Source organism: Gopherus evgoodei, chromosome 3 (assembly GCF_007399415.2).
Source record: "Gopherus evgoodei ecotype Sinaloan lineage chromosome 3, rGopEvg1_v1.p, whole genome shotgun sequence".
NCBI classification, from domain to species: domain Eukaryota; kingdom Metazoa; phylum Chordata; order Testudines; family Testudinidae; genus Gopherus; species Gopherus evgoodei.
The window spans coordinates 55,696,015-55,840,193 of NC_044324.1; the positions used below are offsets into that span (position 1 = coordinate 55,696,015).

A 144,179-nucleotide genomic window follows, 5' to 3' on the forward strand; every position below is an offset into this window, starting at 1 on the left:
AAAGCTGGGTGCAATCTTGTCCTTGCTAGCAGTCTTTATACCATAATATACACAAACTAAACCATGCCTATTGCTTTCACCTTATTCACAGCTCATATCATGTATGTGAAATCATTGCTCCTTTATGTACTTCATCCTTGGCCTGTGCTTCATTTCCCCAAGTGTCCCAAGATAAATCTAGAAGTTGTTAATTCTGGGGCAGCGCAATCATGTGACTTATGTGAGCTAGCCATTTTGGAGTTTTGCTCATGCTTTCGGTCACTGGCTGAGAACGGAAGTAGATTGTTTCTGTTGCTGAAAGCCCCCAGCAGTGACTTGTGAATGCTTTAGACAATCACTCCTCAAAATCAGCTTATTAAAAACATGAAGATCTCCTTATATACATTCTCTAGAAATCCTGATCACTGTATAGACAAAACTCTGTCTCTGTAGCAAGTGAGGAAGAAGAGAACATTTGAGAGCTTTAATCAGAAATATAGACTGCATATGTCGTAACACAGAGGGATTTTCTTGTGCCTCTAATATTGCTGTCAAACAGCTAGCACAATGGTGGAACCCGCTTTCTGTCTGTCAAAGCCCCAAGCTCAGCTGCCTTTTCTATTTACTAGTTAGGGTGGATTTATAGAAGTGTCGCTGGACTGCCTATGTTGGGGAGGATATAAGAGGAGAGGCAGTGTTGGAGAAAGGTAGAGCCAGAGAGCCAGCTGGGGACTGAGCTGTTCTCAAGATTTGTTTTCAAGATTAAAGGTTTGCAACTGCTCCTGGAAAACAGCAACACTTTCATTTACACAGCAGGTAAGGGAGGACAATCAGCATGTGCCATCCTTGCTGCCCTTAGATCCATCAGTTGACTAGTTGGCTCCAGTCTGGCTTAATTAGTACCAACCAAACTGCTTACCTGGGTAATGGAAATGAACATTCAGTGACTCTGGTGCTATGTATGGTTGCAATAATTTCTGCAGTTTCAGAGTTTGGCTAAATATTACAGGTCAATACCCAGGACTTTGAAGGGTCAAACAAAATAACCAACACTGTCACATGCTACTTCCCTTCATTAATTGTTTTGACTATGTTGTTCCCATCACCAATGACAAAGAAGGCAACTTCGCTCTTTCACTACCTATCCTATCACCGCATAACTAGGTCTATTGCAAACTATTCAATATGCTTAGCAGCATGTGTGAAATCTTTTGTCTAAGATGACCACAGTAAGAAATGTTGATGCATATGTTCTGGTGGTAGCAGCCCAGAATAGAAGAGGGATCAAGAGGACAACAACAAAACACAGAGGGCCATTATTTTAATAACAAAATCAGTTTTATACTTTAATATAAATTTGCATTTAAGGGCCAATATTGGTTAATAATTAGCCCATGTCTACTTTCATGGATAATACCAACATTCTGTGTTGGTATGCTGTGATGCCAACATTTTTTTCTGCTATTATGTAGTCCATACATAGGCAATAGGCATATAAGACCTCCCTACTCCCTCGTCCACATCCTAGCCCATGAATGTGACTGCATCAACTGTGAGTGTGCTCATCACTCCTCCCCCCACTTTGGTGCCATGGCAAGAATTCCTTCATACGCTGGCCCAGTATAGGGGTAGGAGAGTTGACCCAAGTAAGAATAAAACCCATAGGGAATTCCTATTGTCAGCCTCACTGAGTTTGTTTGGACTCCTGCCTATGCCTAGAATTTTCTGGAGGATAAAGAGGACGGGGTGATAGAGAGAGGGTGTAGGTGCATGGGTTGTCCCTTCTAGAAGCAACAAGGCTGCTCTCTTGGGTGAACACAGTGCATGAGGAAGGTGTCATCAGAGCAGCAGTTAGTGCATCAATCACATCACCATGCATGAAAAATAGTTACTTTTGACAAGTATTACAAGTTCAGGACTGAGTTTGGATTAAGATTGGCAGGGTAAGTTTGAGCCAGCTGCTGTTCTTCTAGGAGCTGGTCTCTTGTAGGCATTGCAACCGCCTTAGTAGTGGCAGCTGGTGGTATCTGTAGAAAATAAGAAATGCAAAGGGAATTATTATTTTATTTATTTATTATTTGTCTTACCATAGTACCTAGGGTCACTAGTCATAAGTCAGGACCTCACTGTGCTAGGTGCTGCACAAACACACAACAAAAAGTTGGTCCCTGCTCCACGGATCTTACAATCCAAGTATAAGACAACAGATGGGAACAGATGGAATACAAGTAAACAGAGTGACAGTTGTGTCAGAATGATAGGTTGTATTCTCAACACACCAGCAATCTATTCCTTGCCCAGTTTTTGGTAGGCATTATGGCAAAGGAGAGTTTTGAGGAGGGATTTGAAGATGGATGTTTATGTGGAGTACATCCAAGTGTATGGGGCAGATTAGGGAAAAGCACAAAGGTGTTTGTCAGAAAATTTTACAAGTGGGCAGTTGGCATCATGGGCCAATAGGAGAAGAGCACCGACAACTCTATAGCAAATAAGAGATGATGGGTAGGGTGGGGATTGACTATGAAGAAATGTGAAAGTGGATGCCTTCAGATTACTATTGGCAACGTATACTCTAGTGTCTCACTGTCCCTCTAAGTGGTTTCATGTAGATGTTGAAGAGGAAGAAGGAGGTATTATGGCTCTCTGTGGGACTGTGCAAGTAGTACTCAAATTCTAAATCATCAACACTCTGAGTTCTGCTGGAAAGGGACAACCCATTGTAATATTGCGTCATTTACTCCAGCGAGGTCATGCTGGTGGATGAGGAACACTTTAAGATACCTCTGTAAAAAGCTGCAAAGAAGTCTAGTCAGATGAGAATAGCAATATTGCCTGAATCCATAGTTATGTAAAGGGCATCTTTTTGTAGTATCAGAATGCTCTTTTTCCTGTAACAATATCTGAAACCCAAGTGCAAGTCACCTGGGAAATCCAGGATGTTTGCAGAGGTTACAAGTTTTTAGAGCCTGAAAGTCTTTGCTTTCTCTATGTTCTTGCTTCTGAATGGAAAGTTGGATAGGAGACGATAGTCTGATAGGTCTTCTGGGTCCAGTGCTATCTTTTTGAAAATGGCATGGACAATTGCATTTTTAGGGGAAATAATAATTGATTATTTCTAAAATGGCTGTATATATCTTAGCCTAAGTGGGATTGTATAATATGGTTAGGAGTGGGAGAAATTGCATATATCTTTAGTTTAAAATTAAAAAAAGAGCTTGACAAAAGCTACTGTGAGTTGCTATGCTTCAATTCATTCTCACCCACTACGGTGTCAACTTCAGCTGAGCAACAACAAAATGACCTATATTTGTTCTTTACAAACGGTGATCTGATCTGGAGAGCCACAAGTTTCTTAGAAGGTAAAGAATACACTTCAGCATTTATATTAAACTATGTTGAGTTTTCTTCTGCTGTTGCCTATGGATTATTCTCAATCTGCTTCTCTTCCAAGTTTAGATAGTTTGTGACTGGCAGAGGCCTATCAGGGAGATATTTAACAACTCACTGTAAAATTCCAAATAGAATATGTTGGCGTTAAAACTAAGTCAACACAATACAGTATCTCCAACTGAAAAATACTTTAGTTATGAGTGTACTTTGCTCACCTAGATATGAATGTATGTAATGTGATAACGATAATGCCTGATGCATGTCTTATAATCAAGCAGGAATCCACATACTGCTTAATAAAACATTACAGAAGAGAACCTTTTAATCTGTAATATGCAAAGGTCCTTACCTGGTTTTGATAACTTGAAATCCAAAATACAGACTGTCTAATAAAGTAATAATTATAATAATGGCTCCTAAGACATGTCATAGACCATTTGTCTGTAGTTAACTGCTTAATGAATGATTTGACTGAGGTAAGTTATTTACTTAAAGGTGACCTACAAAGCTTTTTCCAGATTGTTCACTTTTACAGCATAAGAGGTTCCTGACCCATAAAGATACATGTTTTTGTCAAAATTCCTTTTACTTTTTAAAAAATTGGTGGGCTAGAGAAGAGTCAGAGTCAGTATCAGCCTCCACTTCACAGAAAAACCAGAGTGAGCCTTAGTTATATTGGTGCTATCTGCATGCCAGACAGATGGAAATATTTCCCCTCTTTATCACACTCTTTATTTATTCATTTCTACCTTATTTGGGTTAAAGCTGCTACATTTTTATGATTTAACTTAGTTCAGTTGCTTGCCTTCCAGCCCAGAGAGTGTGGGAGATGAAATCTCCCAGACCAAGATTAACTGACATTGTAACTAAGTGATTAATACAGTGGTTCTCAAACTTTTGTACTGATGACCCCCCTTATAAATTAAAACACTTTTAAATATATTTAACACCATTATAAATGCTGGAGGCAAATCAGCGTTTGGGATGGAGGCTGACAGCTCATGACCCCCACCATGTAATAACCTTGTGACCCCCTGAGGGGTCCTGACCCCCAGTTTGAGAACCCCTGGATTAATATGTCTGTGAAGTTTATGATGTTATTATTTCACAGTAAACAAAGTTAGACACACTGCTGAGGCCAAAGAGCAGGATCCAAAAGAAAAACTGCATGGAGGAATTAAAAACAACAAAAAAGGGAGGGGGGTATTTATAGTATCCCCCATATTTAGGTGACCTAACATTTTTACTTATAAAGGCTTCTTATGCCTTTTTTTTTTTAGCAGCTGTTACTCCTCCATTGCTGGCATCAGGACTTTGAAATTTGGCAATGGAAAGCCCTCTGGTAACAGAAATGCCTTGTCTTTGTCACAATAAAATTATGTTCAATTTTTGAAGAGAGAGAAACTTTTGAGAATCAATATTTCCCTTTTCTTTCTTGTGTCCTTCAAGAACATTTTTGCAGCCTGTCAAAATAATAACTAAACATGATGCTTATTAAGAGCTGGGCTCAGGCTGTCACAAGTGCAGCAGCAGCCAACATACTGGAAAAGCAGTAATGCGAGGGAGAAGTGGCGAAGAGCTTGTCTGGAGTCCCCCTGACCACCTCCCAGACTCAGCATAAGGGTGCAGCTGCGCATTTACTCCTGGCTGCAGCAACCATATGGGGCAGGAGCTCTCAAGCTCCTATGTGCAGGGAAGAGAGAGAGTCTGGTTGGGCTTCTCTGACCAACCACTCTTCTGAGAACCAGCTCTTTCCTTCAGAACACTCCTCCTCCCACGGATAAAACCTTATGCTGCTGCTGCCAGCTAATGTAGTTACTCCTGTAGATCAATTAGTAAACCTTGTGCTATGGTGCTGAAGGTTGGCTCAGTGGTCAAACCCTCCTGATTTATGACTGAGGAGTTGCTACAGTAGCACACAATAGCAGTTGATTTAATCTTTTTCCCTGAAAAACAAACAAAAACCCAAAGTGGAAATTACATTATTAAAATGACATTAAAAGAATGTTATTTAGGTTACAAAGTCAAGCAGTCAACCTTGATTTGTCTCCCTTGCGAGTATGCATTATGATGCCAACTTTAATGACGTGAGGCCACATAATTTTTTTCCATTGGACGCTACCTCCTTCACTGCACAGGCTGGATGTATGAGAGAGTGGAAACAAGATTGCACAAGAACCATAATTCTAGAATATCTTAATGTGGGGAGAAATGTTAGAAAATTGTGAAAAAGATGTGCAGGTCAGTTTTAAAACTACAACTTACTGACAAACCTCAAGTAAAATGGTGACCAAAACAATACAGATTATTTCAGATGGGGGTCTGAGAAAGCATTAGTGCTTATCAAATTGATTAGGTGATATTTGTCAAGTAGTTTGAAGATGAAAAGCACAAATAAGTGCTAAGTATTATTTTTGCTAATACATATTTTGTTACTATCATCACAAGATACTTAAACAGATGTGTAACTTTACTCACGTGAATATCCCCATGAGACTTCATTATTTCAGTGGTTGCAGGATCTAGGTCTAAGTGGTGACCATTTATTGAATCACAATCAGCTACTGCAACTAATACTAACTCTTAGCACTATAAAAGACAATGGGCCAAATTCAGAGGTGATGTAAATCATAGTGAATGTGGATCCAAAGTGAGCCTGATTCTGATTTCATTAACCTTAGCACAAAATAGGGGTAATTCCACTTAAATTAATGGAGCCAACACATTGCAGAACTGGTCTGAGAATAGAATCAGATGATTGGCCATCAACTTAGCAGTTGTGTGTGAAATATTTGTAGTAGAAATAGGAATCAGCATTCTGTGAAGTCTCTCCCCCCCACCCTCCCTATTTCTTCATGTTTTCATGCTTCAACAAGTTTAGTGCCTGATCCAAACAACTTTAAAGTGTTTCCATTGACTTCACAGGGTTTTGGATTAGACCTTCTTATTGCTCACTATCAGCATGGTGAAGTCAACATATGTGATAGTGAATGTTGAATGGTAAAACAAAAAATCTTACAATTGCCCATATGGAACACTTACACACTGGCACTGTGCAGTTTGGACAAAATTGTAAAAAAAATTATAGTTTTCCAGTTTTATCAACTCTAGTGGATAAAGAGGACCTCTCATGATTTCCTTGCACTAGCGTCCTGTTGCACAGATGGAAGCACACCAAAAGGTCTTGCTGCTCTCACAATGCCCTGAAATAATGTTTTCTTTATAGCTGCTGTTTATCAGATATTGCTGCCTGCTACATGGTATTCAAATGATCATGACAAAATGTCACACTTATTGTCACACTCTTAACCATTAATATCAGATTGTCCATCATGAGAAGAGAGAATGAAGAAGTAACCTTTAGGAATTTCACCCACAGCAGGAAACCATTATGTCAGCTGAATGAAGGTGAGCAGGGAGATGTATGCAACTCTGACACTAAAAAAAATAACTTTATTTTTGTATGGGTGAGCAAGTATGGAAGATTATGTGGGATGCTGTTAAACAATCCACCTGTGAAACAATCTTCAAATAGTGCTTTGTTTGTATCACAAGCTGGAATGATCTGTTTTGGTATTATTAATACATCCATTCATCGAAGTATCCATGCTCCAATTTGTGTTACTTTTGAGATGAGCAACTAAATTTCCCTAGTTTAAGATAGATTTTGGGAGATTTGTTTATGTAATATATTATTTCTTCGTACAAAGCCATTTCTTCTATTAATATATACCAATCTTTGTATAATGCTATTAACATTGTAGTAGTTTCTCCTACATATTGGTCAAAGTTCAAGTGCTATTGCTCTCTCGCATGACATCTCAATTAAAGTTTTATTGCTTCCTACATCTGGTTATAAATAATAGAAACCGGATATGACAATGTACTTGTTTTTTTCCCCAACTGTAGGCATTTTACATACCTTGTGATAAATAATAACTGATGGTGCAGCTGGTCATCATTATACTTCATTATGTTCCTGAGGCAAGAGGTGGCCTTTCAAGTTCAGAATAGTTTTGTTCTTGTGTGCAACACATCTGAGAAGACATCAAGAGTTCATTCTAAGAGTTGATATTGTATATTAAGGTCTTAAACCAAAAGCCATCAAGACAATGGGAGCTTATTCAAAAAGCTGCTAAGATTTTGAGAAAATTTGCAGGAATACCATTTGCTTTACTTCTGAAATCTCTGTTAAACTTTTTGTTGTTGTTTTTTACTAGATTTCTATTATATTCTGCCTTACCATTGATTTATAGCTCAGTACAATGGTATAAACTGTGCACTTTGTGTCTTTCAAACACCCTTGCTCACTAGGAGAGATTTTCTTTTATCATTGCTAAAAGGGAACATAATTTAAAAATATGATCATTTTCCATATCTGTAACTCCAACCATTTAACTATGTGACTTCTACATCTCTGGATCTTTTTGTTTTGTTACAAAGGTGAATTAGCTTATCTTCCCAGTTAATCATTGCTATGATTAGGCTTACCATCTTCACATAAATATGATTGCTTGATCAAACTGATGTATAAACACATGATGTTTCACATGGTAAATGCAATTTATGTAAATGTCAAATGCAAACTGAGAGTTCTAGGGGACGGTTTGGCTTTTAGGATGCCATTTAGCAATTCACTATTTCAAACAGCCAAAGGGTAGGGTGAGAATCATAAAATGTTTGGAATTTAGAAACACGTCTGAGTCAGGATACTATACAGGAAGAAGACTGATGCAAGGTAGTTAGGAATGATCCAACCAACAGGTAATGCAGGAGTTTTTAAATGATTCAAAGTTGGTAGATTTTTTTTTCTCAGTGTGGGCACTAATCAGAACAGAACAAACTTACCTTTTCACCTTTAAGACTAAGTTAACAGTTTCTCTCAATGCAACTGAAATAGGATCTGAAAGTTGACAGTCCTGGCAGGTTCTGAAATGAGGTGAGATGATTAAAGCTGCTATGCAATTGCCAGCCTATATCAATTACTGTACAGTGCTCACACAACAATCAGTGACCTTGGCCTCACAATTCTGAATCCTAAATGAATGCTTCATCATCCCACATTCTAAGCTTGTCTGCAGTGCTGTTTGAGACTGCACAAGGCATTGCCACTGATCCAACCTCTATTGGCATGGCATGGAGGATTAATACCTATTCAATGAGACAAAGTACATCCCCAAATTCCTAATCCTGACTGGTTTGGAAACAAACCACCATCCCCATTCATCTATAATCCATTGGTATAGGAGGGCTGATGTCACACATGCTGTGCAGAACAAGCCTTAGACTTTACCTACATTCACCACCCAAATAGACCCCTGTTAAGTTGCTAGATCTGTCAGTATGTCAGTTTGGTCACTGTGATAAATATCTCAACTCTATTTAATCATATTTCACCTGGATAGTCAATGTTCCTTAACTAGGTCTTTGCTACCAAGATGTACAATCTTTGTAACCAATACTGGTATGAGTCTGCATGATTTAGCATAGAATGGACAATCCTCCTTAACAGCCAACATTAAAAACTATGGCTGGCAGCAGCCACCTTAATTGTATCCTCTGTATGAAAACAATATAATAGAAATAATTTGTTGCTGAAAGTAGTGTCTTTTTGCTTGAGTCCATTTATATCCTAAATCTTTATAAATATGAACAGTAGATACAATACTCATAGATAATGGAAAAGAGCTAATCTGATTTCATGCTATGTAACCCATGCCAGGTTAGCTAGATTCTGCCAACGGCAAGTCAAACTGGAAACCATGGTACCTGCTAGAAGCTCTCTTTCTGTGTTGGAATTGATCTTACAAACTTTATTCCTTTACCAATTAATTCAAGGATTTAAATTTCACATGTGGAATAAACTTGCTCCAGTATAGGTTAACAGCACCCAAACATTATTACAATTCTTAGCACAACCTTTATACCAAGAATAGAAATACCATTTTGTTACGGTCACTTTAAAAATGAAGGAGCTTTAGACATCTCCTTTTGCACAGCACTATAGCCTGATGTGTCATGCTTTGGTCTTCACTGACATAGCAGTTATTTGGGATTTACTGTATCAGCATAGTATATGACATCTCAGATTAAATTAAAGAGTCCATGGACTGTTTTTTCTATCACTGTTCTTTTATCACCCCTTACAAAAATGATTATAGGCACTAAAAATCATCTGACTGCCTTTGTATCACCTATTCTTCAGATATTGGTAGGCTTACATAAAAATTCTTGAATGGAAATCCTTTGAGCTGAGACAGGTCACAACACTTGAGATTATTTCCCTGTTAAACAATATGATTGTGTAAAAACAAGCATAAGGGGAATTTGTACCAACTTAATATTTTCAAAGGCGAGTATAACTAGGGTATAAATGAATTGCACCTGCCAAAAACTATACCTGTGAGGAGCAACATGGCATTGACTAAAGAATGCAACTGGTATGGAATCCCCAAAGGGTTTCAACTGGATGCAAGTGGTCTCTTGAATCCCCCAACTTTGGGCAATAATTTGACGAACCCCTAGTCACTGAACTGAATTATCTCCATAGACCACACAATCCATCCACTGATATTGGATTAAGATAATTAATGCTACTATCCTCAAATTCAATTCTAAACTGTTCATAGAATCGTAGAACATTAGGGTTGGAAGAGACTTCAGGAGGTCACCTAGTCCAATCCCCATCTTAAAGCAAGAACAACACCAACTAAATCATACAAGCCAGGGCTTTGTCAAGCCAGGCCTTATAAACCTCTAAGGATGGAGATTCCACCACCTCCCTAGGTAACCCATTCCAGTGCTTCACCACCCTCCTGTTGCATTTTAATGGAGGATATTTTTAATTTTTAGTGTCCTGTGCCATTCATCCAGTGTTTCTATGGGTCAGCCATGGACAGCTAATGTGGTCTGCTACAGGGCTTGCTGAGGAATCACAATGTTGTGGGATACTGTGTTTATGCTGGGATTTAGGAGCTACTTGGACTGCCTGCTGCTACCTGAGACATGCTTCTCTCAAGTGATCCTGCTTGGAGCACCACCATTTATTTCTCATCCCAACTATTAAGCAGTGGGCAGCTTAACTTTCATTCCCATTTTATTATTGGTGGGTCCCTCTTTACCAGTGGCTGTTAGAAGAAGCCATCCCAGTGCAACCAGGAGCTCCACATCAGTTTGAGGACAGCTGCGGAGCATGTAGTGACTTGATCTTGATGCTCTGTAGTGTGGCCTGTACTCCAGCATGTGTCTCACCATCTCTTACTGTCTGAGGTGACTCAACATGACTCTAGTACCATGATTTACCCTTGGTACAATCAACTGCTCAGTTGTGGCTGCAGTCACTTTGCACTTATCTTTGGGACCTGTGACTGCTTTTCAGCCAGGTAAACTCCTTAATTTCAGGCATTTGTTTTGAAAATTAATGGAATAAGAATTCACCAGCTGATTTTGGCTCCTGTGCATATATAATTTGCAAGTTTGTACTTTGAAAATTTAGCCATAATGTCACTTTCAGTCCTTTTCTTTTTCATTTCAATCAATTTCACAAGAAGGAACTTTCAAGGAAAGAGTTCCAAAACTCTTTTTTGTTATATTTCTGAAGACAGAATCTAAGATCCAGAAACCTGGAGGAAGATTTGAGTCTTTATTTAACTGAATATCTCTTCTGCCAAATCATTTATCAGGCCCTATTCACTTTTGCCTAGTTTTACTGATCATAATGATTTCTGAATTTGATTTGTAAAATTGAATGAAAAATGAGGGTGCCATGACAAGTTAACTACCTTCACAGCCATCAGAGCACAAAAACAGCTGCAATATCATTGTGCAATGAAGTCAAAATGGAGGATGTTTGGGAGGGGGCAGGGTGAAACGCAACTTCATGCAAGCAGAAGTAAACAAATTTACTTTTTCCTACTAAATAGTAATGATTTTGTGATTGGATACATAAACCCCACACTGGCAAGGAAAGAGTTAACGAGCTGCTGTGGGCTCAATCAGCCCCACCCAGCTACACCTGCAGTAGGTGTCAAGCTTGGAGGGAGGGGTTAAAAAGGGAGAGCACAGCTCAGCTGGAATCTATCTAGGACAGAGAGCAGACCTCTTAACTTCCACTCAGTGAGAGAAATCTGGCTGGAGTGAAGAACTGTCAAGAGACTGCTGTCTGTCAAAGCCTCCCCAAGGGAAGGTAGGTCTGACCTTGGACAAGTGGGTGATTTGTTACCAGTGCTTTGCTTGTTGTTGCTGGGTGAAACTGCTGCATGTGGTGTCCTGCCAAAGAAAGACCTCTGTGTTTTGTACACCCAAGCAGTGGCTTGCTGGGAGCCCAGGAGCAATTCTGTCACAGGCTTATATTAAAACTAATTTGTACATACTAAATTGATAGCTGTTTATAATAATCATGTTTCTACTGACATGACTGCTACAACTTGGATGAGATTTTAAATTAAGGCAACAGGGTGAAATCCTGGTTCCCTTGAAGTCACTGGTATAACTTCTACTGACTTCCCTTTCCTCCTGAAATCTTGACCACCCCCCTCCCCAATGAAGAATTGGATGCACATGGCTAAGAAACGAAAACTGAAAACAACTCTCACCTGCTAATTTTTTGCTAAACTAATTATTATTAGTAGTGCCTAAGGTTCCAGGCAGTGCCCTATTGTTCTAGGCACTGTACGCTTGCATAACAAAAAGACTATCCCCTTTCTTTCTTGTCCTTGGCTGTTGGGAAAACATTTGAAGAAAAGCTGTCTTAAGGTTCATTTCATTTTCTGCCAGTTGTTAAGGTGATAGTGCCCAATCCTGAGAAGTGCTAAGTACCCCACAAGTCCAATTAAATTCACTGAGAACTACAAGTGTTTAATATTCCTTTCTCAAATTGAGACTGGCTATTGAAGTTACTTCTATTAGTAAAGCAAGCAGAATTTGGCTCTGTAGGTTGTAGAATAAGTTAAAGTTAGGGCCTGATCCAACACCCACTCGTGTCTATGGGAGTTTTCCACTGACTTCAATGGAAGGTGGTTCAGGCCTCTAATGCACTACAACAATTGTTTTATTTAAAAAAAAACAACCTGGTTCACTAAAATAAAGTAAGAGGATAGCTACAAAGTGTGTATAAATTTGGCTCCTAATTGCTTTGAAGACTAATGACCTATCAAAGGTTACTTATGTTCATTTTTGTGTCATCTTGGTCAGGTATGACCCAATTCTGCAAACCTATTTGGTTGAGAGTAACCCTTTATTCATAATGATTTCAGGTGAAGTTCATGAGACTACTACTCAGATTAAAATTTTGCAGTTTTGAGCTTTGAAGTATGTAGCTCTGCAATGAGACCCAAGAAATAAATTCAGTAAGAACTGAGTGGACAAAACTCTTCTCGTGTAAATCTACCATCTATTTTAGGATTTATATTAGCCCCTGTCACTCAAGTAGCTGATCATCTCATATTGTAAAGTTATCAAGAATAAAATTTAAAATAAATGTAGTAAAACATTGTTACCTATTTGAAACTATTCAAAATAGCACCTCTACTAACTTACCTTTACAGCAGCTATTGCTGAGGTTAAAAGTCAAAGGTCCTGCTAACCTGAACAATGTCATATAGGGCCCAGTCCTCGGGGACCTAAGAAATGTTTACAATTAAATAAAAAAAATCACAATTCAATAGCTTTATATTTGATTGGGAATGGGCAGTAAACATGAACAGCAACAAAACTGGTCTGTTCCCAAAAACTCCTGAACCACTTAGGTTTTCGATCCTCTAGCGTGGTAGCCAACCTGAGCCTGAGAAGGAGCCAGAATTTACCAGTGTACATTTCCAAAGAGCCACAGTAATACATCAGTAGCCCTATATAAGCACCGCCCCACACTCGCCCCCAGAGCCTCCCACCCACCAGCAGCCCTGCTGATCAGTGCCTCCCCTTCTCTCCCCGTACCTCCTGATCAGCTGTTTTGTGGCATGCAGGAGGCTCTGGGTTGGAGAGAGGGGAGGAGTGAGGGCAGCGCAGGCTCAGGGGAGGGGGCAGGAAGGGGTGGAGTGGGGGTAGGGCCTGGGGCAGAGCCAGGGGTTGAGCAGTGAGCACCCCCTGGCACATTGGAAAGTTGGCACCTGTAGCTCCAGCCCCGGAGTCAGCGCCTATGCAAGGAGCCGCATGTGGCTTCAGAGCCACAGGCTGGCCACCCCTGCTCTGCAGCAAAACAAGCTATATGCATACTAAGGGAGTAGTTTTCAACCTTATTAGACAGGAGGGTGACAAACTTAAACACAACCTTGTGTGGGCTAAACAGATTTTACATATTTTAATAAGATTTATAGTCACCGGTATTGATTTAAGTTCAGCTTGTTTCATAGGTTATTTCTATCTAAATACATATGGAGAGTATTGTCTGTTTTCTCATCATGTTTGTCTTTTTAGTTTACACAAGTGTGTAAACACTAATGAATTGACTGCTAGTATATTGTGTAGAAGCAGGCCGCAGGCCTTATGAAATGCTCTGATGGGCCATATATGGCTTGCGGGCCATAGGTTGGGCACCTCTGTACTAAGGCAAGCTACCAGTGAGTTAGTACAATAGTATAATCGGCTGAAGTCCACTGATGTCTTGGACCAAAACAACCTCCTCCCACCACCCACCTGAGATCACCGTGGTTCACAAACAAACTCTGGCATATGAAGCACATGGGCAGAACATGAAAACACCGGTGGCATAAAACATTCCAGATTCATTCACAACAGCATAAACAACTTTTAGATGACTACACCACTGCAGTAAAAGAGGCAAAACAGGCCTGCTACTCCTACACAAGCAATCCTGCAGAATGATGGCCAGCAGAGCTAGGTCACATAGTGAACCAGATCATCAACCCACACTGCACTGCCCAGACACAAGCACTGAGCACTATAAAGAGCTGACTGCATACTTCACTTCCTGCCTGGTTTGGCCCAATCACACACAGCTCAAGAAGCCCTGAAAAATATTAGTCTCAACATGGATGAATGAAATGGATCCATGGTCCTGCTGGCTACAGAGTGACGATGTCCACTAATGGAAACAGTCCATGCCTCCTTCAGAAAAGTGTATCTGACTTATTTTTTTAAAGAATACAAAAGTTCTCCAGAAATTAACATTCAACCCTGAAGACCTCTTCAGCTACTGCCCTGTCTCAACCTCCTATTCACAGGAAAAATAGCTTAGAAAGTAGACGTTCCAACAAGTGGTATCAGCTGACATCCTGGATGCCTCACAATTGGCGTAGCTCTAGCATCACTAAATAATGACCTTAAGGGTATGGACATAAGCAAAATGTCTATGCTCATACCGGTATGTGCATACAATGTAGTCACAGACAAAACATTCCCCAGGCTGCAGACTTTATAACTTTCCCTGAGACAAACACCATCAATAGAGGGCAGCTATGCAGCAGGCAAGATCCTATGTACATTTTCAACGTGCCACAAACAATAACTCCATATCTGGTATGATGCTTCCTTTTCATGTAGCCACTCGCAGTCTGTTAGGCAGTAAGACAGGGCTGAGAAAGAGTCACTAGGAAAAATCTTCAGCTGCAGTAAATCAACATAGCGACATTAGACAACAACATAGACCAGAATATCAGCATACTGATATGACTGCTTCCTTACCAGTTGCTGCTAAACAACCAGTTGCCTGCTAATCAACCACTGGGACCCCTGAACAATCGAGATACAAAAGGAGCACTTAAAGATGACAAAGTCATTGCGGAGAAACTAAATGAATTCTTTGCTTCAGCCTTCACGGCTGAGGATGTTAGGGAGATTCCCAAATCTGAGACGTCCTTTGTAGGTGACAAATCTGAGGAATTGTCACAGATTGAAGTGTCATTAGAGGAGGTTTTAGAATTAATTGATAAACTAAACAGTAACAAGTCACCGGGACCAGATGACATTCACTCAAGAGTTCTGAAAGTTCCTCAATTTCACACTTGAGTTCTATTAACTATGGTTTGTAACCTGTCCTTTAAATCAGCTTCCATACCCAAGACTGGAAGATAGTTAATGTAATGCCAATATTTTAAAAGGGCTCTAGAGGTGATTCTGGCAATTACAGACGGGTAAGTCTAACATCAGTACCTGGCAAATTAGTTGAAACAATAGTAAAGAATAAAATTGTCAGACACATAGAAGAACATAAATTGTTGGACAAAAGTCAACATGGTTTCTGTAAAGGGAAATCATGTCTTATTAATCTATTAGAGTTCTTTGAAGGGGGTCAACAAACGTGGACAAGGGCGATCCAGTGGACATAGTGTACATAGATTTCCAGAAAGCCTTTGACAAGATCCCTCACCAAAGGCTCCTATGTAAATTAAGTTGTCATGAGATAAGAGGGAAGATCCTTTCATGGACTGAGAACTGGTTAAAGACTGGACAGAGGGTAGGAATAAATGGTAAATTTTCAGAATGGAGAGGGGTAACTAGTGATGTTCCCCAAGAGTTAGTCCTAGGACCAATCCTATTCAACTTATTCATAAATGATCTGGAGAAAGGCGTAAACAGTGTGGTGGCAACGTTTGCAGATGATACTAAACTGCTTCAAGACGGTTAAGACCAAAGAAGACTGTGAAGAACTTCAAAAAAATCTCACAAAACTAAATGATTGGGCAATAAAATAGCAAATGAAATTTAATGTGGCTAAATGTAAGGTAATGCACATTGGAAAAAATAACCCCAACTATACAAACAATATGATGGGGGCAATTTAGCTACAACTAATCAGGAAAGAGATCTTGGAGTCATCATGGATAGTTCTCTGAAGACGTCCACGCAGTGTGCAGTGGCAGTCAAAAAAGCGAACAGGATGTTAGGAATCATCAAAAAAGGGATAGAGAATAAAATGGAGAATATCTTATTGTCCTTATATAAATCTATGGTACGCCCACACCTTGAATGCTGCATACAGATGTGGTCTCCTCTCAAAAAAGATATACTAGCATTAGAAAAGGTTCAGAGAAGGGCAACTAAAATGATTAGGGGTTTGGAACGGGTCCCATGTGAAGGGAGATTAAAGATACTAGGACTTTTCAGCTTGGAAAAGAGGAGACTAAGGGGGAATATGATAGAGGTATATAAAATCATGGGTGATGTGGAGAAAGTAAATAAGGAAAAATTATTTACTTGTTTCCATAATGTAAGAACTAGGAGCCACCAAATGAAATTAATGGGCATCAGGTTTAAAACAAAAGTGTTTATATCTGTCACTAAAACTTTGCTCTCCATTACAGAAGAGAGGCTCTTGTAAAGGTCAGTGGAAATTTTGTATTTGCATCTTAGTGTAGAAACTGGTCCTATATGTTTCTACACTTTTGGACCAAAAGAAAGCTCTACCTTACTTACATTAACAAGGGTGTTACCTAAATCCAGAAATCCATGAGGTGTGGGAGTTTGAAAGGTCCATGTTTGGGGAATGTGGTTTTAAAATACTTTAAAAAGAAATTTGTTTTTTCTCTAACCATATTCTTTTGATTTGAGTCTTTAGGCTGACACTGATAAGAACATTTCAGTGCAACTAATGAAATTAATATTTAATCCAACGTAATAGTTTAATTAACTATTTCATACATGGTGCTGGTAGAAACATTAAGAGTAAAGGAAAAAATAAGTTATCACTTCCATCTTTAGAACAGTGTAGCAGACAACATGGAAATTTTTGCACTGAAATAATTTCAAGCCAATAAGAACCAGTTAATGCAAATAGGGTTCTTGGTTATTCAAATTAGTAGCCCTATGGTTTGTGTACAAATTAATAATAATGTCACCAACCACTCTATCATGAGGGTAAAGATTGTGTTTGCAGGTATGATGGGGTGTACAAATCCCACACTGGGCAACAAGAGGTTAAGGGATAATTTTGGGCTCAGCCAGCCTCACCATACCACACCTGCAGCAAATGCTCTCTGTGCTGGAGGAATTAAAAGGCAGGACATTAGTTCATTTGGGTGGCAGAGCTGGAGGTGAGCAGACCCCCCAGCTCCAGCAGAGCAGAGGGAAGTGTAAGACTCTGACACAGCTGCCTAAAGGAGCCTGCCCTGAGGGAAGGAGGACCCACCCCAGAGACAGAGGGAAGTATCCTGTGGACCTTGGACTTTAGTAACTCCCCTTACTTATTGTGGTTTAAGTTTCCCCCACCAGGGGAAAGCCTTGGACTAATCTGACCCCAGGTGGGTGGACAAGAGGATGAGGCCTAGGGAGGATGAGGCCCAGGGAAGACATAGCCAAAGGGCCCTGGTCTGGAGCCTGGTGGGATAAGAGGGCCCAGACTTGCCTCCCCACAACCACCTTGGCAGGCAGGAGTTGCAGCCATAACAACTATGCCACACTTCCAAAAGGATCATTACAGCAGCATATAGTCTTTTCCACATGTAGTAGGCCAAAGCTGTGAAATGAACTCCCACAGAGACTATGGATCCTCACAAATCTCACCACCAGCTGCTCAAAGAGCAAGGTGTACTACTTCAAGCTTGCCTTGTCTATTAAAATACACAGTGTTTTTTAAAAATGTATATACTGCTATCCCCCTGCAACACCCCCCGCCCCAAAAGAAAAAACCTCCCTACTAAAACAAACTACTAACCACATAATTCTCCCTCTGGAGACGGAATGAACTACCTTAATACATTCATGGAAGGCATGCAGATCCTACAGTGATGGGAAAGATATAAAACCTTTATAGAACAGAATTTTTTATTTCCTTTACAACTGATAATATGGTATAGTAAATTACCAGACTTGTAAGAAATATAGGTACAGATTCTTAAACCCCTATAAACATTGCCCTTACTCATCAAAGGGTCCCATTTGATGTCAATGGGACAGTCTATGGAGTAAAAAGCTACCCAATGTGAATAAGGGTGTTAGAATACTTCATTACAACCTTTGTTGGAAAACAGTTCTCAAGTCCTAATCTGAAAAAAATAATTAAAAAAAACACTCAGATATTTTATCAGAAGTGATAATCTAACCTGTAGCAAGGAGCAGTCTATTACCATGGGGCAGCCTTGGACAGAAACTGCAGTGGGTGACTTGTAATCTTCCCCTGTTCTTGGGAAGGAGTAAACGTGATGACAGATATAATTCTGTCATGGAACACTTGTGGGCATAAACTATTCTATTGGAGGCATTGGATGAACGGAGTTGAGGCTTACCCTGCTCCCTTCCAGCCAACTGCAAAAGGAAGGGCACATACTGGCTCTGTGGTGGCTGCTTTCCCTAAGTGCAGACAATGGTGGCACAGATTTACGCTCCTCTGCCCCCCTACCAGTTCTGGCACACTGCTACAAAATTATTCATATACACTAAAACAATTAAGTCTCTATTAATTTAAATGAAGCTGGTACAGAATTTCTACATTTGAGTGCAATGGAACCCAGGGATCTTGCTGCTATCAAGTACACCTTGTGTTCTCAATCCACTTTATTAGCATATTGTCATGGATTTACATGGCATAAGATTGTGAGATGCAACAGTATTCTCCACATTTTCTACCCTACCCTGTCTTATTTGTGCCTCTCTCTATTTTGTAGTTAACCCAGAAACCTCATTTTGGAATTTTCAAAAGCTTACACTAGTGCAGGTGGCCTCTTGCTTTTTCCAGTGGGGGCTTGGCATATGTTTGGATGCTGATGGGGTTTTCAGAAGAGGTTTTCAGTCATTCCCAAGTCACCTGAACCCTTACTGAATGGCTGGCCACTCAATGGGTGCACTGCTCAAGGGCAGGTCATCTCAGGGGCATGACTGTGCCAGCAAATACAAATTCACAAACCCAGGTGCCTGTACTTTAACACACTATGGGGCTACTAGGTCTAGAGACCATCCTTGCTCACATCATTTGTGTGGCCTATCCAACTATCGTAATCCTAGAGAGTTTTAACAACAATGAAATAGTCAATAGCACTTTTTCCAGCTTGTAATAGAAGCTTGGGGCATAACTGCCTTGGCTGTGCATGGAAAAATTTGTATATGAAACAGTCACCCTGCTGTTCCTAGCAACTGCATTTAGGTCAAAAACACTGATATCATTATAGATGAAAATATTTTTTCACGTTGCAGGTCTGTGTATAAGATTTGATCATTTGAGACAGGTTTCTTCTTTCTCGTATATTTCTAAAAGGGTTCTTTACCCTTGTATTGCTGCCAGTTAGCACTGACAGCCAGAGCACCTCAAAGCCCTTAGTCCAGTCCCAAATTTAAATTATAAAAATAAAAAATGTACATATACTGACAACAAAATTGGGTTTGTAACATTTGGAAGAGATTGTGGAGAAGAACGACTTGTGCCCCACAAGGCTCATGAGAGGTCTCCGGCAGTGGGGCATAAGTTCAGGCAGTCTCCAGGCTCCCTAGCCAGTGCTGGGAGCCAAACTGGCCCCAAGTCGTCCCAGGATTGGAAGGGCACAATCCATCTCCCCTCCATCCCTTTGGCAGGCTGTGCATCAGCATCAGGATGAATTCCATGCCAAGAGTTGGTTCCTATATACACCAAAACTGCCCTAGCAGAGACACTGCTGTAACTTTGAAAATGAACCATGTGCAGATCTGGAAGTAGTTTACTTCCCTTCCTCTCCCAATTTCATCTGGAATGCTATTTTTGCCTACCTATAAAGTTCTTTAGAACATAAGAACAGCCATACTGGTAAGACCAAAGGTCCATCTAGCCCAGTATCCTGTCTTCGGACATTGGTCAATGCCAGGTACCCTAGAAGGAATGAACAGAACAGGTCCACAAGGACCACTGGCAAATTGCAACTGATGTCATTGTTTGTACATTTGCTCCACAGTGTTTCATTTCACGTGTCTGCTGCCAATTCTGTATGAAATCCTTCAACATTATCCCTGGCCAAAGACCTTTTTAATCTGACTGATGTTCAGTAAGGTACCCCTGAGAAGGTAGTCTATAGTGATTGTTTTGTAATAGCATATATTCAAAGCAGGCTCTTACTAAACATACTGATTTTTATTTTTCCGCATCAGTCTTTCTCTCTGCCTCTTCATAAAAGGTGCACATCTTGTATTAATACTATTCAAAGCTTTACATAAATGATATGGCACTTTTTAGATTAATATCTGTAACAACATATATTTTCTCTTTAAACATAGCTGGCTAAAGCCTCTTTACTCTTGACAAATTCTTTGACTTGTAAATATTGTACATTTGATACGCTTGGCAACTGTATGTGTTTTTTCTTCATCTGTTTTGAGATCTAAAAGTTCAGATCATCAATGTCATGACCTGTATAAATACCTCATCTTTCTTGATCTTCAAAGTTTCCTTTTACTAATCTGATTGAACTCTTCAATATCAGACGTGGCAGTGGAGATGGAAGCTGATTTAGTTTCATTATTATTATTTTATGTATTGCAGTAGCACCTAAGAACCCCAGTGCTAGATCAGGGTCCCATTGTGCTAGGAATTGTACAAATATGTAAGAAAAAGATACTCAACTAAGTGTGCAAATTTTTATTTTTTTCTTATAATTTGGACAATTATAAATTGTCTATTTTTAAGCTTTTTATTTGTATTGATTTAAATTTTCAGTTGTAGGAAATTATGGGAGAGGCAGATAATAAAAATTGCTGACAGTAGATATTGAGATTCAAAAGCTAAAGGTTTATAAACACAAATTGTCAATATCACTGTCAAAGTATATAAAATATTTTAAATCCAACTCTAAGGTCCCAAGCAGTATTTTTCTTTCTTTGCCTATCTGTAAATTTGATTATCATCAATGAAGTAATTGTATGTGTAGAGTAAAATCAATATTTACTGATTAAAAAATCAAATCTTTCCAAACTTACCTCTAACTGATGTTTTAGTAATAGGCCTGTGGCATAAGGCACCTGACCTTTATATTTTCTTCTCCAGATCACTTTATCAAGAAAAATTAATGGACATCTAGAACTGCTTCTTGTTATGCTGTGCCTGTAATCAATGATTAACATCTCTTAAGTGAAGCCTTAGTAATATTTACATATATAAAGAAAGGGAAGTCCAAGCAATTTAATTGGTGTAGAAAAGAGTGTTAGTAACCCCTCCCCTTCCTATATAAACTTGGAAAATATAGATGCTGTTTAAAAAATATGCTTGGCACTATATTGCTGTTGAAAGATTGTCCATAGAAAAGCATTCTACCTTCCTGACCACAAATGATCATAAGATCAAAACTGTTGTATAAGGGCTAAATATTAAATAACTTCAATGTTTATCAAGAATGGATGAAACATTCAGGTGTAACCGAGAGCACATATGGGTTCAAGTGGTCCTATGGCTATTAGTAATAGTACAAGATCTGAAAAAGAGCTCTGTGTAAGATCAAAATCTTGTCTCTTACCAACACAACTTGGTCCCATAAAATATATTACTTCACTCACCTTGTCTCTCCAATATCCTGGGACCAACAGCTATAACAACACTGCATATTCAGCAAAACTTACTGGCTGTTATCCACTTCTTTGGGACCCTATCTTTGATGTTTATTTGGATAAAAATTAGGTTAATATCTTTATCACTTTTACCTCATTATCTTGTCTAGTTAGAAACTGTCAGCTGAACCTTGCTTAGCTTAGAAGATGTGGCAACTTCACGGCTCATCATGATATGCCTTGTATTTAATACTGGGTGTTACAAGCTTGGAGGGAAAACTTGTACTTCAAGGTAGGCAAGATGAAATATTGCAGATAAAATATACTGGTCAAAGTGACATATCAGCTTTACAACCAAGGAAAGGTCTGCTTGTAAGCTATACTACAAAATATAATGAGGGCAAAGACTTAAGATAATTTTTCTTTTGTTTTATTTATTTAATGTAATTACAATAAAAATTGGTTTTCATAAACATGCATGTAACTCACTAACACTCATGGATGTTTCTCTCACACATGCTGAGAATAAAGTCTCATTTATTTTTTGAAAACCTTTCAAACAAGGATCTCAAAATACTTTACAGACAATAATTAGCCTTGCAACCCAGCTGTATAGGTGTTATATACACATCTTCAATATTGTGAATCCCACCCTTTGTGCTTCACTAAGGGAAGAGCACTAAGGCCCAGCATTGCAACATACAACTTTTCGGTGCCTAGAAAATCATAAGAACACCGCTGTGATCCATTAGGCTGAGTCAGGTGCTTATCCTCTCAGTAAAATGAATGTCAAGAGATACACATATTAGACTGCAAAAGCAAGCATTTTTTTTAATTAAAAAAATACAAGTTTCACCATTTTTATTAAAGACATTCACTTACAGTTTGTAAAAAAAAATTCTAAACATACATAAAAGTTCTGTCCAAGAAGAGATAAGGAATGAAAGTGTCCCACCTCTTGCAACATTACAAACTCAAAATTATACAATTTAAATTGGCTTAATTTTGAAATGTAATCCAATGAGACTGAAGTCTAGACACTTAAGGCCCTGCACCAGATAGTAAAACATCATCTTCTTTTGTGATTTCAGGTAGGAAGCTGCCAAAGGCAGCAGCCCTAAGCTAGCTAATGGGATATGCCAATGAAAAGGGACTGGCCTAAGCCACACCTCTCTCTTAGATAGGTGCTTAGTAATCCCCCAGTGGGAAGCAGTTGCTTGAGGTATGGTCTACACAGCAACTAGACATGTAGAGCTGGCTCATGCCAGCCAACTAAGGCTTCGGGGCTGTATCATAGCTGTGTAAACTACAGCAATGATACAGCCCCCAAGCCTCAGTCGGCTGGCATGAGCCAGCTGCAGGTTCCTTTGCAGTGTAGACATACCCTGGAGTCAACTGGCTTAGAGGCTTCTTGTAAGAATTAGGTATCTGATTGGCTCCCCACAAAATAGCTGGTGATGCTGATCACAAAACCCTTCTTGTATATGGAGCACTTACCTGGGATGTGAGAGAGAGAGAGTTCAATTTCCACCCCACCCCACTCTGCTAGAAGGGCAGAAAGGATTTCAACAGGTGCCTCCCACATCCCAGGTGAGTGCTCTAAAACATGCTCTCTAAACTATTAGCTCCCTTTCCTTAAACCATTCAGCAGAGTACTCCAGCTACAGAGCTTTGCAATGTTCTGATGTGGGGTGTCATAAACAGATGGTTAAGGGTTAATGTCTCTTTTACCTGTAAAGGGTTAAGAAACTCAGTGAACCTGGCTGACACCTGACCAGAGGACCAATGGGGGGACAAGATACTTTCAAATCTTGGTGGAGGGAAGTCTTTGTTTGTGCTGTTTGTTTTGTTCGTTGTTCGCTCTTGGGGCTAAGAGGGACCAGACCTACACCCAGGTTTTCTCCAATCTTTCTGAATCAGTCTCTCATGTTTCAAAACAGTAAGTAATAGCCAGGAAAGGCGGATTAGTCTTATGTTTGTTTTCTTAACTTGTAAATGTGTCTTTTGCTGGAAGGATTTTTACCTCTGTTTGCTGTAACTTTGAATCTCAGGCTAAAAGGGGGGAGGTCCGTCTAGGCTATATGAATCTGAATACCCTGTAAAACATTTTCCATCCTGATTTTACAGAGATAATTTTTACCTTTTTTTTCTTTAATTAAAAGCTTTCTTTTTAAAGAACCTGACTGATTTTTTTCCTTGTTTTAAGACCCAAGGGGACTGGGGCTGAACTCACCAGGGATTGGTGGGGGGAAAAGGCGGGGGGGGGAAGGTTAATTCCTCTTTGTTTTAAGATCCAAGGAGTTTGGATCAGTGTAGCCTCTCAGGGTAACCCAGGGAGGGGAAAGTCGGGGGGGGGGGGAAAGAGAAGGGGGGGGAAAGGCTAATTTCTCCTTGTGTTCAGATCCAAGGGGTTTGGGTCTTGGGTTCCCCAGGGAAGGTTTTGGGGGAAACAGGAAGTGTGCCAAACACTATATTTTTGGCTGGTGGCAGCATACCAAATTTAAGCTGGTAATTAAGCTTCAAAGTGATCATGCAGGTCCCCACTTTTTGGACACTAAAGTTCAAAGTGGGGAAAAAACCTTGACATGGTGGCACAGTGGTGGGACTGTGTTTAAAAACCAAAAGCCAGTAGGATTTTTTTCTCTCCTTTCTAGCTGCTTGGAAAGCAGCCTGAGGGCACAGGTGTTAAGTTTTTTTAACAAGGGTCTTTGTTAAGAGGAGGCTTCAAGCTGTGAGCCAGCAGATGGCCAGCAAGAGGCATACACAAGTGAATTGTTTTCTTTCTTTCTATCTCTCCGGTATAGCTAGTTAGAAAATCTCTGTTAACTAAGCAGCCTGAGCTGCAGAGGGGTGCAGGCAGGACAAGAAAGCAGAAAAATGAGTGCCAAGAAAGCAACTAAACAGGAGCTGACAAGGCTGGAAGCAGAGGAGAAAGCCATAGAGGCTGCCCACAGGAGAGCTATGGAGATGAAACAAAAAGAAATGGAAGAGAGGGAAAGAGAGAGAAAGCATGAACTGAACTTAGCACAGGCTAGGCTGGATGTACCAGTCAACCCTAACAACCCTTCTCCAGGTACTGTTTCCCATCCCAGAAAATTCCCCACCTACAAGGCAGGTGATGACACTGAGGCCTTCCTAGAAAATTTTGAAAGGACCTGCCATGGGTACAACATCTCTACAGACCAGTACATGATAGAGCTGAGGCCACAGCTCAGTGGACCCTTAGCAGAGGTGGCGGCTGAAATGCCTAAGGAATACATGAACAACTATGAACTTTTTCAAACCAAGACCATAATCAGAATGGGGATAACACCTGAGCATGCCCGTCGGCGGTTCAGAGCCCTAAGGTGGAAACCAGATGTGTCATTCACCCGACACGCCTACCACATTGGAAAGATTTGGAATGCCTGGATATCAGGAGCAAATGTTAAATCTCTGGACGAGCCATCCCTCCTAATGCAAATGGAACAGTTCTTAGAAGGTGTTCCTGAGGAAATAGAAAGGTACATCCTAGATGGGAAACCCAAAACTGTAACCGAGGTGGGGGAAATTGGAGCCAGATGGGTGGAAGTGGCAGAAAAGAAAAAAGCTACTAGCAAGGGGAGCGAATATCACATGGGGCAAACAGAAAATAAACCTTATCACCGAGGGCAAAACAAGACCCCACCTACAACCCAAGGAAAGCCCCAGACATCCTATTTTCCCACCTCACCAGTCTCCAGCAACCTTCCTCGGCCCAGTGACCAGTCAGCTGGGCGATGCTTTAAATGTAATGAGCTGGGACATATAAAGGCCAACTGCCCCAAGAACCTCAACCAAGTACAATTCATTACACCACCATCTCACCAAAGATCCCCAGGCCCAGATGCCTCTCAAATACCCTCAGAGCGAAGGGAGACCTTGAGAGTGAGCGGAAAGAAGGTTATCACGTGGAGAGACACAGGGGCACAAGTGTCAGCTATCCACCAATCCTTAGTGGACCCCAAATTCATCAACCCAGAGGCCCAAGTGACAATTTACCCCTTCATGTCAAAATCTGTAAACTTGCCTACAGCTGAACTGCCTGTCCAGTACAAAGGCTGGTCAGGGATGTGGACTTTTGCAGTCTATGACTATTATCCCATCCCCATGCTACTGGGGGAAGACTTGGCCAACCAGGTGAAGCGGGCCAAGAGGGTGGGAATGGTTACATGCAGCCAAACTTCCAGACCCATTCCTGTTCCTGAGCCGTCCACAAGGGCCCCATCTGTGTTACCAGAGACCCAGAAAAAGGTGGTGGACCCGGATCCCCTGTCAACGACTGCAACAGCCATAGTGCATCCAGTCCCGGAACTGGAAAAGCAACCAGCACCAGAACCGCTGCCAGCACTGACGCCAGCGTTTGCAAACCCATCTCCAACCCCAACACCAGAGGGTGCCAGCGGGCCTGAACTGGCAGAAGCAGCAGACAACCCTACCCAAGAGGCTCAGCCAGAGCCTGAGATATCGCATAGTTCACCAGCGGAGAGCGGTTCACCATCAACGAAAACAACCTCATCACCTACATCACTTCCAGAGGGCCCAAGCCCAAGTCCACAGTTTAAGGAGGAATTGGTGTCTCCAGCCTCAAGGGTACAGTTCCAGACTGGGCAGGAAGCAGATGTCAGTCTTCAGAAAGCTTGGGCGGTGGCACGGAGCACCCCACCACCTCTCAGCTCTTCTAACTGATCCCGGTTTGTTGTAGAACAAGGACTTTTATACAAGGAGACTCTTTCTGGTGGACACCAGGAAGACTGGCATTCTCAAAAACAGTTGGTAGTTCCAACTAAGTACCGAGGAAAGCTCTTAAGCTTAGCCAATGATCATCCCAGTGGCCATTCTGGGGTGAACAGAACCAAAGCCAGGTTGGGGAAGTCCTTCCACTGGGAGGGGATGGGCAAGGATGTTGCTATTATGTCCGGTCTTGTGAGGTGTGCCAAAGAGTGGGAAAGCCCCGAGACCAGGTCAAGGCCCCTCTCCAGCCACTCCCTATAATTGAGGTCCCATTTCAGCAAGTAGCTGTAGATATTCTGGTTCCTTTCCCAAAAAAGACCCCCAGAGGAAAGCAGTACATACTGACTTTCGTGGATTTTGCTACCCGATGGCCGGAAGCAGTAGCTCTAAGCAACACCAAGGCTAAACTGTGTGCCAGGCCTTAACAGACATTTTTGCCAGGGTAGGTTGGCCCTCCGACGTCCTTACAGATTCAGGACCTCATTTCCTAGTAGGGACCATGAAAGATCTGTGGGAAGCACATGGGATGAATCACTTGGTTGCCACCCTTTACCACCATCAAACCAGTGGCCTGATGGAAAGGTTTAATGGAACTTTGGGGGCCATGATACGTAAATTCATCAATGAACACTCCAGTGACTGGGACCTAGTGTTGCAGCAGTTGCTTTTTGCCTACAGGGCTGTACCACATCCCAGTTTAGGGTTTTCACCGTTTGAACTTGTGTATGGCCATGAGGTTAAGGGGCCATTACAGTTGGTGAAGCAGCAATGGGAGGGGTTTACGCCTTCTCCAGAAACTAACATTCTAGACTTTGTAAGCAACCTACAAAGCACCCTGTGACACTCTTTAGCTCTTGCTAAAGAAAACCTAAAGGATGCTCAGAAAGAGCAAAAGGCCTGGTATGATAAACATACCAGAGAGAGTTCCTTCAAGGTAGGAGACCAGGTTATGGTCTTGAAGGCGCAACAGGCCCATAAGATGGAAGCTTCATGGGAAGGGCCATTCAGGGTCCAAGAGCGCCTGGGAGCTGTTAACTATCTCATAGTATTTCCCACCTCAGCCCTAAAGTGTACCATGTTAATTCTCTCAAGCCCTTTTATTCCAGAGACTTAAAGGTTTGTCAGTTTAAAGCCCAGGGAGATGATGACGCTGAGTGGCCTGAAGGTGTCTATGAAAGAAAGACTGATGGTAGCGTGGAAGAGGTGACCCTCTCCACAACCTTGAAACATCTTCAGCAGCAACAGATCAAGAAGCTGTGCACTAGCTTCGCCCCATTGTTCTCAGCCACCCCAGGACGGACTGAATGGGCATACCTCTCCATTGACACAGGTAATGGTCACCCAATTAGAACCCCACCCTACCGGGTGTCTCCTCATGCCCAAGCTGCTATAGAACGGGAGATCCAAAACACGCTACAGATGGGTATAATCTGCTCCTCTACCAGTGCATGGGCATCTCCAGTGGTTCTAGTACCCAAACCAGATGGGGAAATACGCTTTTGCGTGGGCTACCGTAAGCTAAATGCTGTAACTTGTCCTGACAACTATCCAATGCCACGCACTGATGAGCTATTGGAGAAATTGGGACGTGCCTAGTTCATCTCTACAATAGACTTAACCAAGGGGTACTGGCAAGTACCACTAGATGAACCCGCCAAAGAAAGGTCAGCCTTAATCACCCATGCAGGGGTGTATGAATTTAATGTGCCTCCTTTCGGGCTGCGAAATGCACCTGCCACCTTCCAATGACTTGTAAATGGTCTCCTAGCAGGATTGGGAGAATATGCAGTTGCCCACCTCGATTATGTGGCCATTTTTTTCTGATTCATGGGTAGAACACCTGGAACACCTGGAAAAAGTCTTTGAGCGCATCAGGCAGGCAGGACTAACTGTTAAGGCTAAAAAGTGTCAAATAGGCCAAAACAGAGTGACTTACCTTGGACACCAGGTGGGTCAAGGAACAATAAACCCCCTACAGGCCAAGGTGGATGCTATCCAAAAGTGGCCTGTCCCAAAGTCAAAGAAACAGGTCCAATCCTTCTTAGGCTTGGCCAGGTATTACAGGCGATTTGTACCACACTACAGCCAAATCGCTGCCCCACTAACAGACCTGACCAAAAAGACCCAGCTGAATGCAGTTAAGTGGACTGATGAGTGTCAGAAGGCCTTTACCCAGCTTAAGGCGACACTCATGTCTGACTCTGTGCTCAGGGCCCCAGATTTTGACAAACCATTCCTAGTAACCACAGATGCATCTGAGCATGGTGTAGGAGCAGTTTTAATGCAGGAAGGACCAGATCAAAACTTCCATCCTGTCGTGTTTCTCAGCAAGATACTGTCTGAGAGGGAAAGCCACTGGTCAATCAGTGAAAAAGAATGCTATGTCATTGTGTACACCCTGGAAAAGCTACGCCCATACGTTTGGGGACGGCGCTTCCAGCTACAAACCAACCATGCTGCGCTAAAGTGACTTCATACTGCCCAGGGAAACAACATAAAACTTCTTCGATGGAGTTTAGCTCTCCAAGATTTTGATTTTGAAATTCAACACATTTCAGGAGCTTCTAACGAAGTAGCTGATGCACTCTCCTGTGAAAGTTTCCCAGAATCAACTGGTTAAAAATTATCCTTAAAATGTAAAAAGTCTTGTAGTTTACACAATTAGTAGTACATGTAAAGGTGCATGTGTTTTATTAATCTGCTTATTCTAAAGTTCTAGGGAAAAAATCACTGCCAGTGTGGTTCCACACTGTCTAAGATTTGGGGGGCGTGTCATAAACAGATGGTTAAGGGTTAATGTCTCTTTTACCTGTAAAGGGTTAAGAAGCTCAGTGAACCTGGCTGACACCTGACCAGAGGACCAATAGGAGGACAAGATATTTTCAAATCTTGGTGGAGGGAAGTCTTTGTTTGTGCTGTTTGTTTTGTTCGTTGTTTGCTCTTGGGGCTAAGAGGGACCAGACCTACACCCAGGTTTTCTCCAATCTTTCTGAATCAGTCTCTCATGTTTCAAAATAGTAAGTAATAGCCAGGAAAGGTGGATTAGTCTTATGTTTGTTTTCTTAACTTGTAAATGTGTCTTTTGCTGGAAGGATTTTTACCTCTGTTTGCTGTAACTTTGAATCTCAGGCTAAAGGGTGGGAGGTCCGTCTAGGCTATATGAATCTGAATACCCTGTAAAACATTTTCCATCCTGATTTTACAGAGATATTTTTTACCTTTTCTTTCTTTAATTAAAAGCTTTCTTTTTTAAGAACCTGACTGATTTTTTTCCTTGTTTTAAGACCCAAGGGGATTGGGTCTGAACTCACCAGGGATTGGTGGGGGGAAAAGGAGGGTGGGGGGAAGGTTAATTCCTCTTTGTTTTAAGATCCAAGGAGTTTGGATCAGTGTAGCCTCTCAGGATAACCCAGGGAGGGGAAAGTCGGGGGGGGGAAAAAGAGGAGAGGGGGAAGGCTAATTTCTCCTTGTGTTCAGATCCAAGGGGTTTGGGTCTTGGGTTCCCCAGGGAAGGTTTTGGGGGAAACAGGAAGTGTGCCAAATACTATATTTTTGGCTGGTGGCAGCGTACCAAATTTAAGCTGGTAATTAAGCTTAAAAGTGATCATGCAAGTCCCCACTTTTTGGACGCTAAAGTTCGAAGTGGGGAAAAAACCTTGACATGGGGCTTCCTCAGTCTTTCCTGATGAAGCTGTTCCACTGTGGATCAATAATGAAAGTGATAGCAGCAAGAATTTGGGGTCCCCACCTCCCACGTGGGTGCCCTAACCACTGGACGAGAGTCATTCCCACTCTTTCTGGCCCAATAATTGTTCCACTAAGAATAAATACTTAACTAGCCATTGGGCCAGAGCATGTGAGAATGACTCTATGAAATGGGAATTAGGTGCCTAAAATACTTTTTGAAGATTTGGGTCCAGGTGACTGCCTAGGAAGTCAGGGGCATAGCTAGGAATAGAGACAAGAGCTATGTCAGCCACCAGTCTTTTATTGGAGTCAGCCAACTGGAGCTGTCATTGTGGGGCTAAAAATGCCAGTGTAGACAGTTTGGCTAAGGCTTCATGTCTGCCATGGGAGAAGGTCACACAGCCCAGGATTCAGTCCACACCTCTCCACTGCTATTTTTAACTCCACATCCTCAGCCTCCTGGGCCCAGACCAGGTGACATGGCCGCTGAGATGAGGTACTCTGTGTTATCTGCAGGGTAGATGTATCCCAGATGTCCTAATGCCTATTCCCTTTCTCTAAACCATTAGCCAACAGCCTCCCAAAACACAACAAGAGAGCATTAGAGTGAGCTCCAAAATTAACTTTAAGTAAGTAAGTAAATAGTTTTAATTAAATACAACTTTCCATCTAGGAATCAGTCTTCCAATGGAAGGCTGCATTTCCTTTCATCTTCTTGGACTCCGCTTGAAAACCTCTTCATCCCAGAAACGGACTCTGTGCTTTCAAAGTCTAAAGCAAGCGGTGGATGAATGAAAAGTTTACTCCTTCCAGCTTTGATTTTTTTTTCCCACGCACCGTTTGAGTTTCCTGAGCGCAGGTGCGCTAGTAGGTTTTCTTTCCCCTATGTCTCTGTGTGTCTGCTGCTTAAAGCAGGGCTGCATGTGCCCCGTTCGTCTCGCTCGAGCCTGCAGGCACTTTGGCGCGCGGCGAGCTTTCCGCTTCCTCATTGCCCCCAGCCTGCCCTGTGCAAGGCACCAAGTCAGGGGCCTGCCCCCGTCGGGAGCTGCCTTTCCCCAGCGTAGCCGGTGCCAGCGGCCCGGCCCAGTACTGTGCCCAGGGCGGGGTCTGGCCGTTCCCACAGCTCCTCGCCCCGCTCCCGCTTTGGCGTGACTCTCCTGGCATGTCCCAACTTGGTTCCCCACCCAGCGCGCTCCTGAGAGCGCCGGGAAATACCTGCGGCCGGCTGCACTTCGCCGCGCTCCGACGTGACTCTCGCCAGGGCAACAGGCGCTCGGGATCAGGCTGGGAAAAGCTCCCTAGACCCGGTTTGAGGCGATTTCCACGCGCGGGGGGGCTCGGCACCGTAAGTGGGGTCTTTGCTCGCTCTCTGCAGGGGCTGGGGGCAGCGGGGCTCGGCTCCCTGCCCCCCGGGTTGCTCCGCTCGCCGCCAGCCCCTTGCCGGCCTGAGGGGCGGCGGGGACCGTGCCCCACGGCCCGGCTAGCTCGTCCGGCTCGCCCCGCCCCTCCCCTTCCCCCGGCAGTCCCCTGCTGAGCCGCTCGGGTTTGAAAGCGGAGCCGCCGGGCCCAGGGGAGCAAAGGAGCGGGGCTGGGGCAGGGGAAGCAAGGGCAGAGGGGCGAGTTGCTGGTGATCAGCGGGGACAGGGCAATGGGAGGTGGGCCGTTAGGGGTGTGAAGGGGACAACTTTGGGGCAGGGCAGTGAGAGCTGGGGGAAGGGGCCAGGGGGTTGTGGGCAGAGCAATAGCAGAGGCTGGGTGCTGCAGGCTTCACCCGCCCCCCTTCAGTGTGAGCTGCAGACTTGTTGGGGCAAACATGCCCAGGAGCTGGGCTTTGTCTGAGCAGAAACGGCCAGACCTTGTGGGATCCAAGCTTGGCTGTGGCGGGCGGGACCTGCCTTGCACGCACACCCCACTGTGGGTGCACTCTGTGCTCCTCCAGGCCTGGGCTTGCGTGCCGCAGGGGTGACAGCCCACTCTGGCCTGCTCTGAGCCTGTCCCCTTGCCACACCCACCCAAGTAGTGAACTGGCCAAATAGCTACTAACAGGCTGGGTCACATGGAGTGGAGCCTGCCGGCTTGGCACACCACCACGAACAACACCACAGTGGTTTTGGTCATGTCTTGGGGCAGCTCATCATCTCCACTGCCAGGGAGTTCACTCAGCAGGTAACATGCCTGCAGCTGGCTAAGCCCACTGAAAGCAATATTCTGAAGGGCTCCATGGTCACAACTGCTCTGCTGACCCGGGTATGTGCCGTTGGGTCCTTTCCCCCAGGCTTATTGTAGGGCCTGAAATTTCTTGGAGGCAAGGATGCAAGTAGAACTCACTCCAGCTTTTACCGCTTCTCACCTGAAGTAAATAGTGGGTTGTTCTGCACTTCTTTGCACCTACTGAGCACCTATACAATTGCTGTTGGTTGGGTCTTTCTCCTATTTGTTTTACAGAAACTTTTCCAGCTCTGGCCATAGCTACCACAGGTTTAGTTTCCTAAAGGTCAATCAGCAATTGGAAGTTTTCATATTTGTGTCAAAGTTTAATTTTCTATCCTACAGAAATAATGATGTTCAACTTTTCCCTATTAAATTCTACTTTTCCTCTGACTGTAATAGTGCATTTTGGATCCTTTGGTAGGAAAGGAACTACATAGGTAGGGAATGCACTGTCGTAAAACATCTATTCTGTTAGCAATTGGCTGAGCAAGGCTTTTGTGTATTGTCCATAGCTTTGGTAATAGGAATAATTGGTTTAAAAGTGTATTGTTCCAATAACAGCCATAAAATCCACAAGCATCATATGTGATAGAGGTGAGGGATGTAGGGAGATGTTTGTGCATTGTCTCATTGATATATACCCACAGGTGGGTCATTGCCTAGGGTAATGTGCAATGTATAAGGGCCTGAATATGGAGCAGGACTCATTATTTATTTTGCATTTTCTATGTCTCATGTATTTTGTCATCTTTGTGGAGGCTAACATGTTGTAAGTCCATTTCTACGAAGACACACACTTCCACTTCCTTCCCAAAATACAAGCTTTGTCTTGCTATGTTCCTGGTAGCAACATTGGAGAGAGCGGGGTATGTTAGCGTGAGCAAAAATGAGCAAGCCTGTGCAGGATGCATGCAGAGTTTACATACTGTACCAACTGATTCAGCTAGAGCACATGCTCTGAAATGCAAATCCCCTAGTCATTCAGTGAAGCACATTTCAGCTCTTGGTAGGAAAATTCTTTGTTGACCAACGTAAAGTATCCAGTCCCTATGTCCATAACCGGAAGATGGCTAATACAGTCAGGTGCACATAACTAAACATAGGGAAAACACTGGAATTGACAGTTGATGGTATATTTCAGAAGGTACCTGACAGCTCTCTCACAGCCAGTCTGTTTTAAAGTATGTACACAAAGTCTGATTAATCAAAGTGCATTTGACATATACAAAGATAGGAAGATGGGTTTGATCCTGCAAATCCTTAGCTGTGTCAGTAATAGGGTTGCTGATGTAAGGATTGATCCTGAGAATGAGTCTTTGAAGACTCAAGCCCACTATACAGAAACAATATACATGGCAGAAGGGACTTAAAAAAATCTTTCAAAAGTCAGCACACTTTGTTTCTCAATTTAATCTCTGTGCTGATTTATATTAAAAAGCCCTCAAAAAACCCAAACCATATACTTTTTTAATATAGTGAAATTTTAACTAGTTGATACACCATAAAAATACAAAAAGTTTAGTTTGCCTGATAGACCAATTGTCTAAATATCTGTCCTGTAGCGTACCTTCTACAAGTTCTTAACTTTCCATCAAGGTGCCCTTCCTATGCAATAACTCTTATGTTCTGGGGAGGGAAAAGACAATTGCAAGAGAGTTAGAGATGGTACTATCTACTTGATAGAATCACTTCAATTTGAGAGTCTTCTTTTGTCTGTACTTATCCACGTACCAGACACTGATGTCCTTAATTCCAGACAATATGTTCCATGTGTCTCACCTGCCTTGACTGCCTTCTTTTTCCTTATGATAAACTGGAAATGTATTTAATTTCTTAAAAGGATGCTGCTTTTGACACTTTTATAAGCAACATTTTTTTCTGAGAAATGTAATTACTCTTATGTGGGACAAAATTCATTAATGCAGAAGTCTGCAGTCTTTTTTGAGATGGAGAGCCATATTGTATGTATAGCCTGCTACCATATATCTTAGCCCATGTAATTGCATTTGACCTGTATGTCATATTTAATAAATACATTTTCTTCAATAAAAGAACAAGCAAAAGCCAAAGAACCCCCTGTCCTTATTTAAAAACAAAGGAAAAGGAAAAATATGAAAAATATCAATGTTGGGCCAAATGCTTGGCTGGAATAAATCTGTAAAGCTCTATTAACTTAAATTGAACTCCAATCTACAACATCTGAGTTTCTAGGCCATTAAAAATAAGGAAATCAAACCGTCTTTCCCATAATCCCCATTGCAGAGACTTGCATGGGCTAGTTAGAAGGAATGGAGAGTGGAACAAATGAAGCTTTGCCTCATTCATCGTGCATCAGTCCCCACACCCAATATTGGATATATATTTATTAGGAGTGGAGGTGCACACAAAATAAATTGAATAGCAATGCATACTGAAGAGAATAAAGCAAGAAAGTATCACGACAAAGGATAGAAGGGAAATATATACAGAAAGTAGAAATCCCTGTATAACCATATTGTATAACACCACCGTTGAAGATTAGACACTGCCATGAGATCTATATAATGTAAAATGTAGTGTTATTTTTTCACTTATTCTCAAGATGTCAATGTTTTATATTTGCATGATCCTGTTCCAACTGTTGAAATCAATGGGAATTCCCATTCCCAACAACACTTAGATACTACAGTAGTAACCAACTTTAGAAATACCTTAGAGAGAGCAACTTCACTGGAATCAGGATCAGGCCCTTACCATCAAACTAACAATGCAATGGTTGCAAGTATCAGAGGGTAGCCGTGTTAGTCTGGATCTGTAAAAGCAGCAAAGAATCCTGTGGCACCTTATAGACTAACAGACGTTTTGGAGCATGCTCCAAAACGTCTGTTAGTCTATAAGGTGCCACAGGATTCTTTGCTGCTAATGCAATGGTTAGAGTGATATTAGCCCTGGGAAAGTCCTGCAAAAGTGCACTAACTGGTCAATTTAGTAGCTTGCATTAGTGAATTGTCTTCCCATTATATTCAGTTGAATATCTATGAATTTTGTACTTAGTAACTTTTCACTCTTGATCTTAAATAGCTTTGAAAAAGTGTTGCCCTGTTGTTTGAGTTCACAAAACATTGATTTCAAAGTGATACTATCTCAACTTCATGAGAGGCCTAATTTTGTCTTTTTAATTTTTTTGCTCCTTTATGCATCACAGACTGATTCTCCACAGCCTTGCACCATGTGTAGTCATTTGCATCTGTACAAAGTGTATGTAAAGATGTTAATATTCCTATTTTATACCTACTTGTACCCACTGTGCAAGGCAGTGGATAATCAGCCCCTGCATATCTCCCACTGTAACACATCATAATTCTCAGTCAGTGGACATGAACCAAGCCTCCTTTAGCTTACTGCTAACCACTGAAATCCGCCACTACAGTAGCAACAAAAAAACTCCTCTCCTCCAGGCTCAAAAGCATAATATTTTGGTGGTGATCTCTCCTTCTGCTGCTCCAGAGACAGAATTCAGATTGAATCCTTCATATGTCTGGCAGATGCCAGCCTCAGATTGTCCTTTTCCCATTTCTTTTAAGCTTCAGATTTAGCAATCTCCTCAACAGCAGTCTTGGTTTAATTGTTCACCCCTATTTCATCCTCCTTTATCCAGCTGATTTTTCCTCCCTTAGAAGGAATTTAGTTGTAAGACCAACAAATCTGTAGACACAAACATTACTTGGATTACTATCCAGAACTGAAAATAAATAATATCTGAACATTGGATTTTACAGTTAAGTTAGTACAGTGTGCTATAGGGAGCTTTTAATTTTTATTTCGTTAGGCTTAATTTCAGTGGTATTTGGAAGCCATTTTCAGTTGCATTTTTGTATTATTTAGGCTATTTCCAATGTAGATTACTAAAGTAAATGAACACTGTACTTCTTGCAAAAATATTAGGAAGATCTACGTATAAATAAAATATTTTATGTGCTCAATAAATAAGTTTAGTATAACATGTACACTTATTATTTACATAAATAATGCATTACTGCAAAATATCATTAAATAGGCTTCCAACAAGGATTTTCATACTAATTTTCTAGCAACACAGGTATCTGCATCCTAAATTACTCTGCACTCAATAGCTGTTCTCCCAACTCCCTCTACTCTCCTTTGGTTATCTTTCTCTGAGTCACATTATGTTGTTACCATTGGGATTGGGAAGGTTCTGCCATGTATCTGCTTTCTGTTGTACCTGACCACTTGCATGCTGCTCTCATGGGTTTCCAAGTTATAGCTTTCCTCCCTAGGCCAAAGATTGTAAGTAAACTGGAGAAGTTCAGTGGAGTTGTATGTCTGTAAATGAGAGGAAAACTTGGCCCTATATTCTTTATGTACTTACTCCCCTTGTACATACAACCTTTCTCTGTGGCAGCAGCCGCAACGGCCCTTCTGGTTTAATTGAAAAAAGAACATTTATGTGAGCAATGAAAAACTCCTGATTTTTTATTATTATTATTGTTGTTGTTTTAAATTAACAGTAGGATAAAAGCAGCCGCTGGAGAGGCAGAGCAGGGTGGAACTAGAAAACAGATTGCTGAGTCATAGTCTGATTCAAATGTGGGAGGAGAAAACTCTCTTTCAAGTAACTCATGAAAGTGAGGTAGGCTGGCTTTGCTTCAAGCAGCAAGAGGATTAGATCAGCATGGTGAATAAAAAGGTAGATAAAGATAAGGACATCAAAGGCTGTGGTTTCAGAGAAGCCTGAGAAAAGGTATGTGTACAAGGGAGGAATATGAGAGACTAGAGCATAAAGAAGCAGGAATCAGGGCTGGGGTTTTAACACTTTTAAGAATGGTCCAACAAGCACAGAATATTGAAACAATTGACTGGAGGAAATTTACATATTCATTCTCCACACACAGAACACGTGCTGTTTATACTACAAGTCTAGGAATCACAAAATCTGGGATGTATTGCCAGCCCTGCCACAGACTCTACATATGAACCTCAGCAAATCACTTAACTCACAAGTGCCTCAGTTTCCCCATCTGAAAAAGGGGAGAATAATACCACTTGGCTTAGGTTTGTGAAGCTTACTTAATGAATTTTTCAAAGCACTTTGAAATCCTTAGATGGTGGGAGAGAAGGTTAAAGTATTATAATTAAAATTGCCAAAAACTTTAACTGTTTTCTTTCAATTTCCTCTCAGGTACATTTCATTGGTGCATGAATGGAAATTTAAAAGGTTTGTCATTAAATATTGGTGAAAATGGAAACATCATCTATGCTTTCATCTTTACATGATGAATGCAGATCAGAAAATTACATTGAACCTCATTACAAGGAATGGTATCGTGTAGCTATTGATGCTTTAATTGAAGGAGGTTTAGAAGCCTACCAAGAATTTATTTCCAAAGAGAGATGTTCAGAGTTCCTAGCAGAAGAAGAAATTAATTACATTTTGAACACTGTTCAGAAACTTCCTCAAAACACAATTTATTCCTCTGACAATGCTGTTGATGATACCTCTTCTTCGGGTACTTATTGGCCCATTGAATCTGATGTGGAAGCTCCGAACCTTGACTTGGGCTGGCCCTATCTGATGCCTGGAATGTCTGGAGGTACAAATATTGATCTACTTTTTCATCCACCACGAATACAGCCTTTCACAATAAAGGAAACTATTAGGAAGATGATAAGAGAAGCAAGAAAGGTAAACAGTTTAAACAATATTTATATTCAAAGACTGTGGAAATAATTTGATATTTATTGAGTCTTTTTGTGCATACTGTCAGTGGGAAGAAAAATCTGGCTGAAAGAAAAGTGGATGTAAAAAATTATTGGATTGAGGCCTTTGATAGGCACATAAAAAATGTCTAGACAATTGACAGACCTGTTGTTTTGACCTCAGCTTTCCTTATGTTGAATATAAACTGAATCTTCATATGAATGTTATAATAACAAATCTGGAACATTGGACTAGATCCTTAGCTGGTGTCATTCAGTCTAGCTCCAAGATCTATCCAATTTGTTATTTTGCTGTGATTAGGTGTTCGTGTGTGCATGTGAAATTGTCTCAGTCCAATTCTTGTGAAAATTTTGCTGACTTACATGTACCAGAATCATGTTTCTTGAAGTGTTCAGGAAGCAAGATTTTTGTGACTTTGAATACAACTCCTGCTCACAGTAATAGAACAGAAAAGCACAAAAGAGGGGTAAGAAGTAGTGTTATATAAATAGCATTTGGTCCATAAAGTCTGGTATCCTGCCTTCAGAAATTGCCAATGCCTGACACATGAGGAAAAGGTGAATGTTATCCCATAAACTGTACTTAATTTACTGTGGAATGTTGGACACGAGGGGGGGGAAATCTTTATGCAGGGATCACTTGCATGCACACTCATCATGCAAAACAAATAGAGGTATTATTTTAAGCCTACTAGCCTTGACTTATGACCTTTTAACTGTACATTATCATATTTAGCTTAGCCATTGATCACTGTGTATGCTGCTGGAAAGCTATAGAAAAGTATTACCACACTTTAAATTGCTTCAGTTTCAGAAGAGTCTCGATCTTGGATCAATATTTCTTTAAAATGGAAGCAAGACATACAAAGTTTACTAATTTTAAGCTGAGATATATGAGGCACCTATCACGGCTTTTTGTAACTGAAAGCTGTATAAGCAAATACACATCTATCCAAAGAAAATACATGACTTAAAGCCCCACACTTACCTCAGTAATGTGGCATGGATGGGCACTGGAAGTGTAGGCTCAGATTCAGCAGTCCATCCGTATTCAGCAAACCACTTACCAAAAAATTTCATTTTAGGCCCTGTTTCATGTACAATGTGCTAAGTAAAAACATCAAATGACTCCATGTTTCTAACATTAAATTGGCTCTTTATTAAGAGAACTAGTTACAGGCATGCTGCAACTGCAGCTAGGATTTAAGCCAGGGGAATACAAATTGGCTTTGTGGTACCTCCTTCAAACTCTTCTCTCCTGCAACCTGTGCTCCTCACTCCAAGTTCCCTGCAGATGGCTGCAGGTCATGGTCAAGCCTACCAAGGGCACACAAGTATGTACTCAATTTTAAGCTCCTGCTGAAGTGCTTTGCTGAAAAAACATGGGTTTAATCATGTGCTGAAATGCTTTGCTGAATTGGGGCCATAAAGAGGAAGTGGACTGGCAAGGGAATGGTGAGAAAAGGCAGTTATGTGGTGGTATTTTTCTACCACTGTGGTGCTGCCACCAGTCCATCCCTACCGTTTGCTTACTGGTACTGCTGCATTTGGGAAGAAAACAGCCCAGTTACAAGGGAGGGAGGAGTTGGGAAGCGTTAGTCTTCATGGCATATTCCTTTCTAAATGAGTCAGAATACTGTATTTATGTTAATGCTCCTTTTAGCAGCAATAATTCTGCCAATTTATTGTAATCTCCTTTCCCCGTTGGAGAGCCTGATCCATGAAAACCCTCTTCCCCTAGGGAAAGCAGTCGACAGCACAGTTGGTCATGCTGCCAGTACTGGCTTTCCCTTGTGGAAGGGGCTTGGAGTACCAAAAAGACATACTGACTTCTCTCTTAAGACCTGAGATGGTAACGAGTGGCATGTCTTTTCTGTGTACACGTTTCTTTCTGGCTACAGTCCATGCTGCTTCCACTGGTTCTACCCTGTGCAGGGGATGCTGCCACATGAATGCTCAAAATTTGGGGCAAATACTCCTCTTCTGTGTGTTGATATGAAGAAGGTTGGATGTGGCCCTTACTGTTTTTAAGGAAGGATCTATTTACAGTACTTTAAATAAAGTATTGGAGATCTAAATGACTTGCATGTTAATTAAGAGAATGTTTTGTAGTTGATGTTACTGATGAATGAGCAATGATTAGACTTGATTAGTTGATCAGTGTAATACAAAACAGGAAAAAAGCCTTGTGGTGATATAGATAAGGTTCTTTGAGACGTTAACATTCAGTCTTGAAGGGGGAAATGGTATTTGTCTGGGTCTTAAAACTCTTTTTCTTTTTTCTGCAGGTATGTGATTCATGCATAGTTATGCTTAAAGAAAGGTGCACTGTAGGGGAGGTACTTATAATTAGCTGCAGTACAAATGTTTTAAGTCAGTTTGTAAACATTAGAATTCCAGAAAGGACCAGGTAACTTGCTTGGCAGAGGTAGGTTATGTTGAGACATTTTCATTAAAAGGTGTTACTTGTCACATAATGGGGAATGGTCAAATGAGACTGTCCTCAGGAAGGAGAACTTCATTTGTAGCTTGGTGATGAGGCCCCAGATGTTTCATATCTTATCTCACCCACACTGAAGTCAGTAAGAATTTCAGCTTTAATGGGATAGAAGCAGACGTTAAGTGTGCAAGATAAACTAGCCTGAGACTGGTGGTGGTGGTGATTGACCCATCAGATAGTCTAGATGCTCTTTAAATTTTGGGAGATTTACAGGGCAAAGATTACCTTAAGGGTGAACTAATTTTTCTTGACCTCTTTCCTCAAGGATGGACGCAACAACATGTGATTTAGTAAAATAATTACGTATGTTAATTTTGTCCGCTGCTTTCTTTACTGAGGCATGTTTTGTAAATATAATCACTGACTAATGATGAATTTACCCTGACATTCTTCCTCTGGCAGACGTAAGGCCAAGCTGTGCCAGGGGAAAACAATAATAATATCCATAAAAGATGTCAGAAAAGAATCTTGCCAATAATGTTTTCCTTATCAACTTAGCTTATTGTGAATACATTGACTTTAAAAATTAAGTTTAACTGCTACCATACTAATATGAAAACTCAGGACGGTGAGTAAGAAAAAGTACAAAGCCACCTTGAAGCAGCTCCATGATTTTGAGCCTCCTCTGAAGAGAAATTGAGGATGGAGGAGGGTAGATAAGGCCTCCAGAAATAAGGCAACTGGCTTGTTATCCTCATCCTTCAGAGATTTTTCAATAACCCTAGACTGTTTTCCAAATTCCTCTGGAGTTCAAGATGCTATAAAAGGACTGACTCATTGCACCTGGTGGATAATATTTCTCCCCCCAGATAATTACTCTTCTGGGCACTAGTATCAAGAAGACTACTCCTTTGTTTTGGGTCAACACAAAACTTCCTTATCTTACTGTCCAGTATCCTGGGTAACTCAATAATAAAATATTCCTTCCATGTGTTCCCTATTGACATATCTTCACAATTGCCTCCAATATTATCAGGTCTGAGACTTGCATACTGTGGTGTGGCAAAGAAATGAGAAAAATACTACATCAATATATCAGGTGTGACAGTTGTTCAGAAATGTGACAGCGGGGAGGGAAGAGGACAGAGAAGTGGGTGTGAAGCTGGGAGGTGTACTTCCTGACAATGTCTCTTCCTCTCATTTTATGAACTTGGTTTCTATCTCTTCCCTAAATCACTCTCATGTTCCTGCCAAGTCTAATAGTGGGCATCCAAATATTGATCAGCACCTCTTGGAAATCATTCAGCTTACTTTCTACAGAATCACCTAGTTCAGATAACACCATGAGATTTGGTTTCCACCACAAAGGGAGGATGTTTGGAAAACAATTCTCAGTGCTTACTGCAGTACTTTTAGAATTTTTGATAGCCTATAATAAGTTAAGATACACACCAGATGTTGGAAACAATTCTTGAAAATGCTCTAAGCATATTTTTTCTGTATTTCAAAAGATGTTTTAAAAATAACAAGCAACCAAAACTCCAAACCTGCACTCTTTACACAAAATTGCATTTATTTATGTGAATAGTCTTATAAGCCACAATTTTCAAACATGGGTTTCTGAAATCGATGTAAGTTGTGGGGCCCAGCCCTTTCATAAGTAAGGCTACTTAATGAATGTATATGGCCAAACTTGTGCATCAAGTTTGAAAATCTTGGGCATTACCTTCAGTTGGACTATCAATGTGAGAAAAGACTGCAAAACTGGGACCCTAGAAAACATTAAAACTACACTGTAAAAAAAACTTTTCGTAAATGTAGTGGGACTCATGGCAGAAACTTACTGACTAAGAAAGAAGTACCAACTCTGTTTGAATTTAACTCAAGAAAGATGCAGGTCCAAACAGAAAGTAACTGCTTATGCTATCTTCCAGCTCACAAGACTTAAACTGATTCAGTTGCTTGGATCTAGTTATGAACCTAGAAGGCGACTGTATGTACAATAAGAAACTAATTCTTCTTTGAGTGATTGCACACGTCCATTATGCTTGGGAAGGGGAGAGGATGTGTCGCACACCTCGTACACCAGTGCTGGAGAATTTTCCTTAACAGAACCCAGAGAGGCGGCCCCACTATGACCTGGTGTTCCTTGTGCTCTGAGCTAAGGTTATAAAGCAGGGGTCTCAAATGACCACAAGGGCCGCATGAAGTCTAGTGCATTGGCCCGAGGGCCGCATCACTGACACCCCCACCTTCACTGCCCCTGGCTCTGCCCCCACTCCACCCCTTCCATGAGGCCCCGCCCCTGCCCCACCTCTTCCCACCCCTGCCCTGCCCCTTTCCACTGCCTTCCCCAAAGGCCCCACCCCAACGCTGCCCCTTCCCTGTCATCAGGGGGTGCAGGAGGGGTGCAGGGTGTGGCAGGGGCTCAGGGCAGGGAGTTGGGTGTAGGAGGGGTCTGGGGTGCGGCAGGGGGCTCAGGGCAGGGAGTTGAGGTGCAGGAGGTGTGCAGGGTGCAACAGGGGGCTCACTGCAGGGAGTTGGTGTGTGGGGTGCAAGAGGGGTGAGGGGTCCAGCTGGGGGTCAGGGTGGAGCAGGTGGCTCAGGGCAGGGAGTTGGAGTGCAGGACGGGTGCGAGGCAACGGAGGAGCCCTCTGCCTCCTCCCTCGCCCCCCTCCGTCCTGAAGGGAGCCATGCGGGCCTTGCGGTGCCAAGGGGGCAATCCCGCGGGCCGGATTCGGGCCACGGGCTGTAGTTTGCCCACCCCTGGCCTGTAGATAGGCAGAAGGGTGGGGGGACGCAGGGAACTTAGCGGGGAGCTTGGCGGGCTGTGTGTTTGAGCCCCGCGGGCCGCGTGTTTGAGACCCCTGTTATAAAGTGTACAGCCACCATGCCCATCCTACAGTTCCTTCTTATCAGTGGTCAGAACATGCTCTCTGATCATTCCTTTAGAGAACTTGCTGGGTTTAGTTAGTGGTACTCATTTTTGGGTCCTTAGACCTCTTTTTCTTCTTTTTTTAATCAATTGTTCACAATTAGTTGTCAGTGGACTCCAGATTCTGCCTTTTACTGGAGGAAGCTATGCCAAGGTCCCTTGTCTTCAAACCCTGCTTTGGGTGTCACAAACCAGTGCTTGTGAGTAACTTGCACTCACTGCCTGAAGTGCCTCGGTGAGGGTGAAGTCAGGAACAGGCGTTTGATTTTTTTTTCAGGGGCTTCAAGATAAGAACCAAGAAGCAGAGAGAAGAATGTCTGCAGTACATCCTTGTGGAGGCCACTGCTGGCCTAACATCAATATCAGTTCAGTTGACTAGAGGGAGTTCCTCACCATGCGGGAGTGCTTCCCTGGTCTTACCTGCAGACAGAGGGAGGAGGATATCATCCTTACTAGAGCACTCCTCCAACAGGTATAAGTGCTTGGAGCACCCTCACCCTCCAAAGCCAAAGAAGAGAATGGCCTCCACATTGTTAAAAGTCCTCGCTGCGGAACTCTGCAACTGCAGAAGCTGCTAGCCACTCTGGTATTGAAGATAAAGTGTGCCTTTCAGCCCACTGCTCCCTGTTGTTGCATCCTAGTGGCTCGACCAACCTAGAGCTGATGTCTCTGATTCCCATACTGGGACTGGTGAGGCTGTCTGCTTCTTCAGTGCAGATGCTGAAGCTGCTGCCTTTGCTGAAAGAAGGACATTTTGGTACTGACTACTCCAGAGCCTTATGCAGATGTAAAGGATCTGCTGAACTTCTCAGTACCACCCTGACCAATTATTCAGTCTGACAATGCCTTGCCAGGCCTGTTGTGACAATAGGCGTTATAAATTTACCCAAATTGTGAGTTTAACTGTAAAAAAGTATGTAAAAATTCATAAAAGGTTATAATAACCTATAATAAATGTTAATGGGAAAAGGTTTGAAAGAAAGACAGAATAACTGAATTAGTCTAGACCAAAAGGCCAAGTTGATATGATTTCAACACAATCCTTGAGTTATGCTAGTAGTCTAAATAATAAGATGGGTGAACTAGAATGCCTTGTATAAAATGAGGCTATTGATATAACAGGCATCACAGAATCTTGGTGAATTATGAAAATCAATAGGACACAGTAATATCAGGGTACAAAATATATAGGAATGACTGAGTAGCTTGTGCTGGTGGGGGAGTGGCACTATATGTGAAAGAACATAGAATCAAATGAAGTAAAAATTTTAAATGAACCAAACTGTACCATAGAATTTTTATGGATAATAATTCCAGGCTCAAATAATAAGAATATAGCAGTAGGGATATATTACAGACCACCTGACCAGGATGGTGATAATGACTGTGAAATGCTCAGGGAGATTAGAGAGGCTATTAAAATAAACTCAGTAATAATGGAGGATTTCAACTATATCCATATTGACTGGGTACATATCCCCTTGGAACGGGATGCAGAGATAAATTTTCTTGACACTTTAAATGGCTGCTTCTTGGAGCAACTGGTCCTGGAATTCACAAGAGGAGAGGCAATTCTTGATTTAGTCCTAAGTGGAGCACAGGGTCAGGTTCAAGAGGTGAATATAGGTGGACCGCTTAGTAATAGTGACCATAATATAATTAAATTTAAACATCTCTGTGGTGAGGAAAACACCGCAGCGGCTCAACAGTGTAGCATTTAATTTCAGAAAGGAGAATGACACAAAAATGAGGAAGCTAGTTAAAACAGAAATTAAAAGGTACAGCGTCAAAAGTAAAATCCTTGCAAGCTGCATGGAAACTTTTTAAAGGAACCATAATAGAGGCTCAACTTAAATGTATACCCCAAATTAATATACATAGTAAGAGAACAAAAAAAGCGCCACAATGGCTAAACATCAGCGTAAAAGAAGCAGTGACAGGCAAAAAGGCATCCTTTGAAACAATGGAAGTTCAATCCTAGTGAGGAAAATAGAAAGGAGCATAAAGTCTGGCAAATGAAGTGTAAAAATATAATTAGGAAGGCCAAAAAAGAATTTGAAGAATAGCTAGCCAAAGACTCAAAAAATATTAGCAAAAAAATTAAGTACATCAGAAGCAGGAAGCCTGCTAAACAACCAATGGGGCCACTGTACGATCAAGGTGCTAAAGGAGCACTCGAGGATGATAAGGTCATTGTGGAGACACTAAATTAATTGTTTGCATCGGTTTTCACGGTTGAGGATGTGACGGAGATCCCCAAACCTGAGCCATTATTTTTAGGTGACAAATTGAGGAGCTGTCCCAGACTGAGATGTCATTAGAAGAGGTTTTGGAACAAATTGATAAACTAAACAGTAATAAGTCACCAGGACCAGATGGTAGTCATCCAAGAGTTCTGAAGGAACTCAAATGTGAAATTGCAGAACTACTAACTGTGGTTTGTAACCTATCATTTAAATCATCTTCTGTACCAAATGACTGGAGGATAGCTAATGTGACACCAATTTTTAAAAAGAGCTCCAGAGGTGACCTTGGCAATTATAGACCGGTAAGCCTGACTTAAGTACCAAGTGAACTGGTTGAAACTATAGTAAAGAACAAAATTGTCAGACACATAGATTAACATCTAATGTTTGTCTGTCTGTTTTGTTTGAAGGACTGTGTGCTGTGGCTGGCAGTTGGAAGCTGTGAGCTTCTAAACAAGGTTTGAAATCTAGAAGCCTCTGTTCATTGGCTGAGCCTTAGTCAGTGGACGGGGCTATCAGGAAGTCCAGGGCTTTATAAAGCAGTGAGTCAACGACCAGGGGACGATAATAGGGATTTTCGAGAGGGAGTTTGGAAGGGAAGCGGGAAGGGGGCGAGGTACGCTTGCCATTCTTTAAAACCTTTACACTAAACTAGAAGCAGAACTTCTTGATTTAAACAAAATCCCTATCATTAACCTATGTAGATGTAGGGGAGAATGCAGGCAGAAGCCCAGTAGGAGAGTGAGGGCTATCATGTTTATAGCACTCAGTGTACCATGTATGATTACCTACCCTGTGGGCGGGTGGCATATGTGTGCATTTGGTTCAAGGAGCTCCTGGCCCTGAGAGACCAGGGTGGTGGAACTGGAGGAGCTAAGGGAGGCAGAGAGCTATGTTGATGAGGCTTTCCGGGACACTCCCTAGATTTGTCCTACCTGTGGTCAGACAGCCCCTGTGCTGTTAAGGAGGAAGAAAAGCTCCGGGAAGGAAAGCAGTCAATGGGAGCAGAGGAGAACCTTCCCATAGTTGGGACCCTCCTTCCAGATGATGTTGGGGTATACTGTCACACTGAGGTTCTCTTCAGGGGAGGGAACTCCAGTCATTAGGAAAAGGCAGGTGTTAGTAATGGGAGATAGCTGGGTTTATGATGACCGGGAGAACCGTATGGTGACTTGCCTGCCTGGTGCGATGGTTGCGGATCTCTCGAGGCATCTAGATAGACTTATGTGTAGTGCTGGGGAGGAGCCGGTGGTTGTGGTACATGTAGGTACCAATGACATAGGGAGGGGTATAAGAGACGTCCTGGAGGCCAAATTTAGGCTGCTAGGAAAGAGACTGAAATCCAGGACCTCTATGGTGGCATTCTCAGAAATGCTCCCAGTTCTACATGCAGGGCCAGGTAGGCAGGCAGAGGTTCAGAGTCTCAATGTGTGGATGAGACGATGGTGTAGGGAGGAGGGGTTTAGATTTATTGGGAACTGGGGAAACTTGGGATAGGGGGAGCCTATACAGGAAGGATGGCTCCACCTAAACCAAAGTGGATCCAGACTGCTGGCACTTAACATTAAAAAGGTTGTAGAGCAGTTTTTAATCTAAGAGATGGCAAGGGGTATGGGGGTGGGAGCTGATTGCTGCAGACGAGCAAGTGGATTGGATAGAGACTTCTCTTAGAGATTTTCTAGGGTTTAGTCAGAAGGAGAGGATGGAAGAGGATAAAGTATGGGCCAGATCAGATGAGAAACATCAGAAAAAGGAAAACATCTGACACATCAGAAAAGGGAAGACAAATAAACAGTGATAAGTTTTTAAAGTGCTTGCACACAAATGGTAGAAGTCTAAATAATAAGATGGGTGAACTAGAGTGCCTCATGTTAAAGGAGAATATTGATATAATTGGCATCACAGAAACCTGCTGGAGTGAGGACAATCAATGGGACACAATCATTCTGGGGTACAAAATATATCAGAAGGAGAGAACAGGTCGTGGCAGTGGGGGTCGGGTGGCGGCACTATATGTGAAAGAAAATGTAGAATCAAATGAAGTAAAAATCTTAAATGAATCCACATGTTCCGTAGAATCTCTGTAGATTCCATGCTCTATTAAGAATATAACAGTAGGGATCTATTATCGCCCACCTGACCAGGAGAGTGATAGTGAAAATGAAATGCTAAGGGACATTAGCGAGGCTATCAAAATAAAGGACTCAATAATAGCGGGATATTTCAATTATCCCCATATTGACTGGGTACATGTCACCTCAGGATGAAATGAAGAGACACAATTTCTTGATACTTTAAACGACTGCTTCTTGGAGAATCTGGTACAGGAGCCCACAAGGGGAGAGGCAATTCTCGATTTAGTCCTGAGTGGATTCAGGATCTGGTAACTATAACAGGACCGCTTGGAAATAGTGACTATAAAATCATGAGTGGTGCGGAGAAAGTGAATAAGGAAAAGTTATTTACTTGTTCCCATAATATAAGAACTAGGGGCCAGCAAGTTTAAAACAAATGAAATTAATGGGCAGCAGGTTTAAAACAAATAAAAGTGCACAGTCAACCTATGGAACTCCTTGCCTGAGGAGGTTGTGAAATCTAGGACTATAACAGGGTTTAAAAGAGAACCTAGATAAATTCAAGGAGGTTAAGTCCATTAATGGCTATTAGCCAGGTTGGGTAAGGAATGGTGTCCCTAGCCTCTGTTTGTCAGAGGGTGGAGATGGATGGCAGGAGTGAGATCACTAGATCATTACCTGTTAGTTTCACTCCCTCTGGGGCACCTGACATTGGCCACTGTCGACAGACATGATACTTGGCTGGATGAACCTTTGGTCTCACCCAGTATGGCCATTCCTATGTTCTTATGTAACATAATTTTTTGGGGAGAAGTCAAAATGGTTTTTGTAAAGGGAAATCGTGCCTCACCAATCTACTAGAATTCTTTGAGGGGGTCAACAAGCATTTGGACAAGGACCATCTGGTAGATACAGTGTATTTACATTTTCAGAAAGCCTGTGACAAAATCCCTCATCAAAGGCTCTTAAACAAAGTAAGCCATCATAGTATAAAAGGGAAGGTTGTCTCATGGATTTGTAACTGGTTAAAAGATAGGAAACAAAGGATAGGAATAAATGGTCAGTTTTTAAAATGGAGAGAGGTAAATAGTGTTGTCCCCCAGGGGTCTGTAATGGGCCCAGTCCTATTTACCCTTTTTTCCAGATTATTTATGAATATGTTAAACAGTGAGGTGGCAAAATTTGCAGATAATACAAAATTACTCAAGATAATGAAGTACCAGGCAGACTGCAAAGAGCTACAAAAGAATCTCTCAAAACTGGGTGACTGGGAAACAAAATGGCAGATGAATTTCAGTGTTGATAAATGCAGAGTAATGCACATTGGAAAACATAATCCCAACTATACATACAAAATGATGAGTTCTAAATTAGCTGTTACTGCCCAAGAAAGAGATCTTGGAGTCATTGTGGATAGTTCTCTGAAAACATCCACTCAATGTGCAGCGTCAGTCAGAAAAACAAACAGAATGTTGGGAATCATTAAGAAAGGGATACATAATAAGACAGAAAATATCATTATTGCCACTATATAAATCCATGGTAAACCCACATTTTGAATACTGCATGCAGATGTGGTCACCTCATCTCAAAAAAGATATATTGGAATTGGAAAAGGTTCAGAAAAGGAGGAACAAAAATGATTATGGGTGTGGAACAGCTTCCATATAAGGGGAGATTAATAAGACTGGGACTTCTCAGCTTGGAAAAGAGATAATGAGGAGTGGGGATATAATAGAGGTATATAAAATTGTGACTGGTATGGAGAAAGTAAATAAGGAAGTGTTATTTACTCCTTTTCATAACACAAGAACTAGGGGCCACCAAATGAATTAATAGGCAGCAGGTTTAAAACAAACAAAAGGAAGTATTTTTTCACACAACACAGAGTTAACCTGTGGAACTCCTTGCCAGAGGATGTGAAGCCCAAGACAATAACAGGGTTCAAAAAAGAACTAGATAAATTCATGGACAATAGGTCCATCAATGGCTATTAGCCAGGTTGGGCAGGGATGGTATCCCTAGCCTCTGTTTTCCAGAACCTGGGAATGGGCTACAGGGGATGGATCACTTGATGAGTTCCTGTTCTGTTCATTCCCTCTAGGGCTCCTGGCGTTGGCCACTGTCGGAAGACAGGCTACTGGGCTAGATGGACCTTTGGTCTGACCCAGTATGGCCATTCTTATGTTGTTAAAAACAGGAAATGTGGAGCCTAACTGGTGGACAAAATGATGAGAGGATGGGCTATTCCATCCATCATTCACTTTTTGAGTCCTTGAGAGAGATTCTGTGGGGAAAGTTTAAAAGAACAGCAAGAAAACAAAAGGCTACTGGAATGAATTTTACCATCATGGCTGCCACCCCTACCATTTTTAGGGACGCCAGACCTTCATCATCCTGAGAGGTGTCCTGACCAGAATGGGCCAGAAATAGAGGTACCCAAATGACCTTCTCACCTCTGATGGTTCCAGCTGAATCCCAAACCACACCTGGGTTGACAGTTATTACTCATCTTGAATACTGTCGAAGAGACTGTCAGACAAGGGTGGTGGGGGGTTCCATCTAAAGGGAAAGAGAACAAAAATGTTGTTTAAATGAAAGCCTTACTTAAAATATTTGAAATGTACTAACTGTTTTTCCTTCTGTTCTTTATTTTTAATAAAAAGGTTAAAAGGACTTTTAATGGTGTGTTTGTCATGTTGCTAAGCAGGCTAAGGTCTCTGCATACTAAACCCCGAAGCTTGTTTAACACTGTTTAGTGTTGGACAGTGACTGGTTTATGTTAACACCTTTAGCCCATATAGTCCATCTAAATTAATACATCAGGCCCATTGCATGTTGATTTCCACATCAGGATCATCTACATTGGCAATAATATCAGGTCTGGTACTGCTTCCAGTAATCTCGATGGCAACTCCAAAACCAATGACAACCCCTCCACTGCAGTGCACAGTGCTGATAACTAGGAAGCCCCCGATGTTATCAATGAAACTACAGACCCATCATAGATCACAGGAGTGATCTCTTGCAATGCCTGCTGGTACTGTTCCACTCTTGCCTTTGGAGTACTCACACTCTTCCTCAGAGTCTGAAGTCTCCCACTTCATGGAATCCAGAGCTTCCCCCAAGGGATCATCCCTGCTCTTGTAGGACTAGTTCTGACAAAAGGAGATTGAGAGAATGCAGTGTCACAATTGGCCTCTGGTACCATACCAACCCTATTATAGGCCCTACTGGGTAACATGCAGGATGCCTCTGGCATCTAGATCCTCATCTACTTCACTACAGAAATCAGTCACTGAGAAGAGAAGTCTCCCCACTCGGTCACAAAAGACCATCCAAAGTCAGTACTGGGCAACTGCTGCATTACAGAAACCTACTCTTGATGGAGGAAGTTTCTCCACATGGAATTGATAGACTACTCAGTGTTGGTGTTGAGGATTGGCATTGCCTGTGCTTCAGGCAGGCCTCCAACATCAACAGTGCAAGACCATCCTTTGGAGGGTTCTAATCTGCTTCTTCGAAACACCTTGTCCTCTTCAGCGCATGAGGCCCTGGTACGGAGGTAGTCTTCTGCAGATGGAGTTTATGGAGAAAAATCCCCACAGATCAGGCACTTTACACCTAGCTACATCAAGGAAAGTTGCTCTCCCAGGTAGTGGTGATAGTAATTTTCAGCCTGTGGTCTGTGGATACCTGGAGGTCCACAGACTATGTCTAAAGGGTTCGTGAAAGGTCACTGTGAAAATAAAGTTTCAGATCACAGAAAAGGCATTCTGTTTTTCTGATTAATCAAAAGTATGTGAAAACCCCCCACCTACCAGTCAAAACCCAAAGTGGTGATGTGACTATAGAAGCCCACAATTTAGCACCCTTTCTCATGCTGTGTCAAATGCTGTGCCGAGCACATGCCATAGTTATGGTTGAGTTCTGTACAGTCAGTTTTCAGTCAAAGACTTCTATGGTAGGGGTCTGCAGACCACAGATTGAATTTCCGAAGGGGTCCACACCTCCGTTTGAAATTTTTTAGGTGTACGTAGTGAGGCAGAGTGGCCTCGCTCTGAACAGCAGAGGGAAGGACCACTATACTCCCCCTGGAAGGTGGAGCTAAATCCGCCCTGTCCCCCACACCGGAAGTCCCAAGGTGGGACAGGAAGTATAAAAAGAGAGCCCCAGTGCTTAGTTGGGGCTGGAGCACCAGAGGGAGCAGATGGCTTTTCCAGGGAGCTGGAATCTCAACAGAATCCCAAACAAGGCCCCAAGTGGAGCTGTGGCTGAAGGAGATAGACCAGTGCCCAGAAGCACTGCCAGGACCACCATCAGATGGATGCCCTGAGGAACTGTGGGGACTGCCAGTGGCTATGTACCCTGAGGAGATGTAGGACTTTTGGACTGCAGGACTCTACACCCAGACTGTGGTAGGAAATAGCCTAGGGGAACCAGATTCTGCTGCCAGAATGTGAGTCAATGTGTTGTGGGATACCCCACTGACCTAGTGGTGGAACACTCTGCCACTGATAGGGCCCTGGGCTAGAACATGGTGGAGTCAGGTGGGCCCACATCTCCCTACCACGCCACCCCTGCAGTGACAGCCTCCCCACCTGAGGCCCAAGAGGCCTGCATTCATCTACCCAAGACGTCTACCTGAGCCAGAATGCCAGACTGCTTTGTCTGCTTTGTTTGCTCTGCACCTGCCTAAAGGGCCCAGAGCTGATAAACTATTTGTGCTCTGCCCTGCCCAGGGAGCCACAGCTCCCTTATAGACTGTTAATTACTGTCAGCCCCATCCAGAAGGTGCTGGGCTATAGACTGTTTGTGGCTCCGCCCTGCCCAGAGGACCAGAGTTTCCTCTACAAACTGCCACTTGCAGTCTGCTGGTAGTGAGGCAGAGTGGCCTCCCTCCCCCACTTGATAGTGATGACCATTACAGGGTCTGCAAATGGAAAAAGTTTGAAAACCATTGATCTAGTGTAGTGGACATATGCAATCACTCACATTGTTGTAGCTGTGGCTGTTTGAGATGTGTTGCATATGTCCATTACACAACCTACCCTTCTTTCCCAGCACATCAGAATCTATCATCTGAGTCTGGTACAAAGGAACTGAAGGAAGGTGGGCTGGCTATGCCTTTTATACTCTTGTCTCAGAGCACAAAGAACACTGTGGTGCACATGTGCCTGCTCCTTAGGTTACTGCCTGGGAAACTTTTCAGCTCTGGTCTTGGTGTGCCTCTCTCTCTCTCTCTCTCTCACACACACACACGTACTTACGTAGTGGACAATTGCAACACTTTTTGAAGAGCAACAGTTATAAGTAGGTGAGAAACCACATTTTAGTAATTGTTGCCTTTTCGGTTCAGTAACATATGAATCACAGAGAGAAATGGGCACTTCCCGCATAAAAGCGCTGCCCATTGAAATGTCATGGAATGAGTCCCTTGTATAGGCATCAATCAGAGTAAACATAGACATAGACATAATCTATTAGTGTATTCAAGTAGTCACCTATTAGAGGCTAATAAAATACTTCTTTGAATTAAACAAGATCAGCTTCTGTACATATTTATATAAAAATAAATGTTCATACTGAGAAAGAGACTTATCACAGACTATAAGTGTGGGAGACTGGGTTGAGCAACCTTTTTCACCCTCTCAGCAATACTCTGTGCCAACTGTTTTGAATATAATTTGAACAGAGACTGAAACAAGGATAAATTGTGCTTGAGGCAATGCTTGTTGTAGCTTATTAATTACAAAAGTCTAACTAGATGAAAGTGGTGCCATTTTAATGGTTCGTAAAATTTAGAGAAACTTGCTTAGTTTTCCAAAGAACAATACATAAACAAGTTAATCAACTGACTGACTGAAAAGGTCCCCAAATGGTTTGAACCAGTATTTATTAGGTAAGGTAATCTTTTACCATATTGATGATGATAGACACAAATTCTGCCTTCCCTTACAACTGCTACTGATGTCCAGTGCGATTGAAGTGAAGTGAAGTGAAGTGAACGCAGAATTCAGCCCATTAAAATGTTTCAGCAAATATTGAGTTTCGGCAAGTGCTCTATGGAGTCAGCTGCTTTGAAACAAGCATATTAAAAGTTGCATCCATCGTTCCTTTCACCTGTTCTCCTGTAAAATGATTTATGATTATTTAAAAACTGGCACAGCAGTCATGCCTGTAGCTTTCAGGCAAAATTTTGTATTGCTGCCTTTTGATAAGAGGTTGCATTACCACCTGCCCTGTAACCCTATGAGCCTTAAATGCTCTGCTGCTATGGCTCACAGCCTGGACACCAACAGCCAGCGGACAAGGATGCAGTTCCCTGAGTGTTTGTGTGCTGTGTGCCCTTTGTTCAGCACCCTGACACTGGCAGCCTTCCTGCAACACAATGGCCCCTCTGTAATCTCCACCTGCCTTGGTTACTATGTGCACAGTGATCCTAGTCCCAAGTTTCCCCCAAAACATCTGTCCTGGAGTGTCCAACCCTTTCCTGGAACACTCGGAATCATAGGCACCAACTTTCTTCGGCCCTGGTGGGTGCCTGCCCCCCCCCCCCCGGCCCCGTCCCTATACCAACCCCATCCCTTCCACCCCCCTCCCTGCCTCTGTTGGATCCCTTCCCCAAATCCCTGCCCCAGCCCTGCCTCTTCCCCCAGCGTGCCCCGTTCCCCCTCCTCCTCCCTCCCCACAAATCAGCTGTTTTGCACTGTGTCATAAACAGATAGCTAAGGGTTAATGTCTCTTTCACCTGGAAAGGAGTAACCTGAAACACCTGACCAGAGGACCAATCAGGAAACAAGACTTTTTCAAATCTGGGTGGAGGGAAGTTTTGGGTGTGAGTTCCTTGTTCTTTGTCTTGTGTCTGGCCCTCTCGGCTCTGAGAGTGATCTTTCTGTCTCCTGCCTTTCTAATCTTCTGTTTCCCAGTTGTAAGTACAAAGAGATAAGACAGTAGGTTTATATTGTTTGTTTTTTGTATTTACATGTGTGTAGTTGCTGGAATGTGTTAAATTGTATTCTTTGTGGATAAGGCTGTTTATTCATATTTCTTTTAAGCAATTGACCCTGTATTTGTCACCTTAATACAGAGAGACCATTTTTATGTATTTTTCTTTCTTCTCATAAAGCTTTCTTTTTTAAACCTGTTGGAGTTTTTCTTTAGTGGGAATTCCAGGGAATTAAGTCTGCAACTCACCAGGGGATTGGTGGGAGGAAGAAGTCAGGGGGAAAATCTCTTTGTGTTAGATTTACTAAGCCTGACTTTGCATACCCTCTTGGTGAAAAGGGAAGTACTTGTGTTTCCAGGACTGGAAACGGGGAGGGTGGAGTCCCTCTGTTTAGAGTCACGGAGCTTGCTTCTGTGTATCTCTCCATGAACCCAGGGAGGGAACACCTGGAAAGGAGAAGGGGGGGAAATGGTTTATTCCCCTTTGTTGTAAGACTCAAGGAATTTGGGTCTTTGGGGTCCCCAGGGAAGGTTTTTGGGGGGACCAGAGTGCCTCAAAACACTCTAATTTTTTGAGTGGTGGCAGCTTTACCAGGTCCAAGCTGGTAACTAAGCTTGGAGGTTTTCATGCTAACACCCATATTTTGGACGCTAAGGTCCAAATCTGGGAAATATGTTATGACACACTGCAAATGCTGTGAGGCGGGGGGAGAAGCAGGATGCTGCGGCATGATTGCGGAGGAAGCAGAGGTAAGCTGGAGCAGGGGGGTGGGGCAGGGTCACGGGGAGCTGCCGGTGGGTGCTGAGCACCCACCAATTTTTTTCTGTAGGTGCTCCAACTCCGGAACACCCATGGAGTTGGCTCCTATGCTCAGAATTAACAAGGGTTCTGTCTCCTTTAGGGAGACAAAAGCACAGGTTATTACTATAACTGGAGTTAACAATCACTTCTCTCCTAACCCAGCACTGGGTTGGTTTAGATTAAAAATAAAACAAGTTTATTTAGTCAAAAAAGAGACTTATAAAAAGAGAGGTTTTAACTGAGTTCATGTACAAGAGATGAAGTCAAAGTGGTTACAAGCAAATAAAAGTAAATATACTTTCTAATGGCTAATACTTCACTCAACAAATTACAGCCTTGGTTCAAGGGAGAGTTCTTATCAATCTTTTTTCCTTTCCAGCCATGGCTGACTTTCTTTTGGTCAGGACCTTCCACTGAAGTGCAAGGTGCTGGTCTCCATTCTCTTCTTAAGTGAAAGACTTTTGCCTAGGCAAGGTTTTTCACTTATATTCAGTTCCCAGCAACTTCAACCTCCTCTATTGAAGGACCCAGCTTTATCACCTTGCAAGAGCTCCTGCCCTTTGTGTCTGTCCAGTAGTAGATGCCAAGATGGCTTCTTCTAATGCTTTTTCACACACTCAGTACTTTGGCCCCAGACCATGACCCCATGCTGTTCTTCCCTTTCTGTGAACTTTCTGTCCCCCTGCTGATTCGTATGTTAATAGAGCTTCAATTTTTTTTGTCACATATTGTTTAATTTTGTTGGAGACTGGTAGACAGCTGCCTTCCTTCCGGTCTGGGAGAGAACCTCTCTCCCCCTTGTTGGGTCATAGACTTTAAAGCATAATATCAGTGAGCATATATGATTCTGTATATTGTGTTAATACATACATTCTACAATGATTTTAATCACCACTGTGTCATTAGCTTTCACAGAAGACCTTACCTGATATACTTTTATAATACAGTAATAGTGCATACAATCAATTATTCAGTTATTTATCATTTCAGGTTCAGCTCCACGGTCTACATAGTCCAATAAACCATTTGAAACGTATTCCCAGAGGGAGAAAAGCCATGTGGTCTGTGAAGACTTCATGCTGGTTTCTTCTCCCCTGGTAATAGTTGAGTCATTACCTCTTCCCCTTGTTAGCTTGATTACTTTTTTTATCTTTTAATGTAAATGCACTTTCGTTGTCTCTGCTTGACAACCAGCCAAGCAAATACACATTCCATTGTCCAGGGCAGATTGCACTTTTGCATTGCTTAACAAGCGCATTTTAAGAATACAATTCTAGCACAAATCCGTTACTTTTTGTATACAACTCACACATACACTTCAGAAAAATATTAATAAGTAAGTTATTAGTTGTCCAATGACATGTTACATGCCACCTTTTGGATATATGTCATGACAACAGTGTGTTAGGTGTAGTGAGCATGTCAGGCCTGCCAAGAGCTGCTGGCACAGAGTAGTGAACCACCATTGGGCCTCTGTGTCATAGCAGGGACTACACTTTGTCCTATTTTTGCACAGTGCCTAGTATAATGGGACTATTTTAATAACAGGCCATTGACTGCAGTACTGGTCAGAAAGGGGCCAGGTCTTCACTTGGAACACCTATATGAATCCCAGTGCCAAATTCCGCAGGCCCTATTCAGTTTCTGAGAATTCCTCTAGTGTCTCTAGGCATCAGTCTCTCTAGTTTTGTATCCATCATACAGAATGTTTAACCTATGGGGGAAAGGTTTTCACTGCTACTCTGTCCCTCAGATGTAAAGTTAGTTTCATTCTACTGTGGAAAGAAAGTATTTTCAGGCATTCAGTCTGCATTGATTTGTTTTGGAAATGTATATTGCATTATCTACTTACCTGACAAAAAATTTACACAGCAATAACAAGATAAAAATGCAGTGTATACAAAGCAAATACTAATGGATAAATTTAGTAAAATAACTCTATTCTTATAGCTGGCAAGCCAAATGGATTTTTTTCCAATGAGAAATGTGTCGGTCACGCTGACTTGGTTGCAAATATAAGGTTTTCTCAAATATCAGCTGAATTAGGTATATTATATGACCATATTGATTCAGCCAGTTTTGAGGGAGAAATGAATGAATGAACCCATTTTGTATGATTTTATTTATTTATTTATTTATTTATTTATTTGGGTTTTTTAAATATGTAATTGTAACCCTAGGGATATTTCCTCCAGAACAGGGTTGAACCACATTAATATCCTGGTAGTTCTGTCATTAGGTGGGAGAGATTTGGGGTTGCAAACTGGAGAGGGATTCTGCAGCTTTCCAGTCCCATGGCTCATGGGGATCTCTGGAGAAGGCAAACACCAGATATGTGGAGTCAAGAAGTGGCAAGATGAAAGGGATGGCTGGAGTGAAGTGATTTAAATAATTAATTGACATAACGATTTTAAATCACTTCTTTTTTTTTAAGTCACTGCTTTCAGTCAGGTTGAGACTTTGTAAAACTAATTTGAAATTTATGCTATTGCTACTTTAAAATTTTAATGAACTAAATTATAAATGATGCTATTTTAACTGCCACTTAGTAGTAAGGTATCTTATTTCAATTTTACAAAACTATTTTATATATAGAAATTTAAGGCTCTGATCATGCAAACAGCTAAGCAGATATGTGACTTTGTTCATAGTATCATTAACTGCAATGGCACTACTCATGCTTAAAGTTAAGCATTTGCACATATATTTGAAGGAGCAAAACTGATTTATTACATTCTCATACATATGATCCTGCTACAGAGATGTTCTTTACTCCTAGTTGTTTTTAGGTAATTTGCTCAAAGCTATAGTCTTCTATACAGAGAACGTTGTAAGTATTCCAGTGGAGGTGTTACATATGTTGGCATCAAATTGCAATTCAGGACTCTGCTCAGTAAAAGAAAAATAGACTTTGCCGTTGACTTCAGAAGGGCCAGGATTTCACCCCTCCGTATATTGCTGAAAATAAAATACAATAATAATGATCAATATTAATAAACAGATATGTTACTTTTAAGTAAATATTAAGGGCCATATATTCAAAAATACTCAGCTCCTATCACTCTTAAAATCTTACCCTAAATTACTTACCTTAGAGCAGCAGGTCTCAAACTCTGGAGCAGGCCTCCCAAGGAAGGTGTGGGAATGTGTCAAGGGAAGTGCAAGTTATGGGGTTTTGTTTTGTTTTTGAGAGCTCTGGCTATCAGCCCTGGGTGACTGGGACTCAAGTAGAATGGGTATGCATACCCAAGAGCTGGGGATAAAGGTGACAGCTGGAGCCCCACCACCTGGGCTCAGGCTCTCCAGGGCCAGTGCAAGGATGTTTCGCGCCCTCGGCGAAACTTCCACCTTGCGCCCCCGGCCCCTGCCTGAGGCGCCCCCCCCCGTGGCAGCTCCCCCCTCCACCCTGAGGCACCCCCCTTTGCGGCAGCTCCCCACCCCCCACGCTCCTCCCTGAGGCACCTCCCTCTGCCCCTGCTCCGCGCACGAGCACGAGTACCCCGAGCATGCTGTCGCTGCTTCACTTCTCCCACCTTCCAGGCTTGCAGCGCCAATCAGCTTAGGCGCCGCAAGTCTGGGAGGCCGGAGAAGTGAAGCAGTGAAGGCGTGCTCAGGGAGGAGGCGGAGCAGGGGTGAGCTGGGCGGGGAGTTCCCTCCCCCGCGTGCTGCCCCCACCCTTACTTGCTGCAGGTGGCCCTCCCCACGCTCCCCTGCCCCAGCTCCCTCCACCTAAATGCCAGCGGCGACTGGGGCAGCCGAAGATCCGGCCGCCGCAGTCGCTGCCGAAGAAAATGTCTCCCCCCAAATCCCAGCGCCCTAGGTGACTGCCTAGGCCGCCTAAATGGTTGCACCAGCCCTGAGCCTCTCTCTTCCGCCCCACAATCCCTCACAGGGTGGCAGCCCGGGCTCGGGTTCTCTCCCCAAACACATTGCCTCACCAGCCCTGGGGAGGTAGCAGCAGCGCACAAGTAAGGCTGGCAATGGGATGCTAAGTCTGCTGTGAAAAGTGATATTGATGAATATTACTTTTCATGTTGCTGCCCTTACTTGTGGGCTGCTACTGGCATGGCGCTGCCTTCGGAGCTGGGCACCCAGCCAGCAGCCACTGCTATCTGCTCTGCCTTCAATGCTGGGCGGAGGTATGTGTACTTGGGGGATGGAGGAGGCATAAATAAATACAGACACAAAGCAGGGGTCCTCGGTCAAATAAATTTGAGAACTACTGCCTTACAGGGGAAAGAAATGATATTGTAACAGGGCCTGATCTTGCAACTCTTACCAGTGTGAGTAATCCCTTTGATTTTTATGGGATTACCTACTTTAGTAAGAGCTAATCAAAATAATGATTTCGAGGTCTGGTTCATACATTTTGAGATCACACACATTAGTTCTTTTTCTGTGAAGAGTCAATAAGTCAGTTTAATTTGCAACAGTAATATTGAACTGAATAATTACAGAAGTGGGACAAACCCAAATGTAGTATCATCATCATGCTGATCACTTTTTCTGTACTTTTGCATCCATTTGCCAGTACCATTTTACCTTTTTATACATACATGCAGCAGCTACTACATTGTGGACTTGATCCTGACTGGGGCCTTTAAGTGCTACTGTAATTAGAACAGAACATAAGAATGGCCATACTGGGTTAGACCAATAGTCCATCTAGCCCAGTATTCAGTCTTCTGACAATGGCCAATGCTAGGTGCTTCAGAGGGAATGAACAGAAGAGGTAATCAAGTGATCAATCCCGCCCCCGTCGCCCATTCCCTGCTTCTGGCAACAGAGGCTAGAGACACTTCAGAGCATGGTTTTGCATCCCTACTCATTCTGGCTAATAGCTATTGATGGACCTCTGTTAACTTAACTAGTTCGTTTATTAACCCTGTTACAGTTTTGGCCTTTACAACATCCTCTGGCAAAGAGTTCCACAGGTTGACTTTATGTTGTATGAAGAAATACTTTCTTTTGTTTGTTTTAAGTCTACTGCCTATTAATTTCATTTGGTGACCCTTAGTTCTTGTGTTATGAGAAGGAGTAAATAACACTTCCTTATTTACTTTCTCCACACCAGTCATAATTTTATAGACCTCTATCATCTCCCCTCTTAGATGTCTCTTTTCCAAGCTGAAAAGCTCCAGTCTTATTAATTTCTCCTTACATGGAAGCTGTTCCATATCCTAATCGTTTTTGTTGCCCTTTTCTGTACCTTTTCCAATATATCTTTTTTGAGATGGGATCATGAGATCAGCACATAGTATTCAAGAGGTGGACATGATATAGAGAGGCAATATAATAATTTGTTTTATTTATCCCTTCCTGAGTCACAACATTCTGTTGGCTTTTTTGACTGCTGCTGCACATTTAGTGGATGTTTTCAGAGAACTATCCACAATGATGCCAAGATTTCTTTCTTGAGTGGTAACAGCTAATTTAGACCTCATCATTTTATATGTATAGTTGGGATTATGTTTTCCAATGTGCATTACTTTGCATTTATCAACATTGCAATTCATCTGCCATTTTGTTGCTCAGTCACCCAGTTTTGAGATATTCTTTTGTAGCTCTTTGCAGTCTGCCTGGGACTTCACTATTCTGAGTAGTTTTGTATCACCTGCAAATTTTGCCACATCACTGTTTATCCCTTTTTCCAGATCATTTATGAATATGTTGAACACTACTGATCCCAGTATAGACCCATGGGGGACACCACTATTTCTCTCTCCATTCTGAAAACTGACCATTTATTCTTACACTCCGTTTCCTATCTTTTAATCAGTTACTGATCCATGAGAGGACTTTCCCTCTTATCCCATGACTTTGCTTAAGAGCCTTTGGTAAATGTATATAAATAATAATACCTATAGCTAGATTTTTTTTTAAAAAAAGGCATATAGGCATTGTGGCGCTCAACATCGCAATGCTGAACTGATTTAGGCACCTAAAATCATTTTCAACAGGGATTTAGTCACCTCCAAACCTAACTTATATTGACACTCAAGTGCCTAAATCCTTTTGAGAAATGTGGTTTAGGTGTCTAAATCAGTTAGGCATTGCAAAGCTGAGTTCATCAATGTCTAAACAGTTTTAAAACTCTGGGCCTTAGTATTTACATAAGAATAGGGATAATGTTTTTCATCTTTGATCTCAAAGTGCATTACTAAAGTGGGTAAGAATTATTATCCCTATTTTACAGCTGAGCCACAGAGAGAGAGTAACTGAATTCCTCTAGCTGCCAATAAGAATAGGTCTACTCTTTGACCTGTGGTGTGTGATTCTCAGCTTGAGGAATACCATGCTTGCAATGATTAAGCTTGTGTGCTAAAAATAACATAGCAGCAGAAGAGGCTAGTCATACTGAGTACTTACCAATCTGAGACCCTAGGAAAGTACCTGGAGTGGCTAGCCATTCCTGCTCTTTGCACTGCTGTGGCTACATTCTATTTTAAGTATACAATCTCGATCAGAGGTAGTGTGGGCATATCTCCTCAAGCTGAAATTATATTGTGATGGGTTTGGTCACAGAAACTCCCTCAAGACTGTCACTAGATGTGCTGGGATACCACTGAGAACAAAGCACCTCCTGCCAGAGAAGGCTGCCCTTCACTCCTTTCTTGCTGAGTAAGACACTCCAGTCAACTACAGCACAGACCAAGAGGTTGGGCCATGGCCCCCAGCAGTTCACTGAAACTGAGATCCACTCAACTTAGGGGCTTCTTAGTTAACAGAGACTTTCCCAGCACCCAGTATTCAGTCTTTCAGGGAGCCTAAACCCCAAATAAATCTTTTCTACTCTGTATAAAGCTTATACAGGGTAAATTCATAAATTGTCCACCCTGTATAACAATGATATAGAGATATGCACAGCCGTTTGCTCCCCCAGGTATTAATTACTTACTCTGGGTTAATAAGCAAAAAGTGATTTTATTAAGTATAAAAAGTAGCATTTAAGTGCTTTCAGGTAATAACAGGCAGAACAAAGGAAGTTACCAAGCAAAATAAAATAAAACATGCAAGTCTAAGCCTTATACATTAAGAAACTGATTATAGATGAAATCTCACCCCAGAGATGTTCCAATAAGCTTCTTTCCCAGACTGGACTCCTCCCTAGTCTGGGTCCAGCAATCACTCTCACCCCTATAGTTACTGTTCTTTGTTCCAGGTTTGTTTGTTTGTTTGTTTGTTTGTTTGCTTTTGGGGTATCTCTTGAGGGTGGAGAGGCCATCTCTTGAGCCAGCTGAAGACAAAATGGAGAGGTTTCCAGGGCCTTTTATATTCTTTCTCTTGTGGGTGGAAACCCCTTAGTTCTCCTGTGCAAAATCACAGCAGCAGGATGGAATTTGTAGCCACCTGGGCAAGTCACATGTCCATGAATGAGTCATCTTTTTGCAGGTCGATGCCATTGTTTACCTGTTAGTTTGAACATTCCCAGGAAAGCTCAGATGTGGATTGGCGTCTCCCAAAATCCATTGTCAGTTAAGCGTTTCTTGATTGGGCACTTACTGAGAATAGTCCTTTCTCATGGAGCTGACCAAATGCTTCGCTGAGGCTACTTAGAATCAAACACATTGAGATACAAGTACATAGCCAATATTCATAACTTCAAATACAAAAATGATACACACATACAGATGGCATAATCATAACCAGAAAACTACAACCTTTTCATAGACATCCCACTTGACTTCCTCTGTACAAGACCTGGTGCAACCATAGGACCCTGGTTGCAACAGTGATCTATATGGTCACAGTTCCTGTCAATAACGTCACATATACCTTCATCTCAGAGCGTAGATTTACCCTAAGAAATGCATAATATAAACCAAAAGTGTAGGAATAATTTAAATTGTCAGCTATTACTCTGGGAGGTTAACTGTCATAGAAACAAGTACATGAAGACATAACTTTAGTTAATATAGTTTTTGAGCCATGCAGCAAGTATTTATAGTTATAAAAACCTGAGTTCTAGTGGGACATCAGTACTCCTTAAGAAGCATTTCCATTAGTATGTGACTGACTTCATAGAGCTCCCTTTTCAAAGGACAGTAAAAACATAAAGTCCTATCATATCCCCAGATAAACAGTGCTTATCGGGGCATATCTGGAGTGTCTAATCTTTTAAGTAAGAATGATTAGCTTAAGTGGTCAGTTGGTTGGTTTGGAATGTTTATCTTACTGCCCCAAGAGTGAGGTATAAGGGAGCCAGGGCAAAATTTTCAAAAACAGGCTCTCACTTCTCATACTCATAAGAAAGGCATCTAGGTACAAACCTGGCTTTATTTCAAAAGCATCATAAGCACTCCTCTTGTTGAGAAATTTTGCTAACTGCATCTCCAGATCTGCTCAGACCACTTTCACAACTACAGTGGTAGACTACCCAGATGAAGGTTAAAACATATTGATAGAATAACATGTGAAAGAATGCACAGTATCACTCTTGAAGATAAAGAGACCTTCAGTATCCTGAGCTTCTATGTGATCATCTAACAGCAGATAGGGATCCAACAAACCCCCACTTTGTGAACTTGAGTGACCAAATGGTTTACCTTCACTTCAAGGGGCAGATCTAATCCTGGTCATATTTTCCTGCCGTTTCCTCGATCCTATCAACATCAATCTGTTTTAAGATGACTGAAGCTCAGTCAGGTTAAGCCTTATTTATGCCCTGTTCTCTAGCTAAGCACTGGGTGAAATATTGGATGACCCTCAATTCATCTGGTGCTATCTTGGTGCTTCAGCATCATCACCCTGAAGTGTCAAGTGATTTGGTTAAATGATTTTTCAACCTTTTATCTAATGGCATCAAACAATTATTGTGTATCTCTGCAAACTGAAAGAGCCTGCAGTTCAGCTACATTTATACATGTGCAATAATAGCTAGTGGAAAAGTAACTAGTTGTTCAAACATGAAAATAATAATTTTGTCCCAAAACGATGTATTGAAAGCAAACTAAGGCCCATATCTCCTAGGAGTTACCACCTATACTTAACTTTATGCACATAAGAAGTCCTATTGACTTCTCCTGCATAAGTCCTGGCAGGATCAGGACCTGAAGGTCTAAGCATGTACCATTAAGGATCAGAGTTTAAATATCATTTAAATAATCTTTCTTTTAATACATGTCTACAGCAGAATAATTCGCTTGTTTGGTAAACAAGTAAGCATCTTGAGTTGATTACATCCAAGTGTGAAGAGAGGGGGTTGGGAATGAGAAACTTTTCTCCAGACAAATTGCTCCCATCTTCTTTGTGTCTATATCAGATGAGTAAGTTAAATCTTCAAAACTAGCTTGAATATTTTTTCCTATTGCCTATCATTCTGCCACTCACTACCAATTTACTTACACATACACACACCCCTCTCATGCATAATTCAACTGTATAAATGTAAAGCATGTATAAACATTGTAGAAAATATACGATTTCATTTCACAAACCTCAACTCCAACCTCAACATTATAATTTCCCATTTTAATACCCTTGAGCAGGGATCGGCAACCTTTAGCCTGCTGCCCGCTGGAGTAAGTACCCAGGTGGGCCAGGCCTGTTTCTTTATCTGGTGCATCCGCAAGTTTGGCCGATTACAGCTCCCACTGGCCGTGGTTCACCGCTGCAGGGGCTGCGGGAAGCAGCAGCCAGCACATTCCTCAGGCTGTACCGCTTCCCACAGCCCCCTTTGGCCTGCAGCGGTGAACCGCAGTCAGTGGGAGCCACGATCGGCCGGACCTGCAGACCCAGCAGGTAAGCAAACCAGCCTGGCGTGCCAGGGTACTTACTCTGGCAAGCTGCATGCCAAATGTTGCTGACCCCTGCCCTTGAGAAAAGGCAGGTCATACTAAGGGAGATGAGCAAATATTCTGATGCCAAATATATTGTTAAAAACATGCAAATGATAAATGTTCTGAACCAAAACCCTGAATCTAGATTCCAGTCCAAATTCACAGCTTGAACAAATCAGAAGGCCAAAAGTCAAGGCCCATCTGTTTGAACAGGCTCTTGGGGAGGGTTGATTTTGTCCAGGTAGATAGGGGTTTTTGGAGTGGAGGTCTCTGGGGGATGGTGATATGTCTTAATTTTTGTTCAGTTTAGGTGTTCTTTATTGTAATAGGGTGTAGGTGATCTGCTGGAGTTACTAATTCTGCTGGAGTTACTGATTCTTCTTTCATTTACATTGGCGTAAATCCAATATGACTCTATCAAAGTCAATGAGGCTGGAGATAGGTAACCTGCTGAGCAGTTTTTGGTTAAGTTGCAGACTTTAATCAAAAACTGCTCAGCAGGTTACCTACCTCCAGGACCCAGACACCCAGTTCCTAGTGGGATCCAAACCCCAAATAAATCTGATTTACTCTGTATAAAGCTTATACAGGGTAAATTCATAAATTGCCCTCTATAACACTGATAGAGAGATATGCACAGCTGTTTGCTCCCCCAGGTATTAATCACTTACTTTGGGTTTATTAATAAACAAAAATTATTTTATTAAGTATAAAAAGTAGGATGTAAGTGGTTTCAAGAAGAAAGCAAGTCACCAAGCAAAATAAAGCAAAAACACACAAGTCTAAGCCGAATACATTAAGGAACTCATTACAGGTAAAATGTCACCCTCAGAGTTGTTCCAATAAGCTGCTTTCACAGACTAGACTCCTTTCTAGTCTGAGCCCAGTCCTTTCCCCGGTACAGTCCTTATTAGTTCCAGCAGACATCTTAGGTGGAAAGCAGGGATGTTCTCAAGACTGTCAGCCCCCTTTGTTCTATTCCACCCCCTTTTATAGCTTAGGCACAAGGCGGGAATCTTTTGTTTCTCTGGGTCCCCTCCTTCTAAATGGAAAAGCACCAGGTTTAACATGGATTCCAGTATCAGGTGACATGTTCACATGTCCTGTGAGATCCCAGCCTCCATTCTTCCAGGGCTGGCCCACACGTACCCAGGAAGGTTTGCAAGTAAACAGAGCCATTTACAACCACTTGTCCTAGTCAATGGAAGCCATCTAAACCACCATTAGTGGACCACAATTTGCATAATTACAATAGGACCTCAGAGTTATACTTCATATTTCTAGCTTCAGATACAAGAATGATAAATGCATACAAATAGAACTATCACACTCGATAGATTATAAACTTTCTAATGATACCTTACAAGAGACCTTTTGCCTAAAGCATATTCCAATTACATCTTATTCATACTCATAAGCATATTTCCATAAAACATATGGAGTACAACATCACAGTATTAATAAAAACTTTTTGTGCACCAGAGCCTGACTAGCTTTTATTTGTAGAAATTATCTTCAGAGCAGCTATGTTCAATTACACAAGCTTAAGGATCTGACCCAGCACACTTAAATAAATAAATTGGGCTGTCTTAGGGTGTTTGGTGACCAAAAAAGTGTCCTTAATTTAGTAGTTCATTTTATGAATAGTAATATAATTTTATTTTTAGGGTAGCAGATTGAGTGGTTTGACAATTGTCTCTCACAAAACAAGGAAATGTATAGAATTTACAAAAAATGTTACAAGAAGGTTTGATTTTTGATATTCCTTATGAAACTACTTTTAATCAAGCATAGGCATACAGTAAAATTGATATGGAAACTAGCAATTCCATTCTCTGACACAAAAATATCTGAGGCCATTGCTTTATAATTAGGATGCAATTTCTTTTTAAAACAAAAGGAAAAAAGGAAAAACTTTAACATCCTCAGTATTTCTAGCAAAGCAGGTCAGTTTGCGTGCTAGAGCAGCTTTGTTATGTAATAGGTAACTAGCAAGTATAGGATACCCAAATAGGAATATAATATGCCAAGTGAGAAATGCAGTGGTTTGAAATAAAATAGCATAAAAATGAGATATTTTTAAAGTGGGGCTAGTGACTAGAAGTATAAGAAACAACCTAGTCCTGGTTTATAGACATTTCAGCAATGATATTCTGCTTCAGTTCGCATGTGTTCATCCTGATTTTTACTTTGAGTTTCACATTTGAAAAAGCAAGAGTAAAAAATCAAAGTTGCCTATTTCATGTGGTTTGTATGAGAAGCTAGAAGAGAAGAACGGGATTTGCTAAGAACTTGGTCTAGTTGTATTCAAAATTCAGCTTGAGCTTGCTCAGAAGACCTGAAAACTTTGGCAAAGTTTTTGATGGAACTGGGCTGGATTTAAGTTTGTAACAAAAACTGAAACTAGGCAAAAAATTGTCTGATTTGGGGTTGTTGCTTTTTTTTTTTTAAACAAAATATTTGCACTACCTTTCTGCCAAATTGTACTGGGAAGTGCTTAGAACATTGGGGCATATGCATTTCTCAAAGGAAGTCTAGAAACTGCCCAGACTCAGTTCTGAACTGTGTTTTGCATGGGGGGGGATGTATCAGAACACTGAGGAGGTTAGTGTAACTTATATATACACCAAATTGCCTGATGATGCAGTCCTTTATGCAGGGAAAACTCCCATTGACTCGAAATTCTGTAGTATAGTCAGATTTTAGAATTCTGCACATTGTAATACATATTGTTTTGTTTTCCCACAGGAATGTCTGATCTACATGCTTACTGGGTTTATAGGAAAAAGCTTGTAGTTAATAGAAGTTGCAGCATAAGTAAAGTAGCTTAGATTGTTCTAATTTTGTGTGCAAATTGTTTACTTATAGGAGGAGCCCAGATTGCTTTTTGTGTTACTTTTGGGGACCAGCAATCCGCTTATTTAATCATTTTGTGATGAACCATCCCAACGACAAAATCTGTTCGCTCAGTGAAATAAGTGCCATTTAATAATTCAATATTATTTCTTTTGCGTTTTTTACAATGCAGATACTTGTGATCAAAATCAGATGTTCCTTTCCTAATAGGAAAGAGAAGACAGGAATTTTAAAAGATGCAGAGGACTTGGCTCCATAAAATCAGTTTGCTCTTAGCATTATTAACTAATATGTATCTTTAGAATGAGGAATATGCTGTTCTGCCATCCATTCCTTTCCCCATTTTTCTCCTGAGGCCCTCAGCCACTCTAAGATTTTGAAGTAGGAACATGCTTGCTCTGCAGAGGAAATGAAAATTCTGATCTTCCCTCTCTTGGCCTTTTCTTGGAATCTTTCTCCACTTCTATAAAGTGGAGTGGGGATATGGATGCTTATGTGAATGTAAAACCTCCAGCCCTGTAACCGTGGGAGATCTAATGTAGCATTTTACAATTAAATGAAATTTGTGTTTTCTGTAAAAAGCTTTTATCACAGATATTAACATAGCATCAGCACTGAACATTTAATATGGTATTTTTAAAATATACTGTTCGCTGATATAATATGGAAGTCACATACTGCCCTACGTGATTTAAAAGACTTTTGTTACCCATAAAACCTATTTTTATATTCACAAAGATGAAAAATAGTATGCAGTTTTTACATGAGAAATGATGGGAGAAATCAGTCTCCTGAATTTGGAAAACTGGTTCTGTGGAATCATTTTTTCCAGCAAAATCTGCTTTTGTACTAAACCACAGGGAATTTGCAATTTATCATGAATCTAATTAGCAAATACCTGTAAATTTGACTGGTTTAATGGAACTTTGCTTGATTACTGTAACTCATATTCAGTAATGTCCTTTAATACTGTGATTGTCTACGCATCTTATTTTTCAATATGGTAATCCAGTGTGATAGATGATAAACGCTGAGCATATGTTCATACTGCATTTCTAAAGAAAGGAACAATGGGGTGCATTCACTTAAAAGCTCCATCCAACTTCCATATTGTGGAAACCCCACCGAAATCAATTCTCTTAGAAAAAAGCTGGTAAAGACCATTAATTCCAAACCTCTGCCTTGACTCTCTGTGAGCAGCAGGTTTTTTTTTTTTCTTTAAAAACGAAAATCTTTGAGGAGCTTTGGCTTCACTCACACGCATAGTATTCTTTAGCAGAAACATTTTGGAGTTGATTATTTTAGCACATTTACTTCACTGTTGATATAATGTTGCAGTGATGTTTTTCAGAGTTTGAAGGCTGCTGTTTCACATGTTGACTTTTCTTATACATGACAAAATGCATCAATGATTCATCAGTGCAAGGATTTTGAAAAGGCTTTTAAAGCACATTAATAAAATACAGATTATTTTTTAAATTATTTGATAGGTTTTATAGGGAAAAAAATTAGAGTGAAATTCCTGCCTCAGAGCTATGTGGATCTGAAAGGATAACTTTGCATTTAGAGTCCCATTTTCCCCTACTGGGAATAACCAAATAGAGGAGCAGAAATTCCAGGAGTTTCAGTTCCCTGATTATCCTTTGAATTCTTGTGTTTGCTCCACTTGTCATTGCCCCATGCACACACACATATACACACATGTTCTCAGAATGAACTCCTAGTGAGAACTGGTAAATAAAGGCTCCAGACATCCGCTCTGCCAATCATCACCATGCCCAACCCCCAACCTGGTCTTGAACAGCACAGCTCCAACAGGAGCTGTACTAATATTGGCTTCTATAATCACTTCTGTCTTTGGATGTGTCTCAACAGGGGTCCAAATTACAGATATGCAAACTACTATAGAATCTCTATTAGGTTGTGCAGTTTCTTCTGTGGGTTGAGAGAATCTGATGTAAAATATATGGTTAGAAAACAATATTCATTGTTAAGGAGCATTCTTACAAAAGAAGTTCAATTAAATGAAAGCTCCAATATAAGTCACTTTACTGCTCTTAGCAGTAAATCATAGACTCATAGAAATGTAGGGCTGGAAAGGACCTTGAGAGGTTGTGAAGTCCAGCTCTCTGAGTGGACGCTGAACCAAGTATACCTAGATCATCCTTAAGAGGAGTTTGTCAAACTTCTTATTAAAAAACTCCAGTGATGGGGATTCCACACCCTCCTTTGGAAGCCTATTACCAGAGCTTAACTACCCTTATAGTTGGAAATTTTTTCCTAATATTTAACTTAAATCTCCCTTGCTGCAGATTTAAGTGCATTACTGCTTGCCCTACTTTCAGTGGACGTGGAAAATAACTGATCACCATCTTCTTTGTAACAGCCTTTAACATATTTGGACTGTTATCAGGTCCCCCCTCAGTTTTCTCAAGACTAAACATGCGCATTTGCTCGTAGGTCAGGTCATGGGTGGCAAGTATTGTATAATCTCTTTCACTAAAGTCTGCTTTTTAAAAAAATAACATTAACTGGGAATAGGTAATTTGAATTAATACGTCAAACTCAAATCTGAAAGGTTAATAACAAGTTGTTCAAAAGAGAACAACAAAGGAACACCTGCAAATTGTATGTAATGACGAACAGATCAACTAGACATGTGAACTGAAGGGGAAGAGGTAAACAAATGCCAAAGCTTTCAATCTTTTTAGCTGAAAAGCACATAATAAACTAAAAATCCCACCTCCCTATGCTTTTGTATCAGCTGTTGTGGTTGCTTGTTTGTTAGTGGTACAGCTCTAATACTCTTAGCAACTTCAAAGTTGAAATGTTGTAAGAGATTACTGCATAGCATGCTGTAATTACTAGGGATACTTTGAGGAAATTATCAAAATTTATAGTGTGGCTGTGTATAATTATGCATTTTGAAGAGTCTAAATTAAAATACAAAATCATATGTATAAAAATACAAATTTAAAATAAAATATAAGGTTCTGATAACACTGATTCAAGCACATCCTATCCTTTTTGGTACTGTATATTCATAACACAAACATTAACATATTTTAGGGGGAGCTGGTAATAATCCATTTATTTATTGTTCCTAACTTGTCTTTGTCCCATGTAATTCCATTTTGGCTTAACTGAATTATAAACGATTAAAAATTGCGACTTAATTTCTGTTGTTTGTAGGAAAACTTTGGCAGCCTGTCAAAATAGCAACTGGATCAGAACATTCTGAAGCGCTGAATAAATTCTGCTGTCTTCCATTGTCACCAAAGCAGCAGCAGTAACACATGCTGCATTAGGAATATCTAGGAGCTACTTGATCAACTGTAGCAATCGGGGTAAGGGGCTGAGCTTTCCCCATATCTCATCACCTGAACCTAGCATAGGACCTCCACATCCCATCTACCCTTCTGGAAGTGCTGCATGGGACAGGAGTTTCCCTGATTCCTGGGGGCAAAGATACTCAGGCCAGGCCCCTCTTGACCATCCTCCAGATTGAGCACGTGATCCCAGTGACTCATGTACTCCCTGGAATAGCAGCTTTCTTGTGCTGCTGGTTTGTGTAGTTAGTCCGGTACCTCCAGTAGCAGCAGTCTGCTGTGGTGCTGAAGGTTCAAGATTCAGATCCTGCTGATCATTCATGATGGGGGGACTGTTATAGTTGGGCATAATAAATTGGTTTAGTGTTTCCTAAAAAGAAAATTACATAAAGATCCTACTACATTAAGATAATTATATTTAGCTTGCAGAGTCAAGCACTCAAAAGTTAGGAAACATCATATTTACAGTTGCCTGTGCAACCTTAATTTGGCCCCCTTGCCACCTGTGCATTATGATATTCTTTAATTACATGGTCATATTCTATTCTTTCTGTAAGACCTCTGCCTCATTCACGGCACAGGAGGGACAGTGCCCTGGGAATGAATCAGGGTTGTATAGTGAAGGAGACTGTTCTTTGTAGGACTCCTCCCTTTTTTGTTGTAGAAGTTGGAGGGTGTGTAAGTGAATGAGGAAGGGGTTTGCAGAAAGAAAAAGACATACCCCTCGCACCAGTGCAGTCCCCTCTGCAACAATTTCAAATCCCTACTCTACAGCATAGAAGTGGTAGGCTTTTCTGTGAAACAGCTGTACAGTTTTTTTTTAAATATTTGCAAAACAGCATATTTTCCCTAGAAAGGGAATAAGTTTGAACAGGTATTTTAAGACATGGTGTGGTCTAATTGAGAGGCTAATTTAGCCTGTAGAACCTTTATTATCATGAATAATGCACAAGTTGGAAGGAATCTTGCATAATTTTCAGAGCTGAATTAGCAGGGCTTGCAGCTAAAATAGAACCCCCCTTTTTTTGGTAAACCAAACAGATTTGGTCCAGAATCACAGAGAGATAGTAAACATGGAACTACATAAGGCCATTTTTACAGTCACTATTCAGAATAGAGCTGCACTAGTGAGAATAGAGCTGTAATACCATCATTACATTTGTGAATGAGCTAATCTTGGTCCTCTCCTCATTTATTGTAATACAGGCCATAGAAGAGCACAGTTCATTTCAGTAGTGCTTTATTGGCACGTTGAGCTGCAGAAGTGCTGCCAAAGTGAGAAAATGACAGAGCCCTTCAATTTTTTGAAAGGCAGATACAATTTGGAGGTCAGATCTTCTTAGTAGGTTTGAGATTTTATCCCATATCCTTGTCAAATTTGGCTGGTGCTATTTCTGCTAGATCTTTCCTTTCCACAAGGGGTAATGCAATATTTTTTCTCTATTTTTATAGAAAGTATTTTCACATTTCTAATAATTCAAGGAAGTATCTTTCTCAAATGTGTCTTGGACAGTAGAGAATTTCTCTGCATCTAAATCCTAGTCACATTGGTTGCACAATCATTCCTCTGCACTCTGGGTCTTCCAGTTTTAATCTGTAGTTTATGGTCGTGGATTCTGTATTTTGTAAGAGTCAGCCTTGGCTTCGCACATTTGGCAGTGATGAGATGTGCAGAGTTGGATGAACAGTCGAAGAGAGTGAAGTCATCAGTTATTTACAGAATGGATCCAGCAGGGCAGTAAAAGCTCCTATGCCAAACCCTACCAATGTGTCTCAACCCCTAACCTTGAATGACTAGCTAAATTATAGGATTTAGATTCTGTGTCCATTAAACCTAAGGCATCTTCAAAATTTTCAATTTTTGCCATTTCAGTAACAGTTTTCATTAATTTCAATACCTTAAAAAAGGAGAGGGGGGGAATGCTTACACATTTTTATCTTGGATTTTTTTTTGACCTGTTTTTGAGACTAACAGCTAATTATTATCAGTTGTGCTAGTGGGAGCTTTTCTGGTGATATGATTATTTTACACACTAAGAACTGGACTGTGCATCTTATTTCACATGGACCTCTTAACAGTGTGTATTTAGTAAGGCCTTAACAATTTTCATCAAGTAAGAGGAGTGCAGCTCGGCCCAATGTACCAATCTCCAAGGCTGATCCCAGTGCATGGTAGATCAACTGAATTAGGCCACAGCACGGGTTACAGTCATCAGCTGACTAACAGGGGTCAAATGACAGTGCAGAGGAACAATACATATGGGTAAAGTTAGGCAAGGATTGCTTGCCAGGTGTTAAATTCAATTTTGTATGGTTATTTTAATAAAATTCGTTGCTATTTTAACCTTCAAAACATGCACATATCTGTCTTTCTTTACGATTGGCACTTGTCAGAGAGATTTTAAATCTTAACAATGGGAATATATATTATGTAGGAAGACATCATTTCCTATATTCAAACCGTTATCAGAGAAATGCATTTTGTTTTTTATTGGGGAGAGCTGTGAATCATTTATTAACATATTCGAGTACTTTTATGGTACTGATAGCTTCTCTACATTTACAGCACTGCAGTGGCACAGAGGGCTCCAACGGTGAGCCTCCCTTGGGAATGACAGCTTAGGCTGTCAGCTCTGGGGTGGAGGGCTCAAGCTGTAAACCTGGCACAGGGCTGAAAGCCAACAGGCGATGTAAGTAACCGTGTCTACAGGGACACTGCGTTGTCCTAACTACATCAATCTAAGCACTACTCCCCTTGCAGAGGTGGAGTTAGTAGGTTGGTGTAGTGGGTCACATACATCGGCAGGAGCAACCTTGTAGCGTAGACGCTTATGGAGTTAGGTTGACTTGTAGTGTAGAAAAGACCTTCGTTTGAAATAGTATGTCCAGATACTGTGTCACTTTAAAGACATTTATTTTGCTTTAAGCTGATATATTTCATTTCATTACCTAAAACCAAAGCACTATTCAGCAAAAATATTTTTTCTTATAATTGAAAACTTATTTAAACTTATCTAAATTTTTTAAGTAACATGGCATTTTACTCACGTACTGTGAGTCTAATTCTGCTCTGTTTCTTTCACTGATGTAAATGTAGATTATAAAACATGGATCTGATGGTACCTTCTGTAAAGTCAATGAAAACTGTTTAAATGGGAAAATTTTTGAGCCTATTGACTTCAGTGGAGTTACATATTTGTAATGCTGTAACTGAGAGCCAGTTTGGCCTTACCTATTGAAAATACATGCACTGTTTAGAAAATATAGAAGACAGTAGCAAATGTGTGGGAGCGGGTATGTTAGTATGCCTAATCTATGACAAATATAGACTTTTTAATTTGAATACTAGGGGAGAAAATAAACAAAAATTATAGGAGTAGTCATCTTCAGCTATGACTATCTAATCCTAAATCAGTGGGAGCAGTTCAATTTTCTGTTTTCTCTGTGAGCAGTTTTGCTTACCGAGCCAACTACCTTCCTCCTCTGACAATGAAGAATGCTTGGTTGTTTTCAGTTCAAGGTCACTTTTTGTTGCTGAGTGATAACAATTTTTAAAAGGTGTGTAAAGATTTCTGCTGGAGTCATAAGATTCTGGCAGTTTGGCTGGAAAGTATCATTTAAATCATTCAGTATCTATTGTAAAAATTTGAATAACCTTTGTACATTTTACAAAATGAACATAACTCTTTCTTTCAGAAGAGACATCTGTTTTCAAGGATTATAAAGTGTTTCAAAAAGAACAAAGACAGTTTATAGGTAAACACTGTAGTATACTTTTAAGTACTACTCAGATTATGGGGAATTCCTTTACAACAGGATATGTATCAATTAACCGAAAATAACATTGTTCTGTACAGCGTTTGTGCAACGAACAATTTTATGACTTGCTGTATATGTTTTGAATTTGTATCACTTCTTCCTCTGCCCTCTCCCGTAGTAGATCTCACTGTTTTGTGACTTCTTGCTACTACTATTAGCATAGAAATTATTTCTGCAGATGAGCCTTTAAAAACAATTTAAAACACAGCAATAAATGCAGTACTTTGAAACTGATGAAGAATATAAATAAAGCTGCTAATGCTATCAGTAGAGCGTCAGACAAATTAACATACTAATGAAACGTGTAATCCTCAGTGTTTTTGCCAAGTCTTAATCTCTAATTAAATAACAAAACTGCACCTCCTGTGTGGAGAGGGACCCCTGAGTGCAAAGAACCAGAAATTCAAGGAATATTAATAGATTTGAAGCCAGACAAGACCATTATGTAATGATCTCAAAATGTAATTGTAAATAGGGAATCATCATTGAGCAGGTGTGTTTCTAGTGGGGTGTCTCAGGGATTGGTTCCTGACCCTATTCTATTTAGCATTTTTATCAGTGACCTGGAAGAAAACACAAAATCATCACTGATGAAGTTTTCAGATTACGCAAAAACTGGGGGAGTGGTAAATCATGAAGAGGCCAGGTCACTGACACACAGAAATCTGGATCACTTGTTAAACTGAGCGCAAGCAAATAATATGCCTTTTAATATATGTAAATGTATACATCTAGGAACAAAGAAAGGAGGCATTACTTACAGGATGGATGGGGGACCCATCCAGGGAAGCAGTGATTCTGAAAAAGATTTCAGGATTGTGGTGGATAATCAGCTGAACATCAGCTCCCAGTAGGAAGCTGTGGCCAAAAAGAATAATATGATCCTTGGATGGATAAACAGGGTAATCTTGTAGGAGTAGAGAGATCACTTCACCTCTGTATTTGGAACTTGTGTGACCATTGCTGGAGTACTGTGTCCAGTTCTGGTGTTCACAATTCAAGAAGTATGTTGATAAACAGGAGAGGGTTCAAAGAAGAGCCATGAGAAAGATTAAAGGATTAGAAATGTGGCTTATAGTGTTAGAGTCAAGGAATTCAGTCTGTTTAGTTTAACAAAGAGATTTGATCACAGTCTATAAGTACCGATATGGGGAACATGGGTGGGGGAGTAAATCTTCCCCTTAGAGAGGCTAGCCCCCACCCTGCCTCTTCTGGCGAAGGCCCTGCCTCTTCCGGACGAGGCCACGGCCCCGCTCACTGCTCTGAGGGAGAGGGCTGAGAGCTCAGTCAGGGCCACCAGAAGGGGGATGCTGGGGGGACATTTTTTCTGGCAGCCACAAATTGGCTGGGGCACCTGGGCACAGGTCGATGGGCCCGTACGGTAATTCACCACTGCCCTTCCCCACCCCTCACCCTCCCATGATGTGAGGTTTAGCCTCCGCAAGCCTCCATTATGTGCTGCCCATGGTGGGGAACAAATACAGGTGAGTCACATCATACACACATTTAATTTACGTGAATTCAACTATATGTGCTTGGCAAAATAAAAAAAAGAAAAACAACAAGATACCTGTAGATAGTGCAGGCGATTCCACCCAATGAGTGTATGCCCTGGAGTGAGCATGAGATTGGAGTCGTGAATCTGCTGTTCCCTCAGTTGTCTCAGTTCCTGCGTGCCTCTCATAGTGTGAGCATCTTTCCATGCTGAATGTGATTCTTGTGTTTAAAGGTATGTATTTTTCGTACAACATAACTCCTAAATGCAAGCCAACTATTTCATCTGGTGTTGAACTGAAGAAAAAGTGATCTATTCCAATGCTGGAGGAAAAACTGGCTGTGTTAGACTTATTGAGAGATGGTATGTTGGTCTCCAGTGTGGTGCGTAAATATGGCCACAACGAATCTAGCATCCATGCCATCAAGATTTGAGAGACAGAAATTCATCAAGCCGTGGCATCAAGTGCTCCAGTAACTGCTAAGGTGATGAGCCAGGTGTGTGATAAGACTTTAGTGAAGGCTGAAAAGGCATTAAATTTATGGCTGGAAGACATGAACCGTAAACATGTGCCTATTGATGACAACACATTGCGAGAAAAGGCTGTTAGCCTCTATGCACTGTTCAAACCCCCCGCTGAAGAGGGACAGCCTTCTGATGAGAAGGAATTCAAAGCCAGCCAAGGTTGGTTTAACAGTTTTAGGAACCTCTTCAACCTCAAAAACGTGCAGACTACTGGTGAAGAGGCAGCAAAAGTCTACCCCGAACTATTAAAGAAAATCACAGAAGAAAGGGGCTATCTTCTGGAACAAGTTTTTAATACTGATGAGACTGGGCTCTTATGGAAAAAAAATGCCCAACTGCACTTACATTTCAAAATCAGAAAGACAAGCCCCTGGCTTCAAAGCAGCTAAAGACTGTGTGACTGTGTTGTTTTGTGGCAATGTGGCTGGGCATTTAATAAAGCCGGGCTTGTGCTACAGAGCTGCAAATCCCCGTGCCCTAAAAGGCAAGAACAAAAATCTCCTGCTTGTGTTCTAGCAATCAAATAAAAAGACTTGGGTGATGGCAGCATTATTTCTGGATTGGGTCCACAAGTGTTTCATTCTGGAGGCCAAGCGGTACCTCGAAGAGAAAGAACTTGACTTTAAAGTGTTGCTGATCATAGACAATGCTCCTGGCCACCCTGCGGCACTCTGGTTTGCACATAACAACATTGAAGTCATCTTTCTCTCCCCCAATATCACCTCCAACCTCTCGACCAAGGCATGATTTGCTGTTTCAAGGCTACGTACATGAGGCTTACATTCTCACGTCTACATAGCACTATGGATGCTGATCCCACTCTTAATGTGATGGAGTGTTGGAAGTCCTTCAACATTGCCAATTGCATCACTTATATTAAACAGGCAGTGGATGCAATCAAGCCTGAAACAGTCAATGCATGTTAGCGAAACCTATGGAAAGAATGTGTGAATGATTTTAAGGATTTCCCGACCATTGACAGATGGTCCAATAAAATTAGTGACTGTGGTAAAGCAAACTCAGTATCTTTGAGCACTGTGAAAGGTTTCCACACACAAGAGCAGAATTTGATCATTTTTATGAGTGATGTGGTACAACCTTTTTATTAAGAATATAATGGATATGGGAGATTATCTGTAAAGGTTAAAAGTTTCTCTCACAGCTACTCATATATTCTGTCTCTCTACCTCTCTTTCTCACGTCAATATTATTTTTTCTAAAATCACCAATGATGGCTAAGTGGTCACAGTTGGTCAAATATCTTCAGACCAATAGGTATTGTATTTCCTTATTCAGAAGTATCTGCTATTTTTCAGTATGGTAGGCCTAACAAGGGTCTCTATTCAGCATTTCTTAGTCCTTACACAAGCAGACCCTTACTGAATTATGTGGGAGTTTCATCTGCTAAAAGTGCTGAGTAGGCCCGTCTGATGAAATCTAGAGTCATCCTTATTGCCTCCCACAGTTTTGGGGTGGGGGCATTCTTCCTATATCAGATGGCCAAAACTGAGAACAGTACTACAGATGAAGACTAATGAGAGCCTTTTACAGTAACAATACCATTGTCTTTCTTTCCATAGCCAAACTACAGTAATGGTTTCACTGTTTTTGTTTGTGTTTGTTTTTCTGCACAATCACTGTATCAGCCTTTTGGCAAACTTTGATGTATGTAAATAATGTGTCGTGCAAGTGGTCACCTGCCCAATGAAAACGTAAGCATATAGCCCCTACCGTACTTTCTTAAAAATAGGATCAAAGTATCTTTAAAATTGCACCATGTTAACTATCCTGGATGGAAAAAAAAAGCAACCTTAGAGCTTTTTGGCATGTAGAGGGTACTAATTCATTAGATGCACTATGCAGAATGTTATATATTTTGAGCTCATGAAGGAATACTATTTATACACTATTTATACATTAAATTATTATAGTAGTTTCTCTTCTTTTTTTTTAAACAGGTCATTGCCATAATTATGGATATGTTTACAGATGTGGATATCTTCAGAGAAATTGCAGAGGCATCTACCAGAGGGATTGCCGTGTATATTCTGCTTGATGAGTTCAACTTCAGTCACTTTCTTAAAATGACAGAAAAACAGGGCTTTCAAGTTCAGAGATTCAGGGTAAGGCTTCATGTTTTACAATAAAATACATATTTACTACAAGATCTAGCTCTTATGTAGTGCTCTTCAAGAATATTATTTTTTAGGAAGTAAATATCTAATATTGATTTAGTTTATGTAATTTATTTTATGAAAAATTAATTGCTATCAATAGGCTCAAAGCACAACCCCTACCCTATTACCTTCAAAAACATTTTATCCTTTTCAGGGCTTTGCAAAATAAATATATGCAGTACAATCTATAAAGCTACATATTTTTTCTGAGTACTATTATTATTTTAAGAATATTATATTCTGGGAGAACTTAATCATTTTGTTTTTATGTTTGTAAAATCAGCCTGCAAAATGTAAGCATAAAGAAAATATAAATTGTTTAGGAAAACAAAATATGAGCTTTCTTTAAAAAACAAACAAACGGTGATTTCCTTTCAAGAGATTTGATGTTAATATTATATCAAAAGGCACAGGATTCCATTTTTCATCATTTTCCTATGAACTGCTTTACCATATATTTGTCCTTGTGAATATTCAGTATGATTAGATTCACTTTTATTTATGAACTATGTTTCTTTCTCTGGTAAGAAAGATTATATGTAGAGGGATAGAATCTAAATACTCCAGAAGACATAGTGTATATCCGTAGTGTACCATTGAGAGCACAGTCCAATACAGTGTACTTCTATTGATCTAACACACATATGTGGGATATTCTTCTTGGGCTGTTGTGCCAAGAATAACACTAAAAAATATTGAAGCTGCTCAATGATAGCTTTCCATTTCCTCTGAGATACTATAAGTAGCTTCCTTCGTTGAATTTTAGCACTTACTCATTTGCAGTTCTTTGTAAATATACCAAGTGTTAGTTTATGTTCGCGACTGTTACGAGACTATTTACGGTGTTACTGTATCATCAAGGAGTTAACGCAGACATATTAAGAGTCCTGGAGGAACTGTGATATCACAGCAGTCATCTTGGATTAATTTCTTTTGAGGAATGAGCAATTGTAGTTACTTCTAAAACTTCATTTTCTATAGGAATTATTCAAATTTTCTTTTGCAATAGATACCCAAATGTACATAACTGAATTTAAGACTGGTGTTTGAAAATTAATGCATAAAACTAACTTAATTGAAGACATTTAGCAATGTAATGGTTAATTTCTGAAAAAAGTCTTTGGCAACATATGTAGTGTTCTAGTTAGCTTTTAAAAAAACCAAACAAACAAACAGAAACCTTTCATAATGACATTCATATGAAAGGAGATTGTGACCAGTATCTTTAAGCCACTTCCTCTGGTGGAAAAAAATGGTTGCAAGCTCTCTCAAAGACATGTATAAAGGGACATTTGTAACAGAAAATGAAGCTTGAAAAGTGGTTACAGGTACAGATGATAGAAGTTCATGGTTGCTTTTGTAAAGTGATTTGAAGAGATGTAATAGATGAAGGATATAGCATAAGATACAAGTTCTGTACACTTGTACAAAGACCCTTCATTTTGGAGTATCCATAATCTCCTTTGCATGTGTGGAGTAGTGACATTCAGTTGCTTCTTTTCATTTGTATGAAGCTCAGGCACGGTTACTATTGTTTTAATGGACTGTGAACCTGTGTTTTGGGTGGGGTTGGGGGGGGTTAACCTATAAATAATTTGTATTGGGGTTGATGGGGCTAATGTAATTAAATTAGAGTAGATTAGGGCAGATTAATGTGTATTAGAGAGATTTGCCATTCATAAAGAATTTCGGCAGAAGTAGTGCAGTGACATCACATTTTATGTGGGCCCAAGTAACTTGAATGGGAGTAATGTATATGCATTCATTAAGAGGATAGTAGACTCCAAGATCTCTACTATCTACTATATGCATTCATTAAGAGGATAGTAGACTCCAAGACTCTACTTGTAATCTGTAGTAAGCAGATAATGGTACACAGATACCTTTGCTATTTACTGTCTTCTAGTTTATTTTATAACAAGGGTTCTCAATTTACTTTTCTCTCCTGCTGGCTTTTGCTCAGAAGACCAGGCCCTTACTGCTCCTGTAGTAGTTATTCTATGGCTACCAAAAAAGTGATAAGGAATTGGTAGCATCTTTGAAGGGGTTGGCCAGTCTTCAGAGAAGTCACCTCCATCTCTCTGCTTCTCTTCCATTCAAGATTCTTAAGACTGGGCCACTATCAACTCTTTGTGTTTAGGTGCATAAAATGTCCCTCAGTTCCACCCCCTCGTGGTCATTGGATGAAAAAGAGGAGAAGGTAGAGTTGTATGGATATCCTCTCTTCCTTCAACATACAAATCCAGCAGCAGCCATTGTTATTCTCCCATGGCTTGGCTCAACGCTACAGGAGCATGGTAGAGTCTGTGTTCATCTTCCTGAAAACAGACATTGTATAAAAAAGGAACTGGGGCTGCCTTTGCCTGACTCTAAGCCTCTTCTGACTCTTCTTCACTCCACTGAAATAAATGAAGTTAAACTGGTATAAACACCAGAGTAACGCAGTGGTGAAACAGGCCCTATGTTTTGAGTTATGATGTTTACCATTCATTTGTCTATTTATGGAGAAACAAAGATTTATTCTTAAAACTTCATTTAATAGCCATGCAGAAATCTGCACTCAGCTATATTCTGACTTCATGTCAGTACTTGTTCATCCACTTTTCCTGACAGTCATAACCAAGAATAGTGATAGACTGTGTTGTAGAAAAGATTATTGTGGTAATCTGCATCTGGAAGAATATACAAGTCAGATATTTAATTTATCACTTTTTCTGCAACTTTTTATTTTCAAATGAGGAAAAATTTAAACATTTTAGGAGGGTGAGTTTATTTGAAGCTATTTGAAAGTATTATCATTAGTTGATTGGTAGCCAAAACAAACTCAAATACAGTTTAAACACTCTGCACCTTTCTATTCCTCAATCTCTCTCTCTGTCTGCTTTAGATTTCATAAGGTTATCTTAACCCTCTATCTCCTGCATGGTTTTTTCTCTTCCTCCACATACAAGTTGTTTCATAAATTTCCCCACCCATCTCTTTAAAACTCTCTGACTTTCTGTTTCAGGTCCCCAATTCCTTTGTGTAACTAGGGAGGGAGAGAGGAGGAAAGAGTCATCAAAAATCCTCTGGGTTTTTTTGTTTTGTTTTTTAGATGATAAGGGCCATCTATCTAATGAAAACTGTAGAGGCAAATTATTTTCAAAACTTTTTAGAAGCGTTAGCCCTCATTGTTTCTGGATGATTGACAGATGCTGCAGCAGCAAGATGAATTAGTAGATTTGAACTAGGGTACCTAAGAAAACAACACCTAAGTACCACTGTGCTGCATCTCCGGAATGTGTCCCCTTTTTTAATTTAAGTACTTACTTCTGATTGTAAAATAATGAACAAACGTAAGAGCTACAACATGTTTTATAATACCTGAGATGTGATCCAACTTGTTCAGCTGATGTCAGATCATCATGTTTTATGAGATAATAGGTGGGGTATGTGACAGACTTTATAGTTTGCAAACACTTGTATCTACTTCTCATGTGAGAAACAAGAAACAGACTTGCTGCTGCATGATGAGAAAACAAATTTGGCAGGAAGCATTTACACCCTTTACATATTCACTGAAATGGAAGGATGAGGAAATAATGACATTTCTATATTACAGTACAATAAAGAATTATCTTTATTTCCTTTGGGCAAATTCTGCCCTAAGATGCATACACCTAGGCTCACAGTGAGAGTTGCATATGTGAACTTGAGAGCTGAATCAGATCCATTACATCTTGTTAATACTGTGTTTCAGCAGAAGCTTTCCTGTGCTTCCATAATATAGGACTACCGTTGCCATCAGATAGACATGCACAGCTCTCATTAACTTCACCGGGGATAAAATCAGGATAAACAAAGACTGTGAATAGCTAGACAACTACAAAAGCAGTTTCTCCTCTCTTGGTGTTCACACTTCAACTGCTAGAAGAGGGCCCCATCCTCCCTGATTGAACTAACCTCGTTATCTCCAGACTGATTCTGGCCTGTATATTTATACAGTAAATTTCCATTACATGTGTCTGACGAAGTAGGTATTCACCCATGAAAGCTTATGCTCCAATACATCTGTTAGTCTATAAGGTGCCACAAGACTCTTGTTGCTTTTTACAGATCCAGACTAACACGGCTATCCCTCTGATACTTGAGTCTGACAATAATATTATTTATTATTTCAAGCTCTTTGTAGCTTGAAAGCTTGTCTCTTTCACCAATAAAAGATATTAGCTCACCCACCTTGTCTGTCTAATGTCCTCAGACCAACATGGCTACAACAACACTGCAGACAATAAAAAATTAAAACAGAAGGAAAAAAACACACTTGAGATGGCAAAGGCACCTCTGGCAATGTACCATACTTTAGCTCAGTGCTGCTTGTATTGGAAGAGTTAGTGTATTCATGTCTTCCTACTTCATCTACTGCACCACATTTCACCAGCAAATGAATGATGCAAGAATGTCCTAACTACATCTATTTTCTCTAGTGGCAGGAAAGGGGTTCCAGTTAGTGATCTGCTGGCTAAAGTGGACATTTATGCTCTAGGTCACAGTGAACAGTGAATACTAAATAAAAGATTATCCAAAAACACCAATGTACATTTTTTGTAGTGGCTTTATTTAAAGAAAATTTTACCCTAAATAAGAGGATTAGACCATTAGAAAATAACTAAAAGAGATTAATCTTACAGTATGAATCTAGGACAGGGGTCGGCAACCTATGGCACGCATGCCAAAGACAGTATACAAGCCGATTTTTAATGGCATGCTGCTGCCTGCCGGGCTCCCACTCAGCCCGCTGTCAAACCCCGGCAGGCAGCAGCATGCCATTAAAAATGCTGCCCGACCCAGCCCGCTCTTCTCCGCCCCCTGCCTACCGCTCTCTCTGCGGGGCAGGGGGCAGAAGCAAGCTTGGTTCTGCCAACGGCTGCTGTACGGCAGGCTCCGCTGGCAGCCAAGCTTCTCCCTCCCCCACCTTTTCCCCCAGTGTGCTTTGTCAAACCCTGCCTCCTCTTCCTCCTTGCCGCCAATGGCCCTTGCAAGGGAGGAGAGAAGAGCAGCCCCAGCGCCCTCACTGCTCAGACTGGTAAGGAAGCGGGGAAGGGAGGCAGGAGTGGGGCCTTGGGGAAGGGAGGTAGGAGCGGGGCATATCCCTCCAACCCATTGCCATGAGCCGCTCAGGGCAGGGAGCTGGGAGCACCCTCCTGTCCCAGCCCACCCCCCCAACGCTGTGCCCTGACCCCTGCACCCCTGTTTGCACCCCAGCTCCCTGCATCCTCTTCATGACCCCATCCCTGATTCCTGCACCCTTCACACATACCCAGCCCCCCAACACTCCCTGCCCTAACTCCTGCACCCCCTCACATGCCCCCAGCCCTCTGCCCTGACTTCTGCACCCTCCACACATACCTAGCCCCCCCACACCCCTTGTCCTGACTCCTGCACCCCCCACATATACCCAGCCCCCCCCACACCCTATGCTGACTCTTGCAACCCCCACATCCCCACCCTGAGCACCAAATAGGAGCTCCTGCTCCCCTCCCCCAACATTCCGACCTGCACCCTTTGCACCAAATGGGAGCTGCCCAGGTAAGTGCTCCACACCCAAACCTCCTGCCCCAACCCTGAGCCTCCCTGCTCATTCTAGCTCCTGGCCAGACCCTGCACTCCAACCTTCTCCTTCACCCCCAGCCCTGTGCTCAGTGCACCCCCACCCTCAGATCACTGCAGAGACAGAGAGGAAGAGAATGGGCCAGAACCAGGGAGAAGGTAGGTGCCTACTCTGTGTAAGCAGGGCCCGGACCCGAGGCTGTCAGCGGGCTGAGTGGGGCCGGCGGCTGGGACCCCAACTGGCAAGGAGCTGGCAGCCAGAACCCCAGACTGGCAGCAGGCTGAGCGGGGCTGGCAGCCGGGACCCTGGCTGGCAGGAGCCAGTGGACGGAACCCCAGACCAGCAGTGGGATGAGCAGCTTGGCCCACTGCTGGTCTGGGGTGCCAGCCCTGCTCAGACCGCTGCCAGTCTGGGGTTCTGGCTGCTGGCCCCGCTCAGCCCACTGCCAACCTGGGGTTCCGGCCACAGGCCCCGCTCAGCCTGCTACCGGCCTAGATGAATGGAACCCCAGGACAGGAGCGGGCTGAGCAGGCCAGCTGCTAAAGATCAGCATTTTAATTTAATTTTAAATGTAGCTTCTTAAACATTTTGAATACCTTGTTTACTTTACCTACAACAGTAATTTAGGTATATTATGTATAGACTTAAAGAGAGAAACCTAAAAAATGTTAAAACGTATTATTGGCTTGCGAAACCTTAAATTAAAGTGAATAAATGAAGACTCAGCACACCACTTCTGAAAGGTTGCTGACCCCTGATCTAGGGTATAATTTGATATCCATTAAGGTTGGATGGTGAAATTTTGTTCGGAACTTGATAGTGTCTGTTTAACAGAGAAATTGATGCCACTTTTAGGAAGTCATAGAATTCCTGTACTGAAAAGAAAAGTATGAATTTGGCAGTACTTTTCACCTGGAAGAGGTTTGTGAAAATAGTTTAAAATGGAAGAAAATGTTTGGCTTAAAAAATAAAGTCCACTTGTTTGTAGAGCTGGCATCAAATGCTCCAGTGGTGTGGAAAAGGTCCAACTGTTAACAGACTAAATATTAGTCCAAAGTTAGGATCTTGGAGTGGCTAGGGTTTTTTTTCTCTTCAAAATCCTTACTATCCCTGAGAAGTGAAAGCTCACCTATATCAACTGTAATGAAGACAAACATTTATCAGGCCTTGTCTATGCTACCACTTAGGTCAATATAAGTTATGTCACTCGGGGTGTGGAAAAAAATATCCTCCCCCAAGCAACGTAAGTTGCATCAACTTAAAGTCTGCACCATGCTATGTCCATTGAGGTGGAGCAATTACGTTGACAGGAGAGTGCTCTGCCATCGACATCATGTGTCTTCACCAGACGCACTAAATCGGTGCAACTGCATTGATGGCAACAGCGCTGATTTAGTGGGGTAGAGAAGACAAGCCCTCGAAATGTAAATAACTCACAAAAAGTCTTCTGTGCCTATAGTTAGGCACTAAATCCATGCTTTGGTGCCTATGTCAGTAGTGGCCTGATTTTCATATGTGCTGAGCCCCCACAGCTCTTCTTGATTTCTGTCACCAAGATAGAAAGTGTTAGTCGTCTTTGTCTAATTCTAAGTACTCAGGTTTGAAAGTTTGGCCAAAAAGAACCTTGAAACCTATCAAAGATGAGTTTACAATAAAGCCCTGCTGTTGGGCTCAGTTCCATGGGGAGTGCAGAGTAGATGGAAGGAGGTGTTCTCAGAGCTGCTTTTGAAGAGGGTAACAGAAAAGCACTGGAGAAAACCTTTCTAATGGCTTCCTCACTCCGTGCAAAGCTGCTACCACTTTCTCTCCATGCCTTACAAGCAGCGAGCTGGTTCTCTGGTGTAAAAGTTAGAACTCTGGATGCAGAAAGCATTGATCAGAGTTCCAAGGAACTTGGCCCCACCCCCCTGGACAGTAGCAGCACCACAAAGAGCAGCTGAGAGAACAGTAATTATAGTAGCCCTTTTTCTTAGAGTCTTCGAAATTTCAGGTCCAATGCTATGTGACAATATAGGAATCTTGTTCCACAGGGAGTGTGATGTCACTGGCACTGGTCCTATCACAGCAAAAGCAGAACTTCACTTTTTGTTTACTTCACTGGACAGCAACTTTCAATGACAATTGCCAGTTTATCAAAGTGCAGATTAACTAGGTTATATTGTAAACACTTGAGGGATTGTGAGGATTAATTAATGTTTATAAAGATGTTTGGAGATGAAAAGTGTTATGCAAGTGCTTATTACTGAATGACATTTACCCTACTGGATTTCCAGCCCTTCTGTCTATGGGCAGACAAATGAACATACATAGCAAGCTGTTATCATAACTCAGTGGGTCACAGCTGGGAATACCAGATTCAGGACAAATTGCTGAAAAATGGGGCAGCCCTACCCCAAACTGCTGGTTATTCTTCCATAAGATATACCAAGCCAGTAATAAAAGTAAATTTCTGTCTCATCACACTGGTTAATAAGAAGTCAGAAATGCAGTCTCTTTAGGTATCCCAGCCCTTGTTTCACCACCCAAACACTGTTAATGATGAGTGGTTATTTAAAACCAATTTAATCAAACAAAGGGTTCTTCTAATACCAAGAGATCAGCCACACAGCCAGGTCAATATATAACTCAGATCTTATCCAATAATCAAGCTGTTGCCAATCCTTTAGTAGTTAGGTTATTTATAAGAGAGAAGAAAGAGGAGAGAGTTATAATGGTCAAGGAAAACAAATACATGCACTCATTGTAAGGTCCTTGTATAGATTTGTAGCAGTGATGGAATAAACTTCTGGCTTTTTAAGTCTCTAGTAACTTCCAAAAGATTGGATGGTCCTCAGTCCATTGGTTGTAATGCTACTGTTAGTGTAAGTCCATAGTCCAGAAATCAGAGCAGGAAAGAGGCAAAATGGAGATGCTTTCAGGGTTTTTTTAACCTTCTCCCATGTGGAGGGACTACTCTCAGTCTTAATTTGTGGAAAATTACAGCACATGATGGAGTCTAGGGTCACGTGAGCTAGTCACATGCCCATTCATGATTTTATGACTCATAGGAGCAGCCACTACCCAGACTTTGGCTAAAACATCTCCAGGCAGGCCCTTTGGGCAGGGACAGGCTTCTTCCATCATCGATTGTGCAAGCTAAGTGACCTTTAATTGGCCATCAACTTGAATAGTCCATTCACAATATGTTGACAAGACTGGATGCAAACTACCTTCTGGGTGTTACCCAAGCAGCAAACACATTGAAATACAAGTATACAGTAAATATTCCTAATTTCAGACACAAAATGAAACATGCATATAAACAGGATAATCATTTGATAGAGCGTAACTTTTGATACATTACATTTGTCATAAACAGATAGCTAAGGGTTAATGTCTCTTTCACCTGAAGCACCTGACCAGAGGACCAATCAGGAAACCGGATTTTTTCAACTTTGGGTGGAGGGAATTGTGTGTCTGAGTCTTTGTTTTCTGGCTGCCTGCTTTCTCTGAGCTTTGGAGAAGTAGTTCTGTTTTCTAATCTTCTGTTTCTAAGTGTAAGGACAAAGAGATCAGATAGTAAGTTATATGTTTCTTTTCTTTGGTATTTGCATGAATATAAGTGCTGGAGTGCTTTGATTTGTATTCTTTTTGAATAAGGCTGTTTATTCAATATTCTTTTAAGCAATTGCCCTGTATTGTGTCACCTTAATACAGAGAGACCATTTGTATGTATTTTTCTTTCTTTTTTTTTGTTTATATAAAGCTTTCTTTTAAGACCTGTTGGAGTTTTTCTTTACTTCAGGGAAATTGAGTCTGTACTCACCAGGGAATTGGTGGGAGGAAGAAATCAGGGGAAATCTGTGTGCGTTGGATTTGCTAGCCTGATTTTGCATTCCCTCTCGGGAATAGGAAAGTCCTTTTTGTTTCCAGGACTGGAAACGGAGAGGGGGAGTCACTCTGTTTGGATTCACAGAGCTTGTGTCTGTGTATCTCTCCAGGAGCACCTGGAGGGGGGGGGAAGGGAAAAAGGATTATTTCCCTTTGTTGTGAGACTCAAGGGATTTGGGTCTTGGGGTCCCCAGGGAAGGGTTTTCAGGGGGACCAGCGTGCCCCAAAACACTCTAATTTTTTGGGTGGTGGCAGCAAGTACCAGGTCCAAGCTGGTAACTAAGCTTGGAGGTTTTCATGCTAACCCCCATATTTTGGACGCTAAGGTCCAGATCTGGGACTAAGGTTATGATAACATTACATATTTTCCATAAGATTTGTTGCAGTAGTATAATAGTGGTAGCAACAATGATATAAATAGTCATATTTTAATCATACAACATCACACAAGCTAATGAGCCATGGTATGGTATAACTTGCCAGCAGCAGCAGGTGGCAATTTAGCAGACCCCTGGCCATTAGCAGTTGACTCTGGATATGGTTCCAGATGGCATTATGCTCTTTGAACTGTCGGATCTTTTGAGATGATTTAAAAAAAACCAAGAGCAAAATGTATAGGACTCTTCAAACCACCCATTATTTGCTATTCATCCTTTACTTTAGGGAGATTTTCTAAAACTTTTACTGAATTTCTGTTTCCCTAGAAATGTTCTTCAGTGAATTACAATAGGCCATTACACCTTCTATAGTCATAATGTACTATAATTTGCATGCATAGCTAATTATATTGTCTAAGGGAGCACTTCACAGGATAAAAGATTTTGACAAGTTTAAGATTTAGAATATTGTCAATTTAGTGGCAGCTTAGGGAAACAAATGCTGTAGGGTTTGTTTTTAAAGTGAAATGTTTATTTTGATTCCTCTCATTCTGTAGAGTGTAGACCAGGGGTTCTCAAACTGGGGGTCGAGACCCCTCAGGGGGTCACATGGTTATTACACAGAGGGTTGTGAGCTGTCAGCCTCCACCCCAAACCCTTCTTTGCTTCCAGCATTTATAATCGTGTTAAATATATTTAGGAGTGTTTTAAATTTATAAGGGGGAGTGCATTCAGAGACTTGCTATGTGAAAGGGGTCACCAGTACAAAAGTTTGAGAACCATTGATGTAGACAATGCTTTGACCTAGTGGTTCTCCTACATCCTCCCTCAAATTACATTTTTACAGAGCTAAATTCTGCCCTGATTTCCAACCTGTGCATTTAGTCATATGTTATAAGTCAGGGCAGAATTTAGCCCATTATTATTTATTTATGAACAGTTAAATTGGGCAAGCTATTGATCCTTATTCAAAAATGTTATATTCCACTATTTCGTATATTAACCATATATAATAATAATGAAGATAGTGCTGTAAATGTGCAAATTCTGTGTAGATATGTATATACAATAACTCATTGGTTTCATTTCTATTCTAGTGCTTTCGAGTTACCACGTTAGTGTTTCATTTATTTTAAATAGTAATAAATAGCTTATAACACCACAAACTGTAAGGAAAGAAATAAGATCTGCACAAGAATATATATTTAACCCTCTGCTCATTCCCTTTCTTGGTGTTTTTTCATGGCTACCTGAAGCATCCTGTATCACACAGATGCTCAGCAGGCAACTTGTTTACAAGCAGCTTCCAGTGTAAAAGCCAGCTACAAAAGGGGAGTTTATATTGTCCCTTGCCACAGTCAGAGATACAAAGTAACAGTGAGCCTTTTAAGCCTAAAAGGGGCTCTCAGGTGAGAAGTTAGGTCAGCATTTACTATCTATCACGCACAGAGTTTCCCTGTGCAGTAATAATCTTTCTTCATCAAGTGCTTGCTCATGTCGATTCTATTCTAGGTATATGCACGCCCACGTGCATAGTCATTGGAGACTTTTGCCTTAGCAGTATTCAGAAGGTTGGCTGCGGGGCTCCCTTGAATATCGTGCTCATGCGTCAGTATATTAGGCACCACGACCCAATGCCCTCTCAGTTCCTTACCATCCCTGACTGTTGCTTAGAGTGCTTACAGTCCATTGTTCTGTCTCCTTTGTATTTAGTTGATAGGTACTTAGTTAGACCATTGTTTAGTTTTTGAATAGTAGTTTATAAGTTAGAGTCCCAGCTGGAACTTCACCTTGGAGTGGGCCATACCCCATTTCCTAGGCGTTAAGCCATGCTCATCTGCAGCTGGCCAATGCCCATTAGTGATCCCACGAGAGCTGTTTGAAGTGTTAAGGGGAGTCCCACTGAAAGGACAAGTGCAGGATCTGCAAAACCTTTTGCCCTTGAACTCAAAAGGAGCAGGATATCTGCTTGAGGGCCCTCCTCATGGAGGTTGCCCTTTGTCCTACCTTGGAGGCCTCTCGATCGGACTCCATGCCTGGCACTTTGTCATTGGTTTAGGGCAATCTGTGCCTGAAGCAGGCCTGGTGGCCAAAGAGCAAGTAGGCTGGATGGCACTGCAGATGCCAAGCCAGGCAACTGATCATGCTAAGTCCCTGGCATCTAAGGGCAAGCTAGTTATGGGACTATCCTCTAAAGAGGCAGAGCATCCCCAGACTGCAGGCATCAATCCTCATCACTGTGGCCTAGGATTCCGGCACTGCAGCCTCGGTCCCTGGTTAGAAGACTAAGGTCCCTGATGCCAAGATCTCCACCTACAAGGCATGGGACACCTGAGTGACTATGCTGATTCCTATACCCATGGTACCATCGGGCCTCCTACCAGAGATCACCATGGCACAGATCACAATCGCCTAGGTGGTCTCCCAGGTGTTGATTCCCCTCAGTGTGGGATCATTCCAGGTCACAGCACCAGCCGCTGGCTCCCTAGTATCGCTCTTCAGGCAGGCATTGGTCCTCGCCCTTTCCTTACCAGTTGCCAACAAGGTCAGTCGGCAGATTCAGACATCTACAGCTCCGCCCTGGTCACTGGAAGGGCAATGGTCTGAGGTGGAAGGGGAGTTCAGCCCCTCTCCAATAAAAAGCAAATTACTACCAGCCCGCAAGACCGGTGTGCCTCCTGTGGTGGCAGCACGGAGGCAGGGGAAGTGGCATGCTCCATGGCAGTACTGGAACCCATGAGGTGTTCATGTTATGCCAGTCCCATACTCCCACCTTTCCTCCCAAGCGACATAAGACAAACTTCCTATGGCAAAGTTAACACCTGAGTTGGAGCACGGTGCTGAATCCAACGTGGGGGTGACATAGTGAGCCCTGATGCCCAAGGAGCTGTCCCGAGACAACCAAGAGGAAGCCATCCCTCTTCCTGCAGCGCAGTCCTCTTAATCATCTTTGGATGAATTAACCAAGAACAAATGAGCAGCCCCCATTGATGACTTCAAGGAGCACCAGGCCCTGCTCAAAAGGGTGGCTGCCAATCTGAATTTGGAGGTTGAGAAGCTAGCAGAGGAGTTGAACGACCTCTTTAAAGTCATACGCTCCTTCACCCTGGCCCGGGTCACATTGCCCATCCACCCAGTGTCCTAAATCTTTGTTAAATCTTTGTGGCAGACCCCCCTCTTCCTTTCCACCTACCTCCAAGAAGGCGGAAAAGAGGTACTATGTCCTGGCAAAGGGATTTGAATATCTGTATACCCACCCTCCAGCGGGGTCCTTGCCATTTCTGCTGTCAATGAGAGGGATAGGCAGGGCCCGGCAAGTGGCACACTGAATAATGAAGACACCAAGAGGCTGGACTTGTTTGGTGGAAAATTTATTCAACAGCCAGCCTGCAATTTCATATGTCTAACCATCAGGCCCTGCTGGCAGGTACAACTTCAACCTGTAGGACTCCATCAGCAAGTTCAAGGAGGGTCTTCCACAGGACCGAGCCCAGAAGTTTGCCATCTTGGTGGACGAGGGCAAAGTGGTGGTGAGAGCCACCCTCCAGATGGCCTGGAATTCTGTGGATTCAGCAGCCAAGGTAATCACCTCTGCAGTGGTCGTGACGCCCAGCTCCTGGTTGTAATCCTCCGGGCTATCTCAGGAGATTCAGACTACTCTTCAAGACCTCGTGTTTGAGGCAGCAGGGATGACTGATGCATGACTCTATGGCTTTAAAGACTCCTGTGCCAACCTCCATTCCTTGGGCCTATACATCCCTCTGCAGGCTAGAAAGTTGTTCCATCCTTCACCTCCATTGATGTCCTGGGGTGTCCCCTGGTTCAGCTCCTGAAGGAAGATGAAGGAAGAGTCAAAGGGTTTAAGTGGCAGCACCCTTTGTCTTCCCATTCCTCTGCCCAGCCTGGTTCTTCCAGAGGCCAAGGAAGCCAGAAGCAGGTGTTTTGAGGATGCGCCTGAAGACAGCACCCCAGTCACTTCCCAGGATCCATCCCTCTTCCGGTTGGCCTGGTTGCAGCTGACCTTGGACTTCAAGCTACAACTGGCAGTTCATGGCCAACCCTCCTTCTCACCCCCTTTCCCCATCCTCCTTCAGGGACGCTTCTCATGTTCACGAGGTTGAGAACCTCCTGTGCCTGGAGGGTCTGGAGGAGGTCCCCTCAAAAGGGAAAGGGTTCTACTCCCACTGTTTCCTAATCCCCAAAGCAAAAGGGGACCTCAGACCAAGTCTCTCAAGAAGTTGAAGTTTCACATGGTCTCTCTGGCCTCCATTATTCCCTCCCTGGATCTGGGAGACTGGTATGCCACCCTCGACTTAAAGAACATATATTTGCATTTTCCTGGGGCACGGGCATTGCCTCTGTTTTGTGTTGGGCCATTGCCATTTTCAGTTCACAGCTCTGCCTTTGAGTCTCTCGTCAGCCCCAAGAGTATTTACAAAGTGGCCAGTGGCCGCTTACCTGAGGTGCTGAGCTGTGCAAATTTATCCATACCTTGATGACTGCTTAATAAAGGGGTGATACCAGAATCAGGTTCAGTGTCATTTCAACCTGCTTTGCTCCACCTGTCGTGACCTGGGGCTGTTAATAAATGAGAAAAAGTAAACTTTAGTTCCAGCGCAGCACATAGAGTTCATCGGAGCAGTCTTGGACTCTATTCGGGTCAGGGCCTAGCTTCCTGAGACCCAGTTCCAGGCCATGGCAGACTTGATCTTGTTCATGCAACCCACCCTCTTACCATTGCTCATTTGTGCCTGAGGCTGTTTGGCCATATGGCAGCCTGTACTTATGTGGTCCGGCATGCATGGCTCCACCTCAGGCGACTACAGGCATGGCTGGCATTGATCTACATCCCCAACAGACACAACATAGGCCATGTGGTCAAGGTCCTGGACCACATCCTGTCATCACTCACACAGTGGCAAAATCCTGCATTGGTGTTGGAGGAAGTTCCATTCACAGGGCCCCCCTGCCATCGGTTACCCTTGTCTCCAATGCTTCGGACCTGGGATGGGGAGTCCACCTTGGCAATCTCAGCATGCAAGATCGTTGGTTCTATCTAAATCATTCCCTACACATCAATGTCAGAGAGCTCAGAGTGGTCCTCTTGGCCTGCCACACCTTCATACCTCACCTAAAAAGCAAGGTGGTCCAGGTCCTGACAGACAATACAGTGGCTATGTTCTATATCAACAAGCAAGGTGGAACTAGGTTGCCTGCCCTTTTCCGGAAAGCCCTCAGGCTATGGGACTTCTGTGTACAACACAACATCCATCTTGTAGCCGCACACCTCCCCGGGCCAGGAATGCCTTGGCAGATCACCTTAGCAGGACCTTCTCGTTTCGCCATGAGTGGTCTCTCCATCCATAGGTGGGCTACTCCACAGGTGGACCTGTTCACGTCCAGGCAGAACAGGAAATGCCACATTTTCTGCTCCTTTCAGGGGTTCGACAGAGGTTCCCTGTCAGGCACTTTCCTGCTTCCGTGGTCAGGAGTTCTAATGTACACCTTCCTCCCAGTTCCACTGATCCACAGAGTCCTGTGAAGTTCAAGCAGGACAGGGCAAAAGTGATCCTCATAGCGCTGGCATGTCCGCACTAACGCTGGTTCAGCATGCTGCTGGACTTTTCGGTGGCTGCTCCATTATGGCTACTGCTCTGGTTGGATCTGCTGTCACAAAACCACGGCAGTTTTCTGTATCCAGACCTGATGGTTTGGCTGCTGCATGGTTAAATGCAGAGGAACAGGAGTGCTCAGTGGGTGTCCAACAGGTCCTGTTGGGCAGCAGAGAGCCCTCCACCAGGGCAGCCTATCGGGCTAAATGGAAGCGGTTCGCTTGTTGGATCTCAAATAAATGCATTCGGCCCAAGCGGGCCTCGCTGCAGTTAATCCTGGACTACCTTTTGCATCTCAAGCTCCAAGGCTGTCCCTTTCAATTATCAAGGTCCACTTGACTGCTATATTAGCCTTCCATCCATCACTTGAAGGTAAGTTGGTTTTTGCCCAGGACATGACTGCCAGGTTCCTCAAGGGCCTCAAGCATCTCTATCCGCACATCAGGGACCCCATCCCTCCGTGGGACCTGAAACTTGTGCTGTCACGGCTCACAAGAGCCCCCTTCCCTTCAAGCCTCTGGCTTCCTTCTCTCACTTTCTCCTTTCCTGGAAGGTCGCATTCTTAGTTGCAATGATATCTGCCCGCTGGGTCTCTGAGATTAGAACGCTTACCTCAGAGCCGCCCTATGCAGTCTTTTACAAAGACAAGGTCTAGTTGCAGTTGAACCTGGCTTTCCTGCCCAAGGTGATCTCACAGTTTCATACAGGCCAGGACATTTACTTATCTGTTTTTTCCCCAAAGCCACATAACAAGGAGGAGGAAGAGCATAGGTTGCATTCCCTAGACATAAGGAGGGTGCTAGTCTTCTACATTGAAAGGACCATGCCATTCCATGAGTTGACGCAATTGTTCATCGTGGTGGCCAACAGGATGAAAGGTCATCCAGTGTCTGCTCAAAAAATTTCTTCTTGTATCACTGCCTGCATTCACTGCTGATATGATTAGGCAAGGGTGCCACCTCCGGTGATTGTGAATACCCACTAAACCAGAGCGCAAGCCTCTTCGTCAGCTTTCCTAGCCCAGGTGCCTATCCAGGACATCTGTAAGGTAGCCACCAGGTCATCTATCCACACGTTCACGTCCCATTATGCGCTTATCCAGCAGGCTCAGGATGATGCTAGTTTTGGTAGAGCAGTGTGGCAAGCCGCAGGACCATGAACTCTGACCCCACCTCTGAGGATATTGCTTATGAGTCACCTAGAATGGAATCGATAAAAGCAAGCACTCAAAGAAATAAAAATGGTTACCCACCTTTCTGTAACTTGTTGTTCTTCGAGATGTGTTGCTCATGTCCATTCCATTACCCACCCTCCTGCCCCTTTGTCGGAGTTGCCAGCAAGAAGAAACTAAGGGGGCGCATGTTCGGTGGCATACTGACGCATGAGCGCAGCACTCAAGGGGACGCCACAGCTGACCCTACAGATACCACTAAGGCAAAAGTCTCTGACTGTGCACGTGGGTGCACACACACCTAGAATGGAATGGACATGAGCAACAAATCTCGAAGAATAACAATTATGAAAGGTAGGTAACAGTTTCTCTCTCTCTCCCAATCTCTCTCTCAGCCTCCAACCCCCTAATTCCCCCGATACTTAAAAGTTCAGTATCAGGCCCCGAGATCTTAAATATAAATGGCAACATTCATTTTGTTCATTTAAATATCTTCTATAATCCTTTTCAGAACATGAGGGTGCGGACAGTAAAAGGACAAGATTATTATTCCAAATCAGGGGCAAAATTCCATGGAAAAATGGAACAGAAATTTCTTCTGGTTGACTGTAAGAAAGTCATGTATGGTACTTACAGGTAAGTTCAATACACAAAGCTGTGAATAGAATATGTTTTCTTAAAGATAATCAGAATATGACTCTTTCATGAGAACTCATTTTGCTATTTCTGAAAATGGTCAGTATACTCTATGTTAACTTTGATATAATATATATTGTATATTATTTAATAACTCTGACATAGAAGTTTTGTTGGCCAAATTTTGAACTCCTCATTCAGTATTTAGTGAATAACGACCCAAACAGACTCAATTTGGCTTCAGTTCAAAGAAGTCAGTTAAAACAGAGACCATGTCTACAACGCTGCTGCAATCGATGCAGTGGGAGTCTATTTGATGGGACTAGTGATGACTGCAGATTGCTCTCCCGTCAACTCTGGTACTCCACTGGAATGAAAAGAGGTAAGTTGATGGGAGGGCATCTCCCATTGACGCAGTGCAGTGTAGACACCGCAGTAAGTCGACCTAAGCTACGTTATTCACACAGCTGGAGTAACATAACTTAGGTCGACTTACCCCGGTAGTGTAGACAAGACCAGAGTGAGGACCCCAGTATTTGTCCCATACCATTTAATTATTCTTATTTAATATTCACCTTAGAAAAGATTACCAAGGTATATTTCATAAACTCTCCTGTTAAACTTTTATTTGTAATAGTCCTCCAGATACTTACATCGTTAATTTGTTCTTTCCTGTTTTGTATTCTACACTGTGATCCAAATTCAGAGGTGATAATGTATAAGGTAAGATAAGTTAGACTCTCTTACACTTGGTTAGATTTCCTTGGACCAACTTATACCTACTTAACAATATACAAATGTGCCAAGGGAGTAAAAATTGGCATAACTTACATACTCAGGAGCTGGAAGAGACTATAAAAATGTGGAAAGCTAAAAGGAGGATGGCCAACTTCGTCTTTCACATTATTAGACATTTTTCTTTGCTTTTCTTGCAACACTTCTCTCTTTTGGGCTCTCAAATTTATTTGCAGTAACATAGAGATTATGGGCTAGATCCTCAGCTGGTATCTGATAGAATTCTGCCAGTGTACACCAGCTGACAATCTGTCCCTCTATGCTTAGTGAGACTCAGCTAACTAAATTCAGATGTGAGGTGTGCAAGGTGATGAGGGAAGTGACAGGTTCAAAAGTGAGTAAGTATAAGGACACAGAGGGAATCTGACTGGTTTGACATTTTTCACCGATAATGCCTTTGAAATGTTAGTGTCTGTGAGAATATGACTTTGAAAATTACTATGTCTTAAAGAAAAGCATTTTAGAAAATTACAGTTTTCATGACCAGGCACTTTGGGGCCTAAATCATCCATTTCTGCTGATATTAAGCTTCCATTAAAAAAAAAAGTTTTAAGCATTATGATGGCTAGGATTATCATATTTGAATTTGTCTTCTAAAAATTAGTTAAAACTACAGAACTTTTTAATGTGCAGTAGTACAGTATGCTCATTTAATAACTTGATTACAATGAATTGAGAAATAGAACTGTTTTACAGGAGTCATTAAGTTAATTTTTCATGTAATTTCAGTATATTTTCATATTTCTTTCTTAAAAAATACAAAATTAACTGAACAAATAAAATAAAAGAAGTAAGACATTCAAATTAACTCAACAATCCTTATTACTATTATCAGGACCAACAAATTGTAACATATTGCTTAATACCTTCACTTTCAGTTGTCTTTCATTATTTTGACACAAGGAAGAATGGCAACATAACATAAATGTATATCTGTTACATGTAATATACAAAATATAGCATCACGGTGTGGCACTTTACTCATGAGAGAATTCGATGTCAAAAATATAAAAATTCTGCACACAATATTTTAAAACTCTGCATATTTTATTTGTCAAAATAATGCAATATAATCACTCTGGTTTCAATTATTTCAGTAATTTATTTAAACTACAATACAATGGATGGAGAATGGGAGTGGGGAGCATTGGAGGAAATCCCCCAACTTCCTTTCCTACTAGTAATGTAGCTAGGTTTGATTCTATATTTCTAGTTATTAGTCAACAAATAAATGCAGCCATATGCTCAGTGTTACATCACAGGCAACTGAACAGTAAGTGAGGACTGGGAAATTAACTCACAATTTATATTGGCTACTGACCATCTCCAGAAAGATCAGTAGCAAACAGTTCATGGAGCACATTTTGATAGAAAAATGTTTCAGTCCAAAAATTTAGGCCAGTTCTAATCACTAAAGCACCATAAGCATTTATAAGGCCATAATGTCCTTTACACCACTCTGGCAATGTAAAGGAGCCTTAAACCTTTTCCACCTGTTTTATACTCCTGGGGGAATTCACTAAACAGGCAGGCTGCTACATTGTGCTCTGCCTGAGGGGACAGAGCCTGCCCCATGCCTACTTCCTCAGAAACACCCCGAAGCCCGGCCCCTCCATGCCAAGCTGTTATAGTATTTTTCCCCAATCTGAACCTTAGAGTCCAAAAGTTGGGGTACCAGCATGAATTCCTCTAAGCTTTATTACCTGCTTAGATCTAATAAGCTGCCACCAATCAGGAATTCCAGTGCCTGATACACTCTTGTCCCCCCAAAACCTTCCCTGGGGACCCCCAAGACCCAGACCCCCTGGATCTTAACACAAGGAAAGTAAACCCCTTTCCTCACTGTTGCCTCTCCCAGACTTTCCCTCCCTTATCTTCCCCTCCAGGTGTTCCCTCCCTGGGCTCCTGGAGAGATAGACAGATTCACGCTCCGTGAATCTAAAACAAAGGGATTCCACTCTTCTCCCCTCCCTCTCCCTTCCCTGTTAAGTACAGACTCAATTCCCTAGAGCCTCAACAAGGGGAAAAATCAGACAGGTCTTAAAAGCAAAACTTTTAATAAAAAGAAAGAAAAAAAGTAAAAATTATCTCTGCAATTTAGATGGTAAAAGTTACAGGGTCTGTTAGCTTATAGACACTAGAAAGAAGCCTCCCCCCAGCAAAAATACAATTCAAAATACTTCCAGCAAATACACATTTGCAAATACAGAAAACAATCAAAAAGACTATAACCCACCTTTCTTACTAAATTACTCACTATTCTGACTGTATAAGAGACTGTAGCAGGGAGATTGGCAAGAAACCTGGTTGCACGTCTAGTCCCTTTCAGGACCCAGAGAGAACAAAACCAAATCCAAAAAACACAAACAAAGGCTTCCCTCCACCGAGATTTGAAAGTATCATGTCTCCTGATTGGTCCTCTGGTCAGGTGTTTGGTTCCCTGTTTGTTAACCCTTTACAGGTAAAAGAGACATTAACCCTTAACTATCTGTTTATGACACGAGCGTGCTGCAATAGCGAGCGGGACAGAGTGTCTCCCTCTCACACATGCACAACTGCCTAGACCCTCCCCCCAGCAGTGATTTACATCTCAACTAGCGGCTCCGTGTGCCTGAACCAACCTGCCTGCGATGCTGGGGAAGGGTGTGTGACCACTCTTTGGGCTTCCCTTTGCTCCCCCATCAGAACTCATTTTTTCTGCAGGGAAGCAAAGAAATCTGTGGGGAACATGAATTTTGTGCAAACACAGTGATGTAGAATTCCCCCAGGAGTAACACTTGTTTATCACAATGGCATTAATACATCCATGTGACACAACATTTATAGTAGGGTTTTTTTGCATTTTTTGCTGATGTAAAGCTACGTTCTCCATTAATGCTGTGATTGGCACATCCTTCAAACATTCTGAACACACTACAAGAGAGTTACATTTCCATTATCAGAATATTATGTATGTATGTTATGAAGAGATTTCACTACCCAATTCTCGGGGTCTAAATTTATTTAACAATTCCAGTGCACATATTTTTGAGGATTTTTTTAGTGCTTGTCAACACACAATTAGTTTGTGGCAAGCTGGGGTGTGAATTTACCCCATTCTAACTGTCTGCATGGACGCTGCTGAATCACATTAAAAGTTTCTTAATGTGCTTTGATCTAGTCCTCTTTAAAATTAGATTACACTGAAGCACATTAACAAACTACTAATGTATGACAGCAGGGAGCACACAGACAGTTAGTCCACAGCAGGCTAACTTGGAGTAGATTCACATCCTAGCTTGCAGCAAAGTAAATGTTTGTGTAGACAAGCTCTTATTTATTCAGAATTGTGGAAAGACTTTTGCATATATTCCTAATTTACTATTTTCATATAATAATACAAATTACTTATGCATACCATGGGCCTAATTTTCAGATGTGGCCTTTGAATTGCAGGGCTAATTTTGCACCTACAAATAATTGTACATACAGTTTTACATACACTATTAATTGCTAGTGAAATTATTTGCACATGTACATCTATCTACCCAATTTGTGGATGGAAACATTGAAATTTATAGTGTGTGTAAGTACAATTAGATAGTTACAGGCCTAATGCAGCTCCCACTGAAATCAATGGTAAGTCTTCCAGTGAATTCAAATGGAGTTGGGTCAGGCCCTCCATATCTAAGTGCCATGAATCATGCCCACAGTTAACTGCGTGACTAAGTATTTTTGTGCATGAAAAATTGTGCTTGCTAAATCAGAGACTGGGAGGAGATGCTCATAATAATAAGGCCTGGTATGATGCATTTGTCCAAAAGTTTTAAAGTATTGCTAATTGTAATTTGTTCTGCTTTCAGCTTTATGTGGTCATTTGAAAAAACCAACCTCAGCATGGTTCAAGTTATCACAGGACAACTGGTTGAATCCTTTGATGAAGAGTTTAGGACACTGTATGCTCGTTCCTCTGTTCCTAGTTCATTTGCCCCAGAATTAGTTAGGGTAAATAGTCACAGGATACTCTGGGAGAATGACACATGCCAGCATTCACAGTCTTCTTTAGCTTCAGTTTCCAGCCAACGAAACCTTTTTGGTAGGCAAGACAAGATTCACAAACTAGATCCCATTTACTTGAAAACTCGAGGAAGATATGCAGGGAATGAAATAAATACATATGGTTTGAGAAATCAAACCTACAACAAACTACCCTTTCATCCAGGTTTTAACATGCAAAATAAAATTCAGCAGAATCAACCAAGTGAACAAAATGAGCATTGGAAGAGACACAGTTATGCTGGGGAAAACCCAGAAAGGACTCCTTATTTTTTGCTACACAGAGCTATTAATCGGGCCAATAATCTATCAAATGCTTGGAAGATGCCATCTGATAGTCTTAGTATTGTATCTTCATTAAAGGGAGGCTATACAAACAACTGCAATGCACCCCAACAGAGTTTTGCTGATCGGTTTTCACAGCCAAAGATAAATATTGCAGAAAGAAATTCAATTGTACGGAGGTCTTTCAATGGAACAGATAATCATATCCGCTATCTGCAGCAGAGGATGCCAACCCTTGAACACACTACAAAATCATTTCTCCGTAACTGGCGAATTGAGTCATACTTAAATGATCAGTCAGATTCTGCTGCCGATTGCAGTGGATCAGCAGTCGGTGATAGGTATGAGGGCTATGACACTGCAGAAAATATTAAAGCTCATGCCCTTTATTCTCATTCTCGCATGAGGTCATCATTAGCTTTTAAGCCAACTTTGCCAGAACAGCAGGAAGTAAGCAGCTGTACAAGTTCTTCAAATTCAACTATTGTTGGTTCAGAGGAAAGTGAAACACCTAAAGGGACACCCAATCATATCCCAATTGTGAAAAATGTGACCGACAAAGAATCATCAGAGGTCAGCACTAGTGTCCCACCTGATTCAGATGAACCAAAAAAATCTGGAATACAGGTTGCAGAAAACAAAAAACCTATTGTATATCCAAATGCCGCTCAGGACCCATCTATCTACATGTACACAGCCTTCTATGCAAACAGACCAGCGGAAAATGTGAAGAACCACCAAAATGAGAATATACTAAAAAGGCGAAGTTTCCCTATGTTTGATAACTTCAAGTCCACTTTGGATCATGGTGTCAACAAACAGGCATCCAGCTATGTGTACAGCACATTGACTAGGCAGAGACTTAAGCAGCCAGAAAATCTAAAGCCCCCAGAGAGTGCAATAAAAAACTCTAAAAGCTTTCACAGTGTGACCAATCACATAGAACATGAAGATAAAAATCTTGAAGAAGAATCAAAGAGCCCCACTACCACTAAGGCCATCTCTGTGGCTGCTCTAGCCGAAGACAGCAAAGAGGAACCTAGCAAAGAATGTACTTTAAAGAAAGAAAATAAGAATTCTCCAAGTTTCCTGAAAAAGGGATCCCAGAAACTGAGGTCATTGCTGAATCTCACACAAGACAAGAAGGAAAACTTGTCAAAAAACAAAGCTCCTGTGTTTTATAGAATGTGCAGCAGTTCTGACACGCTGGCTTCGGAAGGCGAAGAGACTCAAAAGCCAAAAATATCTGAGACTAAGGCTGATTCCTCTCCAAGAAAAAAGAGGACCACATCATCCAATTCACAAGGCAGCTTGCATAAAAGTAAAGAGGATGTCACTGTGAACCCACCAAAGTCTCCCAAGCCTCCAAAGTCTCCCAAGCCTCCAAAGTCTCCAAAACCTCCATTTGATGAAAGCAGTAAAAAGTGCCCTACTTTATGCCCCCCTGAAAAGTTCTTAGAAACTCTAGGAGATGCATCCACTCCAAGATTTAATACTGAACAGATCCAGTACCAAGAGGTGAAAAAAGCTGTAACTAATGCTACCCAGGAAACCGCACCTGTTTCTAGTTCTCCACAAAGAGTAAGCACAATGACATCCCAACCTGGAAACTCAAAGAACAAAGAGGAGTTATTAAGATCTCGTTTGAGTGAAAGACGTGTTTATAGTCGCTTTGAGCCATTCTTGAAGATGGAGAGCTCTGGTCAGCCAGCAAGAAATACACCCAAGAGCAGTACACACCTCCCAGAAAAAGAAAGCAAAACCTTAGAGAATAACTGTGCAAGGGGCAATCAGGTGGCTCATTATAACTCGACTGCATACCATCCATTACAGCCAAACGAAAACAAGCTTCGAGGATTTATGCAAAAGTTTGGAAACTTACTGTACAAAAACAAGTAACACCCATATAGTATAACACCATATGAGAACTGTGTGAAAAATAGCAAAGGCAGCAGGACTGTAAGTATTTAACTGACTTAGACTGATGGGCAGGCCTGTAAAGTTTACAAGGGTTTCTGCAGGGGTTAGAACTTTGGAATTGATGTATATGTTTTTATGTAATAAACCTAGAGGAGTTATACTTCAGTCATTACACAAGTTCTATATCTAAAAGATGTTTTAAATGAGATGTTTATAATATTTATACTGTAAAATTAATTTGAGTTAGATACTTCCCCTCATGCTGAAAGTATGTAATAATATCTTAGACGTGTGAAAAAGAGGGAGGAGGTTTTTTAAACTCCAACTAATATTTTTTTCAAAAACCTGTCATTTAAAAATAGAATAAGTGGTCTGCTATGTCTTTTCAGCATTTATGTGCTCTTGAAAGTAATAAAAGCAGACGTTAATTCATTGTATGTTACTTAGCCATTTAAACTAATTTTTGAAAGCCTCTTACTTTACCATATTACTGATTGTCCCCACAGACTATATTGAACTGTGAGGGTAACAAATGGAGAATCTCTCTTATTGAACTGAATATTGTATGTAATTACATATCACCACAAACCTCAAAGTGACCCTCACACCAGGGTGTAGTGTACTTTTTTACAATGTGAAGTGGTTGTAACTGTAGGGTGACATTTTAAAAACTATTGATGCATCAAGATTTTTTGAAAGTAGTCTGCAGTTGGAGTTAAACCTCAAATGTACAGTTAACTTTTTATCATATCTGCCAATATTCCATAATGCATCCTTAGAAACATGTGCTTTCCCATGTTTTTAAATTTGGAGCATCAAGGAAGAAAATTAGTCTGTGGATTACCATTTCTCAGGCAAGTCTGTATGTTTCCCATGCAGTATCTAGCTTTAAATGTTAGCAATTGAATTTGCAATTCTAACTTAAGTAGTCCAATTAAAAAAATTTGTAGGCACTTATTTCATTCAAAACTTGAAGTATTTCCAAAGATTAAAGTAGTGGAAGCAACAAAAAACCTTTTAGACAGACTGGGTAAAATCTGGTTTCATTGGTGTCAGTGGTAAAATACCCATTGACATTAGTGGAGCCAAGATTTCACCTATCTTGTTTATAAACTTCTGTTCCTTATTTCTTCCTACTTACTATATGGACCAAAGGACCATGTACAGGAATGCTCTCTGTTCACTTGACCAGCTTGCATTCAAATCATTTTTTTAAAGTATGGAAACATTCACAAACTCTTTTCATTTGAATCAGTCAGTGCTAATTTAAGGATTTCTCAAATTGAGATAATCTGTTTGCAAAATTCGGGTGTTCTACCAGTGACTTCAATGGACATTGGATCAGGACCCAACCATTTTATTTAACTGAGACATGAGTAATTCCCATTGAAGTCAATAAGAGTTACTTGTATCAAGCAGTAAGATAATCAGGACCCCACTACTGTGCATAGTAAATATAAGAAGAGTATGAGAGAGACAAGGTTGGTGAAGCATATATTTTATTGGACTGACTTCTCTTGGTGATAGAGAGAAGTTTTTGATCTTCTACAGAGCTCTTCTTTAGATCTGTGAAACCTTGTCTCTCTAATATCCTGGACCACCATGGCTACAACAACATTTCATATGAGAAGAGTATGATACTGACAATTAATATTTAATGTTAATTCATTCACAAACATTTATTTTTAATGTCTATACCTGAACTGATTGTTGAGATGAGCACACCAGTGATTTCTGTATGTTATTTCCTTTATTTTAATGGTGTGTGTGTAGGGGGGCGGGATTGTGAATAAGAATATTGTACTGTTGAGGAGAGCAAGTCCCAGTCAAATAACTTCTTTAAATAGCAACCATATTTTCATGTAGCAATTGTTAATATTATGGAAAAAGTTGTCTTGGCCCTGGTTATGATCTCACTTAATTTAGCTTTATCTATATAACTTGGAACAACTATGGCCTACAGCACCATAGTATCTAAAGATATGTCTACACTACGAAATTAGGTTGAATTTATAGAAGTCGATTTTTTAGAAATCGATTTTATACAGTCGATTTTGTATGTCCCCAGTTAAGACCATGAAGACCATTAACTCGGCGGAGGGTGTCCACAGTACCGAGGCTAGCATTGACTTCCAGAGCGTTGCACTGTGGGCAGCTATCCCACAGTTCCCACGGTCTCTGCTGCCTATTGGAATTCTGGGTTGAGATCCCAGTGCCTGATGGGTCAAAAACATTGTCGCAGGTGGTTCTGGGTACATGTCGTCAGCTCCCCGCCGCCCCCCCCAGTGAAAGCAACAGCAAACAATCATTTCTTGCCTTTTTTTCCTGGGTAACCCGTGCAGACATCATACCATGGCAAGCATGGAGCCCACTCAGCTTACCATCGCCATATGTCTCCTGGATGCTGGCAGATGTGGGACTGCATTGCTACACAGCAGCAGCTCATTGCCTTTTGGCAGCAGATGGTGCATTACAATTGGTAGCTATCGTCGTCGTCTCGTTGGATGTTCTTTTAGCTGACCTCGGTGAGGTCGGTCAGGGGCGCCTGGGTAGACATGGGTGCTCCTTGCAGACCTTGGTGAGGTCTGTCAGGGGCACCTGGACATAAATGGGAGTGACTCCGGGTCATTCTCTTTTTAAGTTTTGTCTCCCGGAGATTCAGTCCTGCCTGCAGTCATACTGCACTGTCTACTGCCAGTGTAAGATGTATGAGAGAGATGGAGTGGATCAAAACAAGAAAGAGACCAGATTTGTTTTGTATTCATTTGCTCCCCCTCCCTCCCTCCGTGAAATCAACAGCCAACAATTGTTTCAGTGAGGTCTGTCAGGAGCACCTTTAAAAGTTTAATAGAGATTCTGTTCTGCCTGGAATGGGGGGGAGGGACAGCTCAGTGGTTTGAGCATCGATCTGCTAGACCCAAGGTTTTGAGTTCAGTCCTTGAGGGGGCCATTCTGTGTAACAGTTGTGTATGTTTCTCCTTGATGCAAACCCACCCCCTTTGTTTATTTTAATTTCCTGTAAGCCATGTCGTCAGTCGACCCTCCCTCAGCACTGCTGCAGGTCCCTGTTATAGCCTCTTTCCTTCATGCCCTTGGAGATTTTTTCAAAAGTTTGGACATTTCATCTTTTGGAACGGAGTTCTGATAGCACAGATTTGTCTCCCCATATAACAATCGGAATCCATACCTCCTGTTTGGTCCATGCTGGAGCTCTTTTGGATTCTTGGACTACATCATGGTCACTTCTGCTGATGAGATCTGCAGTCACCTGCAGATTGGCCATGCTGGCCAACAGGAAATGAGATTCAAAAGTTTGTGAGGCTTTTCCTGTCTACCCGGCCAGTGCATCTGAGTTGAGAGCGCTGTCCAGAGCAGTCACAATGGAGCATTCTGGGATAGCTCCCAGAGGCCAATACCGTCAAACTGCATTCACACGACCCCAAATTCAATCTGACAAAGTTGATTTCAGTGCTAACCCTCTCGTCGGAGGAGTACAGAAATCAATTTTGAGCTCTTTAGGTTGAAAAAAATGGCTTTGTCGTGTGGACGGGTGCAGGGTTAAATCGATGTAACACTGCTACATTCGACCTAAACTCGTAGTGTAGACCAGGGCTAAGTGTTCTACACTCCTGTCACCCCACTGAGTTATTTCTGATTTATACTAACATATAGTGATCTACCCTTGTTGCCCATTCCGAGCTTCTGGCAAACAGAGGCTAGGGACACAATCTCTTCCCATCCTGGCTAGTAGCCACTATTGGACCTATCTTCCATGAACCCTGTTACAGTCTTTTTTGAACCCTGTTACAGTCTTGGCCTTCACAACATCCTCTAGAAAAAGAGTTCCACAGATTGACTGTGAGTTGTGTGAAGAAATACTTCCTTTTGTTTGTTTTAAATCTGCTGCCTATTAATTTCATTTGGTAACCCCCTAGTTCTTATGTTATGAGAAGGAGTAAATTACACTTCCTTATTTACTTTTGCCACATCAGTCATGATCATATAGACCTCTGTCATACCCCCATAGAGGTCTATAAAATCATTCAGTTTGAAACCTAAAGGAGATGTGACCCAAAGATAATAGGCCCTACCTAGCTGAACTCTGAATTTCCAGATGCTGTTAAGACAGCAGATTGGTCCATGAAATTTGAAAGATAAAGTAAAATGTATAATCAGTGATTGATGTGAAAGGATTTCCCCCTCCCATAGCACTCCTCAAAAATTCCAGTGAAGGGATATGCTATTTAATTCTTACAAAAAAATAAAAATAAAATAAAATAAAACACATGCCTGATTTGTTCATTGGCTGTGTCAGAAACCTGCTTGTTCCTCCTCACCTATGGCTGTGATGGGAGTCCTTGAACTATAATGTGCTGCATTTCACCTAGAACCCTCTCCTGGTCCCATTAAAATCACAATGGTTATTGCCAGTGACTTCGATGATGCGGGTTCAGGACATTTTCCAAAGAACAGTTATAAGCAAAATTACATGTAATAACAATAACTATTATATAATGGGGATGGTATTTACAGTCAGTGGTGATCTCTTGTGTCTCAGTTGTATGTTGGGTCTTTCTCTTTCCCTCTACCAAAAGTTTTCCGTTCCTTCTTAGCTGAGATATTTGCAGAAAGTATATGAATTGCTTCACTAATACATGTTGTTAGTTTGCCTTTTGCATGCTGAAGTGGCATAGCTGGAGTGTTCAGTACAGAAAATGCCTCCTCACAACTCTAGGGGACTGCCCAGTATGGACTCCTGTTAGTCTCTAGACCAGTGGTCCCCAACCTTTTTCGTCTGGCGCCGGCCAGATGAAATACTGTGGCGGCGGTCAAGCATCTGCCGAAATGCTGCTGAAATTCGGTGGCATTTCGGCAGCGACGCCTCTGGATGACGCCGCTTGTGGAAGCTTGCGGCAAGCGGTGTCATCCAGAGGCGTCGCTGCTGAAATGCCGCCGAATTTCACAGCATTTCGACGGATGCTCGACTGCCAGCCAGGACATGTGCCCGCAGGCACCGCGTTGGGGACCCCTGCTCTAGACAGCAGCATTTTTTATTATTACATTTTTTATGATCAGCAAGTTTTCAGGAGGGTGTCTCAATTAAGAAAACTCCCCTGGAAAACATACAAGCTGCAGAGCTACTCATGGCCCTGTAAGTCAGGATCTGTAAGCAATGGAAGCTCATTTATTTGCATTCTCCTGCCCTAGGCAGCTCTGCAGCATACCACAATGGAATGTTCATATTATTCCTTTTGGGGCTACCATTGCAGGTGCTAAAAATGGCAGTTCTGTGTGTGTGTACATACATGTAGTAAATCTTATGAGATATAGTTTGTTACAATTTTTGGAAAATTACTATTTCTTCTATCAAAGACAGATTGTTAATTGAAGAGAAAGACCATATAAACATTTCCAGTAAAATGCACATAATATACATTTGTTTGCTAATTGGCATTCTCTCTCTAGATGGATATGGTTGAGAAAATTGGCGGGGGGGTGGGGGAAAGGGCAATAGACTGACACTCTTTCTATACAAGTAGAGTACATAGGGTGTAACATAGGCCAGGAAAAAACCTTCCTGTGCGAGTCTCCTATTAAAATACTGACAGGATACCACTAGCAACATTTTATTTTATTTGCTGATTTAAGTATACACTGGATGTAAAACACCAAATATTTGCATGTGAACATAGTGCATTTAAGTGTCTGTTCTACAATGCCTGTTCTTGCCTCATCTAGCAGTCAAAGAGCTCAAAAACCTGATTTTAATGGCTTTTGTATCAAGCTCTTAGAACCCAGTTTAGCAAAGCATTTAATCATGTGCTTCTCTTTAAGCACTCAAGTAGTCCTAGCATAAAGTTAAAGTATAAAATTAAGCATGTGCTTAAGTGCTTTCCTTTATCATAGTCTAAAAACTCATAATACTACTTGGGCATCAAATCACATATTCCAATCAATTGTTAATCTAAATATATGGGTTTTTATTTACTTAGAGCAATGTCTGGATTTCACACAGCCAAGCTGTAGCTAGATCTGGATTTTATTGCCCCTTCCAAACCCCATGTAAATGGTAGCTATTGCTTCTGCCTTTTGTAATCTAGATGATGCAAAGGAAATAGACAGGCTATTATATACACATATATAAGCCTCCAGAATTGGTATTCTTGATTGCAAAGCAGAAAACAGAATTTAAAAATGCTTTGAAAGCACCAGGGAATTCCATGAAGCTAGGTTTTGGCCATACCAGATGAATATGTCTGTTTCTAGTCTGGATTTAGTTTTGCACTGTTATTCATTATGTAAACTCTGGTTTCTCAATGGAAATACTTACATTACATTGTAGTTAATGCTATGCATATACTGTATATGTACAAATGCAAACCAAAATTTGTCATGAAATAATTTATTACTTTTATTATTTTTTACCAAATAAAATGCTTCTTTTAAAGCTTAGTTTCTCTGACATCTTTATTTACATTGATTTCATACTACTAATAATATTTCAAGTTTTGAATATCTTCAGCAATTTTTTTTATTTTAAAAAATGTACCGACACAAAGCAAGTTAAGCAACGAATGTTAATAATGAAAGCTCTAACCCTGCAATTTAGTGCATGCTATCCCTTCATGGAGCCTCACTGATTTCCATGGTGCCTCATACAGAATCAGCAGTCTACCCTTGGACTGGGAATTGGAGGATGGAAACTTAAATAATTTCCCTGCAGAATATCAATAGTAAAATAGGGGAAGCATTAAAGGAGATAATAAGATTACAAGGATCGGGTCAATTATAGCAACTTTTTGTGCTTAATTTCAATGTCTTATATCACTCTGCTTCTACATCCATCTCCAGCTTTGTTTCCTTTCATATTACCTCTGCTTTGTTAATGATAATTGATATCCTCTTTTCTTTCTTCTAACACACAGCCTCCTCAGGTCCTATTCCACGCTGCCCCTTTCAAAATCTATTTGCCAAGCATCTAACCTCTCCCCATTTAAATGCTTCCTAAAAACTCACTTTTATCAGATTGCTTACAAGAAGTGTCTTCACACACTCCTCTGTGCATCAGCATAGACTTCCAGCTTAATGTCTCATGAGGAATGGATTTTCAATATCCAAATATGTGCTAGGTGCTTTAGAGAAATAAGTAGGGAAAAGAAAACCTAAAGAGCTTACAGTCTACATTTAAACTTAATAAGTTTAAGGGAGCGATAGCTCAGTGATTTGAGCATTAGCCTGCTTAAACCCAGGGTTGTGAGCTCAATCCTTGAGGAGGCTATCTAGGGCAAAAAATCAGTACTTGGTCCTGCTAGTGAAGGCAGGGGGCTGGACTCAACCTTTCAAGGTCCCTTCCAGTTCTTGGAGATAGGATATCTCTACTTTTTATAAAAAGGAAATGAACAAAAAGAGAGGAAAGAAAAAGAAAGGACAGGAATTATAGAAATAAGATCAGGGGATTATTTGGTTATGGGGTGTGTGTGTGCACATGTTCAGATAGACATATACATAACATCACACAGTGTCCTCATATACAGAAATATAAATAAAAGAGCATAAAGATTTAATCTACTAAGTAAGATGTGCTTATGCTGTAACTGAGTAACCACCTGATGTCAGGATTACAGTCCTGGGTCCCACTTCTTCCCTTTCCCTTCTTTATTTCCCTCACTTGTGTCAAATCTAAACTTAGACTGTAAGTTCTTCAGGGTGGAGGACTGTTTTCGACTTCTTTCTCTAAAGTGCCTAGCATGTATGTGGGAGCTCAAAAATTAGTATAAATAATAAACCCTATTAAAGTCTCAACTGACTTGACAAACAAGCCTTGCCTATATAACTAAACAAAATCAAGATTTAATTTATGATATAAATGATTGATTTGTTTGAGACTAAGCAATGAAATACTCCACTTGACAAATTGGAGAAACTGAGGCACAAAGGTCTTGTGTCACTCATCCAAGATTTCATAGTGAGCTGATAGTAAAGCTGAGGGTATAACTAAGGTCTCCTGACTCCCAGTCCTCAGGCCCCTGCCAGTGGTCTGAACCTTCAAATTTTAAAATGTCAAAGATCACCAGTGATATGGGTTGCCTAGGTTTTTGACTGGCTGAGCTGGAGCCAAATTTTCAGAAATTGCTGACCACTTACCCTCTGAAAATCAAGCCCCATTAAGGAGACTCAAAATGGATCCATACAAAATCATTAGTCCATTTTGAAAATAGGCCTCTGTATAGGTATATAACAGTGTTTCCATACAAGTCTCAAAAAATCACTGACAGTTACCACACTGTGTATTTGAAATACCCACTATTTTCCATTCTAAGTGTAGAGCTATCATTGTGATAAGTGCCTATACATGTTGAATGTTCAATGGCAATATAGGGGTAATCTTTGCTATTTTTATACAGCAGTCTCTTCCAAGCCCATCAGGAACAGCTACCGTCTTCGTTAATCATTCTTCATTGTGCTTTCCTAAGGTCAGAACATCTCACTACCTGACCATGGGTCAGTTTTCAACTGGGGTAATTCAGGGTGTTTCCACTCAGGCCAATGGAACTAGTGATTTACACCAGCGGAGGATCCAGCCCATAGATGGTAATTTTGGTCTGTCATACTGTCAAAGAACCATCAGTGAGCACACACAGGAACTCAATCCTGACTGTCCGTTCTTCCCCAGCTGAATAAATCTTAAAGTGATTGAGAGTAGCTGCAAGGATGTACAGGCTTGGCTGACTCCAGTAACATGTCTGTCAGGCAAGTGCAGTAAAGAAGCCTCAAAGACTCACACCCCTTTTCTCCGTCCTTTTATAGCATTACAAGTGTTTTAGGTGATAAGGGTGGGTTGGTTCACAAAGGAGAGAAAGGAAAAAATAAATCAGGAGGATGAGAGTACTGACTATTATCAGTCTCTTTGTGCATAATCACAGAGAGAAAGTTAGTTTACCCCAGAGTAGGGATAAATTCATTTTGAGGTGCAGCTCCATGGAATTTATCAGGCAACATAAATACATGTATGAGCATGAATAAACTGACATTATGCAGACAGCAAAAATTAAAAGCAGTCACTGAGCAGTACTTTAAAAAGAAAATGGACACAATCACCTAATTTTTTCCTCTTTTGTTGCAGAGAGTTTAAAACACTGGACACTTGGCACTGAAGTCTCCAGTCCTCAGTTGAAAATTAAGCATAATTAAGGTACAGAAATTCAGTCAACTGGCCTGGAATGGAGCTGTCTCTGTCATTGTACTTTGAAACTTGAGGTCACCAGGCCCAGCATAACAAATCTTGGATCTAAAGGAATGTTCTGTTCAATTTGTTGGGACAGATTAAACTTTATCTGAGAGAGGTGTGCATTCCCAAATAAAGTGCTACAGATTCTAAAGTCTGACTTCTTTTTTTAACTTGAGGATGGTAACGTTTTATCATTCACAGTGTACAGATTCAAACCAATAACACCGCTTCGAGCAATGAAATAGGAACTGTATATGGGATTACTGACAGACTTTCTGTTTTGACTACCCGCTTCTTCACTGCAATTTCACAGATAAGACAAGGGAGCAGAAGGTGAGGATGTACCTGATAAAACAATGAGCAGTAGAGTAAAAGATAAGGTATCTTACACACTCCTGGTCATTGCTTTTTCTGCTAGCCCTCTCACCTATACTTTTTTTTACCCACCCTTTGAAATCCATATGGTGTAAGTTACACTATTGTACCATTTATGGGCTGCTTAGACCCACCTTCCAACCCACTTATATCAAACCACAATTTACTTCACTACTGAATTTGACCTTCAGAGTTTTTTAAAACAAGCTCTGCATCAGGACAGCCTTTCTCTGAGTAATGTCAACGTTCCATAGAGACAGAGTTAAGCACATTTCCTGGGTTTGACCTGACTAGGAGGGCACATATAGATTCAGCCTCATCAGTCCTAAAGACATCAATCATACTCAAAAATATTATAAAATTCCAAACGGAGGACTTTTTCTCAGAGAGGAATTCACTCCCTTTAATTGTGGGATTAACAACCAATATTTCATTCACTACAAAAGGTAAAGCCAATAATTTGGTTGAATTATTTTTAGATCAATTGTTTTTAACAATTTAGATCTAATCTTGAGAGTTTAGCAGTAAATTAAGGTGGTGTTTGGCAGTAGAAATCCAATCTAGTCTGCTGATTTACATTTACTGGGGTACACAATCACATGAAGAAAGATAAGAGCCAAAATCCAAATGTATGGAGCTTGCTTTATATTTTCATTAAGCGTGGGACAGTCCTAAGAATGTGTGGTATTGGTACAAAAAAAAATCAGCAAGAATTTCAAAACTCTCATTCACATATCGGGGGTAAATAAGCTAAGAAACATAGGGCCAGAATTTTCAGGGTATTTAGGTGCCTAAGTATGCAGGTGGACATCTTGTGGAGTCCTTTGAACACCTATGCTCCTAACTAGGATTTAGGCACTTAAGTACGGTACTTTTGAAATGCCTGCTAGGTTCCTGTTTGCATCTTTAGGCATCTAAATACCCATAAAAAAACTGGCTCTAAGCTACTTAACTGCTTTTGAAAAATGTTTCACTTTCCTTTATACAAAGATTTCAGTTAACTATGCCAGAGATTCCAGTTATCCAAATTGGGCTTCTCTCTAAAGGCTGGTTATATGCAATATTTTGGTTGTAAAGACAGCTCTTCGAGGCCACATTCTTTTCTGGTGTAAATTCAGAGTTAATATCACGGATGTGTTTGATTCTTGGTTTCTGAGAAAGGGTGAGTAATAAATATTTAACAAATAGCTTAAATTTGGACAGAAGTCAATGATTACACTTTCTCAAAATAGATCTCCAATCTAACCATGATTCTTTCCCCGAGATTAAAATGCCTTCTATTCATTAGCAAAATCTCTTCTTTTGAATTTTAAATGCTAGCTCTGTCCATCACCCCCATTACCACTCTTGAATTAAAGAAGTATATGATGCACAAAAGATATGACAAACCTCATCTGTTTTAATGCTTAAGTGTTAAGAAGTGGCCCATAGAACATACATCACTATTTTCTTTTGTGAGTAACTAAATGCTTTTCCCCCTCTCAATAGAGTGGTGAATGCCACAAATCCCCTTGAAATCCTGAGAATATAATTTGAGGAAAATATGTGGATCAGACTATTTATATCTCTCTACTTTAACACACTTCTGTAGATCTCTTAATTAAAGGGAAAAAATCAGAGGAGAAAATATTAGTCTCTCCAGCTGCCTGAGGCAACCAAAGTGGCATTTTTAATTTTCTGTGAACAACAGACTAAATTTGAAGCACTTTGATGTAGCTAAATAAGATTACAGATGACAAATGGAAAGTATTTTGTACTGAATGTTGACTTATTGTTATTTTTAAAGGAAACAAGCCCCAAGTTTACAAAAGAGATGTATTCTGAGAAAATAGAAACCCCCAATTCTGAGCTAAGTTCACCCATGCAGAGCCCCCCCATTCAAGTCAATGGGACACATCAATCCACCTATGAATTTATTTTGCAAAATGGGAGCCTCATGCCTCACCTTTAACATCATACAACAATCTGGAAGTGCAGTTGCAGCCAGAAAGCTATGTAAGTATGTTAACCCCTCAACAGATCAATCTGCTCCCTGCCTGTATTTAGTCACACCGGCTTTAATTTTTTTTTTATGTCTTTTAGCACAGAAAATCAGATAGAGCTTTGTATTAAGGTGGTTTCTCTTTAGTCTCATGAACCACCAAGCAAAATAGTTAGACAATTCCAGTTCCAAAATCTTTGCTACTGGTGGTGCTGCATGAGCTTGAAAGAACACAGCTTAACTTTCAGATTGGATGGTCCATATCTATTGTTGGCAGATAGATAAGCAGCTTCTTGTAATGTGAGAAAGTTTGTTACAGAAAGTCACAAAAAGAATAAATACAAATTCCTACCTTAATGATATTTTTAGAATCACTTTTCAGAGTAGTAGTACGCTTTAAGGAGGGAGAGTGATTAGTAATGTGTCCTGTTGAAACTAGAGTGGAGTTTTAGGTAGCTAGAATGTAATTTTTGAAACTGGAATTTGGACTTGACGCCTAGGGTAACTAATAGCTTTATTCCTGCAAAGAACTCCGTAGATGCTTTAACGATCATGCCCCGTATTGTTCCCCTGTCCAGTGAGAGTTCTACACACACACAACCGGGATAGATTATGATCCCAAGAATAACTAAGAGTTTAGTTTTACAGTTCCTAAAGAAATGCTCTACAGCAACTCATCTCTACGCTGGGGTACTAGCTCAGTAGTAACTCAAACAAGATAACTCTACTGACACTATGATCAGTACTACATTTGCACACTAGTATTTGTGTTTTAACATGCAGCAGTTTTAAGGAAACCACAACAAACTACTCTGTGCAGTGATTAGCAATGAGATGTATATGTTTGAGATTTATAGGTTGTTATTGATCCCTAAACTGTTGTAAGATCCAAACATCATTCACAATACATACAGGAACATCTGTTTTTAAAAGACCTAAAATGTCCTGGGATTAAATACCCACCATTAAACAGTTCAAGGCTTTCAGATGTCCCCTTTCCAGCCTTCAAAATTAAGTATGTGAAATCTGATTTGAGGTTTAATCCTGCAAGCAATCCATTACATAAAATGGAACATTAAAAGCAAATTAATTATATGTTTTCTATGTGATTATAATGCAGGTATAAAACTGACAATTATCATAGGCAAAGCTATAGAAAATAGGAACTTGATTATTTGCTCTTTCAAATCACTTGTTTTTTTTCATGAAGCTGATGCATGTTGCCTTTAAAGATGGAGATATAATTATAGAGGAATATTGAAGTAAAAGAAATGCTCTGTGAAGGACCTTGATTCTACTTCCTGTGAAGTGCAATTAACACATATGCACTAGTTTCAGCTAATATGAGAACTGCCAGCTGCTACACTGATGTGAACTGAAAGAGGTTCCATGTGTTAATTCCATCCTGAGTTACACACAATAAAAGCCTAACCCTTCTCCTCAGGAGGGATGATATTTTCATTAAGGATTGGCACTCAGGAGATCTGAGTTCAGTTCCCAGTTCTGCCACAGGCTTCCTGTCTGGCCTTAGGCAAGTCACTTAGGGCCAGATTTTTGAAGCAATTTTCAAATGTCTGTAAGTGCATAACTCCCACTGATTTCAATAGGAGTTAGGCACCTAGGGGCTATTGAAAATCTCACTAGAAGCCTATCTGCCTCTTTAGGCACTGAAATATTATTTTTAAATCGGGCTCATGAATCCTTGTTGTGCCTTAATTTCCCATCTGTAAAATGGGGTTGATAATGCTTCATTTATCCAGCTTGTCTATTTAGACTGTAAACTGTTTGGGGCAGGAACTCTTTTCTGTGTTTGACAGTGCCTAGCATCAGCAGGTCCCAGGCTTGGTTGGGTCCTCTTGGTACTACCGTAATTCAAATACAGACTAATGATAATTAATCATTAATAAGTGCTCCCATTGAGGTCAATGGAAAAACTCTCATTAACTTCACTAGATACCTCACTGGGCTCACCTGTAAGGGTGTTGTTAATGACAGAATCTGTCTGTTACTTAGCTTTTTCATGTACCTGTGCACTACAAAAATAGCCTTGGGTCTTGCTTGTTCCATGGTGATTTTATCTGTAGTTCAAGAAAGATTGCTAAACTTTATGTCAAAGACTATGATTCTGCTCAGAAACACCTCTGCCAATATGTAATGTGAGATCAATATTTGCCACTTACGCTATTCTTAGAAATCTTTTCTTTCCTGCTAGGTTGCCTCCAACAGACAAAAAAGATCATGTCAGGGTATTTCAAGCTTTATAAAACTTCCGCTTCCATTGAGCAAGTTCAGCTGTAGGAAATCCTCACGTATGCAGTAAATGTACTCAGAGAAAAGCTTTTTCCAGTGTATTTAGGGTACCCAATAATCACCAGTTTCTGAGGCCAACTCATGGCTTAATCCACAAATACTGCTCAGATCAACTCAGTTTTATGCACTAATAAATAAGGTCCTGTGCACGTTCAAATGGGAATTGAGGGTACTCAGCATCTCTTGGCATTAAGCTCTAGGAGATTGGGTCTTTTGGTTACTTGTCCTACAGTGGAAGAATAGAACACACTGAACCTTCTTTTGTAACTACCTGGCCCCATCTAATTCTCCCCAGTAGATGGTAGCCCTCTTATAGGAACTTTTTTCTCCATGTGCTTTTCTGTAGCCTGGCTCTTTAAATTTTGCAGAACCTAGCAGGAGTAAGCCTAAGGCGGCCATTTTGCAGGTAGCTTCTGCATGCTACATTCTCTTCCCTGCTAACTGGTAAGCATTCTTGCATTTTTCCTCTGTTTTCCGTATCTTAATCTGCAGAGATGGCACATTCTCATGTCTATGCATTATGACCTTTAGGTTAGAAAAAGAAAGAACTGCCTCCAGTTCAAGTAAAAATAAGTCAAATCCTCCTGCTTAGCCACACTACCTATGAAACTTGGACCCAGATTTACTTGAATAGGTTGGGCATAACTTCATGGGCTCAGCAGACAGAAGTAAGCATTTGTGCTCGTCTCTTCCAGAATTGGCACAGCATGGTATTTGTAGCACTAGCACAGGGCATAACTTTGGATTTCAAGATTCTAGGCGAAGGAGGTTAGTGCATGATTCAGTGGAATATCAAGTTATGTGGCAGCTTTTGAGTTTGCCCTTCATTTACTGTGTTTAATTTTGTTGTATTGCTATAAAAAACCTGCCACAGAAATGATTTTTTGAAAAAGTTATCTCGACAAGCTTGACTTTTGAAGGGTTCGCACCAATCTGTAGAGTTATTTGATATTTTTCTTCAGTTTCCTTTATCTTCTTTTAAAATGGAAAAATAGCAAAATGCTTGGAGAGCACAGGGATGTCCCCTCTAAGCATCACTGAGGGAGCATGGCACTCCAAAGGGCACAGACAGGTGGCAGACCCATGGTCCCTCCACATGAGGCCTAGTCAAGGGAGCTGGTTTAGGAGTGCGGAGGGGAAGCAGCATCTAAAGGGATGGTGCAGCACACGCATTTCTCTGCACAGCTGGGGAGCTAGGAAAGAGATTGTGTCTCATCCACTCCATCCAGCCAGATGGTAAATTACACAATATGTACTTGCTGTTAGTCCATTTCCCAGCAGAGAGGCTTCCAAATAACAAGTACCACTATAATGAGGCCTATTTCAAGACTTCCTCACTGGCAACTTTAGCAGAGAGGCCAAGGAGTAAATGGTTATAGAAACTGAATTCTCCCTAGAAATGGCATCACTCCTAAAAAGGGACCATTTGAGTCAGACTTGTGAATTGGCATAGGGCTCTCTGTGCTGAACCTGCAATGTAGATGGAGGAATTCAGGTCTCCAGGGCTATGCAACTGGCATGATGGCAAACACTATGATTTTCACAAAAATCTACAAACAGGCTTCCCCCACAAAACAAACAAACAAATCCCTTCTGCGTATTTGAAGCAGTTTTCTGTTTTGCCCCACTGAGGAAGTGGCTGCTGTTAATTGAAAAGGAAACTGAGGCCATGTCTACATCTAAAATTTTGCAGCGCTGGTTGTTACAGCTGTATTAGTACAGCTGTATAGGGCCAGCGCTGCAGAGTGGCCACACTTACAGCAACCAGCGCTGCAAGTGGTGTTAGATGTGGCCACACTGCAGCGCTGTTGGGAGTGATGCATTGTGGGCGGCTATCCCATAGAGCACCTCATCCCACAGCGGCGCTGGGGCTTGTGGGAAGGGGAAGGAAGTGTGATTGTCCTTCTGCTTCCTGTTCCTGTTCCAACGGCCAGCGTTGCTTTGGTACACATGCGGAGCACTGTGGCAGCATTGTGACTCTACAGCGCTTTTTCTGCATTATCTTTCAAGAATGGATCCTCAGCTACTGAATACCTTACTAATGACTATTGCCAGCACATCTCGCCTGGCTGTGGATCTATTCTTTAAGCTGCTAAATGTGCGTGCGACTGACATTGAGGAGTTGGACGATGGTACTGAATCGCATCAATGTGCAGACAGTACATTGCTAGTGGCAATAACAGACGTGCTCTGCTCCGTGGACCGGCGCGTTTGGGCTCGGGAAACCAGCACTGAGTGGTGGGATCACATCGTCCTGCAATCATGGGATGACGAGCAGTGGCTGCAGAACTTTCGTATGAGGAAAGCCACTTTCATGGCACTTTGTGATGATCTCGCCCCCAACCTGCGGCGCATGAACACGAGATTTAGAGATGCCCTTTCTGTGGAGAAGCGGGTGGCTATTGCAATCTGGAAGCTGGCAACTCCAGACTGTTTCCGATTGGTGGCGAACCAGTTCGGAGTGGGAAAGTCCACCGTTGGAATGGTGCTGATGCAAGTTTGCAGGGCCATTAATCGAACACTGACAAGAAGAACCGTGACTCTTGGGAACGTGCAGGACATTTTAGATGGCTTTGCAGAAATGGGGTTCCCTAACTGTGGAGGGGCAGTAGATGGGACGCATATTCCTATTATCTCTCCACCCCACCTGGCATCGGAGTATATTAATCGCAAGGGGTACTTCTCCGTGGTTCTGCAAGCGCTTGTGGATCACCGTGGGCATTTCACTGACATTTACTCTGGATGGCCTGGAAAGGTGCACGATGCACGCATATTTAGGAACAGTACCCTGTTCAGGAGGCTTAGGGCCGGGACCTTTTTTCCAGATCACAAGATAACAGTAGGGGACATGGAAATGCCCATCGTGATTCTGGGAGACCCCACTTACCCATTAATGCCATGGCTCATGAAACCATATACAGGGAAGCTTGACAGGAGCAAGGAACGGTTCAACTACAGGTTGAGCCGCTGTAGAATGACTGTGGAGCGTGCTTTTGGCCGTTTGAAAGCTCGCTGGCGCAGTCTGTACGGGAAGCTAGATTTGATGGAAAGCAGCATAACCGCTGTTATATCCGCATGCTGCACCCTCCATAATATTTGTGAAGGGAAGGGTGAAAGGTTCAGTGAGGAATGGACCTCCGAGGTTAGACGTTTGGAGAATGAGTTTGCTCAGCCAGAGAGCAGGGCTAATAGGGAGGCCCAGGAAAGGGCTTCAAGGATTAGGGATGCTATAAGGGAGCAATTTGATGCTGAGAGCCAGCAGTAATCTTTGGTGCATGTGTTGTGCTTTGCTTTACCTTGCTGTGTATAATTTACCATTTCTATCACCAATAAAACATATGGAAAGAAATACAAACCAAAACCTTTTATTTGTCATACAGTAAAAAACATGCAAGGGGGTATGGGTGGCTCACAGTACATTCAGAGGTTTTACTATTTCCTATTTTACTCATTTGTCACTGCCTGATGCAACTCACCATTACTTTGCTGCAGAATGATGGGGGTGGACTGCACTGGGTAAGAATTATACATATCTTGGTTAGTAGGTGATCTTATAGGTGTTGGGGGCAGCTGATGATAATAAGGAACTGGGTGCTGCATAAAGCTATTTTGAGGATACAGAGGGGGACAAGGAACAGTGCTTTGGGAAGGCTGTGGGCTATCACGGTATATATTTGTCTGCATGGCTACAAGAGATTCAAAAGACTTGGTTTGGCGAGACAGGAGTCTCATCATCTGCCTGGCTATTCTTTTGGCAGACAATTCCTGTCTCCTGCTTTCTGTCTGCCTCCATTCATGTACAGTATTTCTCCATTCCTCAGTCTTCCTACTTTCCCTGTTGTAGTGGTTCATAATGGTCTTGATCAGTTCCTCTTTTGGTTTCCTAGGATTGCGCCTCAAGTTCTGTAATCTACGTGAGGCCGGTGATACAGCTGCATTACTCGAGTTGCCTAGAAAAAATAGAGATAGAGACATGTAATACACAGGGGCATCATTGTTTATTATCAACTTTTGAAGGACATTTGAAACTGTAGGTAGCATCCCTCTCACATACCTCACATAACACTGTAGAGGTCAAGAAAGCTAAGTCATGTCGAGCAATGGGGTGAGTACTTTTGCTTAAATTTCTCCCATGTTAGTGGATGCCTTGGTTCCCGCTTGGAAGGGGGGCTGTGGTAAGGACAGAGCACACCGCCGGGCAGGGTTCCCGCTTGGAAGGGGGGCTGGGGTAAGGACAGAGCACACCGCAGGGCAGGGTTCCCGCTTGGAAGGGGGGCTGGGGTAAGGACAGAGCACACCGCAGGGCAGGGTTCCCGCTTGGAAGGGGGGCTGGGGTAAGGACAGAGCACACCGCCGGGCAGGGTTCCCGCTTGGAAGGGGGGCTGGGGTAAGGACAGAGCACACCGCAGGGCAGGGTTCCCGCTTGGAAGGGGGGCTGGGGTAAGGACAGAGCACACCGCCGGGCAGGGTTCCCGCTTGGAAGGGGGGCTGGGGTAAGGACAGAGCACACCGCAGGGCAGGGTTCCCGCTTGGAAGGGGGGCTGGGGTAAGGACAGAGCACACCGCCGGGCAGGGTTCCCGCTTGGAAGGGGGAGTGGGGTAAGGACAGAGCACACCGCCTGGATGCCTACGTGCTGGGAAGGGCGGGGGGGGTGGGATTGGGGCAGAGGAAACAGAGCGCCATGGGCTGGGGAGCCGTGAATCTAGCTCCCTGCCCTCAATTATCCCTAAACTATCCACAGGCTTTCGTAATGCCAGACATATCACTGCTGCGTGTTACCAAGGAAGAGAGGGAGGGTCTTCTACAGGAATGCGGATACCGCCCTGGTCCCTATGCAGCTTGCCTGTGTGCAGCCATGGTCCCCCCACCCCTCGCTGCACAGTGGATCGGACGAGTTAGCCTGACCGGGACAGGGACCACGGTGGCTCTACCTATAAACTTGATAAAGCACATTGCCCAAGATCTAGCTGCAACTTTTCAAGAGATTACTCAGGCAGATTACACAGATGTCATAGATCACATCAATGGGCTATTCCACGTTTAGGCATGCATGCAGTCAGCCATAACGAAAATCCTGCTATCACAAAGCATTGCAATCTACTTACCACGAGCACGATCCTCAGCTTCCTCATCAACGTCCGCTTCCAGCTGCTGCGACTGGCTAGTCTCCTCAGGGCTGGAGAAGAGCTCCTGGCTGCCTGTGTCCTGAGACTCCGGGGTGTCCCCCTCAACGCCAGTAGCATCACTGTATTCATCCTCTACACCATCCCCCACTTCTCCCTGCTCCGAACTCTCCATCGTGCTCCTAGGATTCACGGTGGGGTCACACCCAAGAATGGCATCCAGCTCCTTGTAAAACCTGCAGGTTGTGGGGGCTGCTCCTGAGCGTCGGTTTCCCTCACGGGCTTTGCAGTATGCACTCCTCATTTCCTTAATTTTTACTCTGCATTGCAAGGCGGCCCGTTCGTGGCCCCTTCTCATCATGGCCTGCGATATCTGACCATAGGTATCATAGTTTCTCCTTCTGGAGCGCAGCTGTGTTTGAACAGCCTCATCTCTCCACACACTAATTAGATCCTGCAGCTCTGCATTGGTCCATGCTGGGGCTCGTTTGTTGCGTGGAGGCATGGTCGCTGAATGATTGATTGATTAATTGCACTCCACGCCTGACTGAGCAAACAGGAAGGTGGTTTTTTAAATTTCCCGGGGCATTTAAAGGAGGGGTCAGGTGAGCACAGGGCAGAGGAGTTTTCTTGATTACCAGAGAGGTATCCTCAGGTATGCTGGGATACCTGCTTATTCCACGGAGGTCAAGAAAAGCGCTGGTAAGTGTCTACATTGGATTACCAGCGCTGGATCACCAGCGCTGGATCCTCTACACCCGAGACAAAACGGGAGTACGGCCAGCGCTGCAAACAGGGAGTTGCAGCGCTGGTGATGCCCTGCAGATGTGTACACCTCCAAAGTTGCAGCGCTGTAACTCCCTCACCAGCGCTGCAACTTTCTGATGTAGACAAGCCCTGAAATACTTGTTCTAGGCCAGAGGCAAAGCTTGACAGCATAATATACTACGCATTCCTGCTAAAGAGGTGTACACAGATAAATAGTGTATGCGCTGTTGATTCCAGATAAAAGGAATAAGAACTTGTTTCAGCAACATAAAACTTTTTTTCCCCCTTTTCTTTCTTCAGTGAAACATTTCCTTCTGGTTGTACTTTTGCTTATTGTAGCCAAGGCTTTCCAAAGTGACTAGTGATTTCAGGCACATAAATATTTGGGAACTCAATAAAAGACACCATAAGTGGAGATGGTTTTCAGAAAGGGCTGAGCAATAAATGCTGCAGAGAAAGCCCTTTACAATATTTCAAGCTGAATGCCTAAATACTGAGGGACCCCAAATCATTAGTCACTTTTGGAAGCCTTGCCTTACCCTTATTGCATGTTGTTATTTGCTTCCATTCCCCAGAGCACCGTGCCAGAAACCTGTTCCAGCACAGCAGTAACCATTTCTAGAAAAAAGTTTTCAGTCTAATTTTTTTTAAAAAGAAAACCATCCAAAGGCCAATTTGAAGTCACACTGCTGATCAGCAGTACTTCTTTTTATTCTGATTCTGCATGTAAGTACAAAGTGAAGTCCAGCTATTGTATCACTGTTGTTGGAAGAGCACACTTAACGTAGTACATGCGACCAGTTCAACTAGTTTAATATTCTTACATGAAGAATTCTTTTCTTCAGGAGTGTATGCTAGGCTCTTATGAGAGTCTGCCTTGGTGTTTCTGTCATTTAGGCTGATTTGTCTTGACCTTCAAGTTCAGTATAGCAAGTCTAAGGGAAGGACAATAGTTATTTACAGTAACCCTTGAGTTTAAGGTGCAAGCTGTAAAATGCCATTTATTACTTCGTTTTATTTCTTTAGTTATGTAAGTATGTAAGGCATGACTGCAGGTGCATCGTTCAAGTTGGGGGTCTTATTTTGCTAGATTTGAGCTGCCTTGGCTTAGATGGTCTGAGAAATTTTTTGGTATCTTGTTGATTTATTAGCCACAACTGGACTATCCTGTGGGAATGGCTTATTTGAATAAATTCACAGTGATGTCATGCATCACTTTTTAGAGATAAGGAATGTCAGCTACATGTCATTGTCAAAGTGAACTAGGTATTAGGATGCTAAAAACATTGTATCATATTAGGCATAAAATATTGGGTTATAACAGACAGTCAATCTTGTGTGTATGTATGATTCTAATATCCATAATTAAAATATTGCCTGGAAAATGTTTTCTATGACTATATGTCAGATGTGCTGGGGTGAGGTTTTAACGTGAGTAGAAACTAAGCCAAAGAAGCCTAGAAGCTTCTGGTGAAACTAACTAGTAAATTCAAGGATTAAGGAGAGACAATGGGCCAGATTTTCAGCTCCAAGTCCATACAGGTAATTTGGCTGCAAATGACAAAGTGAGAATTCTCTCAGCAGTTGGGAATGCTGAATATGCCAGAAGAGCCTGCTCCTTTACCAGCTGGCCCACTCTTCTGGTCTGGGAATGCATTGACTGGAGCTCCACTGTGCCCCTTCTCAGCTGACCTGTGATCCTTCAAGGAATCAGCCAGCTATGTTAAATTAAAATATCCATCTCCTCACTCCTCCATCTTGTCACAAAAAGAGAATATGACCCACTATGGACTACAAATTATTTTGTCTTTAACTTTACATTGGTTCAGTTAAGACTTGGGAAGTTTTACCAGCATTATTTAATGCCATACTAATGTTTTTAGATACAGATCCGTTTATATAAGTGGTACAGAGGTTCATGTAAAGTCAACCTATTGTTTCTTATGAGGCACTGTGTACAGATCTCATCTACAAAGACCACAAAATGGAAAAAGGCCAATCGAAATATTAAAAATGTGCAGGATAAAATATTAAATAAGTGTAAACTGTGCTGAAGTATAATGGAAAAGTTCTCTTTCAAAGCTAAACCAGCTTTTATTTCCCCAAAGAAATAACCCAGCAGATTTATTTATGATGGTGTCAGGTGGAAAGTAGACCCTGAGGCCTTTTCAAAATAAAACTACTTAGCTTTACAAAGGAAAAATCAAGAATAATGAATTCCATGACTAAAGCATCATTCTGCCTTCAGACTGAAAAAAAATGTGAAAATTGCTTTTCATAGAATTACATTCTCACCAGTCTGTTCCAAGTTTTTTTTTTAGAATCACTTCAGTGATACCGCACCCAGTCTGGCTAAGACATCTGTGAATCAAACCTCTTGTTTATAGGTATGACTATACAGTTTAAGGATACTCCCTGCTGACTCATCTGAAACGACAGCTTGCAAAATATCAAGAAATGCTTGTATTCACTGGAACAATGTCAGCATGCAAAACTTTTCAAGACAAGCTGGCCTTCCTGTCGTGAAAAGTCATTCAGAGATTCATGCATTGAAAACATATATCTCCATGGAAGTAGAAGCTCAGAATAGAACAAAGAACAGATCTTCCATTAAGATATTAGGCGTGAACCTGACCTCAGTTATACATGTGCAGCACTCTTAAGCCATATTCATCCTTGCAGGTATAGGGAGTGGAATTTGTATGTACATACTCATGCCAACAGGGTAACTGTGCTGAAGAAGGGGCTTACCCCCATTCAGGGGATACAGCTATATAGTCTCATGGGCTCCATTAGGGGAGAGGCTTTTAAGATCCAGTCAGTTACTGGAAGTGACCTTTTAAGTTATTTTCAAAAGGACATTGCCTCCCTCGAGTGGGGTAACATGGGTTTATCTGAGGAAAGAACTGAGCCGAGGAAAATGAGCACATCAGAAATGTCTGCTCAGCACGCTAAACATCTAAAACCTCAATTACTCAGATGTACAGCTCTCTAAGAGGGTAAATACAATACATCACAAGCTTAAACCCTCTGAGGGAATCTGGGGGCTTTGGCTACACTGGCACTTTACAGCGCTGCAACTTTCGCGCTCAGGGGTGTGAAAAAACACCCCCCCTGAGCGCTGCAAGATACAGCGCTGTAAAGCCTCAGTGTAATCAGTGCCGCAGCGGTGGGAGCGGGGCTCCCAGTGCTGCAAGCTACACCCGTAAGGGATGTGGTTTACGTGCAGTGCTGGGAGAGCTCTCTCCCAGCGCTGACTCTCCGACCACACTCGAAATTTCAAAGCGCTGCCGCGGCAGCGCTTTGAAGTGTAAGTGTAGCCATAAGACCGCTCTGAATGTGACTTTAGGAAGGGAGGATAATAAGCACATTTCTAGCAATAAAAGAACAAATTAGCAATAACAGGACAAAGTCCAGCACTTCATGTTTACTTAGTGTTATATCTTTATTATATTCCCATGCACTGAAACCAAGATGTGTCACAACTACTGGATAATGATAACAGATAAACTATTTCTTACATAAGGGAGAACAGAAAAACAAATGACTGTAAAAGAGATCATTCAAATATTAAATACTGTACGGGAACAAAGATTCCTTGCAATTAGCTGCATAACTTGTTTGTTAGGCAGTGTGCAGGATGATTTAGATAATTAGTGAAATGGTTACATGACAACATTACTTCATGTATTATTTTCTTGTGACAAACTTTGCATTACCCAGCAGTGGAAATCCCAGAGGGCCACCAACAAGAGAATAGGTGGGGAAGTGTCATAATACAAACTTATGAGAGAGTGGAGTACAAAATGAAAAACAGACTGAAAACGTAAGGTCTTTTCAGGGATTCCAGATTGTCCTCATGTCCTAAACACAGAGTGGCATCGACGACATGGGTTTTAGTCTTGGTTCTGCCACTGATCTGCTCTATGACTTTGAGTATGTCCTTTCTCTTCCCACCCTTTATCTGTCTGATCTGTTTAGGGTGTAACATCTTTGGGGTAGAGATTGCCTCTTTCTGTGTGTTTGTACAATGGCTAGCACCATGGGGCCCTTATCTCTGTTGGGATCTCTAGGCACCTCTATAATACAAATACATACGACTGTAAAAGAGTTCAGTATTAGATACAGTATCACCCCAGGGATATCTCTAACTGTGGTGAACATACGTGAAAGATTAATTTTGCCCATTCTTTTTTTGTTACAAATCTCCTTTGTTGTCACTGCTTTTGGAAAATACTTGGAAAAACTGATCAATTTTTTTTTTTAAATAGACTATAAACTAGAATTTAATTTTATTAGCATTTTAAGGCAGCTCATGGTGCTATAAAATATGTTAATAGAAGTGTTGAAACAGCATGCAACCAACCTCTGGAAAATGATATGCAAAATAAAGCAATGTTTTTAAATAAGTTGCTGTTATAAGATAGTTTAGGCTCTTGTAGAAGAAAGGCCCCAATAATAGTAGGAGCTATATTTTAAGACAAAGAAGTGCATTACCAGGTTGGGGGCATGTGTTTTTACTTGCATAGCAAATTCTTTGCCGAAAGGTAAACTTTGTGGGGGAGGGGGAAGCAGGAAGTTACAAAAGTTACATTCTAAAAACAGTTCAGGGATCTCATGCAAATTGCAGGCACAAATGTTCAGGCTTAATGTGGCATCAGAAGCCAGGCTGAGTTATAAATTTTGTGATTAAAAGGGGAGTTCAAGCATGACCATGGACAAGATGTAAATAAAACTCTGTTTCACTGTTACAACTTTTAATAAGGAAGTGTAATTCGGGTTTTCATTTCAAGTTATTGCTGGTGACTCTCATTCTAACAACCTACATTACAAATATTTAACTTTATATTAGAGATAAAGAAAAAGATGGAAAAGTAATTAAAGCTTTTGAAATGTAAAGTAAAATAAGGCTTTCAGTGTGACAATATATCTTATTTGTAAGGTGGGATAAGAAAAATCCTGTTTTACAGTCTTTTAATGGTATTAAAGGTGATAAAAACTGTCCTTTCTAGGGAAAGCAGAAGTAGGTAGTTGAGATGGGCTGGAGCTACATCTGAACTTACTGAAGTACAGTCCTTTAAAGATAAAACAAAACAAATACACACACAAGGAAACAGAAAAGAGCAGAAAAGATAGAAAACACAGCTTCTGTCTCTAGTGCTATTTCTCACTTGCAGCCTCGCTGCTGGAAAAACACAGGCACAGCTCTATCAACTTCTCTGAGACCTGGCAAACTTGCACCAATATTCAGCTCTTTAGGTCATGTTTTTTAGATGCCTTACTGGTCATGAGTTCACAGAAATGTTGCAAAAGATGCGGTCTTGGCCTACTAAGCCATACCCTTATTAAACAGAGGGCAAAAAGGAAAGAGAGTAAAAAGAGAAATAAGGTAGGGAAGGAAAAGGACACATGAAGGAAGGCATGACAGCAGGAACCCAAGTCTCTCATGCCAGCTGCTGTTCAGAATTTAGGCAAAGTTGGTAGAGGTGGTGATGTCATCAGTTCCCTCTCTCTGGGCTGATCTGATCAGGATGACTTTTAGGATCAGGACAATGCAGACCCAACAGTGTCTTGGTGGATCCAAGGGTTCCCAGGAGATAGTAGAAGTGATAAAAACTTATTGCTCCTTCACACTTCCTTTCAGTGACCCCTAGATAAACAATGTCCAAGAACAGGTGTCAATCTCATCCTATTAGCCTGTTTAACCAATTGAAACATGTTTTGGTGATTTCAACTATAAATGTTTTCTCCCATTTCTTGAATCTTTCAGCTTGCTGTCATATCAACCTGTGACTTTATCAGAAGCTTTAAAGTCCCTTTATCATAGTTCTTTTTACTTAAACAATCCAGTCTGTTGATCTCCAATTTTTCCTGTTTTTCATAAACAATTTTATGAAACAGCATGAGTTGGACTTTGTTGACCTTGGTCAATGTAGAGCAGTGGTTCTCAAAGCCGGTCTGCCACTTGTTCAGGGAAAGTGCCTGGTGGGCCAGGCCGGTTTGTTTACCTGCTGTGTCTGCCGGTTCAGCCGATCGCAGCTCCCACTGGCCGCAGTTTGCGACTCCAGGCCAATGGGGGCTGCAGGAAGAGCGGCCAGGGGGAGCGGCGATCAACTGAACCCATGGATGCGGCAGGTAAACAAACCATGGGCTTTCCCTGAACAAGTGGCGGACTGGCTTTGAGAACCACTGATGTAGAGTACAACATCTGCATGACAACCAATAATATCAAAAATTATGAAACATGAGAAATACGGACCACAAACAGGTGTAGCCATTGACAAGGAGGAAAAGGCCCCCAAATGTCAGCTAAAATGACACCAAAATTATGGCATACCTAATTTTACAACATGAGAGATGCCTGCACCAGCTAGCATGAAGTATGTTTTTAATGAGCCCCATTTCTTGGCCGAGATTAAAAAAAAAATAAGATATCAGAAGAGAACCTCCCACAAGTTCCATCTCAATGTCCAAGCATCACCAAAATTGTATGCAGAAACACAGGCACAGCAATCAGCAGATATGTTTGCATGATACCCATATGATAGACTCCTAGGAATGTAAGCTTTAAAAGGACCTCAAGAGGTCATCTAGTCCAGCCCCCTGTACGGAGGCAGGACCAAATATACCTAGACCATCCCTGACAGGTGTCTGTCTAGTCTGTTCTTAAAACCATCCAGTGACAGAGATTCTACAGCCTCCCTTGGAAACCAGTTCCAGTGCTTAACAATCCTTGTACAGTAAAAGCTGTGTTGTCCGGCACTTTACCAGACAGAAACCTCTCTAAACTGGCATTTCTGATCTTCAATGAAAGTCCAGTTTATTGTCTGGTTGGTGCAGGGCCGGCAGGCTTCCAACCTTGCTCCGCATAGCTTCCTGGAAGCAACGACATGTCCCTGCTGCTCCTAGGTGGAGGAATGCCCATGAGAGGTTTGGAGTGTGGGCATGGTGAGGAGCATAGGTTCTGGGAGGGAGTTTGGGTGTGGGAGGGGGCTCAGTGCAAGGTGTTGGGGCGTGGGAGGGCCTCCAGGGTGCCAGATCCAGAGGGCATTCACCCTGGGCGGCACCCCGCAAGCAGCCACATGTCCCTGCTGCTCCCAGGCAGAGGTATGACTAGGCAGCTCTGCGCGCTGCCCCCAGCCTGCCCTGAGTGCTGGCTCCACAGCTCCCATTGGCCGAGAATTTGAATACATGTAGCCTATCTAAATATTCTTTAACCTGTTCTTTCTCTATCTTTGCTTGCTTCCCTTCCCACTTCTTGCTAATATTTATCGGGTTAAGTATCTGGTCACAATTTACTTTTTAGTGAAGACTGAAGCAGAATAGTCATTAAACACCTCAGCCTTCTTGATGTCAGCCTTTATTAGCCTTCCTTCCCTGCAAAGTAGTGGACCTTCATTTTCCATTATTTCATCTTTCTTTTGCTCCTAATATATTTATAGAACCTCTTATTGTCTTTATGTCCCTTACCTTTTATGATGCTGATTAATTTAAATAAATGGGGTGCAGTGCTGCAATTGTGGCCATACCGTTCAATGGCACCCACAATGCCGTATATATTTTAGTACATGATTATCCATATCTGACACTTGCTGACTTACAGACAACTGGAGCTACACACCTTGCATGAGTCTGTGTTAGGGTACACCAGTGTTTGGAACATTCAGGCACCTAGCAATATGTTCAAAACATCCACATTGTTATAAAATGTCTGGAATGTTGATAGATCCCACATTAGAGATCACAATCTCTAGTACACATGCCTCTGAATGAGCAGGGAACACCATAACAACTGAGTAACCATTGGATATTTGTTTACCTATGCAGTCTTAAGGGTGCAGACCCACGGACATATCAATCTGGGCCTGAAGCCACTACACTTTAGCAATGCAAAGTTCTGGAGGAGGAGGAACAGGGAACAGTTTTGACATGCTTGAAGACATGGCTTGTATAAAGAGACATGCTCAGGGTGACAGAAAGCCACATGTCCTGCTGAATAAGGGTCTGTGTCTGATGCTTGAATTAGCAAACCACAGGCTGCTACATACACCAGTGAAGCTTAGGGAAACGTTTGGTGGAGGTTCCTTCTGGCCAGTGTTTCTCAAGAGCCACCAGAAGCAATTATGGTGCATTATAGTGACTGGATGAAGAGGTAATTCTGAAGAAACCTCTATGCTATAACAAAGAAGAAAAGAGTCGGAAGGGAAGGAATGATTTTTTTTTTAAATGTCTAGGGTTTGAGATACATCTGCCTCTTTTATGTGATGTCTTTTTGCACTGCGCTATTTGAATACCTCATGTTTGAATTGCGGTGGAAAAAGTCTGTCATTAGATTTCTTACTACATAACATACTTCTCTTGCTGTCTTTCACTGACACATATATATGTCACATTCATTTTGCGTCATGAAATTTGCAAGCCAGTGTGTTATCTGCATGATGCCATGCTGGGCTGTCCTACAAATTGCCAGCTATGTCTAGTAGTCAGACTTTTACCTGTGCAGTTCTCACTTACTCTGAAAATTGTGTTCAGTTAGTCTCATGCTGACTTTGTGTTTCCTGAGCCTTAGGATATGAGTCAGTCTGCAAGTGCCTTTCCAGACTGTAATAATTGTGAACATTTCAGGCTGCTATCTCCCTCCTCCATTAAAGATATTCCAAATCTGATAGCGAGGTTGTGCAATATGATGAAAGTCAGGAATACATTATCTCCCAGACTGTGCTGTGGCAATATAATAGGAGGCCACTGCATCTTTCTAATCTGACATTGGAATTGCATTTTCGGGATGTTACATGTTCTTTCTGGGGTGGATCTGATGGCTATGTGAGCAGCATTGTAGTTCTTCCTTAGGAGTTTAGTGACAAGAAAATGGGAGTCATTGTCACCTGTAAGAAAAGACAAATACAACTGCTATGTGGGTTTTGTATTATTATAGAAATCAGTATTTGTCTAGAAAATTAGAACATCCATAATTATATCAGGATTTGTTTTAAACCCTGAGTTTGGCAGGGATGTTGTAAATCCTTGTGTGTCAGAGCATAAGCCAATTTATGAGGGTGCTGGGAAGAAACTTTATCTGAGGGCGTTATTCCACAATTGTCCACTGCACAAGGCTTTTGCCCCTTTCTCTGAAGTGTCTGGTACTGGCCATTGGGGCAGTATGGGATACTGGGCTAGAAGGACCACTGGTCTGATCAGTCTTTCTCTATGTAAATGCACAATGAGGTCAGTCTTGTACAAACAGCCAAACGCTACCAAGATCATTGGTTCCAAATGCTGTAGCCAAGGCTGAATGTCTGAGGACCTATGAGGTATGACATCACCCTGAGTACCGTGTGTCTTCAATATGGTGAATGAATGGAAAACAGTCCAACTTCTGAAGGTAGTCTCATTCCCTGGAGGAAGGGAATAGAACCAAGAGAGATGTAAGTGCAGTCTATAGCACCAATCCAAGTGATGAAGTTTTGCTATGCCAAAGAACTCTTTTATAGTTTAGCTTAGATTTCAGACTCCTAAGTCAGGGATCTTTCTTTGCTTTGTCAATAAAGTAGAGATGGGTGAATAATGGAATTTTTTGGTTCACTGGCAATTCTGACAAAATCAGGAGGAAAAAAAATTCAAGTCGAACTCAAAGATTTTTTTAAAAATATTTGACAAATTTAAAATTAAAATAGTTTCAGGTTGAACTAAATGTTTTGTTTCAACTTTGAGCATTTTTTTATTTAAAAAAAATAAAATTATAGGAAATTTGCAAATGAAAAGTCATTTCAAATTGAAATCCAAACATTTTCTTTAGAAAATGTTGAAACAAAGTTTTGATTCTTTGAGGGTTTGGGGTTTTTTTAATTTGGCAAAGTTGATATAAGTCTATAAAATGTTTTGGTGTCACTGAATCTGCCTTTTTCACTGAAAAAGTTTCAGTCAAAAATCTTGCCTAGATCTACTATAAAAAACACCATGTAAAATGGTATAAGAGTGAGTGTCTGCGTATGAAGACCATGGGTTGAAGGTAAACACAAAGAAAACTGAAGTTATACAAGTAGAGAATGTGGAAGAAGAACTGTTGATTGAGTATTCAGGAGAGAACCTGAATCAGAAGAAAGAATGTGTGTATATGGGAAGTACACATTTGAAGAGAGATCTGGAGAATTGAAAGGAAAACTCAGTGTGCATGGAACTCAGTAAAAAAGGTGGCAGCAGTACTGTGGGGTCGGCAGTCAACAAATTGTAAGAAAAAGTGTATGCTATGTGCGTTTGTTCCTGTATGTTTACAAATGATGGGTCTTACGGAGATGGGAGGGGAAGATAATCTACTGAGGAAAATGGCGGGCAAGCAGAGGGTAGACAAGGGGTGCACATGGAAGAAATTACGCAGGGGGTGAACTGGGGATTCTCTGTGATAGATAGGCTGGACCACTCATGTTTGAGGTGGACTGGACATGTGATAAGAATGACCAGCAAAGAAAGCATGGGAGGAAGAGAACAATCACCAAGGATGTGATGAAAAGATCTACCAAAAGAAGTTTGAAAAGAAAAAAAGACTGGAACTACAACAGCAATGAACCCACGCTATGGACTGGTAAGAGTGGCGAAGAATCGTGGGCATCTCTGACTCTGTGTAAATGGAAAAGGAGTTGAGAAGTGAAGCACATGCACAGCTGTTGATTTTGTCTTTCTTGTGGAAAACAAATATAGTGTTTATCTCTTGGGTAAAATTTTCAAAACATCAAAGTAGCTTAGGAGCCTAAGTCTCATTTGCAAAGGTGAATAAGGCAGTTAACAGCTGAGTGCCTAAATCCCTTTTGAAAATGGGGCTTAGATGCCTAAATTACTTGTGTGCTTTTGAAATTTTCCTCTTTTGACAATTATGTCAAGGGAAAGCGTAATATAGCTGGATGCAGCAGACTGGCTAATACATGGGGGTGTCCCCAGTAATTCTTTGGAAAGACATTGTGGCTAGACATCCTAAGGCAGTGATTACATTGACCATTGTAGTACCGTATGGCAAGAGTCTCCTCCTTTAGGTCCTGGTTTAAGTCCCTATGATGATTTATCTCATTTCTGCAACTCTAGCACCATTGTTCTTTATCATACTGATAACCTGTTTTCTTAGGCTGGGTGTGATCTGTGGGCTTTCTGGACTACCTATGCTGTTCTCTGCATCTCATGCTGGCAGTGTGATTCCTATTTCACATACTACGTGCTAGGTAATCACATGAAAGGACTCACACTTGTAAAACACAAACTGGCTCTTCTTGAAGATAACTATTTACAGAAATGTTGCAACAGCAGCTAGTATTCAAGCCACATGCGCACACACACTGACTTCTTGGTGAATCCTCCAAATTCTTCCCTCCTGCACCCACCCTATCTCCTTCCTCTAAATTCCATACAGGCTGCTACAGCTCCCAAACACAGCTGGCTCTGTATCTGTTTGCAAATGTTATGGGTTTGTTTTGGCTGGTTGGTTACAATAATACAGGTCATTAGCTGTATGTTTGTCTCTGCCAGCCATCAATTGACATGCAATTCCTATTGCAGAGCAATTGCATTTCAATTTAAATTTATTTTCAGCTATGCTCAGTGACAGATTTCTTGGTGCACACTTTTACAGGCAATTTGGCTGCATTGCTGCTCTACCAAGGTTTGAAAATACGAGGCCAAATCCTCTGTTGATGTAAAATTGCTCCAGCTTTGCTCAAGTCAAGACACCAATTTACACCAGCAGAAATTTAGCTCTGATCATCTTGGGTACAACATTCCCTTCCACCTCTCTTCTTATTGTGCTAAAGCCTTCAGATCACATCCCTGGGAAACGCTAGCTCTTTAAAGCTCATTAAATCAGCATAAAGGATAAAATATGAACACATGTAAATCTGAACATTTTGAATAATGGCTTGAACAAATATTATGATTGGGGAACTTCAGAGTGCTTTCATCTTTGTCATCAACCAGATCCTCAGCGGGTATAGATTGGTGTAGCTCCACTGATGTCAACGGGCCAGAATGAGACAGCAGGATATAGCCCTTGTAGATAAACTTCACAGGTTTAGGCACTATAGCATATTCTGGCCGCACAATCGTGGAAAATGTTCCATGCCCCAAGACTTATTCCTAAGCAGTAAAATGTTGCCTAGAGTGCATGGAATAGTCCTCTTTTTGGTAACATTAAATACAATTCTGGGGGCTCTACAGTGTGGAAGCTAGGAAGTTGTTATTGAATTTGGCCCTTACTGAAGTCCATATTTTGCAATATTTAGGTACTCCAGGAGAAAAAACTAAATTAAAGCAGCTGAGACTGAATTTGGAATTTTCTTGCCTTTATGATTAAAAAAATTAATCAAATAACCTTTTACTTTTGACATGTGATATTCTATAATAGCCATTGGATCAGATTCTGCTCTGTGACCCTATAGTAAATCTGGAGTAACCACATTAAAGTGGACTTCTTCCAGTCTACTTCACAGACCTTGCATTTCTTTATACTGCTGCTCTCTCATTACCATACTGTTTGAGCAACTGTAATATCTCTCTATATTCTTCTCTGTTGTTTAGCCCCAATCTCATTCCTTTCCCTTCTTCATAGTCTTTCCACTGTTCCTGTGAGAGCCTTCTCTTCAGCTGCTCCTACTCTCTAGAACAGACTTTTTGTGTCTCTGCCTCCTCAGCCCTTCATCGCATGTCAGTTCTTAGCTGAAAACACATCTTCTTTCCTGCCAGTACATCTACACCTCTGGTTTCTCCCACTGTGCAGAATGGGTATCTGTCCATTCTTGCTGCCCTCTCTTCCTGGAAGTAACAGCCTCCACAGAATCTGGTCAGAGCCCTCAGATGCCATAGAATCAGTTCAGTTCTGACAGGTATTGCTTATAAATCATATTATTAGAAATATGTATCTATACATTGTAACTGTGTCACTGTGTGATTCAAAACACCATAGCATTTTTGCATAGGGCTCATATCAAAAGCATGATGCCAAATACAGTTGCAGCATATCATGTTGGAACAATATATTATAAGATGGCATCTGGTAAGAATGGGATGAAAATAGGAGCGCTGTCAGGTTGCTAGCTTTTGTGTGGGAGGAAGAAGGCCAAAGGGCCAGATTTACAAAGGGGCCTAAAAATGCAGACAAGCACGTAGATGGAGACAAGGTGACTAGATGCTTTTGCAAATCCCACTAGGTGCTTTTGGCACCTAAACACCTTTTAAAAATCTGACCTAAAGTGTGTTCTAACCCACAGTCCCCCTGAGCCCTTCAGGTATCAAGCAGCTGCAGTCCTCACATTCAGGAAAGTGCAGAAAATGCTCCTTCAGTCAATTAACTGTTTGAACTGTTAACAATATGGTGGATGCTCTGTCACTTGACGTCTTTAAATCGTGTGGCTTTAAATCATATGGATGGATTCCTTTCTAAGCTGTAGTGCAAGCAAAAGATTTGGGCAGGATCCACCTGTTAAAATTCTATGGCCTGTGTTATGCAGGAGATCAGACTAGATGACCATAGTGGTTCCTGCTGGATTTCAAATCTGTTAATCTTTCAAAACTACTGTGGGGAGTACAATACCCCAGAAGGGAAGGACTGAGATGGGACTGTGTGTCCTTGCACCAGCCTGTGGATAGGAGAGCAACCTGTAGCCTACAAAGGGAAAGTGCAGCATTCACACAAGGATGTCCAAGGAGGGATTATGACTCCTGGACCAAAATTCTGCTGGAGAATGCCCTCAGTATGGGCCAAAGGCTCAATGCTGCAATCTGGTCCCCAATAAATGCAGACTACTTTCATTGTCCAAGTTCAGAGTCATGCACAAAATAAACAATGAAAAGTAAATTCCAATCCAAAGTTTCAGAACTACACATGCACAGTTACAGTAACTGCCTAGGCACGTGAGCACAGTGTGCACAACCAGGCTAATTGTTTGTGTGATGGTGTATGTTGCATTTCTAAATATCGCAACTAGTTGGTTGTTGGGCTTTTTAATTTCCATTTAAATACCCTAATGTATGAGTTGTAGCACAGAACTTGTGGTTTAAAAAAATGTAATTGAAAAAAAAATTCTGATACCCACTTTATGTGAAACAACGCCATTTTTATTTTTATTTTTGGCAAAAACAAAACAAAACACTCCTCTGAAACAAAACAGAGTCCTGGAACTTTAAGCTGAAGGAGATTCCTTTACAGAACCAGCAGGTGGAGCCTTTGAAAACATGGATGGGCAGGTTCTGACACATTCTTTTGTAGATAGCCAGAGTTTAACTCCCACTCATTAATATATTACTATTTTGTTACTTTGATAGATTTACATTGGATAATTTTTTTATTTTATTCTGCTGTCCAGGGATTACACTGAAAAATCTTTCTGTTCTGTGTTGTTTCTATCATAGAGTTGTATAGTCTCCATAAACTTGATTTGTGATGTTTTACAAAATATAAAATTGTATTAAATTTTGTCTTATTGTATTAAGTTTGTAATCAAGCTTCCATAGAATTTAAATAAACATTGTTTTGCAATTGTACATGGCTAGCAGGTTGTCTATGTGACTATATATCCCATAATGCTTTATGGGAATATGACATAACTGGAGCATGTTTTATGCTACATGTGCCATGTAACACATCTCTGTAAAGGTTATGGTTTACTAAATCTATTCATCCTATTTGTATGCACGTATCATTTTTGTACTTGAAGTTATGAATATTGGCCGTATACTTGCTTGATTTCTAAGTAAGCTTTGTAAGGCATTTGGTCAGCTTCTTTAGAAAGGAATTCACAAAGATAAGTGCCCAAGCAAGAAGCACTTAAGGAACAATGCACCTTGGAATGCTCCAATCCACACAAGAAGTCGTCCTGGAGACATACACGATACCATGTGGGCAATGGCTTCTGCCTGTAAATACTGTGAGTCATGCATGGACATGTGACTTGCCCAGATGACTCCGGAACTCCATCTTGGAGCTGGACTTCGCATAGGAGAGAGAAGGGGGTTTCCACCCACAAGAGAGAGCATGTTTAAGCCTGTGGGAGGCCTGTCCATTTTGTCTTCAGTGGCTAAAAAGAGAGCCTCTCCAACCCGAGGATATCTGAAAGAAACTGGAACAAAGGACAGTAACCACAGGGGGTGTGAGTGATTGCTGGACCCAGGCTAGAAGGAGGCTAATCTGTAAAAGGAAGCTTACTGGTGAGGTTTTTATCTGTACTCAGTCGTATTACTGTATTAGACTTAGATTTGCGTGTTTTATTTTATTTTACTTGGTAATTCACTTTGTTCTGTCCATTATTACTTGGAATCACTTAAATCCTACTTTTTGTATTTAATAAAATCACTTATTAATTAACTCAGAGTATGTATTAATACCTGGGGGGTGGGGTGTAAACAGCAGTGCATCTCTATCAGTGTTATAGAAGGTGAACAATTTATGAGTTTACCCTGTATAAGTTGTATACAGGGTAAAATGGATTTATTTGGGATTAGACCCCACTGGGAGTTGTGCATCTGAGTGTTACAGATAAGGACACTTAGACTCATAGACTTCTTTCAGTCAGGCCTACAGCTCTTAGGGGACGTGATTCAGACCTGGGTCTGGGTTTGCAGCAGGCTAGCGAGTCTGGCTCAAACCAGTCTGGGCATTGAAGTCCTAAGCTGACAGGGCAGGAAAGCAGGGGCAGAAGTAGTCTTGGAATATCAGTTGGCAGCTCCCAAGGGGGTTTCTGTGATCCAACTGGTCAGTCATCTTCCCAGTCTGGCATTAACATTTTCTCTGCTTTTAATTTGATAACATAATAGAACAGTGTTGAGAAAGACTGTCACATTTTAGTTGTTAATGCTCTAGTCAGATCCATCTAGGCATTAGGGCCAACTAGTGTTGCCAGCTTTCTACTTGCACAAAACCAAACACCCTTGCCCCACCCTCACTCACTCTCACATTTTCACCAGGCTGGCTTAGAGGTTGGGGTGCAGGAGGTGGTGAGGGCTCCACTTGGGGGTGTGGGCTCTGGGGTGAGGCCAGAAATGAGGAGTTCAAGGTGCGGGAGGGGATTCCGGACTGAGGAAGTGGGTTGGGATGCAGGAGGGGATGAGGGCTCCTGCTGGGGGTGTGGGCTCTGGGGTGGGGCTAGGGATGAGGGAGTTGGGGTGCAGGAGCGGGCTGGGGCAGGGAGTTGGGGTGCAGGAGGGGACTGGGGCAGGGAGTTGGGGTGCAGGAGGGGGCTGAGGGCTCCAGCTGGGGATGTGGGTTCTGGATTAGGACCATGGATAAGGGGCTTGGGGTGCAGGAGGGGGGCTCCAGGCTGGGGCTGAGGGGTTTGGAGGGTGGGAGGGGGATCAGGACTGGGGCAGGGGGATGAGGGCTCCGGCTGGGGGTGCAAGCTCTGGGGTATGGCCATGGATGAGGGGTTTGGGGTGCAGAGGGTGCTTCAGGCTGGGACTGAGGGGTTCCGAGGGTGGTAGGGGGCTCAAGGCTGGGGCAGGGGGTTGGGGCACAGGAGGCGGTCAGGGGTGCAGGATCTGGGTGGCGCTTATCTCAAACAGCTCCTGGAAGTAGTAGCATGTCCTCCCTCCAGTTCCTACATAGAGGCGCAGCTAGGTGGCTCTGTATGCTGCCCTGTCTGCAGGCACTGCCACTGCAGGTCCCATTGGCTGCTGTTCCCAGCCAATGGGAGCTTCAGAACCAGCAGTTGGGGCAGGTGCAGCAGGCAGAGGCCGCTGGCTGCCCCTACACATAAAAGCTGGAGGGGAGACATGCTGCTGCTTCCAGAAGCTGCGCAGAGCTGTGGCAGGCAGGGAGCCTGCCTTAGCCCTGCTGTGTCGCCAACTGGACTTTTAACAAACCAAACTAATAAAAGCCTAATTAATCCAATAATTAGGTTGTCCAATTAAAATAAAAAAAGCCATGAAATGCAGCAATTAGAGTACTAATAACACTAAATTAGCCACATTGCGAATCCAATGTATTTTATATTTTGTCCACAATATATAGTATAACGTATTTAGTCAGAAAAACCGAAATGGAAACTACTGTCTACCAATGAAAGAGTACAGTTAAGGTTGCTGCTGAAAATGAAATGTGTGCTTTTTGCTATGTGAATTCCATGCTTCATTAATGTTGTGTCTGAAGTCTGATTTCCAAGCTTTCAATAATATAAAAAGGTGGGAGTAATAATGAAATGATCTGTGGTTAACAGTGTTAGCCTGTATGGGGTAATATTTATTTTCTTTGCTGATTGAGAAATCAGCCCTTTCCGTGTCTTGGGACAAATGAACTAATTAAAAAACAAAACAACAACCCCCCCCACCCCCTAAACTGAAACACTTAAAATAAGGAAAAAAAGGGTTGGGGGACCGAAACAAAATAAAGCCAAAAACAAACAAGCAAAACAAAACCAGCGCTACTCACAGAAGTAAATGCTTGGTAGCTGTAGCCTCTGCTTCTCCATCCTGATCTCCCTTTCCATCAGAAAAGCTATTTGACTTCATTCCTCCTCATTTCTAATCTAAACTTGTCTTGGAATATCTGCAAGGCCTGCTTTGAGCACCTTCCATGTTACTCTGTTCTAGTCTGTTCTGAACATCTTACACTACATGTAGCACCATCGCTCACTACCTGATTTCTCTCTCAACCACAGACTTTTCCTGGTATCTACACTTTTCCCTATGTAGTTTCACACCATTACTCCTGCCATTTTCAGAAATTGTGAAAAATGCTCTCCATGTACACTGTAACCTTTTACATATTTATAGATTCTGATCAACAAGACTCCCTCATTAGTTTTTCCCTTCTTTAAGAGAATATATATGTAGTTTTCTCTCCTCATATATCTTGTTTTCTGTATTTTTTATTGACCTTCTGTATTTTGCTATTTTACCTATTATTTTAGTATTCCTAAACTGCTGGAACAAGGATTGCAGCAAATACTGATTTTCGTCAGTGAGGATTAAAGTAGTTAATTTGTGAGCAGCATCTTAGATATCCAGATCATTATACATATTAGTGCATCCCAGCTATGGTTTCCCCAAAACTTCGTAGTTTGCCACTATTCCCTCCCTAGTTTTATATGTGACACTCCTAGAAATAGTACATCTGTTAATACTGCAGTACGTTTTTTGTAAGAAAGTCAAACCACAAGATTATACTCAACTTGCTTTCTACAGTCACACTGAGAGCGTTTTGCAAACTCGCTGCTTTCTAGATAGTGGCATGCCTTCCCTCATCATTTTCTAAGAGGTCCCTATCTAGAGAACCTGGTGAGTTTCTAGCTTAAGGCCTTAAAATTATTTATCTGTTCTTCAAGGCAATGGAAGTGGAGAGGGAGAAGATGACGATGATGTATTCAGGATAGTTAATTTCTAAGCAGGCTGAAGATTTGAATGGAGGGACTATGCATCTCACTTGAGTGAGCGTTGACTGCATTTAGAGAACAGCATTATAAGCTTTCACAGAATAAAAATATAAAGGCTGTGCCATATTTTGCACTGACTTACACCTCATCTCATTGGCATAATTAGGGCTGTAAATCAGTGCAGAATATGACTCATCATCTTTTGTCTGTTCCTTGTTCTTCTGGAGAATATTTCTTTAAGAAAAAGTAGAAGTGTTTGAAGTCAATGGTGAATTACATACAAAGAAGCACACCAAGGGAGGGAGTTGTGTTGTCATAATGCTGCCTCTCCTTCCATCCCACAAACCAAGATGCTGTGCAGCAAGCCTGTGAACTCCAGCTGGGAGGCACAAGGGCTTCCAGAGCATGTAGAGAGAACCACACTCCACAGCCTTTTCTCTCCTCTAAAAAGCATTTTATAAACACTAATGAACTCATCCTCACTGTATCTGAGTCAGATTAGTATTTTTATCACCATTTTTCCAGATCGGAAGCTGAGACATAGATAGAGGGCTGTATTCTGCCTCCCTGGGTGAGTAGTACCTTATCACCAATTAGTCCAATGGAAGTGACTGCGACTATGTAAGAAGTAAATTGCCACTCAACTTCAATGAGGTTGGCAGAATTGGGGCCAGAGAGATGAAGAGCAGGATTATGATTACCCTGTTTGTGTCATTGGTCCCATTTTATTGTAATAGGAATTGTAAGTGATCACAATTAGACTTAAATGCCTTGTCCAAAGTTATGTGGAAAAGCAGTGGAGGAAACAGGTCCTGAATCTGATTGCTGTGCTAACTAGCAGACAGAATGTTCCTTCCCAGCTAATGGGGCCTGTCATATTGATCAGATTTCATTATACGGAAAGATTAGGCTTTTATTAAGTTTGTTCAACAGTCTCTGTACCTCAAGGTCCCAAAATATAAAAACATACCGTTGTCCTTTGGTTTTGACTTAGTTTTGCAGGTTACTGCATTGATGCCTCTGCATTTGCCGCTGTTCAAATAATTGTATGATCAGAACCATAGTTCTTTGCCTGTCTCTAGGAACGAACATCAGGCTCTTCTGCCCATCAACATTTTGAATTTTCTTTTAGCTAAGACAAGAAGCTCTTTATCAGGCCTGGTCCACACTACAGCGTTAAATCGATTTAAACAGTGTTAAATCGATTTAACGTTGTACCCGTCCACACTACAAGGCACTTTAAATCAATTTTAAGGGCTCTTAAAATCAATTTCTGTACTCCTCCCCAACGAGAGGAGTAACCCTAAAATCGATGTTACTATATCAATTTAGGGTTAGTGTGGACGGAAATCGAAGTTATTGGTCTCATTCTTTTACTGTAGCTACCCAGAGTGCACCGCTCCGGAAATCGATGGTAGCCTAGGACCATGGACGCACACCACCGAATTAATATGCCCTAGTGTGGACGCGTAAAATCGATTTTATAAAACAGGTTTTATAAAACCGGTTTTAATAATTTCGATTTTATGCTGTAGTGTAGACGTAGCCTCAGTCAAGCCAGCTAGTCACAAGATCATGGTTTACCTGTCTTCCACATCTGGGTTAGATTCCTGTCTGCTATGCTGTATGCATACAAGAATCATTCCCCCCACCCCCAGTGCTTCTCCCATTCACTTCACAAATAAGTAAATACATATGATGATGGTTTTGCCATTAGCTCTATTTGGCTCTATCTGCTCAGCCTAAGTATTGTGCCTCTTTCTACTCCTTAAATGTTCCAAGAATGTCTTCAACTTGTCCCATATATCTATGAACTGATCCAAACTACAATGTCCATCTTAACAAACCTAAAAGCTTTTCTATACTTCTCCAGTCTCTAAACAAAACAATACTTTCAGGATTTTGAAATGAAATTGCTTTGGGAGACTGAACTAGAACATTGGAATTTACTGTAAATTCCTCTTACCTCTGTAGTGTACTTTTTCTTTTCTTATGTGATCTTTCAGCTGGCCTGGTCTCATTTTATTTTCTTCCTTTACACTTTTATCTCTCAATATTTTCTGTGAGAACAGATCAGTTACCGTAACACAGGTCCCAGATAAGCAAGGTATTTAAGCACATGCTTTACTTTAAGCACAAGACTTAGTCCCACTGACTGAAAGCCTACTCATGTGCTTAAGTATCTTCCTGAACTGGAGCTGTAGTGT

General features: G+C 41.6%; 1 protein-coding gene across 1 annotated transcript; it reads left to right on the forward strand.

Annotated features, from left to right (window-relative positions):
- The first annotated feature begins 31,437 nt into the window (after positions 1-31,437).
- FAM83B (family with sequence similarity 83 member B) lies at positions 31,438-103,993 on the forward strand. The gene is made up of 5 exons (XM_030555627.1): positions 31,438-31,546; positions 37,592-38,095; positions 79,338-79,502; positions 96,688-96,812; positions 101,450-103,993. Exons 2-5 carry the CDS (start codon positions 37,652-37,654, stop codon positions 103,824-103,826), a joined length of 3,111 nt encoding a protein of 1,036 aa, XP_030411487.1. The 5' UTR covers positions 31,438-31,546; positions 37,592-37,651; the 3' UTR covers positions 103,827-103,993.
- Positions 103,994-144,179: the final 40,186 nt, after the last annotated feature.

Excerpts from the sequence above, each read along its gene's own strand:
- FAM83B (XM_030555627.1), top strand. The coding sequence starts at position 37,652 with ATGGAAACATCATCTATGCTTTCATCTTTACATGATGAATGCAGATCA. Across the intron at positions 79,503-96,687 it reads TTCAAGTTCAGAGATTCAGG|AACATGAGGGTGCGGACAGT; the intron begins GTAAGGCTTCAT and ends AATCCTTTTCAG. Across the intron at positions 96,813-101,449 it reads GTCATGTATGGTACTTACAG|CTTTATGTGGTCATTTGAAA; the intron begins GTAAGTTCAATA and ends TTCTGCTTTCAG.